At 33.9% G+C, this 144,179-nt stretch overlaps 5 protein-coding genes and 3 long non-coding RNA genes across 14 annotated transcripts; 5 read left to right on the top strand and 3 right to left on the bottom strand.

Moving 5' to 3' along the window:
- The first annotated feature begins 10,942 nt into the window (after positions 1 to 10,942).
- On the top strand, positions 10,943 to 15,375 carry LOC141405006 (uncharacterized). Of its 5 annotated transcripts, none has more exons than XM_073988917.1 (7): positions 10,943 to 11,101; positions 11,260 to 11,437; positions 11,492 to 11,880; positions 11,944 to 12,550; positions 12,729 to 12,872; positions 12,988 to 13,128; positions 13,192 to 15,375. In XM_073988917.1, exons 3-7 carry the CDS (start codon positions 11,501 to 11,503, stop codon positions 14,980 to 14,982), a joined length of 3,063 nt encoding a protein of 1,020 aa, XP_073845018.1. In that variant the 5' UTR covers positions 10,943 to 11,101; positions 11,260 to 11,437; positions 11,492 to 11,500; the 3' UTR covers positions 14,983 to 15,375. The 5 variants fall into 5 exon arrangements, with proteins under 5 accessions (XP_073845018.1, XP_073845015.1, XP_073845016.1 ...); XM_073988914.1 differs by having other exon boundaries at positions 11,221 to 11,437; XM_073988915.1 differs by having other exon boundaries at positions 10,944 to 11,101; positions 11,197 to 11,437.
- A 4,189-nt stretch (positions 15,376 to 19,564) lies between these two features.
- LOC141405008 (uncharacterized) lies at positions 19,565 to 20,470 on the bottom strand. Its single transcript, XR_012413124.1, has 2 exons — positions 20,204 to 20,470; positions 19,565 to 20,137 (listed from the first exon to the last, which is right to left on the bottom strand). It is a non-coding gene; the product is annotated as an uncharacterized lncRNA (long non-coding RNA).
- A 2,691-nt stretch (positions 20,471 to 23,161) lies between these two features.
- On the bottom strand, positions 23,162 to 31,870 carry LOC141405007 (uncharacterized). The gene is made up of 6 exons (XR_012413123.1): positions 31,593 to 31,870; positions 31,025 to 31,526; positions 27,131 to 27,577; positions 26,755 to 27,065; positions 26,530 to 26,678; positions 23,162 to 26,464 (listed from the first exon to the last, which is right to left on the bottom strand). It is a non-coding gene; the product is annotated as an uncharacterized lncRNA (long non-coding RNA).
- Positions 31,871 to 41,554: 9,684 nt separating this feature from the next.
- LOC141404959 (uncharacterized) lies at positions 41,555 to 52,504 on the top strand. 2 transcript variants are annotated; one of them, XM_073988821.1, is made up of 13 exons: positions 41,555 to 42,166; positions 42,279 to 42,396; positions 42,822 to 43,379; positions 43,443 to 43,718; positions 43,999 to 44,136; positions 44,217 to 45,524; positions 45,590 to 45,718; positions 45,784 to 45,837; positions 46,029 to 46,121; positions 46,185 to 46,202; positions 46,436 to 46,564; positions 51,176 to 52,175; positions 52,248 to 52,504. In XM_073988821.1, exons 1-13 carry the CDS (start codon positions 41,822 to 41,824, stop codon positions 52,369 to 52,371), a joined length of 4,290 nt encoding a protein of 1,429 aa, XP_073844922.1. In that variant the 5' UTR covers positions 41,555 to 41,821; the 3' UTR covers positions 52,372 to 52,504. The 2 variants fall into 2 exon arrangements, with proteins under 2 accessions (XP_073844922.1, XP_073844921.1); XM_073988820.1 differs by having other exon boundaries at positions 46,316 to 46,564; positions 52,248 to 52,503.
- Positions 52,505 to 53,406: 902 nt separating this feature from the next.
- On the top strand, positions 53,407 to 58,637 carry LOC141387678 (uncharacterized). The gene is made up of 8 exons (XM_073957668.1): positions 53,407 to 54,008; positions 56,776 to 56,901; positions 57,089 to 57,214; positions 57,272 to 57,307; positions 57,391 to 57,495; positions 57,559 to 57,702; positions 57,764 to 58,277; positions 58,336 to 58,637. Exons 1-8 carry the CDS (start codon positions 53,474 to 53,476, stop codon positions 58,565 to 58,567), a joined length of 1,818 nt encoding a protein of 605 aa, XP_073813769.1. The 5' UTR covers positions 53,407 to 53,473; the 3' UTR covers positions 58,568 to 58,637.
- Positions 58,638 to 62,316: 3,679 nt separating this feature from the next.
- On the bottom strand, positions 62,317 to 63,653 carry ND-B14 (NADH dehydrogenase (ubiquinone) B14 subunit). Its single transcript, XM_073991550.1, has 3 exons — positions 63,458 to 63,653; positions 63,254 to 63,369; positions 62,317 to 62,557 (listed from the first exon to the last, which is right to left on the bottom strand). The coding sequence occupies exons 1-3, from the start codon at positions 63,585 to 63,587 to the stop codon at positions 62,429 to 62,431; spliced, it is 375 nt and encodes a 124-aa protein (XP_073847651.1). The 5' UTR covers positions 63,588 to 63,653; the 3' UTR covers positions 62,317 to 62,428.
- Positions 63,654 to 75,287: 11,634 nt separating this feature from the next.
- hebe lies at positions 75,288 to 124,931 on the top strand. 2 transcript variants are annotated; one of them, XM_073957771.1, is made up of 3 exons: positions 75,288 to 75,580; positions 83,098 to 83,167; positions 122,600 to 124,931. In XM_073957771.1, coding segments are annotated over exons 2-3 (1,623 nt in total). In that variant the 5' UTR covers positions 75,288 to 75,580; positions 83,098 to 83,166; the 3' UTR covers positions 124,222 to 124,931. The 2 variants fall into 2 exon arrangements, with proteins under 2 accessions (XP_073813872.1, XP_073813873.1); XM_073957772.1 differs by lacking the exons at positions 75,288 to 75,580; positions 83,098 to 83,167 and adding an exon at positions 88,906 to 89,006.
- Positions 124,932 to 137,916: 12,985 nt separating this feature from the next.
- LOC141406700 (uncharacterized) lies at positions 137,917 to 139,348 on the top strand. Its single transcript, XR_012413477.1, has 3 exons — positions 137,917 to 138,090; positions 138,163 to 138,277; positions 138,335 to 139,348. It is a non-coding gene; the product is annotated as an uncharacterized lncRNA (long non-coding RNA).
- Positions 139,349 to 144,179: the final 4,831 nt, after the last annotated feature.

Raw genomic sequence — 144,179 nt, 5'->3', positions numbered from 1 at the left:
AATGCTTCTCTTGACTCTTTTTTAAAGAAAAGGTGCTTATATTGACTCTTTTTCAAAGAAACGGTTCTTCTATTAATTTTTTTCAAAGAAAATGTGCTTCTATTGAATCTCTTCTATTGACACCTTTTCAATGAAAAGTTGCTTCTATTGACTCTTTTTCAAAGAAAAGGTTCTTCTATTGACACCTTTTGGAAGAAAAGGTGCTTCTATTCACTCTTTTTTAAAGAAAGGGAGCTTCTATTGACTCCTTTTTAAGAAAGGGTGATTCTATTGACTCTTTTTTTAAATAAATTATTCTTCTATTGACTCTTCTTTAAATAAAGGATTCTTCCACTCATTTTTTTAAAGGAAGGGTGCTTCTATTGTCTCTCTTTTAAAGAACGGGTGCTTCTATTGACTCTTGTTTAAAGAAATTGTTCTCCTATTGACTCTTTTTTAAAGAGAGGGTTCTTTCATTGACTCTTTTTTAAAGAAATCGTACTTCTATCGACTCTTTTTTAAAGAAGGGGAGCTTCCATTGCCTTTATTTTAAAGAAATGGTACTTCTATTGACTCTTTTTTAAAGAAGGGGAGCTTCCATTGCCTCTATTTTAAAAAATGGTACTTCTATTGACTCTTTTATAAAGAAAGGGTTCTTCCATTGACTCTTATTTAAAGAAATAGTACTTCTATTGACTATTTTTTAAAGAAAGGGAACTTCCATTGAATCTTTTTCAAAGAAATGGTACTTCTATTGACTCTTTTTTAAAGAAAAAGTGCTTCTATTGACACTTTTTATCCTATTTACCCTTTTTGAATAAATGGTGCTTCTGTTGACTCTTTTTTTGAGAAAGGGTTCTTCCATTCACTCTTTTTTAAAAAGAAAGGAAGCTTACATTGAATCTCTTTTAATGAAAGGGTGCTTCTATTACCTCTTTAAAGAAAGGGTGCTAAGAAAGTGTGCTTCTAATGACTCCTTTTTAAATAAATTCGTCTAGACTCTTTTTTTAATGAAGGTGTTTCTATTGACTTTCTTTTAAAGAAAGAATTCTTTTACTGACTATTTTTTAAAGAAATTGTGCTTCTATTGACTCGTTTTTAAAGAAAGGGTGCTTCTATTGACTCTTCTTCCAATAAAGAGTGCTTCTACTGACACTTCTTCAAAGACAGAGTGTTTCTACTGACTCTTCTTCAAAGACAGAGTGCTTTTGTTGACTCTGTTATAAAGAAAGGGTGTTTCTCTTTCTGAAAGAAAGGCTGCTCCTATAGACCCTTTCTGAAAAAAGGCTGTTTCTATTGCCTTTATACCCCATGGAGTAGCCTTCTTCTGTTACAGTTCATCCAAGGTCATTATTAATTTATTATTTATTTTTTTATGTATTACCACAATTCATTAATCTCTAAAGCTGACTTGGGACTTAATTAAGAACTTGCAAAATATCCAAATAACAACAACGAATGTCCTTTAAAATTAAAAGGATAAAATAATAATGTCATAGTGACAAAATAAATTAATCTTGTGACACAAGTTTGTAACAGCAATAATGGTTTATTAGTAACCCTCAAAAATAGACCCTTATCAACATCCAAACACACGACATCATCTCCCAACACCTTCACTACATTCCACTCCACCCCCATAAACAGCTGTTGTTCGATAAATATTTTATTTCTATTTTCTCTTTTCCAAAAAAAAAGACACCAAAGCAACCTTTGAACCCAAACGACAAAAAAATCCTCAAATTTCAAATTATGCGTAATAATGTCACGCTTCCTCTAACTCCCTCTCCAGTTTCATGTAATTGAACGTTGTCTCAAATTAAGAAAAACTCGGAACCTTTATCGAATTTCAATACCCCAGTGAACGAGACGCAGGAAAAAATGGCATCACAAAACCCAGCGAAATGAGAACAAACTACTTGAACTCGGCAAACTTTTTCACGTTTTGCATCATGGATTTCCTTTGGAAGAGTGGAAATTTGAGGCAAAAAACACACAATTTTTTGTTAAACTAAAAAACACAACCATCAAAAAATCTATCGATGGTCCAATTCCAATACTCCCCTCGCCCCGTACTTTCTTGTTTCACTTGGTATTGCCACAACAACAGTCACTTTATATTTTTTGTGTTTGCTCTGATGTTTCCACAAACACAAATTTCAGCTCATCTGGCACAACAACCACTTTCCTAGCCATATAGCCACTTCCATTTCCACTTTGTAAACAAACGTTGTGAACTTTTTTCCAGCAGCAGCTTTGTTTGCTTTCGCTAGGGATAATTTTTAACGTCCTCGTTCGTGTTTGTTCGATAGGGAATGTGGAGGGGATTTGCAGCCCAAAATGCCAGCATAGGTATCAAGTAACTGTACATATAGTGGAAGTGAAAGTTTACATAAAATAAATGATGTTAAGCCAAGAACTTTTGATCTTAACCAAGTAGCATTTCAATAGGGGGTAACTATCGGAACGCCGCACAAAAACCAGTCAACCCACAATGCTTTCCAAAACGTCTATGAAAAAGGGTTAAAATCAATTTGCTGTACAGGATTTTCTGGCGAAGCGTATGAAAAATAAAATGAAGCAGAACTAAAAAAAGCAAATAAAAGAAATAAGAAAAATCGACCACAAACATTGTGAATTGCTTTGGGAAAAAGTACACTAAGAAAAAATGAAGAAGTACCCTTTGTTTAAAAAAGAGTCAATAGGAGTACACTTTCGCTAAAAAAGAGTCAATAGAGCCACCCTTTCTTTGAAAAAGAGTTACTAGAAGCACCCTTTCTTTGAAGAAGAGTCACTAGAAACACCCATTCTTTAAAACAGAAGAAGAATCAATAGAAGCACCCTTTCTTTAAAAAAAAGAAGAATCAATAGAAGCACCCTTTCTTTAAAAAAGAAGAAGAATCAATAGAAGTACCCTTTCTCTGAAGAAGAAGAAGAAGAATCAATAGAAGCATCCTTCTTTCGAAGAAGAATCAATAGAGACACCCTTTCTTTGAAGAAGAATCAATAGAAGCATCCTTCTTTCGAAGAAGAATCAATAGAGACACCCTTTCTTTGAAGAAGAATCAATAGAAGCATCCTTCTTTCGAAGAAGAGTCAATCGATGTACACTTTCTTTGAAGAAAAATAAATAGAAGCACCCTTTCTTAAAAACAGAGGCAATAGGAGCACCCTTTCTTTGAAGAAAAGTCGATAGAAGCACCCTTTCATTGAAGAAGAGTCAACAGAAGCACCCTTTCTTTGAAAAAGAGTCACTAGAACCACCCTTTCTTTAAAAAAGAGCCAATAGAAGCACCTTTTTGTAAAGAAGAGTCAATAGAAGCACTCTTTTGTAAAAACGAGTCAATAGAAACACGCTTTCTTTGATAAAGAGTCAAAAGAAGAACCGTTTCTTTGAAGAAGAGTCAATAGAAACACCGTTACTTTGAAGAAGAGTCAATAGAAGCACCCTTTCCTTGAAGAAGAGTCATTAGAAGCACGCTTTCTTTGATGAAGAGTCAATAGAAGAACCGTTTCTTTGAAGAAGAGTCAATAGAAACACCGTTACTTTGAAGAAGAGTCAATAGAAGCACCCTTTCTTTGAAGAAGAGTAATTAGAAGCACCCATTCTTTGAATAAGAGTCTATAGAAGCACCGTTACTTTGAAGAAGAGTCAATAGAAGCAACCTTTCTTTGAAGAAGAGTCAATAGAAGCACCCTTTCTTTTAAGAAGAGTCAATAGAAGCACCCTGTCTTTGAAAAAGAGCCAATAGAAGCATCTTTTTTTAAAGAAGAGTCAATAGAAGCACCCTTTCTTTGGAGAAGAGTCAATAGAAGCACCCTTTCTTTAAAAAGGAGTCAATAGAAGCACCCTTTTTTAAAAACAAGTCAGTAGAAACATCCTTTCTTTGAAGAAAAGTCGATAGGAGCACCCTTCCGTTGAAGAAGAGTCAATAGAAGCACCCTTTCTTTGAGGAAGAGTCAATAGAAGCACCCTTTCTTTGAAGAGGAGTCACTAGGACCACCCTTTCTTTAAAAAAGAAACAATAGAAGCACCTTTTTTTAAGGAAGAGTCAATAGAAGCACTCTTTTTTTAAAAACGAGTCAATAGAAGCACCCTTTCTTTGATGAAGAGTCGACAGAAACACAGTTTCTTTGAAGAATAGTCAATAGAAGCACCCTTTCTTTTATGAAGAGACAATAGAATCATCCTTTCTTTGAATAAGAGTCAATAGAATCACCCTTTCTTTGAATAAGAGTCAATAAAAAGACTCTTTATTCGAAGAATAGTCAATGGAAGAACCGTTTCTTTGAAGAAGAGTCAATAGAAGCACCCTCTCTTTAAAAAGGAGTCAATAGAAGCACCCTTTTTTAAAAACGAATCAGTAGAAACATCCTTTCTTTGAAGAAAAGTCGATAGGAGCACCCTTCCGTTGAAGAAGTGTCAATAGAAGCACCCTTTCTTTGAGGAAGAGTCAATAGAAGAAACCTTTCTTTGAAGAAGAGTCAATAGAAGCACCCTCTCTTTGAAGAAGAGTCAATAGAAGCACCCTTTCTTTGAAGAAGATTCAATAGAAGCACTCTTTCTTTGAGGAAGAGTCAATAGAAGAAACCTTTCTTTGAAGAAGAGTCAATAGAAGCACCCTCTCTTTGAAGAAGAGTCAATAGAAGCACCCTTTCTTTGAAGAAGATTCAATAGAAGCACCCTTTCTTTGAAGAGGAGTCAATATAAGCACCCTTTCTTTGAAGAGGAGTCAATAGAAGCACCCTTTCTTTGAAGAGGAGTCAATATAAGCACCCTTTTTTTGAAGAGGAGTCAATAGAAGCACCCTTTCTTTGAAGAAGATTCAACAGAAGCACCCTTTCTTTGAAGAGGAGTCAATAGAAACACCCTTTATTTGAAGAAGTGTGAATAGAATCACCCTTTCTTTGAAGAAGAGTCAAGAGAATCGCCCTTTCTTTGAAGAAGAGTCAAGAGAATCGCCATTTCTTTGAAGAAGAGTCAATAAAAGAACCCTTTCTCTAAGGAAGAGCCAATAGAAGCACCCTTTCTTTGAAAAAGAGTCAATAGAAGCACACTTTCTTTGAAGAAGAATCAATAGAAGCACCTTTTCGTTGAAGAAGAGTCAACAGGAGCACCCTTTATTTGAAGAAAAACTTCAATAGAAACGTCTTTCTTCGAAGAAGAGTCTATAGAAGCATCCTTTATTTGAAGAAGAGCCAATAGATGTACTTTTCTTTGAAGAAGTGTCAATAGAAGAAGCGTTTCTTTGCAGAAGAGTAAATAGAACCACTCTTTCTTTGAAGAAGAGTCATTAGAAGCACACATTCTTTGAATAAGAGTCTATAGAAGCACCGTTACTTTGAAGAAGAGTCAATAGAAGCAACCTTTCTTTGAAGAAGAGTCAATAGAAGCACCCTTCCTTTTAAAAAGAGTCAATAGAACCACCCTGTCTTTGAAAAAGAGCCAATAGAAGCATCTTTTTTTAAAGAAGAGCTAATAGAAGCACCCTTTCTTTGAAGAAGAGTCAATAGAAGCACCCTTTCTTTGAAGAAGAGTCAATAGAAGCACCCTTTCTTTAAAAAGGAGTCAATAGAAGCACCCTTTTTTAAAAACAAGTCAGTAGAAACATCCTTTCTTTGAAGAAAAGTCGATAGGAGCACCCTTCCGTTGAAGAAGAGTCAATAGAAGCACCCTTTCTTTGAGGAAGAGTCAATAGAAGCACCCTTTCTTTGAAGAAGAGTCACTAGGACCACCCTTTCTTTAAAAAAGAAACAATAGAAGCAGCTTTTTTTAAGGAAGAGTCAATGGAAGCACTCATTTTTAAAAACGAGTCAATAGAAGCGCCCTTTCTTTGATGAAGAGTCAATAGAAGAACCGTTTTTTTTTGAAGAAGAGTCAATAGAAGCACCGTTTCTCTTAAGAAGAGTCGACAGAAACACCGTTTCTTTGAAGAAGAGTCAATAGAAGCACCCTTTCTTTTATGAAGAGACAATAGAATCATCCTTTCTTTGAATAAGAGTCAATAGAATCACCCTTTCTTTGAAAAAGAGTGAATAAAAGGACCTTTTATTCGAAGAATAGTCAATAGAAGAACCGTTTCTTTGAAGAAGAGTCAATAGAAGCACCCTCTCTTTTAAGAAGAGTCAATAGAAGAAACCTTTCTTTGAAGAAGAGTCAATAGAAGAAACCTTTATTTGAAGAAGAGTCAATAGAAGCACCCTCTCTTTGAAGAAGAGTCAATAGAAGCACCCTTTCTTTGAAGAAGATTCAATAGAAGCACCCTTTCTTTGAAGAGGAGTCAATATAAGCACACTTTCTTTGAAGAGGAGTCAATAGAAGCACCCTTTCTTTGAAGAAGATTCAACAGAAGCACCCTTTCTTTGAAGAAGCTTCAATAGAAGCACCCTTTCCATGAAGAAGATTCAATAGGAGCACCCTCATTTGAAGAAGAGTCAATAGAAGCACCCTTTCTTTGAAGAAGAGCCAATAGATGCACCCTTTCTTTGAAGAAGTGTCAATAGAAGCACCCTTTCTTTGAAGAAGAGTCAATAGAAGCACCCTTTCTTAAAAATTAAAAAAGGAGTCAACAGACGCTATTGTTTCTTAAAAAGACAATAGAAACATCCTTTCTTTCAGAAGGGGTCTCATAAGGGGTTTATTGAAGCACTCTTCTTTACAGATAGAGCCTATAGAAGCCCGTTTCTTTCAGAAAGGGTCTTTAGGAAGTCTTCTATCCATAGAAAAATAAATATCTAAATTTTTCTCTGAGTGCATGCATGGACTTTATCTGAAGAAGAAATCAAATAGTAGTGTAGTGATTAATATTAATTGGATTTGGTGGAAGAAACTCTCAGGAGTAAAGGTTTCCAAATGGATAAAAGCAATTGTTTTAAACTTTTGCTCTTACTCTACTGACTTAAATAAATATAAATAAATAAACCAAATTTGTTTTGGTTTTTTTTTTTCAAAAACCACAAGTGAGAAAATAATGAAATTAATTGAAATTGTTATTTAGTTCAGCATGAAACGAAACTAAGAAAAAATGCGAAAAACTTAAAGCCAATACCATATTAATATACCAATACCACCATAGCTCGGAACTAAGTAAAACATTAATCCTAACAAAGAATTGAGATTTAAAGGAACAAAAACAAAAAACCAACTCTCGCTTAACTTTGACGGCGGACAATGGCAGCTTTTTGAAATTCATTTCTTCATTAAGTGTTAGGACATAAAATGCAAATAGGACCGCTAATTAACAACTTTATTTTATTCCACTTACTCTCATTCGCTTGCTCGCGTTCTTTGAAGGAACTGAACTCTTGACAAACTTTGCCCGGCATACTTGTGACCTCGTCCTTTTCCTATTTCCTTTACGTCATCACCAAAATCTTGAAGTTTTTCGTTTCCTTTCAGAAAATCGCAGAACAGCCATTCACTTGAAGTACATCAATATCCTCCACGCAGTTCTCGGTTCACCGTCAATGGGCCGCAGTTAGTAGTAATAGAATCTAGAAAAAAAACTGTGAGCGAATGTATTGCTGTTGTTGTTTTAATACTTGTCGAAACTTTTATAATAAAGTTTTGTGGCTAAAAGGGGAAAAACAAAAAAAAACTTGCACCAGAGTTCTGTTATGGCCTGGGCTAGTCCTTGTAAAACATCATGGATTCTTGGAATACACTTTTCGGTTGCTCATTTATAAATGTTTGATTTCTTTTTTTTGTTCTAAAGAGAGTTTTTTTGTTCATTTTACTTCCTCTACTATGGATAAATTACTTTGGATTTTGTTTGATATACTTACTTATCCGTACGAGCGGAAAGGTTTGTGCATCAATAGCAAAAAAACAAGCCAAAAGTGTTAATGATTTTTTAAAGAATTATTAATGTTATTGTGACAGCTTTGATATTCAAATTTTGTGGCTGTAAAGTGTTGAAAGGGAAAAGTTTTGTCATAACTTTGGATTTTGGGGGAAGGGATGCTAATTTTAATGTGGCTAAATTTTGGGGGAACAGGAATGGTTTTAAAATGAGTTGGTGTGAGTAATCTAAGAATAGAGTTTTCTATAGGATAAACTCAATTTAGGCTGGTTGAACAGAGTTTCCCATAGGAACGTCTCAATTCGGCCTTGGATAAATATAGTAGAGTTTTTCCATTTGAAAACCACAATTAAGTCTGAGCACAGGGAAGGAAGAAGAAAATCAACCTTTTCACCTACAAATTTTCAAATACATATGCTTAAACTAATCCATCACCCCATTGCTTTTGCAAATATTCTTCTAATGTGTTTACTCCAATTCAATCTGTGTGTGTCTCGATTGTTTGTTTTTGTAATTGTTATCAATTATTAATAATGTCAATCAAACATGCATGGATTTAATTAATTTTTGGTCCTTACCTCAGCTCTATTGTTTGCATTAGAATCAATTAAGTAAAACAATTTCATGTAATTTACATACAATAACATATCTCACACACACACAAACACATCGATGTACAACTAACATACCCAGCACCAGTCATTTATGTGGAAAATCAAGTGAAACAAACAAAAAACGACTGCAACACATTTGTAACAATTTAATTTAATCTGCTTTGGCTTTGGTCACGCAATAATAGTTTATGAGGTGCAGAATGGATAGGTGAGAGCTGGAATGGAGAGGGGGGATATAGTTGAATGGTTGGTGGTAGAATATGTTTATCAAATAACATCCTCCTCCTCTTCCTCATCCTTCTATTCTAGATCATCATTTACATCAACCACAATATGAACAAATGAAAATGTACTAACAACAACATTAGTTGAATTAATGCAAAAACGGCTATTAAAATCGGAAATGGACATGCCAACCATAATACAATATAGCACCAAAGAATTGAATATAAAACAACTGGAAAAAATCAGGGGGAGATTTTGAACGAATTTTTCCATGGAAAACGGGTTTAATGTCAGTAGAAAGTATCCTCTCCTATATCTGATTTCTTCACATTAGTCGTCACAATAAACTTATATCATCTATATAGGATCCGTCATTAGCTGTGCTACAACAAATCATTTGGTCTGTTCCGTTACTTTTGAAAATGGTAAAACCGGGAAAAGTAGTAAAAGTTGTAAACTGCTCCCATATGAATTGTATGGTGTCTGAAGTAAAGGAACGCTTTTCGAGTAAAAAGTGGTAAAACTTGAAGATTCTTGCACGCAAAGGAACAGAGCTGTTCTTTGCTGCTCTATAAAAACTCCATTTCAGGTTTTCTAGTAAGAATCTATTCAGCTCGTCTTTAAAAACTCCCTTCAGTTTGTCATTAAAGATTCACAGATAGCTCCTGGGGTCCTTAGTAAAACGATATAAATTTGTCTTGCACAAGTCCATACTTCCCGAAATACTAGCCTTGTAACGTGACGGCTACATTACATCAGCCAACCAACATTCACTACATCTCCAACTACATAATCTCAAATCCATTGATTATTCATATTTACGTAATTGTATTAATAAAGCATTGAAGCACAATTAACTGTTGTTCTTACTTAAGGTTTCATTTCTTCATCCACTTGTATGCTCCATCGAAGCTTAGGCCTGGCATGTATTCTTCATACGCCTTTTTAGCGGGTTCATCATCGCTCATTCTTATGATATGGCCTAGCCAACGCAATCGCTGCATCTCGATACGTTTAACTATATTAATGTCTTTGTATAGCTGATATAGCTCGTGGTTCATTCATCGTCAACGCAAATCGACCCGTAGATCTTTCGAAGAATTTTCCTCTCAAACAGACCAAGCACTGCCTTATCTGCTTGCGCAAGTACCCATGCTTCGGAGCCATACATTAGCACGGGTAGTATCAGCGTTTTGTATAGTGTTATTTTTGTTTGACGAGATGTGGATTTGTTTTTAAATTGCTTACTTAAACCATAGTAGCATCTGTTGGCCAATACAATTCATCTTCTTATTTTACAACTGATGTTGTTTGTTGTGTTTATGGCAGTGCCGAGGTAGACGAAGTCTTTAACTACCTCAAAATTATAGGTACCAACTTCCACAGATGGTCCGAGCTCTATGGACGCTTTGCGCGTCGACACCATCAATTTGATCTTTTCGTTGTTTACCGTCAGACCCACTTTCGCAGATTCTGCTTGGACCTTCCTAAAGGTATCAGTTACTTCCTTTACTGATAATCCCATGATGTCTATGTCATTAGCATAAGCAAGTAACATGTGGCTATTGGTGTAAATTGTGCCATTTCTTTTGACATTTGCATCTCGTACTACCTTTTCCAGCAAAATGTTGAATAGGTCACACGAAAGGCTGTCTCCTATGAAGTGTCCATTTCATCTACAAAGACATTTTTTAATAGTGGTTATTTGAGTTAATTTATAAATACCAAATTTCAACTTGTATACGAAATCCGCATTCCGCTTAAAAAAATGTCCCTTTTTTCTACAAAGACTCCTTGCGGCTCATTTATACAGAATCCGTTATCTTCTAAAGGGAATACTTTCTAGATATTCTGTAAAAGTTATATAAAATCACAATTATATACATATGTCTATTCTTCTATAAAAATACATACGTTAATTATGATCATAAATATCATAAATGTAATCCTAATTTATTTATGCTATTGTTTCTTCCTATTTCTGATATCGTCTATACAAAATCCGTTATCGTGTAAAGGGAATACTTTCTAAATATTCTGTAAAGGTTCTATAAAATCACAATTATGTACATAAATATTTTCTTCTTTAAAAATGCATACGTTAATTATGAAACGGTTCTTTCTATGAAATTTAAGCCTAATTTATTTATGCTATTGTTTTTCCTTTTTCTGATGTTTTCTTCTTTGATATGGCAATAATTGTGTTTAGCAGAGACACGTACCTTGCCTTACAAACGGCTTCGTCACTGTTCTCATGTAATCATTTCAAAGTGATTAACAACGGAGAACATTTCAAAGTGAATGTCACATGTAAGAAGAAGAATTATTTGTTTTCGTTCTCTCAAAGCACCATACATCAGCAGCATTTTTACTAAGAAATAAAAAAAAATAAACAAAACAAAACCATATAAAACAAGGTGGAAATGGTGGAAATATGAATTAAACTAGAGTTTGTATTAATGCTTAAGATGTTGTAAGGCGGTAAGTAAAAAGAGCGCGAGAATATGTGAACAAAATAACTCAAAATACAATTTATGAATATATTAGGTCTGTTTGTACAAATTGTATTCTTACAGTACGTTAACACAATTTGTTTACAGTTTTTGATGCAAGAAACCTAACCAGACACTCATATTTAGTTAGATTTTATTAAAAGCATACAACAACAGTATTCTGAATTACTGGCATTTCATACATTCGGCAAAGGAATGACACAGTGTTTTATAAAGACTTCACCACCACATGGACATAGACCGAAGACACGATAGTGAGAATACCCCAAGAGAAGGCTCTTCTGCCAACTATAAGGACTAAAAGGTAAGGTTTTGTTACTTTTGTTAGAAATTTTTAACTTAGATTATTTTTTTTCAGCATTTCATTATGGAAGAATTTGTTCAGGAAACATTTTTACCAGTGAGCCGCCAAAGCTTATTAAAACAAAAGGCTACAGGATCACAAATCCAAGTGGACCAGTTAAATGTGGCGACGGACGAAAATGAAAGGTCACTTCTAATGTCAATCAAATCTGAACAAGAAGAAAATCCCAACTTCTTGGAAGGCATAGAGGCATCAGATAATGAGGATATAATAATAGATGAAGATGACATCCTTATGTCTGTACAAGATTATCTATATGAATCCACAAGCTGTAGCAGTGATCATGATAGAAAAGACAACTACACGAGGAGTTTAATGCAAACAAGTAATACTCTACCCATCAAACCCATTGTCCACAAGCAATCCAAATTGGTGCAAACAAAGTATGATTAATTTTTTTCTCATCTGTCCTTTTATAACTAACAAAAGTTTGTTCTTCCTTCCAGATTTACCTGTAACGATAGCATTTGTGGCATTATTGCTGCCCAAGATTTTACCATAAATTGTTTTTATTGTTATGAAGAGTTTTCCATTAGGAAATGTACCAGTTTCATAAGGCACATTGAGCGCATGCATCCGAATAGTGTTAAAAAGCAAAATAATGCAAACGAAGACGATAACAAATCAAACGCCATACCTTTGGGGGATAAACGTTTACACCCGCAATCTATTGAAACAGCTTCGTCTGCGATAACTCCTTTAAAATTGAGAAAAATAGCTATGCATGATTTTGATGTTAAACTTGCCGAGAAACTGGATCAATTAACTAAAGGATCTTCAGTAAATATTAAGGAAGAAAATATAACTTTTAAAAAAGAATTTACACCAGTACCTGATTTGCCATCATTAATAGCAAATGATTGGTCTTCTAATGAAGATGAGTACGATAATTGGGAAATTCTAGATGATACAGCAAGCTTGGATACGCCATTGGACTGTAAAACGAAGCAGGATGAATTAACTGATTTACCCACTCTAATAGCAAATGAGTGGCCATCAAATGAAGATCCAGAAGATGAGTGCAGTTTCAAACATGAAATTAAAGTTGAAGAGGTGAGAAACAATAAAGTTTATATAAATACCACAATTTGCGCCTCTTTCATCTGCATATCATCTGGTTTGTCCTTAACGTGATTTTGCTCGCCTATAAATATGTGCTTTAGATTGTTGTTAAAAAGTGGTTTAGCTCACTCCCACCAATGATAATTTATGTTTATTTTTTTTATTCTAGGAAACTCAAGAAACATATGAAAGTTTTGGAATAGATAATGGCACGCATATTTCTCCTAAAAATCGAGATACTGTTGCTGAGGAGAATGCTCAGGAGCAACCAAGAGAAACCATTGTGACAACCACAATTGAACCAGTGCTACCGGTATGTTTGACAAATAGTATGATTGGTCGACAATACAGGACTTCTTCTGTATATGCATTAAAGGATATGATTTCAACATTATAATAATTCTCTATATTATTTAATGCCTTTCTAGAATGAAGATCGAAAAGTGACGAACGCCAACACATCACATCGTCACACACCATTTCCGGCACGCTATATCGATTCTGAAGATGATATGCCATCAAATGATGAAAATGAAGATGATTATCCAAGTTCAACAAATGGCTGTGGAGTAAGTTTTCGTTTGGAAATGGAATTCCCCCACTCAGTTTACTTATCCATCTCTCTCTTTCAGATATTATTTGGTTTAACAAATCGTAAAATAGTTTATGAGTTCCTACAACAGTTGGAAAAATATCCAGAATTATATGATTTTCAAGAAAGTAAAACACAGGCTGTTTTAGAGAAAATTCGCAATAGTATTAGTGAGCTGCGTATACACATGAATGAAAAATTTAATATCAGCATGAATGATGTAGAGGTACGTCTTAGTATACAGCGAATTTATATATGGTTTAATCGTACACTACGTTCCTTGGAAAAAGCTGAGGATATGGGTAAAAAATTCAGTGCCACATTTCCAGAATATTATAAAATATTGGAGAGATTCCTTAAAGATAACATACAAAAATGCAATAAGAATATATTATGGATAAACAACACAGGAAAGAAGGATCACAATGACATATGGCGTTATCCCAGATGGATGTTATATAAAGAAAGTCAAAAGAGCAGAAGATCTGTACGTGATGCCAATTTAGCCGATGTAGAGTTGGTGTTTGGTGACGAAGATACTCAAACCGAATCGGAGGATAATCATACTCACGATGATCCGCCAGAACCATTGCTCTGTGACATTTGTTATGATGATTTTCAACGGCGTATTGATTTGAGACGTCATCGTATAAAACATTTCCCTCCACAACATTCATGCCACCTATGTCCTCGTATGCACTACACCCGGCTAATGGCAAAACAATGTAAACATGCTGACATTCCGAAAAAGCGCATTTACAAGAAAGAACCTCATAATGAGAAATCATTTGTATGTAAAACCTGCGGAGCTGCATACAGTTCCGCTGGTAATCTCAATTTCCACATAAAAGATAAACATTTGAAAAGACGTTATCCGTGTGGGGTTTGTAATTATTCTTCGAATATACTGAGATATTTACGGCAACATCAGTCTAGGTGCCATACTGTAGAGTATGGTACTTGCGATGAAATTGCCAGGAGAACAAAACCACATCATGTTTCAAAAGTGCCATATACTTCGGAAGAACGTCAAGAATATTTGTGGTTAAAGGAAATGAGAATAACAAAAAAGACGGGGAAATTTTTCTACGGCTGTTTTAAGTGCAAACTTATCTTCCAGACAAGACAACAAAAGCTGCAACACAATAAACAAACACACCCCATAACAGAAAAAACTCTACTCTGCTTTTTGTGTCGACATGATTATGCCCTTTTCTCCCATGTCGGTAGCATAAGACGGCATTATATTGACCAACACAGTGTCCCATCGGATCAAATAGAGCGCTATGTTAAAAGTACCAAAACCTTGATAGAATTGCTTACACCAGATGAATTTAATTTAGTGCAAACGTCAGATAATAAAACCATGGCAATTTCACAAATTTTATCCACCAAAACTTATGTTGCCAAACAACGACCTCCACACACATCTACAAAAGCTAAGGCCACAGGAGAGGATATTCTGTCAGATGATGATGATGATGATGTGGGAATGATGTACTATCCCATAGTACCATATGATGAAGATGATGAATCCAATGATGACGATATAAATCAATCAACATTATATAGAGATTTTGAAATTGATTTGGATGAAAATGGTCAAATCTATGAAAATGATATCCATTATCAGTATCAGGAAACAAACAATGAATATTTAGATCAAACAACACACGGTAATCAAGTATTTATTGGAGAAATTGGAAATCTCATGGAAGGCGAGCAGCAAATAATTATTGAGGATGTAGCAGTAGATGATATCAATAATATGGATAATGATCTCAGTCAAATTATTATCAATTATAATAATGTGGATGAAGATGGCTATTAAAGACTGATGTGATATGCATACATGCATATGTACATACATATATAGATATAAGGAAAGTTGATGCATTCATTTGGTGCATTTAATGAAGAGTTATGAATGTAATAAACATGTTTTTAAGATAATATGTTACATATTACTAAGATTTGGCATTTCGAAATAAGAAATAGTTAAATGTCTGTTATATTACTGTTACACAGTATGAATTAGTGTATTAATTGAAAAGAAAGTTTCATTCAAATATTTTATTTATTTCTTTTATTCTCGAAGTTTAGTTTTGTTTTTCTTCTTCTTCTTTATTTGCAAATCCGTATTCGGATATTAGCGATCATACAATGTTAATTATTAGAGTTATTTGGTTATATGTTATAAAATTAAAAATTTCATTCTATAATAGCTAGTTCTCTGTTTCTGGCGGTGCTTAAAAGGCTTATTTCATCTTGGTGTCCTGTCCATTCCAGAATGTTTTTGATCCATGTTATTTCTCGTCTCCCTCTTGGTCGGCGTCCTTCTATTTTGGTTCTTATGATTGCTTGGAGGAGATTATATTTGCTATTTCTCATAAGGTGTCCCAAATAAGCAGTTTTTCTCGTTTTTATCAATCTGATCATTTGACTTTCGGTGTTCATTCGTCTCAGTACTTCATTATTTGAGATGTGATCTGTCCAGGATATCTTTAAGATCCGTCGGTATATCCAAACCTCAAACGAGTGCAGTCTTCTTTCGTCTGCTGCTTTAAGAGTCCATGTTTCTGCCGAGTATAATAAAACGGACCAAATGTAGCATTTAACAAATCGTTTTTTAGTTTCCATGGTTATGTCATGGCTCGTTAGTATGTTTCTATATTTAAAAAAAGAGTTTCTTGCCATTTCAATTCGGCATTTTATTTCCTTTGATATGTCCCAGTGGTCATTAATTTGCACTCCGAGGTATTTGAATTTGGAGACTCTTTCTATTTGAGTTCCATTAATGCATAAGGGAATGTTGGATTCGATATTTCTTCTACTTATAATCATATACTTCGTCTTCATTATATTAATCTTTAAGGCATATGACGTACTAGAATGTTCTAGAGCATCTACTAGCTTTTGTAATCCTGCGAGGCTGCTTGCAAGTAATGTGGTGTCGTCGGCATAACGTATATTGTTTATGAATGTATTATTTATTCTAATTCCGATATTTTTCCCACATATTGACTCCTCAAAAATTTTTTGGGAATATACATTAAATAGAAGAGGGGATAGTATACAACCCTGTCTTACGCCTTTTGAAATAGGAACATCGTTGGTAAGTTCACCATCTATATGAATGTTGGCTCTCTGTTGCCAGTACAGGTTTCTAATGCATTTAAGGTCACTTTCATCTAATCCAATTGATATCAAAATTTCCATCAACTTGTCATGGTTGACCGTGTCAAATGCCTTCTCGTAGTCGATAAAGCATATGTAAACATCCTTTTGCACATCTCGGCAGTTTTGTATTAGTACATTCAAACTAAGTAGGGCCTCTCGAGTACCCATGCCTTCCCTGAAACCAAATTGAGTTTTTCCCATATGTGATTCGCATATTGGGTATATGCGCCTATGTATTATCTTTAAGAATATTTTTAAAGCATGGCTCATAAGACTTATTAATCTATAGTCTCCGCACGTCTTCGCATTATTTTTCTTGGGAATCGTTATAAACGTAGATTTCAGCCAATCTTGAGGGTATTGTCCTGTTTCATAAATTTGGTTGTATAATTTCAACAATAGTTGTGTGTTTCTTTCATCTAGTAATTTAAATAATTCAGATGGGACTTCATCCGGCCCGGTAGCCTTATTGTTTTTCATTGAATTTATGGCCATATCTAGTTCACTTTTGGTAATGCGTCTTCCTCTAAAATTGGTTTCTCTATCTGTGTTATTAGTTTCTGTTCTTGTAGTGTCGGTAAAGAGATTTCTAATATAGTTTTCCCAGTGTTTTTTCTTTTCTGCAGTTTCGTATATGGCTGTATTATTCTCAGCAAAAATAAATGTAGATGATCTTTTTGAATAAATTCCAGATGCCTCTTTTAACTTTTTGTGAAGATTGAAATCGTCATGTAGGATTTGGAGTCTTTCAATTTCCTGGCACTGTTTATTGAGTTGCGCATTTTTTGCGGCCCGAGTTGCAATTTTTATTTCTTGATTTATTTCCCAATATCTTTCATAGTTTGAATTTTTGTGCTTGCTCCTTTCTATGCGAAGCGCGCGTATTTCGTCCGTCATCCACGTGTCTTCTCTTTTAGATGTTGTGGTTCCAAGGATATTGCTGGTTATGGTATTCATGGAGTTTTTTACATTATTCCATAAATTCTCGATGTCTTCTCCATCAATATTGTGCAGTTCTACATTAAGGTGATTTTTCATGATTTGTTTAGTGGAGGGATCGTTTAATTTTTGAATGTTAACTCTTTTCTTTGGTTTTTTCTTTCGGATGGTAGTTAGCTTTATCTGTAATTTGCACAGCAGAAGGTTATGGTCCGAGGGTACATCAGCTCCTGGGTACGTAGAACATTTATTTATGCAGGAGGAATATCGCTTATTTATTAAAATGTAATCAATTTGGTTTCTAACAATGTTTCTGTTATTATCCTGTGGCGATTTCCAGGTGTAAAGTCGTCTTGGATGGAGGCGAAACATAGTATTCGCAACCTTAAAATTGTGTTCCTGACAGAATTGTATCAGTCGTTCTCCTCTTTCATTCCGTTGTCCTAAGCCAAATTTTCCTGTGATTCCGTTTGTTACTTCTTGCCCAACTTTAGCATTAAAATCGCCCTGGATTATGGTAATGTCGTGGGGTTTTGTCATCTTTAATAACTTTTCAACGTCGCAATAAAACTGTTCCAATTCATCGTTATCGCCATCGCTTGTGGGTGCATATACTTGTATTATATTCATGTTTATTGGTTTTGCAGATATTTTTATCATCATCGCCCTATCAGAAATTGGAACGTATCCAGTGACACAGGTCCCTATGTGACTTTTTACTATAATAGCAACGCCCTTTCTGTGAATTCCCTCTCTGTTTCCGGAATGATAAATTTTTACGTTCTGGGAAATAAATTCTGCATCCTCCGTCTACCACGTTTCACTGATACCCAGGATATCAATTTGTAGTCTTTCCATTTCGCTTATGGTGTTGTCTAGTTTTCCAAGTTCATAAAGACTTCTCACATTCCAAGTTCCTATCCTAAGTTTTGTTTTTGTTTTACCTCCGGGGATTCTTAGCACCCTCTGATTGCCGGAGACTGAGGGCCGTATGTTATTTTCTGTATTCATTGTAATTGTATGATTTACTAGGGATTGTACTTCAGTGGTTTGCCGTGGCCTTCTGAAGGGTTTAGAGTTTCCGTCTCTGTATTCAGCCGCTCCTCCTGGAATTCAGACGCTGTTTGCTGCCGCCAATCCTTTGGTCAGACGCTGCCGTTTTCCATTTTTTTCTTTTGGTTCGCCCCGCATATTTTATTTCTGCGGTACCCGTCATATCTGATGAGCGTTCCCCTATCCACCACCTGGGGAGGCGTCCGATGGGAGAAAAAAAAATGAAAAAAAAACTCCGCACGGAGTTTTTGTTTTTACCTTTTTAATAAAGAATCCTAATGGCTTCAGATTTACCTAATAATAATTGAAGTTGTTTTATACTGGGACATCTTCGTTCTCAACTACAAAAACAATTGTTCTAGAAATAATTAACTATAGTATTTTGTATTACAATAAATAATATTTATGATTTAATACATACGACGATGTATTATTTTTGTCCTTGTCAATGTACCGTGGAAAGACATAAACTCATAATATAACTGAAATAAAAAATGCATTGAAATATTTTATTTATTCCTTTTATAGCCTAGACAGACGGCAGTCTTAATTTGCATTAACAGCCTTAATTCAAATTAATTTGAACATTATCCCCTTTCTTAATGCACAAAATCAAAGGAAATTTAAACTGAATTAAGCAATTTCAATATGGCAATGCTGTTGAAAATCAATTGTCTTTTGTCAAATTTCCATGTTTAAGAAAATAAAAAGGGAAAGCAAATCAGCAATTTTCGCGTTTCTTCAAAATAAGTAGTGGTCTTTCGCTAGTAGAATAGCAGTTAATCGTTTTTCACGCCTTTTAACAAATCTCTTTTTCAATTTTTTATTTTCACAAAAAATGCCATTACCCACCATACCAATTCTATCGAAAATTATATATTCCTCAAATGTTTTTTAAAGTTTTGCAATATTTTTATAATATTAAAAAGACTCTAAAATATCGCGAATAAATTAAATTTATTTTTGCTTCATCGTGGTGAAAAGATCAAAGGTAGAAAGTGTATTTGTTTCGCATATTTTGGCGAACTTTTGTAAAGCTTTATGAAATGGTCTGCTGGGTACAAAGAAACAACACAAACAGCTGTTTCATAAATGCAGATACTATCGTCTGTCAGGGTGAAAAATTAATTCAAATTAGGATATTTTTAATGCAAATTAACTCTGCCGTCTGTCTAGGGTATTAGTCCCGAAGTGTATTTTTGTTGTTAACCTTTTTTTTAAATAAAGAGTCACTGTGACTACTTGTCATAGCATAATACTTAATACTACCTAATTCGTTTATTTTATTTGACTCAAATCGTTTTATACAGGGACAATTTGGGATATAACTGAAATAATTAACAACAGACTTTTATAAACAATAAATAATATTAGTTTTAATATATATCTGTGATTATCTTTTGTATAACAGAAAGACTTAAGTTGATTGCATTAGTTTTTTGACGGGTTAACTTTCTTTATGAGGATTTGTTTGACGTTTGCGATATGGAAATGACATTTGAAACCCATTGGGTTTATTATATCCGATTAAGTGCAAACGGGGCATTATTTTATTTCTTATTAAGTTCCTAATTTATTTTATTTATTTACAATATCATAAATTATTAAAAAACTCCTTTGATTGTTGCGGGAGGGCGAACCGAAACTCATTAAATCCACTTTTCAAGAACCATCATGCCAAAGTGGTTACTCTACCCTATTGTTTCCTTGGTGTTGAATGCAGAATATGTTGTTGTTCCTCTGGACTGAATCCACTGACGGTGACTCCAGGAGGGCGATCAGTTGAATGCAAGGGAATTGGGGGTACAAGAATTCTGCAAAGAAAAAGAGTTATTGATTACAAATTGTTGCATTTGGAGGTAAAGAAAGTATGTAATTACCAAAACCGGGTTATTGTGAATGATGGCTAACAGCTAAACGTAAACACACAACAAAACTGCAAAAGAACTAGAAACAGCACAGACTGGAGATGATAGGTATGCGCCGACGACTATACGTTGGAAAATATATAATGCCCGCAGTAACATCTTTAATAAAATATAATTGTTCCAAGTCGTAGTTATTTGTTTCTGTCGGAATTTAACAACTTATTTTTTCCCTCGAGAATGAAATGTATGTGTTTGGTTTTGTTTATAAAGTTCTAATAACAGCTGTCAATGAAAAGCTCAGCCATCAAAAGTTTTACTACGTTGTTACACCGGTACAAATTAGTACAGGGTTGCTACGTATACCATTTTTCCATCCCTAAAGGGATATGGCGATAGCGCCAATTTAACGTAAATGTATTGTTTTTCGTATTTAAATTTATTAGGTTGAAAAGAGACAAATAGAATAGAAAAAGGAGACAATGTAAAAAAAAAAAGCACTGGAAATTAGGTTTTGAGTGGGATTTCTCGTAATAAAAGAAGAAAATTTGGGAAATTCGCCATCATATTTGTGGGAATTAATGAAGTAAAACATCGAGAACAGTGACGGATAAGATATTATTTAAAAGCGTTTTTATATGTGACATCGTGCAGAAACACCAAAAAAAAATATAAAATTCATATACCAATATTTTAAAGTAAGTGGAGTTGTTTGTTGACGTGGCTAAAAGGAAAATAGTGTTAGTGATATGATTAAGTGACTTGTATATTTCGTCCAACAGGTAACGTGAAGCCAATGATTGGTCTAGCGCATTAGCCGCCCAAAGCGTTTTTCCCCACAACTGCCACCACAACGAAGCTATTTAATAACGCCTGTTATGTATGAAAGTGCCTATTCAGCAAGGTAGGATTATATGTAAAAGCTGGTCATATCATAAAGTCTTTTGTTCAAACAAAACATTCACCAGCGTTTTGTAAGCGAGGTGTAAACCTGTTTTTCGTAAATCAAGTAAACGCCGGACGTGTAAATCTTGGCCGCCGGCAAAGTTCTGCCGATGTTACATAACATCTGTTCGAGCAAAGCTGTATACGAAACGTCAGCTGCTGAAAGTTCTCAGTGGTGGCACAAACCTAAATTCAAAGCTGGTGCTGTGTGGCCATTAGCGTACTGTTATACATTGAGAAGAAGTGGAACGTAAGTTGGGAGAAGCTCGACCCACAAAAGTGTCGAGACTATTCCCATCATATGGTTGAAAGAGTGCTGGAACTGCGGTAAAATCATTATAATCAAAACTGTGGTTTGTAAAGCCAACCCTTAGGCGCCGAACATTCGCCACACATTTTAATATCGTGTTTGTCGTTTATATAGTTTTTTGTGTAGTTTTTATCTTTTATTCATTACCAAGTATACTTACTATCCTATTATTTGATTTTTATATGTAAATTTTTTTTTCTTTAACCCTTTAATTTTTTTGACATTTTCTTTATTTTTTTATATATATAAATTTTTTTTGCTATCAAATTTATGTTAGGGACTATAATAATAGACTTATAGGGGGTTACTTATTTATCGTTTGATTAGCCTGAAGAGTGAGGCAAAAAATTAATACCCGCTTAACTGAGCTCATTTAGGTAGGGAATCTCAGAAAGTAAATTACGTGGTCAATAAATGCTGACCGTGACCCCATCAAAATCATTATAAGTCCCAAGATCGATAAAAAAATATATGTTTTTTTTGTTTTTATAACATTTCGAAGACTATTATAAAAGGAAAGACTAAATATTAAGAATTTTGATTAGATAGGTTTTATTGATTTTTTTTTTGTGTTTTAGTTTGTAGTACAGATATGGTTAAATAAAATTATGTTCAAATTTGATTGAGAAAATGAATATGGAATAAATTTTAATCCTTTGGGAGGGGAACGGATGTAAGGGGCAACTAAGGCGATGGAGGGGAGTTTGTGGGGTCCATGAAAGAAAGGTGATGGAACGTTGTGGACCAAGGAAGGGCGGGCTGAGTGAGGGGTCTGTACACCAAGGGCCTCAGTTCTGAAGACTATCTTCCGTGTAAAAATGTGTATTATGTTTCGTGTAGTTTTTTTGCATGTATTTTTCTGATATGATCACCTGCTTGTTTAAAGGGTTGAGGACCGCTCTGAGATAGGCTTTTGAGCAGCCGGAGGGCCAAGCTTCTAATGGAATCATAACAGAAATGGCGCCCAAAATGAAATAAGGCTTCCAAGGTCACTTTTGTGTGACGGAGAAGGTCATGATGCTGAGTGCAATAACATCTAGGTACTTGACAATAGCCCATATTAGTTTAAATAGCCCTATCATTCTAGATCGGAGCTAATATGACCTGATTAGTTTTGCAGCCAGGACTAGAACGTTAGACCCTGTTTAAATGTGCAATACTAGGTTTAGGTACATTAGCCAAGACTAGATGTAAGTTGGGTTCGGTGCAATCACTAGTTGTGCGTGTATGTAACTATGTTCGTTTGTATTCGACCTGTGTCTGTTTTTAATGTTTTTGTTACTTTAATTGTGGGATAAATCTAGGCAAGATTGCTAGGCAAAAGATGATAGCCGTTGTGAGTTAAGCAAGACAGAGTGTCATAGGCCTGCTAGCCATTTGTGCTTAATGTTGTGAATGACAACAATTAGTGCCGTGGTATAAGCGCATCTTGCTATTGATATCCCCAATGCATGGTTTATGTGTTGTCTGGGATAGTCTTGGGAACGATACACTTTTAGAATAGGATTTCATATAAACTAGTAATCCGAGGGGTCTTATTAATAATGTCAATGAATCACAACAGAAGTCGAAAGGTAAATGTTTGGCATTTGTACTAAAGGATTTTTTGGATAACGTGATTTATGGACAATAGGATAAGATCCAAATTGAACTCCTAACGCATATAACCCCTGAAAATACATCCGTGAACCTTTCCAATATACTGAAAAGCGAATAAAATACTATAAGTTACAGATTTTTTTAGGTACTTGTTTATTAAAGGACGTAAATAGATATAGTCACATAACACTCTTGAAAAAACCACGAATTCATTTACTACTTAAACTTTTTGTTGCCAAAATATATACTGACTGAACGTATCGCTAAAGGTGAATAGATAGTCTAATTGAAGCATACCTTGGGGTAATGTTTACTAGATCTAAGGCAGCAATTAAACGAAATTGGCCAGTAACATTTGACACATCATCTGCGCATCCCAGTGAAAACCCAAAAAGAACAAGTAAAAAAGCATTAAGTTCGGCCGGGCTGAACTTTTCATACCCTCCACCATAAAATATTCATTCCTGTCCCCAACTTTAAGTGAGTACGTTAAAATGTCAGATAATGTACATAAAATGCTTCATTCGGGAGGCCTTTTTTATGGTGCCTATATCTAACTGTTGACAATTTTTGGTAGGCTAGAAATTGGGAGGTACTGTTATATAGGGGTTTTAATAAAACATGGGTCTATGTTGAGAGTTTTTGATGGGAGCCTTTAATGTCAAACAACTCCTAATTCGGTTAAAAAATTTAGCTAGAATCCTCAAAATATCGAAAATTCGTACATAACGTGGAAACTTCAAATGTCATTAACAGCTAGTTTGGAGGTATCTGGGCTATACGAAAATATGAACTTAAATGAACAATTTTTGTTGCAGAATTTTTGTTGACTTTTATATTTCAAATTACAGAAAGTTCGTCCAAAAATAAAGCTAAGGTACGGAAAATCGGGAGGTTTGTTTTGGGGCTATACAAAAACATGGACCTACGTTCGGTTAAACATTTTAAGTAAAATCCGCAAGGTACCGAAAATCGGGAAGTATCGTTATATTGGGGCTATGTTGAAAATTGTTGATGCAGATGCGTGGTGACCACTACAACCTTCAAATGTCAAATTACAGTTAGTTCTGTTAAAAATTGTAGCTAAAATGGCCAAATTACTGAAAATTGGGAGGTACCGTTACATGGGAGCTACATCCGAACATGGACCTATGTTGACAATTTTTGATGGAGAGGTGTTGTGACCACTAAGAACTTCAAATGTCAAATTACTGCTACTTCGGTTTAATATTGTAGCTAAAATCATCAAATTACTGAAAATAGGGAGGTACCGTTATATGGGGGGTTTCTTGACAATTTTTGGTGGAGAGGTGTGGTGACCACTAAGAATTTCAAATGTCAAATGTTCAAATTACAGATAATTCGGTTAAAACTTGTTGGTAAAATTCTCAAAATACCTGAAATCGGGCGGTAACGTTATATGGGGGCTATTCCAAAACATGGACCTATGTCCACTAGTTATATAAGTTTATTGACATTTAAGAACCTTAAATGTCAATTGATAGCTAAATCGGTCTGAAAATGTAGATAAAAACGTCAAAATGTCGTAAATCGGGGGTACCGTTATATGGGGGCTATACCAACACGTGGACCTAGGGCCACAACTTTTGTTATATAAATTTAGTTACACTTAAGAACCCTAAATGTCAAATCATAGCTATATCGGTCTGAAAATATAGCTAAAAACGTCAAAATACCGTAAATCGGGGGGTACCGTTATATGGGGGCTATACCAAAACGTGGACCTATGTCCACAAGTTTTGTCACATAAGTTTATTGATACTTAGGAACAATAAATGTCAAATTATAGCTACATCTGTCTGATAATGTAGCTAAAAACGTCAAAATACCGTATATCGGGAGGTACCGTTATATGGGGGCTATACCAAACCGTGGACTTATGTCCACAACTTTTATTATATAAGTTTATTAACACTTAAGAACCCTAAATGTCACATTATAGCTACATCGGTCTGAAAATGTAGCTAAAAACGTCAAAATACCGCAAATCGGGGGGTACCGTTATATGGGGGCTATACCAAAACGTGGACCTATGTCCACAACTTTTATTATATAAGTTTATTAACACTTAAGAACAATAAATGTCAAATTATAGCTACATCGGTCTGATAATGTAGCTAAATACGTCAAAATACCGTATATCGTGAGGTACCGTTATATGGGGGCTATACCAATCCGTGGACTTATGTCCGCAACTTTTGTCATATATGTTTATTGATACTTAAGAACCCTAAATGTCAAATTATAGCTAAATCGGTCTAAAAATGTTGCTAAAAACGTCAAAACACCGCAAATCGGGGGGTACCGTTATATGGGGGCTATACCAAAACGTGGACCTATGTCCACAAGTTTTGTTATATATGTTTATTGACACTTAAGAACCCTGAATGTCAAATTATAGCTACATCGGTCTGAAAATGTAGCTAAAAACATCAAAATACCGCAAATCGGGGGGTACCGTTATATGGGGGCTATACCAAAACGTGGACCTATGTCCACAACTTCTAATATATAAGTTTATTAACACTTAAGAACCCTGAATGTCAAATTATAGCTACATCGGTCTGATAATGTAGCTAAAAACGTCAAAATACCGTATATCTGGGGGTACCGTTATATGGGGGCTATACCAAAACGTGGACCTATGTCCACAACTTTTGTTACATAAGTTTATTGATACTTCAGAACCCTAAATGTTAAATTATAGCTAAATCGGTCTAAAAATGTAGCTAAAAACGTCAAAATACCGCAAATCGGGGGGTACCGTTATATGGGGGCTATACCAAAACGTGGACCTATGTCCACAAGTTTTGTTATATATGTTTATTGATACTTAAGAACCCTAAATGTCAAATTATAGCCAAATCGGTCTGAAAATGTAGCTAAAAACGTCAAAATTTCGTAAATCGGGGGGTACCGTTATATGGGGGCTATACCAAAACGTGGACCGATATAGCCCATCATCGAACTTGACCTGCCTGCAAACAAAAGACGCATTTTCCCAAAATTTCAGCGTCCTATCTCCATTTTTGTGGATGCTAGAGTGATTACCACAGACGGACGGACGGACGGACGTGCTCAGATCGACTTAGAATTTTACCCTGATCAAGAATATATATACTTTATAGGGTCGCAAATGAGTATTTCAATGCGTTACAAACGGAAAAACAAACTTAATATACCCTCCATACTATGGTGGAGGGTATAAAAAAATGCCAGGAGGAGAGGATAATATAGCTGAGACAGATGGACAGATTAGGGATCTCTCCGCAACAATCTTAAACCGTCCAGTTCAGGAGAACAATGATACTCCGCTGCAAACGGGACGGACTGGAACCGATAGTGGGGCTGACCGGTTTGTGACCCCGAGGCCTTCCAGAGATAGAGATTCAGATATTAATCTGGAAGAGAAGGTGAAAAAACTGATCAATGAGGAAATGGAGGCTATCAGGAAGACTATGGATACCGTTTTGAAGACAGTTCAGGCTCTGACTATCGCCAACGCTCCAATTCCAGTGGCGAATGATAATGATCAGTCGTCTGCAAGATCAGTGACCTCTGTATCCGACTCCTCTGGGGACGGCAGATCCCGAAGATCCTCTAGTTCGCTATCATCTGGAACAAATGAAAAGATTCAGATTAGGGTAGACAAATTCGGAATAAATTTTGATGGGAATACCCAGAAACTCACCGTCGAAGAATTTATCTTCCGATTGGAACACCTACAAGAGCAATATGGAATACCCTGGGCGGAGGTTATCAGGGATTTTAGACTGCTTATTTCGGGTCCAGTTTTAGAATGGTTCTGGCAGTCTCAGAAATTGCGACCCATCACCGCATGGATCAAATTGAAGGACGCATTACTTTGCCAGTATCAGACCACTAAGTCCCCGTTCGAAGCGATGAGGGATTTGGTAGATCGGAAACAGGCGTCGAATGAATCCGTGGATGCATTCTTCCATGCAATGGGCCAGCTTCGATCACGTTTAACACATCCCATCACTGATCAAGATATGATCAAAATTATTAAAACAAATATAAAGGACAATATAAAGACGGTGATTTACCCGATGACAGTAGCTACAGTAGAAATGTTGCGCGTCGAATGTAAAGACGCGGAGAAGAATTTTCCGAAAAGAGAGATGAGACCAGCTCCATCTCACTCTCGGTCTATAAGGCAGGTGAATGAAATTCGGTCCGAAGACCTTGATTATGAAGATCCAAACAGGCCATTAGACAATGCCGAGGAAGTTGCAGCTGTTCACGTGAGCCATCTTCAGAACAAGGCCGTTGTGTGTTGGAATTGCCGAGCTTCCGGCCATGTCTTCAAGGACTGTCCATCCACAGAAAGAGCCAGGTTCTGCTACAGATGTGGAAAGCCGAATACCATCACACCCTTTTGTCCTGTATGCAAAACGGGAAACACCAAGAGGGGCGTGGAGAAGGTAGGGGAATCACGCCCGACGGAGAACCCTACGAAGTAAACCCGGTGAAAGTCGTCCAGCGGCCAACATCTACAAATAAAGAAAAGAATATTAGTATACGACCAAAAGAAATAGATAATTATGCAAAGAGACGACATTATATTTCACGGACAGAGCGGGAAGAGAATTATAAGGAGGTTAGAGCGCAGATATTTGACCAAACCGACATTGAACCTAATATACCAAAACGCATACAGAAAATCCGACAAAAAGCTACAGAAAAACGCAAGATAAAACGAATGATGGTTGAAACAATAACTCGTGCGAATTCTAGTAAAGAAGATACCCGAGTATATGCGGAAGTCAAAATAAAAGGAAAGACCGTTAAGGGATTATTAGATACTGGCGCGTCAATTAGTTTGCTGGGATGTGGGTGTAGAGAACTCATAGAGGAGGTAGGCCTTGAAATGGAACCAGTTTTCAAAAATGTGTCGACAGCCAGTGGGAAAATGTATCGAATAATTGGGAGTATAGAGATAGAAATCGAATTTCAGTCTATACGCAACAAAATGCGATTATATTTATGTCCAGACCTGGAACAAATACTTTATTTAGGCATCGACTTTTGGAGAAGATTTAATCTCGCTCCAGAGGTATTAGGAGTGGAGGAACTTAACGTAGAGAAGATATTTGATGAGTACAAAAACAAAGTTTCGGAACATCGATTAAAACCTCATGTCTTGAATGATGAACAAAAAGCCAGGTTAGACGCAGTTGTTAAAGAGTTCGATACGTTTGAGGAAAAGGGTTTGGGTCGCACGCATCTGGAGAAACATACTATAAAATTAATAGAGGGTGCAGAACCCGTTAAAGATAGGCACTACCCCATGTCGCCGGCCGTACAACAAATAACCTATGATGAAATCGATAATATGTTGAGATTGAATGTAATCGAGGAGAGTGAGAGCCCCTGGAGTAACAGAACCACGGTGGTAAGGAAGCCAGGGAAAAATAGGTTCTGCCTTGACGCCAGGAAGTTAAACAAATTGACGGAGAAGGATGCCTATCCACTCCAAAATATCGATGGCATCCTGAGCCGGATTGACGAGACTTACTACATTAGTAGTGTAGATCTCAAGTATGCTTTTTGGCAAGTGGAATTAGATCAAGAGAGCAAAAAGTATACAGCCTTTACTGTTCCGGGACGACCCTTGTACCAGTTCAGGGTTATGCCATTCGGGCTTTGCAACGCTGCCCAGCGGTTGTGCCGCCTAATGGACAAGGTCGTCCCGAGCAGACTCAAGGAAAATGTATTCGTCTATCTTGACGATTTGCTCGTTATTTCAAGAGATTTTGATCAACATTTGAACCTGTTGAGAGAAGTAGCACAATGCTTAAAGAACGCAAACCTGACCATAGGTCTTAAGAAGTCCCAATTTTGTTTCAGGGAACTTAAATATCTAGGGTTCATTATAGGCGACGGAATGCTGAAGACAGACCCGGAGAAAGTTGAAGCCATCAAGAGGATAGCGATACCGAAGAACCCCAGAGAAGTTCGAAGCTTTTTAGGCACCGCGGGGTGGTATCGTTGCTTCATTAGAGACTTCGCCACAATATCTGCCCCCTTGACAGACACGCTTAAAAAGTCAAAGAAATTTAACATGTCCAAAGAAGCAGTAGATGCATTCGAGAGCCTAAAGAAAGCCCTCACAACGGCACCAGTACTACGTCATGCCGATTTTAGAAAGCGCTTCTACATACAGTGTGACGCGTCTGAGTACGGTATCGGAGCGGTACTGTTTCAACTCAACGACCAAGGGGACGAGCATCCCATAGCGTTTTATTCGCAAAAGCTCAATTCAAGCCAGAAAAACTACAGCGTAACTGAAAAGGAGTGTCTTGCGGCTGTTATGGCAGTGAAAAAGTTCCGTCCGTACGTGGAGATGATGGATTTTACTGTCATAACAGACCATGCAAGCCTCCAATGGCTGATGAGCTTGAAGGATTTAAGTGGTCGTCTCGCCCGTTGGTCGTTGCAGTTGCAGGCGTACCGATTCGATATCGAACACAGAAAGGGGAAAGATAATGTGGTCGCGGACACCCTCTCAAGGCTCCCTACAATCGAAGAGATAGACGTGAGACAAATATTCGAAGGCGATATTAAAGATTTCGATAATGATGAATACAGGGAACTTATAAAAACAATAGACGAAAATCAGGAGAGACTCCCCGATTTAAAAGTACGGGATGGAGTAGTACTAAAGCGTATGAGGCAAGAGAACTGTGAATTTCTCGGAGAATATGAGTGGCGACTTTGGGTCCCCGAGCCCCTAACACATAGCTTAATTAAAAAGGCACATGATTCTCCAACCACAGCTCATGGTGGTATAGCCAAAACTTTGAGCCGATTGAGGGAACAGTTCTATTGGCCAAATATGTCCTCTCAAGTCCGACAATACGTCGGAAAATGCTCAATATGTAAGGAGACAAAGAGTGTAAACTGTAACACTCAGCCTACTATAGGCAATGAGGTTAAGACAGAGCGGCCATTCCAAAAAATTTATATAGATTTTTTAGGGAAGTATCCCCGATCAAAGAGTGGCAACGCTTATATATTTATTGTATTGGACCACTTTTCAAAATTTGTGTTTTTGAAGTCCATGAGAGATGCAACTGCGGTAAACGTAGTACAATTTCTAGTTGAGGAAGTTTTCCGAAAATTTGGCGTTCCCGAAACTGTCCATAGTGACAATGGGGCCCAGTTCATGTCGAAGCAGTTCAAAGAAATGATAAATGCATATCAAATAAATCATATTCAAACTGCCCCTTATAGCCCACAATCGAACGCCTCAGAACGGGTTAATCAATCTGTTCTGGCGGCGATTAGAGCGTATATGGAGAATGACCATCGCGACTGGGACCTCTATTTGTCCGAAATAGAGTGTGCCCTCCGCACTGCTGTCCATGCCGCTACAGGGGTAACCCCCTTTTTCGCAATATTTGGGTATCACATGTATACAAAAGGAGCCGATTATATGCTGGCTAGGAAACTAAAGTCCTTGACAGAACACGAAATCCTGAATCTTCAGAAAACCGACCGATTGACACTCATCCGCGAAAAAATTAAAGAAAATATGCACAAAGCTTATGAATCTAGTGCAAAAAGGTATAATAAGCGAGCTAGAGTGACAAAATTCATACCGGGACAAGAGGTCTATCGGCGGAATTACGTATTAAGCGATTTCAAGAAAAATTTTAACTCAAAATTTGCCCGAAAATTCTCTAAGTGTAGAATAGTTAAATTAGTGGGCAATAATATGTATGAGTTGGAAGATTTACAGGGCCGTCCATTAGGTGTAGCTCACGCCAAGGACTTAAAAATGTGATACCTGATCTGTGATATGCTTATTGGCAAGAATTCGATTGTGATAATAGAGTAACTAAGTGCAATATAGGATTAGTTTATAATTTTTTTTTTTTTTGGTGAACGTCCTATATGTGTCTTAGTTTAGGGTAATAATATTTGTCTAAACTTACCATCTTATTTCGACATAGTACAAATCACAGCCAATCATTTTGTAAATGCATATCCAGGCCATAGTGCAAATGTTAAGAGTAGGGAGAAAAAAAAAAGGGCAAAATAAAGAAAAGTACCTTGTCCAATAGAAGCCACAAAATAATATACTTCCCTAACAGTTCTATAATGCCCGGCTGTTAGATAGTCAGGGTGTGGGAGTTCCCCACGTTGGACCTTACATCATAAACAAACACTAGGCTAAATCACAGAGCACAAGCATCCCCTCCGCACAACGTCCATTCCTGCGCATGCTTGGAATAGCCGTAGTTTTGTTGCGGGAGGGCGAACCGAAACTCATTAAATCCACTTTTCAAGAACCATCATGCCAAAGTGGTTACTCTACCCTATTGTTTCCTTGGTGTTGAATGCAGAATATGTTGTTGTTCCTCTGGACTGAATCCACTGACGGTGACTCCAGGAGGGCGATCAGTTGAATGCAAGGGAATTGGGGGTACAAGAATTCTGCAAAGAAAAAGAGTTATTGATTACAAATTGTTGCATTTGGAGGTAAAGAAAGTATGTAATTACCAAAACCGGGTTATTGTGAATGATGGCTAACAGCTAAACGTAAACACACAACAAAACTGCAAAAGAACTAGAAACAGCACAGACTGGAGATGATAGGTATGCGCCGACGACTATACGTTGGAAAATATATAATGCCCGCAGTAACATCTTTAATAAAATATAATTGTTCCAAGTCGTAGTTATTTGTTTCTGTCGGAATTTAACAACTTATTTTTTCCCTCGAGAATGAAATGTATGTGTTTGGTTTTGTTTATAAAGTTCTAATAACAGCTGTCAATGAAAAGCTCAGCCATCAAAAGTTTTACTACGTTGTTACACCGGTACAAATTAGTACAGGGTTGCTACGTATACCATTTTTCCATCCCTAAAGGGATATGGCGATAGCGCCAATTTAACGTAAATGTATTGTTTTTCGTATTTAAATTTATTAGGTTGAAAAGAGACAAATAGAATAGAAAAAGGAGACAATGTAAAAAAAAAAGCACTGGAAATTAGGTTTTGAGTGGGATTTCTCGTAATAAAAGAAGAAAATTTGGGAAATTCGCCATCATATTTGTGGGAATTAATGAAGTAAAACATCGAGAACAGTGACGGATAAGATATTATTTAAAAGCGTTTTTATATGTGACATCGTGCAGAAACACCAAAAAAAAATATAAAATTCATATACCAATATTTTAAAGTAAGTGGAGTTGTTTGTTGACGTGGCTAAAAGGAAAATAGTGTTAGTGATATGATTAAGTGACTTGTATATTTCGTCCAACAGGTAACGTGAAGCCAATGATTGGTCTAGCGCATTAGCCGCCCAAAGCGTTTTTCCCCACAACTGCCACCACAACGAAGCTATTTAATAACGCCTGTTATGTATGAAAGTGCCTATTCAGCAAGGTAGGATTATATGTAAAAGCTGGTCATATCATAAAGTCTTTTGTTCAAACAAAACATTCACCAGCGTTTTGTAAGCGAGGTGTAAACCTGTTTTTCGTAAATCAAGTAAACGCCGGACGTGTAAATCTTGGCCGCCGGCAAAGTTCTGCCGATGTTACATAACATCTGTTCGAGCAAAGCTGTATACGAAACGTCAGCTGCTGAAAGTTCTCAGTGGTGGCACAAACCTAAATTCAAAGCTGGTGCTGTGTGGCCATTAGCGTACTGTTATACATTGAGAAGAAGTGGAACGTAAGTTGGGAGAAGCTCGACCCACAAAAGTGTCGAGACTATTCCCATCATATGGTTGAAAGAGTGCTGGAACTGCGGTAAAATCATTATAATCAAAACTGTGGTTTGTAAAGCCAACCCTTAGGCGCCGAACATTCGCCACACATTTTAATATCGTGTTTGTCGTTTATATAGTTTTTTGTGTAGTTTTTATCTTTTATTCATTACCAAGTATACTTACTATCCTATTATTTGATTTTTATATGTAAATTTTTTTTTCTTTAACCCTTTAATTTTTTTGACATTTTCTTTATTTTTTTATATATATAAATTTTTTTTGCTATCAAATTTATGTTAGGGACTATAGACTTATAGGGGGTTACTTATTTATCGTTTGATTAGCCTGAAGAGTGAGGCAAAATATTAATACCCGCTTAACTGAGCTCATTTAGGTAGGGAATCTCAGAAAGTAAATTACGTGGTCAATAAATGCTGACCGTGACCCCATCAAAATCATTATAAGTCCCAAGATCGATAAAAAAATATATGTTTTTTTTTGTTTTTATAACATTTCGAAGACTATTATAAAAGGAAAGACTAAATATTAAGAATTTTGATTAGATAGGTTTTATTGATTTTTTTTGTGTTTTAGTTTGTAGTACAGATATGGTTAAATAAAATTATGTTCAAATTTGATTGAGAAAATGAATATGGAATAAATTTTAATCCTTTGGGAGGGGAACGGATGTAAGGGGTAACTAAGGCGATGGAGGGGAGTTTGTGGGGTCCATGAAAGAAAGGTGATGGAACGTTGTGGACCAAGGAAGGGCGGGCTGAGTGAGGGGTCTGTACACCAAGGGCCTCAGTTCTGAAGACTATCTTCCGTGTAAAAATGTGTATTATGTTTCGTGTAGTTTTTTTGCATGTATTTTTCTGATATGATCACCTGCTTGTTTAAAGGGTTGAGGACCGCTCTGAGATAGGCTTTTGAGCAGCCGGAGGGCCAAGCTTCTAATGGAATCATAACATGATTGTAGCCCAATCCCTTCCGTGGTTTTTTAGAGTGCCATCTTCGTTCATTTACCGCAGTCTTTTAATCATACGTAATGCCATTATTCTTATTAACATTATGCAGTATATGTATAAATCAAACGAACATTCATACTTACTTAATTTATTGTAAAAAATATCCTTTGCTTCTTGAACATTTTTGGCGGGAAAATATTTCTTACCTGGCATTTATTTGCCGTTGTTAAAACAACTCCCCAGCAAAAAAGATTGGAAGTAGTGCAATGAAGAGTAATGATTTCACTACATCTTTCGATGCAGCCCACAGTCCAGATTGGTGATCCCTGCAGCATTTCTTCCAAATACAAAAACAGTGTCTAAAAGAATTTGTTAAAAAAAAATAAAGAAATACTAACTAATGCTGCGAACATTGCGAAAGTTCACGAAGCGGAAATTAGTTTTATATAGTTCATGTATAAAAAACCCCTTTGGATGATGAAGCAAAATCAGTGAAGGTTGTATAAAATGCAGAGGAGAAGGAGGAAGTAGATTCACAGCCTGTTTCACTATGTCGAACAAAAATGAAAGCGAAAGAAAAACATCTAAACTCGTGTATGATTTTCAAGTTTTGTAGTTGTTTTAAGTCAAACACAAAGTCAATATTGCCATGAAAATCAAAGTTTAGTTGTTTTTTTATTTTATTTATTATTCATACTTAGTAATGCAAAAAGTCTTTTCGTTCGCAATCATTTTCTTTCGACAAAGATAAACAGGTCCTCAGCTTTAACCCATTTTAAGTTACCGACAAAAATCGGTAACATTAGCTTTGTTCCTTTACTTTTTTAATGGTAACAGTGGTAAAAGAGAAAAGTGTCAAAATTTCTCAATATCGCTCTCTCATGAACATTTTTACCAGAAAAGTAAAGGAACGAAAAAATGGTAGATCTGGCAGCAATGTCAAAAAGAAATATAAACATTTAAATTTACGTCTTTTATTTCACAGTTTTTAATTTAATTTTGTCAGCGTTCGACTTTTTCTTTGTGTTTTTCGTCCATTGTGAAATAATCGTCAAACAAAAGTCGAAAATCAGTTCTACCATTTTTTACCTGCAGAAATTTTGCTGGTAGCCTGTGGTAGAAGAGAAAGGCATATGTGCTCTGTCTCCTCTCTCTCCACTCTCTTAAAAATTGCTGCCAGTTTTGCCACTTTTTGGGGTTAAAGAACGCTTTGCAGGTTAAAAATGGTAACCTCAGGTAAGTAAAGGAACACAGCTATTAAAACTATGGTACAATAATACAGGTACATGATGAAATAATAAGGTGGCGTAAAACGACCAGCTGATTGGTTTCAATCTGTCAATTTTTTTGTTATTGTGAATGAATTGTATGGAAACGTAAACAAACATTTTGACATATTGAAGAATTTTCAGCCAAAAAGTAGTTGTTGTTGTGCTACTTACGTGACCTGTTAAATAGATCTTGTACAGGTACAACGCGAAGAGCAGCTGATTATCACACTAGTTGTCAAAATACATTATTGTGAATAAAATCACATACAGAAGGTAAACAAGCAATTCACAGTAATGGGTTATTGTGAACAATTTTGACGTTTGGTATGATTTGATGTAACACCTTCTTATTCCACCAAGATTTAAATTCAAAATTATGTTTTATTATGAATGACAAATTCAAATAAAAGTTGACAACATTATTGCTATCGGTAGAAATTTATGACTACTTTTTATTGGTCGCTAACTTACCGAAAAATATCGTTAATTACCGAAATTATAATTTTATAATTTTACCGACATTTGTTGGTAACTCAAAAAATGAATTAGAGAATCGCACTACAGAACCTGCAAGAATCAAAAATTTCTACTACGATAACAAACTCTTATGTTACACGCTGAAACTTTCATACGAAACTTTCCCATTATTTTGACGTTCTTAGGTCGAGTTCCCCATTACAGTAATTTCATAAAATTACTTTTGTATGGAACTCGATCTATGAACGCCAAAATAATGGGAAAGTTTCTCATGAAAGTTTTAGCGTGTAACATAAGAGAAACTTTGCTTCATGTCATCGACAAAAATAGTAAAAATTAGTAGATTCTTCCAGCCATGGAACAGATTTATAATAAAGTTGTTTTCTGCGCGCTCTCTTGTAAAATGCATTGAGGAATTAATAGAAAAATATATACTTCCGCGGTATTTCTATTGTACACTTCTACTGACTTAACTGCATCCGTGGAATGCAAACTTTTTGCTGGGCTTATTTATAAGGATTTATTTACGTATACACAATTAAATTGACATTTGATACTCAGTGGGTTTATTGAATCCGATTATACATATGGTAATATTCAAAAAAGTTTTGCAATCGTTGAAGTTGAGGTTTACCATTTAATAAATCGCGAACTATAATTATATTTAATACAATGTGAATATATTTATGTTGATTGAAGTGTTTTAGCAACGATCTGATAATATGGGCCATAACAAATAATTTACGAGGAAGCTGTGTTGGTGGCAATAACAAAATGGGTAAAAATGTGTTGAAGTTCCAGGGAAAATTCAGACCTGAGATCAAAGAAAGAATTGAAGAATACCCCTTGGGCAACATGGTTCTAATATATGAATTCTCGGTATATACAGTGCATCCCCCATAATCCGATGCTGAAATTTTTATGTTTTGAAATCGGGGTTTTTTTAAATTTTTCTTATAATTGGAGGGGCGATAATGACCTAAACTATTTATTGGATTGTAGAACCCGTGATTCCACGTCGTTTGATGTATATCTTATGAGTGTGCTCCGTACACCTCCCTAGTAATAGGAGTCCAAAGTCGAATTTTTGGTGCGTAAATTTTCTCCAAAAACCTATTTTTTGGCTTCAAAATTTACAACAGTGACTCAGGTACCGCAATCGAATCCATCCACTAAAACCGCTGATATAGATACCCTGAAAATAGGAAAATAAGCAAAATTTTATTTTGACTAATCCGCATACTAAACCGCGATTTCCCTTAAAATTTTTTACATTAATGGAATCCTTTATACGCGATTATAACATTTGTCAAAAAGGTGTGTCATAAATAACAGAGATTAGGGAGTAGTATTCGTATTTAACCAAAAATAGAATCAGGTAGCACATCCGCGGTTCTTGACTAATCTGTATAAAATTTTTCTTATTGACGTATTTTTAACAGGGGGTTACTGAAATCGGATGCGCCTTATAATCATATGAACATCGCGTTATTTTTACCCACATGAAGCATTTTGGTGTAGTAAGATGCAACTGATGGCACACTTTGGTCGCTGAATGAAACCTTGAAAAATACAAACATATTGACAGAGATGCACTCGTTCTATGCGAAAAGCACATGCGCCTCAACTGATTTTAACTATTTCGCGCGTTATAGCACGGTTACACTACAGTTTTTTGCAGGGTTAACCCACTTCATGAGGATTTATTGCTTAATCTGGTCAAATCTGGCCAGATTTGCCATACAAAAATTAAATCCTCTCATGGCTGGGTTTATTTTAAATCCGGCACAAATCCACCAAAAATACAGTGTTGTATTCGGTATTTATGCAAAAAATCCAACTCTACTCAAAAAGTACCAAAAGTTACAACTGTTTTTGCAACAGAGTTTGTCGTGTTCTACACGTTTACGATTGGTCGCATGAGATTTTATGGAGTTAATAAATTTAAAGTTACATATATGAAAATCATAAAATTATTATTTTTTCTTTAAAAGTACGCTTGATGCCATGATACAAAACTGTATCCCTGTGTGTAAAATATACCAATATGAGCAAAGAGGGGACGATATCTCATACGAAAAATTGTAAAAGTGTAACACACGACTTTATTAGTTATTTTGTATGTATACGTAAACAATCATCAGCTGACAGTTTATATCCTCGAAAGCTAAGTGTAACCAGCAAAGATTAACCCACTGGATCTATTAACCCCAGTGTGTTAACCTTCAATAGTGTAACCGGGGTATTATACGGTTTTTAACTTTTATGTTTTTTCTTTGATTGTAATATCAATAGCTGTGTCTTTTTACGTGATAATTTGTAATAATTATTACTAATGTTGCAGATTTTGACAGTTGTATAAAGGAAAAGTTGCTGAAAAAAATGTTTCAGCAACATTTAGTAAGTAAAAAGACACACCTAATATCACTCTTTATTTCCTAATTCTATTGCTTATCACACTAATGTCCAATTTACATTAGCAACTTTTTCGTCATTTGGAGCTGTTTCGTCATTTATTTGCTAAAACAGGCAACATTTTGCGTCATTTACCATACAAAAATAAATGACGATAGCTGCGTCATTTATTCTAAACAACGCACGAAAACACCATACTATTATATGCAACCCAGCTTTTTCGCCATAAACTACCAAAAAATGCAACTGTTTTATGATGTCTTTGTTTGTTTGTGTGTGTTGTAGAAAAACAAAAATACTCAAACGATGACAAAAGTGAAAATAAATGTTTAAAAAACTTGCAAAAATTATGTTTTTTTGTTTTTAGAATTAATTTAAGTTATTTGATACACATTTGTGTTGTGAAATTCCTATTTCTCTGAATAAATATATTGTGTGCGTGTGTTTGTGTTATTGTATAAGTGTGTATGTGCGATTGTGTGCGTAAGCAAATGACGCAAAAAAACAGATGCAAATACACTTCATTTGATTCTAGGATTTCGTAAAACGAAATCATTTAATGTGCATATGTAAATTGGACTTAAGCAAATATACTTTTATATATTTAGCAAAATAATTAAGGTTTTGTTTGGAAATTTAGCGAAGTAGTAGAATAACTCCCAAAAAATGTTCTCAAATTTTTCGTATTAAACCAAAAAATATATTCTTAAAATAATGTTCCAACAATAAACTTTTGTTTTTTGTTGTAGCATCAATGTGCAATTTAAAATTCTAATCTATACAATTTTGCTCTCACATTTTTCTGGACATTGTCTAGATTCTGTGCGTATTTTTAATTTATTTTTTAGAGATTTTTATGGACTCTGAGTTAGAATAAATAAAATTTACTCCAAGATTCCTTCATAATTTTTTGATTTTCCGCGAAAATGAAAATAAATTTAGCAAATATTTAAGCGTCTACGGATAGATATTAAATGTTGTTACCAATTTATATATACATTTTGGTATTACAACACAAAGGGAATTTTTAAATATTTTTTCTTTATAAGGGAATAAAACCCCCCAAAACTTTTGGGCGCAGCATCCAATTTTGTGAACGCGAACAGATTTGAAACCACGATTTTGTTCTTAACCCATGTACCAAAAATCGTGAATGTGCTAGCAAATATTTTTTTAAATTTTTTTTTCGATGGAATCATGGTAGAATAAGAAAAGGTAGCAGCCATGGTATAAGTAAAGAGGTAGATTTAAATGAAAAAATCTATAGAACCCTTGTTTTCCTGAATTCCTAAAACTTCAAAATTAAGCAACAAGTGGGTTTGTTTACAACACCAATTTTGAGAATTTTTAAAAATAGCGAAAAATGAATGAAGGACCAATGTTTCTCCGCATAATTAAGTTGTAGATATGATAAAATGTTTGTTTCAATGATAACCTGACGAATTATTTCCATACAAATGTTCCAAAAATAATTTCAAAAATCATTGAATTCGATTGTTTTTAAAATTGTTTGACATATTATTCAAACACCACACACACATACAAAGTTTGTGTATATTGTTTTGAAGTTTTAGGAATACTCGAATGAAAAAATTTAAATTGACATAAAGCTTTGGCTAAGCTTTCTTATTAAACCATGGTAGCAGCAATACACAGCTGACTGAACTGGGTTGTAACGTTAGTGTCAAATTTCATATGACATTTTATACATTTATTTCTATTTCGATGTACATTAGGGACATATATTTTTTGAGAAAAAAAATATATCATTTGGAAAAAACGATTTCCCAGAAAGACTTCTTCATATCAATGATATGTAACCTCCTCCAAGTTCGAACGATAAGCCGCGCAGTAAATCACCGCGTGTAGAGGCGATACAACGTTTGTTAACATGTGAGGTATTTTGTTAAAATTTAAAAAAATAAAGCCCTAATAAACATGTGCTTCTTTGATTTCTAAAACAAAGCATTGAAACAGCTTCTCCTTTTTCTATGAATTTCCAGCGACCCCAAACTTTTCTGCAAGAATTCTACTTTCTGCGAGAATTTATGCATTTAGTGGAATGATGTGGAAACATAAAAATTGAAAATGTAACGATCGTAGCGTAATGGTTGAGTGTGTGGTATTTCGCTAGAATTCATTTTTCAATACAAAACTCCTTAGGCCATATTAGCTCGATTAATCCAATTAATTAATAACTTTCATAAATAATGGCCTTCGTCCTAAAAAGACAATAATAAATAAAAAAAAAAGTAACGAATTTTCATTCATGTTTTACAAAATATTCAACCAAATGTTAAAAATTATTAGTTTTTTAAATTCCAATAATTTATAGACATTTCCTTGTTTTGTTTACAAATACAACTGGCAGTAACGTTACAAACAAAAACAAATTCCTTTGTGGTTGTTGTTCGAGTTGTATTTGTTGTAGTATTAACTTTACCTTGTATTTGTTCTACCATGCGATGGAATTGTAAAGGAAATTTGAAATTTACCATATGTAAACGTGTTATTTTTCTGGAACCATTTCACAGGGTTAATCATTGCTCTGTTCCTTTACGTGCCTGAGGTTACCATTTCTTACCATTTTTAACCTGCTTTACTTTAAAAAGCATACAATTTATATGAGACCAGTTCACCACTTTTACCAATTTTTGCCACTGTTACCATTTTTAAAAGTAAAGGAACAGACTAAAGCCGAAAACAGATACAACGTTTGATTAAAGTTTTGTGTCGTTTTGGCCGTTTTTACACTGTTGGGCATGATGCCGAAAAATTCAAATTCATTTGAAATATATGCCGGCAAACAGATAAACGCTGGACTTTGGTATCGTCGTCGCCCTGTTGTTGTTGTTTTTTTCTCGACGCCCAACGCAAAACTTTAATCAAACGTTGTATCTGTTTTCAGCTTAATAATTTACTGACTCAAACAAGTGGTGTAAATGCGGCTTATGCTATGTTTACATTTACGAAATCCACTCGATTTCATCTGTCAAATCCATAGGTTAAACGTCAAATGAAATCCAATTGATTTCAGATGAGATTTCATTTGACGTTTGAGCTATGGAATTGACAGATGAAATCGAGTGGATTTCGTAAATGTAAACTTAGCATTATACTACGTTTATAATTGCGAAATCCACTCGATTTCCATAGTCAATTCTATTGCTAAAGGGGAGTACACACTATCAATCAAAAATGACAGTCAATGTACTTTAGGACAATTTTCCGGCAAATAACAACTTTTATTTAGCGAAAAACCTTTTAAATACAAGATATACGGTATTATTTAGATATTACAAAAGAAATTTTTCAGTTAGGCTTTGATATTCACGAAATAGACCACGATGACTGTCAGTTTTGCTTGTCAATGTGTACTATACTTTAAACGTCAAGTGAAATCCAATGGATTTCAGATGTGTTTTCATTTGACGTATACGCAAAGGAGTTGACAGTTGAAATCGAGTGGATTTCGTAAATGTAAGCCAAGCATTAGCTCGGTAATTTGTTAATCGAACTGTCGAACACTATTTTCGCCCATGGATCTGTAGATCGAAAAATAAACTGCCAGATGGATCTGTAGATCGAAAAATAGGCGGACAGATGGAAAAAGAAGAATGAAAGAAGAACAAACAACAAAGTGACTGATTGTGAGCAGAGCAAGCTTCGTAAACAACAGAGGAAAGCATTACAAAGAATTTTACTATTTGCAAATTGTTAAAAATAATTACAGAAATTACAGAATTTGTGCGTATTAACTTTATATAACAAGACATTTATAAGAAAAAGAGAAAATACACAAAAAAACTAGTTTAGTAAAAGGGCCTTAAAACATAAAAGGGGTGTAAGTTAAAGCCCCATGAAAACGACACAGAAAAAAAGATGGAAGATAAAAAAAGTATACAGGATTACAAGGACTATTATTCATCTGTCTGTCGAACATGTTTGCAATCCAATGGTGAAATGCAAAGTTTAAGCGCTCCCATGCATGGTGGAGCTAATAAATATTCATATTTGGATTGCCTCAACTACTGTATGCCGAGCTATAGTGGGCCAACTGCAGATGGATTGTCCTCGGATGCCCTACCCACACAAATATGTAAAGATTGTGCATCGGCTTTACAAGTGGCCTATTGGTTTATGAAGAATGCCAGCAAGGCCCAAGAAGTGTTGAAAATTCGCATCAATGAATTAAAAGAAAAACAAAAGCAAATTGAACGTCAAGAGGTAAGGCAGGCGGAGAGATGTGTATGAATGAAGTATGAGTGCGAGTGTCCTAATTAATGCGTAATGTTATTTTTGTATTGTTTCTTTTTCGTGGCGTTGCGACAACTTTTAGGCGGCACAGGCAAAAGCAAACGAGGAGGTAAAGAAGCCCAAACGTTATCGTTGTAAAATATGCAATACAAAGTTGGAAACAAAAAGGTCTTTAAAAGACCATGTCAAATTACATTTGGGTAAGTAAAGTAAAAGAATCCTTATTTTCGTTAGGTGTTGTGAGTGAGTCATCCATCGGTCATTAATGAATGTTTAGCTTGTTTAAGTGTAAACGTTTAAACCTTTTTTGCATTATTGAACATGTGTTTGGCATGAATGAAGCTTGTTACTGGAAAAGGAGTAAGGGGGCACGAAAACATCTGTTGGGAGGATGTGAATGCCAACAAGCAAAAAAACCACAAACCAAGCAAATTAATTTATAATTTGCGTGCAACTTCCTGACATGTACTACATCCAAATCACTTCTGTTGAATTTAACCCTTAGTGTGTTTGTTATTTTGAGATGACACTTCCTGCTGTACCAAGGCATCCAGATCCAGTACATAAAATAAGAGTAAAGTTTTTGCTCATAAAATAGTTCCCCTTTTGTTTGTTTTTATTACAGATATAATTGCCTACAATTGTCACTTATGTGGTTTTGAACATCATCAACGTAATCATTTAATTCAGCATTATCAACTTACGCATGGTGTTGATCCAACCCCAGAACAAGTGAAACCGAAGACAAAAATTACACCTCCAAATAAAAGCTCTAGCAGCACAACAGTAACAAGACAAGCTGATAATTTGAATAACAATGAACAGCGACAACAATATCCCCCACAACAACAACCACAGCTACTATCAAACTCAGGTGAAGTTTATGTAGAAAATCACCTACCCGCAACAGCAACAACACAAAATTCTCATGAAATTATTTACACAAGTGCCCCACAAAATCAAAATATTATTTATGCCACCGCCATAAATACACAAACAACTCCCCTGGAGGGAAATGCTGCAACAATTTTTACCACCCAACCAAACGGCAATGCCACGGCGGCATTTACATTTAATCCAACCACATTTGAAGGGAATCTCAATAATGCACAGAATGATACAAATGTTGGTAATGAATATATTGTTATGGCCGATACTTCTGTGGAAAATGTTATGGGCAAGGGTATGTAAATTTTGCATAAATTGTTGTTTCCTTTTTAATTCATTTTTTTTGTGCATTTCTTAGGTGTTGTTATTGAATATATCAATGCTGGAGATGGTACAGCATTGTCGTTGGACAATGGTTTGGTGCTGGAAAACATTCTACAGGTTCAAAATGATGCTGGTGATACGCAAAATATTATCGTATCACAAAATAATGGCAATACAGGAAATATACCTGTGGCACAAATCGATGGTGGTTCTACAACAAATATGATCATTTCTCAAAACGATATGGTGCAAATGGATGTGGATGATCTAATTGTAGAGGATCCCGAAAATACGCCAGAACAAACGCAAGGTATGTGGATAAGGTGATAGTAAAAAGGAAGAGCGTGGTGAAGTAAATTTTAAGGGAGACCAATCATACAACTTATTTTTGGTTACTGACAAAAATCGTACAAATAAAAGATGACAACACTAGCAATAGTGGTAGGACTCAGCGACAACTTAATTTTGGTTGCGAGCTTATCGAACACTTGCTTGCTCTTGTAAATTGTTGTTTCATTTTATAATTAACTTAAGAATTTCATCTTTCTTGTCACTCATATAATAAATCATGTGTTTTTCTTTTTTTGCAGATGTGCCCATATCCCCCATTGATGAAGATATGATTCCCGCCACATTCATTGAACAGCCAAAAAGAAATATTTGCAAAATATGTGCCAAAGAATTTGATACACAGGATGCCCTGAAAAACCACATGTTGACACACAATGGTATGTCCATAAAAACATACTTTAAATAATGCCTGCCACCATATCTCATGTCAACCTCCCTCTCTCTCTCTTCCTTTCAGAAATTCCCCACTTTTTCTGTGACCATTGTTCATTCTATACCTTCTTTAAAATCGATTTGAATCAACACTACAAAAGCAAACACAATATCCAGCCAACAAACAAACAACTGCAACCGAAAAATAAACCAACAACACGTTGTTCCGAAACTGAAATGGATCCACAAACAAAAAATGCCATTGTACAGAAAATTGAACGTTTTGCAAGATCTCCAAAATTGGTGTACAGTTGTGACATATGTTTCTATGAATGTGATTTGAAATATGAAATAAAGAGGCATTATCTTGCCAAGCATCGTATGAATGTTCACGATATACAGCAGAGACCAACACGTACAGGGATTACCAATAATACATCCATCATACAACCAATAACACCAGTAACAAGTGTGGCATCGACATCAGCAACAACATCTACTGCTTCCAGTATTAGTGGATCACCACCAAAATTAACGAATATTAATTTGAATAATAATATGACCACTACACAAGCAGAAGAGGATGCCATGCTACCGGACTATTTGAATGGTTTAAATTGTCGGAAATGCAATGAGGTTTTCTTCTATCGCAACAAATTATATGAACATTATAAGCTGCACAGTGCCCAGGAGGAAGCTACCAGGCTACAAAAACAGGCCAACAAAATGCAAAAATCTGTAAATAATACACAAGGAATCCAGCAGCTTGAAATGACACAACAGTTACAAGAACAGCCGAACGCAAATTCCATGAATCTACAACAAAATGAAACTCATTTACAATTACAACAACAAAATATTAACACAGAACCCCAATTACAATATCAAGAATCTAACCTCAACCAAACCCAACAACCCCACCTGCAGCAAGTTTTACAACAATTGCCACAGCAAGAGGTCGTCATCACCACCACACCTTTGGATAATTCCCTCACCTCAACATTCAACAATGTTGTTGATCCAATGACATTGGTCCTGACACCCAATACCAGCCTTAATAATACTGCCGCACCGCTAACACCCTCATCAAGTTCTACATACACTCTACCATCAGATGCCATACCACAAATTGTTGAAATGGAACAGACTATAGAAACCGATATGGATTTTGATTTTAATGGTGATGCTCTGTTCGAAGATTTCGATGATGTGGAAAATTCTTCAGACGATAATGATATGCGCAATTTGGCACTGACTTCCGATGATGATTTTGATGATGTGCTCAAGGAACAAAGTGAAAGTCAAACGGAAACGGCCACCTCATATTGTGCCCAGTGTCAGAAGTCGTTTTTGAGTCAATATCAGTTTGAAAATCATATGTTTTTGCATCGAGGTGACCATTTTTTTAAGAATTTTTTCTTTGAAAGAAGAAATAAAATTTTTCTCTTATCTGTTTAGGTTTGGCTCCATATCGTTGTGAAATGTGCACCAATCTCTATAACACTAAACGGGCTTTAATACGCCATTATCGTGCTGTCCACAAGAAATATCCTACCAGAGATATGATCCAGGCTAAGGGGGATAAAGGTTTGTTGTTCAAATATGAAGAAAAGTGAAATGTTAAGATAAACATTTTCTTAATTTTTTTACAGTTTATGTTTGCGACAAAACTACAACGGATTATATGAGCATAGAAAAATCCACCGGTAAGTTTCAGTAGCTTTTGAACTTCACTGTGCAACAGGGCAAGCAACTTCTACATGTTTAGTGCTGCACAGTTTTATTAAATATTCTAAATTTATATAAGATCTAGTATTGAGTTCCGAAATTTTTTTTATCAATTTCTCTTTCGAGCCGAGCTTATTGATCAATGATTTTCTTATTATTGTATTTTCAGTAACCACATTTATGTGTGCAAAATGTACCTATGAATCCACTGACTTCCCCAGTGCCCAATTACATTTGAACACAAATCACAGCATCCACGATGGTATGTATTCGAAATGTCCTAATTTGTATTCCGATTTTAATTCATTTCCGTTTTCCCTTTCAGATTCTTATATCTTAAAAAGTAAGTATTTATATTTGGGTCTATAACATATCCGTGTGTGTCTCTTTTGTCATCAATTGATTGATATCATTTTTTATTTTCCCTTTGTTGCTTGTTATTTGTCTTCCAAACAGAACTTCCTTATGAATGTCCCCGCTGCATACGTTCATTTTCAACCAAAGCAAAATTGTTACGCCATTTGGAACGTAATCATTCAACAACACCAATTAATAATCCACAAATTAATTCCACAGAAACAGCAACTACCACCACAACTACAACTACCGCACCAGTTTTAAATGAAAACAACATCATCAACAATGGCAACAACAACAACCTTGATACAATGCAACAAGTGATGAACAATACTGCTGCAACTAGCGGTAAGGTATATGATGAGGTCAATATTATTAATCAAAACAACAATTCCAACAACAACAATAATACTGTTGATGGTTTAATCAGCGATATGCCGCCAACAATTGTAAATAACAATAGCAAAACATAATACTCAGCATTATGTCATGTTTTGATAAAAATGATCGATTATTGTTTGTTTAATAGAGAGCAAAAAGAAATTATAAAGTACTATTCCAAAATAAAAAAAAAGGTTTTTATTTTATTTTAATTTAATTTTTTTGTTTTATTTTATTTTTGTTCGGAGAGGTAAATAGGTTTTATTTTGTTAATTTTTTACTATTGATTTCAATGATTTTGATTAATTTTTGGTTATTTGTATTTTTGTTTATTATTTTTAATGTTATTGACGATTATGATTATGATTATTATGCCCACGGTAGACTTTTGCATAAATACGGACATAGGATTGTTCTAGTCATATAAATTAGTCTAGATTAACAATGTCAACATTTACATTGGGGAGAGGATATTGAGAGGTAGTGTTTCTATATGCCCTCTCTTTCCCTCCATCAAACTGACAATTGCCTAATGATCATAGAAATTAGTCCTGATTCCTATTGTCCAAATTTTCATTAGGGGAGGAAGTAAAACTTTTGCATTTTATAGTTTCAGAATGTTCTGAAGAATTGCTAAGAATGTTATTTGGAAGATGTTTGCAAAAGGTTACTTGGTTGAACTCCCAATAGTTTAGCTGATACTGACCGGAATTCCAGAACTTATGTAGAAATGTGTTCGACAGATCTTAACATTCCACATCTATCCACCTGAAGGTCCCACAAAAATATTCTAAAAAGATCCACGTTTTCTGCCGTAAAGGTCCGACAAAATATATTCTTAAAAAATCAGGTATATTTCACTGAAGGTCCCCAACAAAAATTCTTAAAAATACACTTCGATTGCCCTTAGGTCCCACAAAAAATATTATCTAAAATATTCTTAAAAAATATTTTTAAAAAATCCACGTCTGTCTAATGGCCCTTAAAAAAATATTTTTAAAAAATCCACCTCCGTCGAATGGCCCTCAAAAAATATTTTTAAAAAATCCACGTCTGTCTAATGGCCCTTAAAAAAATATTTTTAAAAAATCCACCTCCGTCGAATGGCCCTCAAAAAATATTTTTAAAACATCCACGTCTGTCTAATGGCCACCAAAAAATATTTTTAAAAATCCACGTCTGTCGATTGGCCCTCAAAAAATATTTTTAAAAATCCACGTCTGTCGATTGGCCCTCAAAAAATATTTTTAAAAATCCACGTCTGTCGATTGGCCCTCAAAAAATATTTTTAAAAATCCACGTCTGTCGATTGGCCCTCAAAAAATATTTTTAATAATCCACGTCTGTCGATTGGCCCTCAAAAAATATTTTTAAAAATCCACGTCTGTCTATTGGCCCTCAAAAAATATTTTTAAAAATCCACGTCTGTCTAATGGCCACCAAAAATATTTTTAAAAATCCACGTCTGTCGGTTGGCCCTCAAAAAATATTTTTAAAAAATCCACGTCTGTCGAATGGCCCTCAAAAAATACTTTTAAAAAATCCACGTCTGTCGAATGGCCCTCAAAAAATACTTTTAAAAAATCCACGTCTGTCTAATGGCCCTCAAAAAATATTTTTAAAAAATCCACGTCTGTCCATTGGCCCTCAAAAAATATTTTTAAAAAATCCACGTCTGTCTAATGGCCCTCAAAAATATTTTTAAAAAATCCACGTCTGTCTAATGGCCACCAAAAAATATTTTTAAAAATCCACGTCTGTCGGTTGGCCCTCAAAAAATATTTTTAAAAAATCCACGTCTGTCGAATGGCCCTCAAAAAATACTTTTAAAAAATCCACGTCTGTCGAATGGCCCTCAAAAAATACTTTTAAAAAATCCACGTCTGTCTAATGGCCCTCAAAAAATATTTTTAAAAAATCCACGTCTGTCCATTGGCCCTCAAAAAATATTTTTAAAAAATCCACGTCTGTCTAATGGCCCTCAAAAATATTTTTAAAAAATCCACGTCTGTCTAATGGCCCTCAAAAAATATTTTTAAAAAATCCACGTCTGTCTAATGGCCCTCAAAAAATATTTTTAAAAAATCCTCGTCTGTCTAATGGCCCTCAAAAAATATTTTTAAAAAATCCACGTCTGTCTAATGGCCCTCAAAAAATATTTTTAAAAAATCCACGTCTGTCTAATGGCCCTCAAAAAATATTTTTAAAAAATCCACGTCTGTCTAATGGCCCTCAAAAAATATTTTTAAAAAATCCACGTCTGTCTAATGGCCCTCAAAAAATATTTTTAAAAAATCCACGTCTGACTAATGGCCCTCAAAAAATATTTTTAAAAAATCCACGTCTGACTAATGGCCCTCAAAAAAAAATTTTAAAAAATCCACGTCTGTCTAATGGCCCTCAAAAAATATTTTTAAAAAATCCACGTCTGTCTAATGGCCCTCAAAAAAAAATTTTAAAAAATCCACGTCTGTCTATTGGCCCTTAAAAAATATTTTTAAAAAATCCACGTCTGTCTAATGGCCCTCAAGAAATATTTTTAAAAAATCTACGTCTGTCTGTTGGCCCCCAAAAATATTTTTAAAAAATCCGCGTCTGTCTAATGGCCCTCAAAAAATATTTTTAAAAAATCCACGTTTGTCTAATGGCCCTCAAAAAATATTTTTAAAAAATCCACGTCTGTCTAATGGCCCTCAAAAAATATTTTTAAAAAATCCACGTCTGTCTAATGGCCCTCAAAAAATATTTTTAAAAAATCCACGTCTGTCTAATGGCCCTCAAAAAATATTTTTAAAAAATCCACGTCTGTCTAATGGCCCTCAAAAAATATTTTTAAAAAATCCACGTCTGTCTAATGGCCCTCAAAAAATATTTTTAAAAAATCCACGTCTGTCTAATGGCCCTCAAAAAATATTTTTAAAAAATCCACGTCTGTCTAATGGCCCTCAAAAAATATTTTTAAAAAATCCACGTCTGTCTAATGGCCCTCAAAAAATATTTTTAAAAAATCCACGTCTGTCTAATGGCCCTCAAAAAATATTTTTAAAAAATCCACGTCTGTCTATTGGTCCTCAAAAATATTTTTAAAAAATCCACGTCTGTCTATTGGTCCTCAAAAATATTTTTAAAAAATCCACGTCTGTCTAATGGCCCTCAAAAAATATTTTTAAAAAATCCACGTCTGTCTATTGGCCCTCAAAAAATATTTTTAAAAAATCCAAGTCTGTCTATTGGTTCTCAAAAATATTTTTAAAAAATCCACGTCTGTCTAATGGCCCTCAAAAATATTTTTAAAAAATCCACGTCTGTCTAATGGCCCTCAAAAAATATTTTTAAAAAATCCACGTCTGTCTATCGGCCCTCAAAATTTTTTTTTAAAAAATCCACGTCTGTCTATCGGCCCTCAAAAATTTTTTTTTTAAAAAATCCACGTCTGTCTATTTACCCTCAAAAAATATTTTTAGAAAATCCACGTCTGTCTATTGGCCTTCAAAAAATTTTTAAAAAATCCACGTCTATCTATTGGCCCTCAAAAATATTTTTAAAAAATCCACGTCTGTCAATTGGCTCTCAAAAAATATTTTTAAAAAATCAACGTCTCTCTATTGACCTTCAAAAAAATTTTAAAAAATCCACGTCTGTCTATTGGCTCTCAAATAAAACAAAAAAAAAAAAAAACATTGTTCCACAACATCCCATACGGGACAAGGGAGACTTCTCTCATATCAATGAGTGCACCCCGATTCATATTTAGCTCAATGATATGGGACCTACTGTTTATCGCCGAGTCCGAACGGCGTGTCTTAAGACACCACTTGTGGAGAAGTTTTTCAAGGCTGAAATACTCAGGAAATGTCGCCAACATTACTGAGGGGTATTTTGCCACCGTTGAAAAATGTTTGATGTTGCCTGGCCGGGGAATCGAACCCACGACCTTCTGCGTGCAAGGCGGGCGTGCATACCATTGCACCACGGTGGCTCTCAAATAATATTTTTAAAAAATCCACGCCTGTCTATTGGCCCTCAAAAAATAGTTTTAGAAAATCCGCGACTATAGGTCTCCTTAGAGAAGACTCCAAAGTTTTCAATGAGAAGGTCTCGTGGTGTTCTATAAGAAGACGTCATGGTCTACTATGAGAACACTTCATGGTGTTCTATGAGAACACTTCATGGTGTTCTATGAGAAGACCTCATGGTCTTCTATTAGAAGACCTCATGGTCTTCTATTAGAAGACCTCATGGTCTTCTATTAGAAGACCTCATGGTCTTCTATTAGAAGACCTCATGGCCTTCTATTAGAAGACCCCAGTGGTCTTTTATTAGAAGACCCCAGTGGTCTTCTATTTAAAGTTTCATGGTCTTTTATGAGAAAAACTCGTGGTGTTTTATGAGTAGGCATTGTGGTAATTTATGTCCAGAACTGTCAAACATAACTCTTGTTTTATTTTTAGTTATATTTGATGTACTACCTATGAAGATTTCCCTAATTTTTAATTTACAAGAGAGCGAAAATGCTTATAATTTCTTCTCTTTTTCTTGTAAATGCTGCCATTATATATTTTGTACTTTTTAACAAAGGACTTGAAGGAGAATGTGGAGCAGAACCTGCACAGCTTTTCGACATTAGTGGAACAGGACAAAGCGACGATGGAAAATCAATCAATGATGGGCTATCTTTCGAACAATGCGTTGTAACACCATCAACATCGACTTCGTTTGTTATGATATGTCCCGACTTGCAAGGTGAACTTACACTTGACACAGTTCCAACAACAGCCAATAATACAGATCTAACAAACAATAAAGAGCTAATGTTTGATAATGCAGATATGTTGACAACGAACACAGAAATAACAACAAATTCACTACCAACAACAACTTTGGAAGATCTGACAACTACTAATGAAATGACTAATTCAAATAATATAACCATGGGAAATGATGAAACCATGTCAAATTATGCCCCAAGTAATACACAACTTGAGGAAGCGAACACTTTGGATCCACAAACTTCTTTGAGTCCACAAACTTCTTTGGATCCACAAACTTCTGTTGCTGCCAATAAAGTACTCTACAAATGTATTGCATGTCAAGAACAGTGTACCACAATTGAATCTGTTCGTTTGCACAGTCGTAAAGTAGCATGTCGTGATGTAATTAAAGCATTAAATAAAGATCAAAAATCATCTGCCCTTTATAAGTGTGAAGTTTGCGACATGAAATATCCCTCATTATATTTGTTGAGACATCATGTAAAACGCCACATGGCAAGAACATTTCGTTGTTTCTGTTGTCCGAAATCATATTTAAGTAAATTGGACTTGGATACCCATCAAAGAACTCATACAAATGAAAGACCACATCAATGTGATAAATGTCCGAATAGTTTTCGTTATGCCCATCATTTAAAGCGTCACAAGGATATAATACATTTTGGCAAACGTTATATGTGTCCTGAGGCCAATTGTAATCGCCAATTTACAACAATGGAACAATTGAAGGTGCACAAGTGGTCACATTGTGGTATTGTCCCAGTCAAGTGTAAAGAATGTGGTCAACAGTTTAAGAAGAAGCTATTGTAAGTATTTTTTTCTCTTGGGCTTACTTTTCCTTTGGATTATTATTTTTATTTTTGTATTTTTGTTTATAGTTTACGCAACCATTGCTCGAAGATCCACAATAAAGCACTGACAGATGATGAAGAGTTTAATGGCAACGATTTGACATGTAAAAGTCCCCAGGAAGATATTCTACAACCTATTAATTGGGACTAAAAGGATGGGAGATGGAGAATGATTAAAGCTATTAAGAAATATATTTTTGTTTATTAAAAGACATGTAGACTATTACATCTAAATCCACTCATCTTATCAGAGAATATTCGTATGTTTTAAATTTAATTTGTTTTTAAAGAGATAAATTGTATATTTTTTTTAAGAGAAATCATAAAATATCATATTCATTTAATAATATATATTAAATTATATGAAATTTACAATAATGCAATAAAATCACCTATAAGAGACCATTCAATAAGGATAATAAGGTTATAAGTTTGATCAGTTAATGTTTACGCCTAAAAGTATACTTTAAAATTTCTGTACATTACATGGCTATAAAGCTGAAAGAAACATGCAAACATGCCCTCAATGAAAACATTACACTGCACACAAGCGCTACAAAAAATGGTAGGGCGGGCTCCTAACTAAATTTCCTTTAAGAAATATCCAAATGTCACAAGGAAACCTTGACCCGTTTGTCATTCAATGTCTATAAAAGAAAATTCGCATTAGTTTCAGAGATATAATCCCGAATTGCTTTGAAAAGTCATTAGGTTTTTAAGCATGTTTAGAGGGGGCCATAAAATCCAAGCTGGATCTGACACAACAAACCCCAACTTAGGTTTTTGTCGTATGGGGGTGTCAAATAATCCGCAGTTCAAATGGTTTGCACAAGAATACCTTAAAAATCAACAAACAAAACCCTAAACTCCATCTACGGGAAAAAAACAAACGGTTGCAGCGAACCTCCTACAACAACAAAATCCTTTCTCCTTTTGTCAATGTCAGCCATTATCTTTTGTTACAAAAACAACGCGGCTAAGCATTTGTAGTGTAGATTCTTTTTTATTTAATTATAACTTTCATAGTTGGTGCCTAAAAGTATGCTTCATTTTTCATTAATTTTTCATTGTAATTATCCCTCTCTGTACCTCTGTACTCTTGTGTCATGTTTTCTTCTAAAGAAAGAACCGTTAGAATTTGACAGTTTCCTTCAAACACATGTTACCCAAAGCACCAAAGCAACATCTGTACTAAACATCTTCCAAAGTGATAACTCCAAATAAAATAAATCTTCAAAGGAAAAAAAACCAAAATGTTTGCAAATTGTTGCCGTTGTTGTTTAACCACTGAACGTCTTTTGATCTCAATTTACACCGAGACACCACACAATGATTTTAAAACATTAAATGATTACTTTAATACACTATTTCACTATGTTACCGATGGTGGTCGTCATGGGCAACATGGTCCAAAATTGTCCATTAACTATTCCAAACAAATTTGTTTACGTTGCAGTAAAGCTTTACAAATTAGTTATCATTTTATGTCAATGACCATGGAAAGGCAAAAGGAATATGAGGAGCGGTTTAACAATGCAAACGGCATAATGGGGAATTCGAATGAAGATTATCATGATGATGGTTTGCCTTTGAAGGATGATGTAAAACAGCAATTGGAAATGTATGCGGATATCAACAACAACAATGTGCAGCAAGAGGAAGATGTTAAAACTAAAATTGAATTAAAATGGAATTATGAAATGGAAAATAGTGTTCCCGAAAGAGAGGAGCAAACGAATGTGGAAGAGGTGAGAGATAATTTTATGTGGAATAAGGAGATCAAAGTGGGTAAGTAAATTGATGTGGGACAATAATGTTTTGTTTATTCCAGAGGCCTTAGGTTTTGATAGTGCACAAAAGGAAAGTTAATTGAAGGTGTTCCAAAACATAACTTGTCTCAGGTGTTCCTTCCTTGGGTGGAACAACTGTGGAATGCGTTCTACTAAACAGAGACGGCCCATATAAAGCTGTTTTAGGTTGTCGACTGTAAACATGTCGAAAACGTCAAATAATAGTATAATAGGTATAAAAAGTAGTAAACGTCATAAAAATTCAAAGACTTTTTAAGATTGATTAATTTCTTTCTTTGTCTTCCCAAGCTTGGTCATACCTGCTACTGAATGTTTATGTTTCGATCCATACAGAAACGTGCAAAGTACAAAATTCCAAGTACATATATTGTTAACCCCCAATGACAGGAGCGCCTTATACCTTTAAATCTTTACCTAGACCAAGGAAATCCTTTACAACCTGGGTATATACCGTAAGTTCCTTGCATCCTCACGAAGATGAACTAATATTGCAATAATAAAACGACCGTTTGAGATCCTAAGGTTACAAAAATTTGCCGAGCTGCCTGCAAGTGACTTGATGACTTGTGTTTTCTTATCACGAATAACAGTTAAACTTGAACCCGTACATATTAGTCAGACCTCATCTAGAGACAAAATTAATATTATATCCAATTAAGAAATATGTAAGTACGGCGTTAAGTTCTTTAAGCTTTTTATGCCCTCCATTACGACCTGTAGTGTAGTAAATATGAACAATTAGTACTAATTTCTAAGCTCTTAATCTACATAATAAATGTTCCCATGTCAGAAGGGAAAAAGGGAGACTTCTCTCAAATCCATGAGTGCACCCCGATTCATATTAGCTCAATGATATGGAAGCTACTGTTTATCGCCGAGTCCGAAAGGCGTGTCTTACAACACCACTTGTAGAGAAGCATGGCTAAAATACTCAGGAAATATCGCCAACATTACTGAGGGTTACTTTTGCCACCGTTGAAAATGTTGATGTTCCTCAGACGTCCTGAGTACAAGGGGGCTGTGCATTCTACTGCACTACGGTGGCTCTTCATATACGTTAAGTCTAATTCCTTGGAGGAGAATAATATTTTAACTTATGATAATCATTTTATACTGGAAACTTTCTGTGCGGAGGTTTTCTACCCACCGTGAGTGCGGTTCTATGGGAGCTATATGAAGACCAATACCCACAAATTTCTGGTGGAAAGTTGTATACCACCAAACAACGAAGAACAAACACAAAATTTCAGCCATTTCGTTGGGATATTGAGGCCACGACCTTCAAAATACCTGAAATCGGGAGGTACCGTTCTATGGGAGCTGTATGAAAACTTGTACCTATACGGACAAATTTCAGGATAAAAGTTTTATGTCCCCAACGAAGACTTACTACCAAATTTCAGCCATTTCGGTGGTAAATTAGGGCTAAATCCTTAAAAAATCCGAAAATCGGGAGGTACCGTTCTGAGGGGGCTATATGAAGACGTGGACTTGTACCGACAAATTTCAGGTGGAAAGTTTTATTCCCCCAACGAAGACTTAATACAAAATTTCAGCCATTTCGGTGATATATTAGGGCTAAATCCTTCAAAAATCCAAAAATCGGGAGGTACCGTTCTATGGGGGCTATATGAAGACTTGGACTTGTACCGAAAAATTCCAGGTGGAAAGTTATATGCCCCCAACGAATACTTAATACAAAATTTCAGCCATTTCGGTGGGATATTAAAAAACGGGAGGTACCGTTCTATGGGAGCTATATGGAGACGTGGACCTATACCGACAAATTTCAGCTGGAAAGTTTTATGACCCCAACGAAGACTTAGTATCAAATTTCAGCCATTTCGGTGGTATATTAGGGCTAAATCCTTCAAAAATCCGAAATTCGGGAGGTACCACTCTATGGGGACTATATGAAGACGTGGACCTATACCGACAAATTTCAGCTGGAAAGTTTTATGCCCCCAACGAAGACTTAGTACCAAATTTCAGCCATTTCGGTGGTATATAAGGGCTAAATCCTTCAAAAATCCGAAAATCGGAAGGTACCGCTCTATGGGGGCTATATGAAGACGTGGACTTGTACCGAGAAATTTCAGGTGGAAAGTTTTATTGCCCCAACGAATACTTAATACAAAATTTCATCCATTTCGGTGGTATATTAGGGCTAAATCCTTCAAAAATCCGAAAATCGGGACGTACCGTCCTATGGGGGCTATATGAAGACGTGGACTTGTACCGACAAATTTCAGGGGGGAAGTTTTATTCCCCCAACGAAAACTTAATATAAAATTTCGGAAGACATAGTACCAAATGTTGATGGTATAATAGGGCTAAATCCTTCAAAATTCCGAAAATCAGGAGGTAACCTTCTATGGGGGCTATATAAACACGTGGACCGATATAGCCCTTTTCAATACCTAATAATAGAAACTTAATAGTAATAGAATCAAAATTAAAAAGCTCTGTCTTAAAAATTGAGGCATGTATCTTGATTTCAACAGACAAACGGACGGACATGACTATTTCGACTTAGAATTTTATCCTAATCAAGAATATATATACTTTATAGGGTCTCTGACGAATATTTCGATGTGTTACAAACGGAATGATATATTCAATTATGGGTTAGGAAAACTCAGGAAAACTTAAGGCTTTAGGAATAAAAAAATGTATCGTTATTCACTTTTGAACTATTTAAACACATGATTTTTATATATGTACAATCTTGTCTATATCTTCAGAGCCCACAATCAAATCAGAAGTTGTCCCCACCTTGCCAAAACTAAAACCATTTAAGTGTCGTTATTGTGATGAATCTTTTGAATATCACGAACTGTTGATAAAACATACCCAACAGGTGCATCAACGTAAGACAATGAAAGCATTAGGTCTGTTCGATAACTTTGCAAGTACTTCTCAGTTCTCTTTTACTGAAGAAGTTTGTTATCGAACGGCATTTTGTAAAAGTTTGTACACATTTTTGGGTTATCGAACGGAGCTATTGTAAATTGTAACCATTTTTCTCTAACAAAAAATTTTGAATATATTTTTCAGAACTAATACCCTTCAAATGCAAAATGTGTAACTTTTATACCTGTTACATAGAAAGTTTGGGCAAACATTACAAGAAAATACACAAGAAGGAAGATTTAGAGAATCGTTTGTATAGGACAAAGGAATGTGAGTTATATTTTATAATTCGAAATAATTTTTAATGAGATTTGCTTTTGTATTAAGTACTGGCCATATCTGCTGAGGTGGAAATACTTGATGGTAAGTTGGGAGTCAAAAAGCAGAACTTTCAGTGGGAAAACTAAGCTCTTTAATATGTAATTTTTCTTATCTCTCTCCTGCAGAAATAACTCTCAAATGTACTGAATGTGATTTTCAAACCCACACGCAAATTGAAATGGATGGGCATTTGGATATGGAGCATAACATGCACGAAGAAGAAGATAAAAGTAAATATACCCAATAGGAGCATATTTGATTGATCATTGTTGATATGACATTATTTTCTTCAGCCATGTTTACAACACTATACAATTGTCCATCTTGTTATAAACAATTTATGGAAAAAACTTCAATGAAAATCCATTTTTCCATGGCTCATAATAATCCGGAGACTGGGTTAAATATACGCAATAACCATTGCTGTGAAAATTGTGGTAAATTCCACCAAACATAATTTTATAAATTAAAAAACTAATTCCCATCTTCAATTTGTAGGAAAAATATTTAATCGTCGTTCGGGTTTGGTCCTCCATGAACGTTTTTGTAGACTAAATGAACCCATCTCTTGTACCTTTTGTCCAACCAAATTTTACACAGTCCACAAATATGAACTGCACTTGAATTCTGCACATTCCATTGATGTACGTCATGAATGTGAAATATGTCATAAGGTATTCTCAAGGTCATCATCTTTAACGGTGCATAGACGACGTCACAATGAACGTTATGCACAGTGTCATTTGTGTTCAAAAAATTATATAAATAATGCAGAATTGCAAATACATTTACAAAGAATACATAAATGTATATTCGATAAAGGAGGATTATATAAAACCACAAGTTTTCCAGGAGAAGAAGGAAAACAGGCGAAGAATATTAACTCCCTTAAGTGTAGATATTGTGAATATACATCGACATCAAAGTTTGCCATTGAAATTCATCAATATCGCCACACCGGGAAGCCGTACAAGTGTAAAGTGTGTTCCAAAAGTTATGTATTGAGAAAGGAGTAAGTGTTCTTGAAATTGATTTGTTTAAACAAAATTAAAATCGTATCATTTGTATAGCATAAAACTCCACTGTAAACGTTCGCATGATGTGGAGGTAACTGATGAGGAATTGGCTTTAATGTTTAAAGAAAAACATGGCAATGTCAGTCGTTTCGATGCATTTTCCAAAACCAATAATGATCAACAAATAAATGCGGCGGATGAAATCGATTTGGAAAAAGAATTGAAAGAGTTCGATTTAACATTTGAAGATATCTTAAAGGAATTGTTTACAAAAAATGATTTATAGTTTGAAATAGAATAGAAATATGTAAACTATAGAAGTATGTAAAATAAAAAAATATAATAAGAGTGTTAAACTATCATACGAGATTGAAACTGCAACAATAACAAAACAATATAAAAAATATGTAAATATTATGTAAAACATAAAAGACAATGAATTTAAGAAATGAAAACTCAAAAAAAAAACTGCACCATTTTCACATGGCATTCGAAGAATTTTATTTGTAATTTGACTATTTCATTTTAAATTCGAAAATTTGTATTTGTAATTTGAGACCTCCAATTAAATTTCGAATTATTTCAATTGTTATTTGAGAATTCCATTTAAAATTCGAATTATTTCATTTATAACTTAAATTATTTGATTTGTAATTCGAATTTTTCTATTTGTAATTTGAATTTTTCTACAACATTTTCACATGTAATTCGAAGAATTTCAGTTGTAATTTGATTATTTCATATGAAATTCGAAACATTTCACTTGTAATTTGAGAATTTCCATTGAATTTCGAAACATTTGTAATTTGAGTATAAATAATTGAATTTCGAATTATTTCATTTATAATTTGAATTATTCGATTTGTAATTCGAATTATTTCCATTTACAATTCGAATTTTTCCATTTGTGGTTTGAATTTTTCTATTTTTAAATCGAAATTTTTCATTTGTACTTTCAAATGAAAAATATTCAAATTACAAATGAAAAAATTCGATTTACAAATATTAAGCCTTTACCTAATTAACTGCGTGTTGCGTGTGCGTTCAAAAATACAAAATACATGTATTTGTTTTTGTTTTCAATTTGAAATACATGTATTTTGTTTTTGTATTTTTGAACGCACACGCAGTTAATTAGGTAAAGGCTTAAAAAATTCAAATAACAAATGAAAAATTTCAAATAAAAATGAAAGAATTTGAAATACAAGTGAAACAAGTAAGAACGGCGTTAAGCTCAGCCGGGCCGGGTGTACCCTCCACCACGATTTGTATTGTAAAATGGAACAATTTGCCTTCGTGTATGAAGAAAAGAAAATTTCAAATTTCAGCAATTTCCGTAAAAGATGTGGCTAATTTTCACAATATGGGGGCTATATGAAGGTGTAGACTGATACCGACAAAATTCTGGGGGAAAGTTTTATACACCTAAAGAAGACTTCGTACCAAATTTCAGCCATTTTGGTAGGATAATGAAGCTAAAACCTTAAAAAATACCGAAAATCGGGAGGTACCGCTCTATGGAGGCTATATTAAAACATGGACCTGTACCGACAAATTTCTAGGTGAAAGTTTTTTTGCCCCTAACGAAGACTTAGTACCAAATTTCAGCCATTTCGGTGGTATATTAGGGCTAAATCCGAAAATCGGAAGGTACCGTTCTATGGGGGCTATATGAAGGCGTGGACCTTAACCAACAAATTTCTGAGGGAAAGTTCTATACCCCCAACGAAGACTAAGTACTAAATTTCAGCCATTTCGGTGGATTATTGTGGACACAAACTTTAAAATACCGAAAATCGGGAGGTACCGTTCTATGGGGGCTATATGAAGGCGTGGAGCTATACCGACAAATTCCTGGGAGAAAGTTCTCTACCCCCAACGAAGACTAAGTACCTAATTTCAGCCATTTTAGTGGATTATTGTTGCCACAACCTTCAAAATACTGAAACTTGGGTGGTACCGTTCTATGGGGGCTATATGAAGGCGTGGAGATATACCGACAAATTCCTGGGAGAAAGTTCTATACCCCCAACGAAGACTAAGTACCTAATTTCAGCCATTTTAGTGGATTATTGTTGCCACAACCTTCAAAATACTGAAACTCGGGTGGTACCGTTCTATGGGGGCTATATGAAGGCGTGGACCTATACCAACAAATTTCAGGTGGAAAGTTTTATACACCCAACGATGACTAACTACCTAATTTCAGCCATTTTAGTGGATTATTGTTGCCACAACCTTCAAAATACTGAAACTTGGGTGGTACCGTTCTATGGGGGCTATATGAAGGCGTGGAGATATACCGACAAATTCCTGGGAGAAAGTTCTATACCCCCAACGAAGACTAAGTACCTAATTTCAGCCATTTTAGTGGATTATTGTTGCCACAACCTTCAAAATACTGAAACTTGGGTGGTACCGTTCTGTGGGGGCTATATGAAGGCGTGGACCTTAACCAACAAATTTCTGAGGGAAAGTTCTATACCCCCAACGAAGGCTAAGTACTAAATTTCAGCCATTTCGGTGGATTATTGTGGACACAAACTTTAAAATACCGAAAATCGGGAGGTACCGTTCTATGGGGGCTATATGAAGGCGTGGAGCTATACCGACAAATTCCTGGGAGAAAGTTCTCTACCCCCAACGAAGACTAAGTACCTAATTTCAGCCATTTTAGTGGATTATTGTTGCCACAACCTTCAAAATACTGAAACTTGGGTGGTACCGTTCTATGGGGGCTATATGAAGGCGGGGAGATATACCGACAAATTCCTGGGAGAAAGTTCTATACCCCCAACGAAGACTAAGTACCTAATTTCAGCCATTTTAGTGGATTATTGTTGCCACAACCTTCAAAATACTGAAACTCGGGTGGTACCGTTCTATGGGGGCTATATGAAGGCGTGGTCCTATACCAACAAATTTCAGGTGGAAAGTTTTATACACCCAACGATGACTAAATACCAAATTTCACCCCCATTTTGGTGGGATAATGAAGCTAAAACCTCAATAATACCGAAAATCGGGAGGTACTGTTATATGGGGACTATATCAAAACGTGTACCGATATATCCCATTTTCAATACCAACCATCCTGGAAGTAATAAAAACTTCAGTACCAAATTTTGACGCTCTATCTTAAAAATTGCGAGCTGTATCTTGATTTCAACAGACAGACGGACGGTTAGATCGACTTAGAATTATGCTGATCAATAATATATATACTTTGTAGGGTATCCGACGAATATTTCGATGTGTTACAAACGGAATGACAAATTTAATTATACCCTCCATATGGTGGAGGGTATAAAAATTCAAATTAAAAATGAAATAATTCGAATTTCAAAAGGAATTTTCAAATTACAAATGAAATAATTCGAAATTCAATTACAATTGAAATATTTCGAATTAAAACTGCAATTTTTCTCCTACGGGATTAACATTTTCTTTAAATTAAAATTCTTGTCTAAATAGCCGGCCTTTAACATGGGAATTTTCGCAAGTTCAGATGCCCATATTTCGGGAAGTATGGACTTTCGCAACAAGTTTCATATATATTTGTGTTCAGGACAAAGGAACCTAACTGTGAAGGCCTCAGAAGAATCGGAAGGTCGCGTGTATACCCGTCTTGGGCCGATTTTTTAACTAAATTCCACTAAGTGGGATAACATGGGGCAGCTTCGTTACTAGTACGCCTTCGCTAGCACCAATTTTATTGATGCAACATAAAGGTCTTCAAAGGGATGTTGCAGATCATCGATAAATTCACAACTTTTCCTTGGATGATCAATAAAATCGGCGCAGCAGAAGGTACCCCATTTGCGAAGCCCCCCTAGGCTACCCTAAATCGTAATATTTTTACTGAGTTTTTACGATATGTAAAATATTCCTTGATAAGTACCTTCCGATTCCGTTAAATCTTGAATTCCATAATATGTGGCTAAAGGTTTCTTGAAATTTTCAGAGCAATCTCGTTTGCTTTTTTAAAACATTAATTCATCCTATTTCTCTTTGGGTTTCATTTAACATCTTCAGTTTGGTTCGATATTTGTTTCTCTCTTCTTTTTATTCACTTCTTGTTATCACTAAAAACATTTTGCTTTTTTTTGTTAACGAAAATTAAACTATTTTTTAGTAGATTTCGAATCTAATTAACACCTTGAATGAATTTGGACAAGAAATCTGTTGGCTTGGGTTCCTGGGATTCCTTCCAGTAACGCATAATGTGTCCCTTTTGTTTCCAAATTTCGATAGATTCCTTAAGTTCCATTTGGCCCTGTAAAGAACGGAAAGAAAATAAAAAGTTAGTAAAAGATGACAATGGTCGTAAAATGAGAAGTCTTAAATACATATTGTGGAAGTATGGACCTGTTCAGGAAATCTATATATCCCTGTGATCATGCAAAAAGGACTACCGTCCCGATCTGAGAAAAGCCCTAAATGATATTTGTTCCTAGTCTGTTCCTTTTCCTTTTTTAAATGGTAAAAGTAACAAAAGTATTAAAAGTAAGTTGTGAAGAGTTCTTATATCAATTTTAGTTTTTTTTTTGAGTAAGGAACGTATTTTTAGTTAAAATGGGATAAAACATGCAGATCACAACACGTAAAAGATTATAGCTTCTTTCGTTTATGAGACCAAGTCCACTTCTCATGGATCTCCATTGCATTTTGGCCATCTATTGATGAAAATGTTAGGGGGTCAAAATCTCGCGAAGTAGAAATATTTTCTGGGCAGCATCGGTAAGTATTTCTCTTTCATTGAATATAATCAGCAAATATTTATTGCATATTCCATTATCCAGTTTCAAAGGGATGAAGTTTTATATGATCTTGCGGTTCCTGTATGTGCATTTAATCATTGTGGGTCCTGATGGCTTTTTTTGGTTACAAAATATAATGTAGATCTTCATATGAGGCGCTTTTAAATGTTATTACTTTACCAACAAATGTTCTTCCTCCTTGTATGTCTTACCTTAATAACCAACATATCGATGACTCGCACATCGGTGACATTGCGATGCTTTAAGAACTGCTCACGCAATTTTTCACGGCATTGTTCCACGGTCAATGGAATATCATAGTCGTTAACTGTAATGGAAACCAAAAGATGTTTATTTTCAAGCTATGACATAACAAGCGGTGCAAAACCATTGCCAATCTCCGAACAAATATTTACCAATATATGGAATCTGACGATACCAGGCCTTGTACAAATTCAAGGCACGTCTGCGGGCTTCATCCCGGTCGACAGATAGAATGGGACGCACTTGTTGTACGGCTCTTTTAACAGCTTCACGACCAGCCATATTTCCACTTGAAATTTACCAAAAATTTATTCCTCTACAGCAGGGATAGCTAAGTCGACTTTCGATTTTTTGTTTTGACAAGTCTAAAAATCGAAGTTGAGAATCGATTGTTGAAAATAATCAAAAAGTCGAATTTTTGTGATCGACTTTCGCTTTTCAATCAGACGAATTTTTTAAGTGACAAGGATGTTGAATATTCGCTGCTAAATCCAAAAAACTACAGCACCATTTTATTTACAAATTAAAATTTAAATGCAAATTGCTGATAGACTCTAGTTCAGTAAAAGAGAGCGAAGTGAGAGAACAATTTTGACAGTTGTTTGCTGAGAAATTGCTGAAAGAATAGCTCTGTTCCAGAACTAAAAAGTTTTTACAATTTTTACCACTGTGTATGTGTAAATTTTGCGTTCCCGTACACAATTGCTCTGTTCCAGAACCTGCAAGAAGCTACTACTTTTTACTACGATAACATATTTTCCTTTATGTTATCGGGGAAAATAGTAAAAATTAGTAGATTCTTGTAGTACTGGAACAAACCAAAAATTTATATGAAAATCGTTTACGACTTTTACAACGTTTACCACTTTATAAACAGGCCAAATTTTTCCCAGCAACATATAGCAATTTTGATCAGCTGTTTTTTAATCATCTGCTAATGGTCAGCTGCTCAATGTTTAGTCTGTGTTTAGACACACAAATTTCTCGGGAAAGTAAATTGATTTTTTTGGGAGAGAGCGGAGAGCAAAGAGCTCCTCAATACTCTTTCCTACCCCCTATTGCCTAAAAACTGAATTTACTTTCCCAAGAAATTTGTGTGTCTAAACACGGTCTTATGTATCTTATTTTTGTGGAAAAATACTATAACTTAGTCGAAGGTCACACTAGAGTGGTTTCATTGAAACTTTTAGGTATTTATAGATCGAGTTGCCCACTACAGCAACTTTATTGGTCTGTTCTTTTACTTTTGAAAATGGTAAAACTGGCAAAAGTTGTAATCTACTTCCATATGAATTGTATGGTGCCCAAGATCTATTTAACAGGTCACGTAAGTAACACAAATACAACTCTGTTTTGGCCAAAAATTCTTCAATATGTCAAAATGTTTGTTTACGTTTTCATACAATTTATTCACAATAACAAAAAATTTGACAGATTGAAACCAATCATCTGGTCATTTTACGACACCTTATTACTTCATCATGATGGTGCCTGAAGTAAAGGAACGCTTTTCGAGTAAAAAGTTGCAAAACTTGAAGATTCTTGCACGTAAAGGAACAGAACTCATAAGTCCCGGGCCACACTACAGTAATTTCATTGAAATTTTGATATGAAATTATGCGTCTCTAGATCGACGTCCATAGTAGAGTAAAATCATAAAATTGCTGTAGTGGGGAATTCGATTTAAGAACACCTAATTTCATGAAATTTTTTAATGAAATTCACGCTAGTGTGGACCGGGACTAATATCACTCTTCTGTGAAACTCGACCTATGAACCCTTGTTTTCATGAAATTGTTTCAATGAAACACTCTAGTGTGACCTTCGACTTATTAAGTCTCGGGTTTATTTATTGATTATTATTTTATTAATTTATTATTCATTTTGCTTAAAATTCTAGAACTTTTTCATTTCTCGGGAAAGTAAATTGAGTTTTTAGGCAAAAGGGGGAAGGAAAGAGTATTGAGGAGCTCTTTCCTCTCCGCTCTCTCCCAAAAAAACTCAATTTACTTTCCCGAGAAATTTGTGTGTCTAAACACAGACATACAAATGTTAAATTTTGTAAAAATATGGCAATATCAAGCAAAAAGTCTGTATACATAAAATTTACTCAAATCTGATTGGTTGATTTGAATTTGCTGACAATTTTTTCTAGCTTTTGATGCAGCATACTCTCGGGCGCCGTTTAAATTTTAAAACGAAAACACAGTTCCTTTCAATTTATCTGACACTTATTATTAAAGGAAACATGTAAGAATAAATAACGGGTTATCTGTTCGATACCGGCCAAAATTTAACTACAGAAACGATGTAATAATGGGCCTATGTATGGCTTAGTAAATCAGAGTTGTATTTGAAGACAAATGGTCTGTTCCAGTACTGCAAGAATCTACTAATTTTTACTATTTTTTCCGATAACATAAAGGAAAAAATAGCTGTGTTCCAGAACTAAAAAGTTTTTACAATTTTTACGACTTTTACACATTTTACTCGAAAAAGCGTTCCCGTACACAAAAAAGTTGTAAAATGTTCACTTCTCTTTAAACAAAAATGGCGCTGAATAACGCTCTCTTTAAAAACTTTTTACACGACAAATTTGGTCGAGTAAAAAAATAGTAACATGGTTGCCGGCGTCTGATTGGCTGATACGCCGACTTTGACATTTGTTCCAGTTTTTTGACGTATTTTCCATTTTTCCGTTCCCGAACTATTTCAAAAAACTTGTGTGTGATAACAAATTTTTTGCAGTTCTCTCTTTTACGAGTTTTACCATTAAAAAGTACGGGAACGAAGCTAATGTTATCGTAGTAAAAAATAGTAGGTTCTTGCAGGTTCTGGAACAGAGCAAAACTGTCTGGTTTAAACGCCTAGTTACGTGCTACAATTAACAGGTAGATGCATCAGCCAACAACTACAACAAAAACCAGTTCAGTACTGTGAAATGTCAAAAATGTTTTCCAAAAATAAAACGATTCACATAATTTTTTCAACGAAATTTTGTTAGGCAGATATTAATAAACACATTTGGTCTGTTCCAGAACTGCAAGAATCTACTAATTGTTACTATTTTTCCCGATAACATAAAGGAAAAAATGTTATCGTAGTAAAAAATAGTAGTTTCATGGTACAATAATTCATAGGTAGGCCAGGTATGAGAATCGCCAAAAAAATACAACCCTGTCGCTATGGCTTAAAACGTCAAAATTGTTTTGATGAATGATAACGGATGAGTATACAAAGAAGAAGATGAACGAAATATTGAAATGAAAACAAAACAGAGTTGAATTTTTTGATCAATAATAAATATCAACTCTGCATGTCAACACGGTTTTGACAGATTAAGCCATAACAAAAAAAAAAATTGTAATCAGCTGTTAGCTGTGGCCTACCTAAGAATTATTGTACCATGAGTAGTTTCTTGCAGGTTCTGGAACAGACCAATTATTACAAAAATTCACAAAAAATTCAAAATTGTTCGTTTAAATTTTTGTTTTTTAATTTTGTGTTTTCAATTACAACAACTTTTTTGACAGTTTGCAATACATCAGCTGTGCTGATGCGGGTACGTGTATTGTTTGGTTTACATTCGGCGTCTTTTCGTGATTTCGAAGGCGTTTCGTGATTTCGCGCGGAATCATGCAAAATTTATCATGATTTCGCATACAAAAATGAAATCATCTCATTTCGTGATTTCAGCGAAATCAACATCGAAATCACAGTACACATGATATACAACCTTGTTTTTGCCTAAAAAAGTACCAAAAGTTGCAACACTTTTCACGTATCACAATAAACAAGGTAGATGTGCGAATTGCTGAAACAACAAATTTTAGTATCAAAATTTGTAAGTCGATGGTCAGACTAGCACGATTTCAACATGGCGACGTCAAGTTTATAGGCGAGGGGTATGAAGTAGTGAAACCCATGTACATGGTTTTCTGTGTTTGTTGTGTTGCCTCTTCTTGTTCTTCGTTGCAAGATTTTTTCTTCAATTTTCTTTCATTTTTATTTTGTCAAGCAAACGTTAACAACAAAACAAACATAAATATATTTAATAAAAACATTTAATTAATGAAATAGTGAAAATTTAACTATTAATATTAATTTAATTATTAATGTTAATTATTTTATGTTGTTTTTGGTTTATTTATGTCTTTTTTGTTTTTATTGGTATGAGAAACACAACAAACGCGAATGGTAAAATAAAGAGGACACGCAAAGATCTTAAATTTCACGTTAACGTGTGTGGACATTAACGAAATTTGAAAAGAAACTTTAACGAAATTGGTTTCATGAAACCTTGCTAGTCTGACCATCGACACAACAACGTGAAAAATATTAAATAACTTTCTTACAATGCTATTTTTCATTGTGTTCCCGTACTTTTTTAATGGCAATTTTAGAAAATAGATCTAATTGTAAAAAAATTTCTCCCCCATACAAATTTCCTAAAAATACGGAAACGGGAAATGACGGAAATTGCAAAAACTCCAGCAAAAATGTCAAAATCAACGTATCAGCTATAATATTAGATACCAATGAACATATGAACATGCTTTCTGCTAGGCCAAAATTGTATGGCAAGAAAACAGGAGAAGAGGGTGTTATTCGGCGCTATTTTTGTTTAAAGAGAAGTGCATGTCTTGCTAGATTTCGGAGTACGGGAACGCATTTTTAGCACTAAACGGGACAACTACTGCATGTACTAATATGTTGTAGGTTCTGAGCACAACTTTTATCTATCAAAATTTATTATTATGATGTCTCAACTATAAAATCATTATTTATTTTTTTTATTTTTTGGTACTATACACATTTGATATGATATATAGATAATTTTACGATAATTTTTTAAATAAAGTTGTAAAGTTCTGTATTGTCGAATATTTTTGATGTTTAATTCAATTTACAACAACTTGTTTTGAAAATTCATGTTCAATCAGCTGCGCATATGCATCTACCTTGATCATTGTCATATGTTTGAAATCAACAAAAAATAAGTGTAAACACCGGGGTGTATTTCAGGATTTCGTGAAATCCAATGGATTTTGGAGCGCAAGTGTAAACTTGGCATATGATTGTGCCATGGGTCACACTATAGGCCTGTTCCATGGTGTAATAATATATGGTCTGTTCCTTTACTTTTGAAAATGGTAAAACCGGCAAAAGTAGTAAAAGTTGGAAACTGCTCCCATATGAATTGTATGGTGTCCGAAGTAATGGAACGCTTTTCGAGTAAAAAGTTGTAAAACTTGAGGATTCTTGCACGTAAAGGAACAGAGCTATAAGGTGTAAGTGACAATCATATGCTTGGTTTACATTTACGAAATCCACTCGATTTCAACTGTCAAATCCATAGGTTAAACGTCAAATGAAATCCAGATGAGATTTCATTTGACGTTTGAGCCGTAAACTTATACGGCGTTTATATTATAGTTTTTTGCAGGGTTAACCTTCTTTATGAGGATTTATTTGAAGTATACACAATGGAAATGGCATTTGAAACCCAGACCCACTGGGTTAACCCGGTTATACAGTGTTGTGCATATCAAAAGCAACAAATCTAGGATTTTGCAGTACTTTAATTTTTGGATCCGTTACAATTTTTAAAAATGTAATATATTGTGGCCAGTTGTTCTTTATTATGTACAGAGAGCTTCCAACAAGTTGTTTTTGTACTTTGTCGTTGGATGGGATAACAACAACAATAATATTGGCCGATCCTCGAGAACGGGGATTGCAAAACAAAAGCAACAATAGACTATTATTAAAAATTGTAGTGTCATCGGTGTTAATCAACTGTACTTTTGACTTAAATTTGCCTTTTGGGGCGTGGTAGTGTCATTTTAGAAAGGATTTGCATTTGTTATCCTAACAGGGTTGCCACTTTCTACCACTTTTCCCATGGTCTGGGGAAAATCTCATAGTACCCTCAAATCAAAAATTTTTTCCCTCATACAAACATTTAAATTTTAAAATATTCATTCGGAAAGTGGATTAATATCAACCGTTCTTTTGTTTGCCGCATAATAAAAAAGTTAAACAACCGAATAGTGGTAAATACGATACATCCTGGTATAAACCCCTTAAGGCCATGGGCACATTTTGGCAGAAAACGTTGGGGAAACTTTAAAAATAACGCTAATAGGAACTTCCAAGAATTAGTTGGGGCTCTTATTTCCAATATATGACCTAGAGTACTTCGCAGAAGAAGTTTTGAAAACAATTTGAAAAGTTATACACGGGCCAAGAAACCATTGACATACCCAAAGGAAGACAATTTATGAAACACTGGTAGAAAATGCAATGTTTTATATGGTTTAAGCATCCCAATAAGATTTTTTTATTTTATTTTCAATAAATTATATTAAAAATAAGATTTAATAACAAAAAATATAAAAAACCTGTATTATTTAGTCATATGAGCACATTTTACTCACTGTTGGTTGAAACAATGGGTTCTTGACCGTTGTGTTGTTTGAGTTGGGAGCTGTATAACTTCTCAAATTGGTTTCAAAACTTCCTCTGCGAAGTACTCTGGGCCATGTATCGGAAATAAGAGCCCCAACTAATACTTGGGTGTTTCTATTCGCATTATTTTTAAAGTTTCCCCAACGTTTCTAGCCACAACGTGCCAATGGCCTCAAGGGGTTTACACCAGGATGTATCGTATTTACCACTATTCGGTTGTTTAACTTTTTTATTATGCGGCAAACAAAAGAACGGTTGATATTAATCCACTTTCCGAATGAATATTTTAAAATTTAAATGTTTGTATGAGGGAAAAAATGTTTGATTTGAGGGTATTATGAGATTTTTCCCAGACCATGGGAAAAGTGGTAGAAAGTGGCAAATCTGTTAGGATAACAAATGCAAATCCTCTCTAAAATGACACTACCATGCCCCAAAAGACAAATTTCAGTCAAATGTACAGTTAATTTACACGGATGACACTGCCATTATTAATAATATTCTATTGTTGCTTTTGTTTTGCAATCCCCGTTCTCGAGGATCAGTCATTTTTATTGTTGTTGTTATCCCATCCAACGACAAAGTACAGAAACAACTTGTTGGAAGCTCTCTGTACATAATAAAGAACAACTGGCCACAATATATTACATTTTTAAAAATTGTGACGGATCCAAAAATTGAATTACTGCAAAATCCTAGATTTGTTGCTTTTGATATGCACAACACTGTATGTAAACGGCCTATTAGCAATACGGTTTTAAACTTTTTTATAAACTGAATTGTCAAATTATATTAGGATCTACCCCGAATATTCCAAAATTTAATAAATAGATTTCCAATCTGTTCTATTCAGTGCCGCATAATAAATATATGAAGTGTAGAATGTATGACATTAGCTTTGTTCCCGTACTTTTTAATAGTAAAACTCGTAAAAGAGAAAAAGAGAGAAAGAGAGAAAAATGTGTGTCACACAAAAGTTTTTTCAAAAAGTTCGGGAACGCAAAAATGGAAAAAACGTCAAAAAAGCTGGAACAAATGTCAAAGTCGGTGTACCAGCCAATCAGACGCCGGCATCCATGTTACTATTTTTTACACGCTCAAATTTGTCGAGAAAAAAGTTTTTAAAGAGAGCGTCATTCAGCGCCATGTTTGTTTAAAGAGAAGTGAACATTTCACAACTTTTTTGTGTACGGGAACGGGTTTTCGGGTAAAATGTGTAAAAGTCGTAAAAATTGTAAAAACTTTTTAGTTCTGGAACAGAGCTATTATGTATAGAGTAATTTCGAGGCAAATTAAAATTAACTACCTGTTTTTTTAAAAAAAAAATTATTCTTCTCACACGAATTGTCAAATTTTGTAGATCGATTTACTCGCTTTAGCGCAAATGTAGAGCGCTGATTGAGATTGAGAATGAGAAATTCTTTACTAACTATGGAACGCATCTACGAAAAATTAGGTCTGTATGTCATCTGGGGGCAGAGCTATGGATGCCTAAATTATTACGAAAAAAGACGAACGAACAAAAATTTGTTACAAAAACTGGGGGTAAATTTTAAATCTTTTTTTATTTATTTTCTGTGCATTTTTCTTAACTACATTGGAAAGACCCTAGTATTCAAATGTTGCCATTGACATTTAATTCCCATAAAATCATGTTGTTATTGCAAAATTGTTAGTTGTTGTAATTCATGCAAACACCATCAGACCATCTGCTTTTTCACATGTATGTTGTCACTTTGGTTATACTAATATACAGAACAGCTGATGTCATACATGTGAAAAAGCAGATGGTCTGATAGCGGCCCACAGTGCTGCCGCGTGGACAAAAATCAAAAAATGTGATGCTAACTTTTACATATGTTATTTGGTCTGTTCCAGAACTGCAAGAATCTACTAATTTTTACTATTTTTTCCGATAACATAAAGGAAAAAATGTTATCGTAGTAAAAAATAGTAGCTTCTTGCAGGTTCTGGAACAGAGCATGTTTTTTGCTTATAGTAAACACATCCGATACAACGAATCTGAAAGAATTTTGTCGATATGTGCGCCCATAATGAAGTTATAGCTCTTTAAATATGAAAAATATTTCCCAGGTAATCTAAAGCGATAATCATATGAAAATTAGACGACAGTTAAAAGTTTGTTGATAATATTAAAAGTTTTGGATGGGGATTTGATGGGTGGGCTATAAATATAAAATTTTAGTACAAAAAGTTGACATCAACTGCATATGGCCAAAGTACCGTTATCAAAAATTAAAAATTTAAATTTGATAAAAAAATATAAATTCTAAATATTTGGTAGAGCATATCTTTTGATTGCCACCTTGGCTCTTGATTTCCGTTAATTGGACGTCTCCTTCGAAGCGAAATGTGTAAAAACATTCTGCCCATCCCTGCAACCTTCTGAGATATATCGGTTCAGATTTTATATACCCCCATATATATCTTTTCCTGATTTTGCTACAACTTGTTCAATTTTGATCGGATAGCCTTCAAATTTAGTACCTGTTAATTTATTAAGGCCCTGAATAGCTACACCGATTTTCACAAAAATCGGTTCAGATTTGGATATAGCCCCCATATATATCTATCCCCGATTTCGCTATAACTCGATCAATTTTAATCGAATATCCTCCAAATTTTATGTGTGATATTTTCTTAGGCCCCTGAATAGATTCCCCGATTTTTGTAAAGATCGGTTCAGATTTGGATATAGCCCCAATATAGCCTTCAAATTTAACATGGGATGTTCCTCAGGCCCCTGTTCTGTTTTACCGTTGACCTAGGTTGATGAATGTTTGCACAAGTACTTATGAGGGCACAGGAATGAAAAATATCAACTTTGGTCCATACCGGTTCAGGCTTGAATATGGCTTCGATATATAATTTCGCCCGATGCCACACAATTACCGATAATTACGTCATACTTTCCTAATTTAATCAATATCTGACATACATTGCGTGTTTAGTGCATCGAATACATAAAATCGGGCGAAAATATATATGAGAGCTTTATCCAAATCTAAGCCGATTTTTGTCAAAATCGGTGAAACTGAAAAAGGGCTTAAGAAAACATCGCATGTCAAATTTGAATGCTATTTTCCGATTTATAGGAAAATCGGTGAAAGATATATGGAGGCTATATCCAGATCTGTACCGGTTTTTGCGAAATCAAAATCGGTAAAACTGAACAGTGGTCTGAGGAAAGATCCAATGTTAAATTTGAAGGCTATTCATAAAAAATTGAGCGAATTCGGGGAAATATATATATATATATATAAGAGCTATATCCAAAACTGAACCGATTTTTATGAAAATCGGTGAAACTACTCAGGGGCCTAAGAAAATATCACATATAAAATTTGACGGCTATTCGATTAAAATTGACCGAGATATAGCAAAATCGGGGAAAGATATATATGGAGGGATTCTGTAACTCATTTTTGCTGTTATCGATAATTGTCGGTAAAATTAAAATGCTTTTAATTTCGATAATTAACGACATTTTTCTGTAAGTTAAAGAGCAGTACACATTGTCAGTTTTGAATGTCGATATTTCGCACTTATCGATAGCTGTCCAACCGTCCAGCAACCACAAAACAGTTTGCGGTTGTATGATGAATGACAAAAACCAACAAAGCTGTCATTCAAAACTGGCAATGTGTACTCAGCTTAACTATGAATAAACCCAGCAAAAAAAAAATGGAAGTGGTGCAAGTTGGAGTGAGGATTTCATTACATGCATGGATGCGCTTCCAGTGGACTAATGAAAAAGGCAATCCTTTTCCTCACATTTGGATTACATCCAACAAGCACTTTTATGTAAAAACGATAAAAAAATGTCTTATTAATGGCCTGTTCCCGTACTTTACAAAGTGGTAAAAGTCGTAAACGATTTTCATACAAATTTTGTGTACGGGAACGCAAAACTCGTAAAAGTGGTAAAAATTGTAAAAATGGAGTGCTTCCTAGCTGCGTGCTGCGGAAGCAAAATGGAGTGCTTCCTAACTGCGTGCTGCGGAAGCAAAATGGAGTGCTTCCTTTCTGCGCGCTCCCTTGTAAAATTCACTGAGGAATTCATAGAAAAAGGAGCACTTCGTGACACTTGCACCAGTGATTTAACTGCTTCCGTGGATGCAAACTTTTTGCTGGGAAAAGTAGTCGCTAGCCTCCAACGACACAAACAGTGATGCCAACTTTTCTTTATGTTTTTAGTCATAATTTTGCGATTTAATTTTACCGATTTTTGTCGGTAACAGCAAAACTGAGTTACAGAATCCCACTACAGGTAGCAAATTTAACATCTCATATGACATTGATGGCTAGTAAAAACACCGCTTTTCCGAAATTATAAGCATTTTAGTTTTACCGATTTTTGTCGGTAACTCGAAAAATTAGTTAGAGAATCGCACTACTGAATACTTGGCCGAAATTTTTGCACATCGTAAAATTTCTTCCGAGCTCATTCATATCTAGTTCCTTTGGGTACCACCCTCACAAAAGTTCAAAATTGTCGCTTAATACTATGTTTACATTTAAGAAATCCACTCGATTTCAACTGTTAATTCCATTGCTCAAACGTCAAATGAAATCGAATCGATTCATTTGACGTATACTCAAAGGAATTGACAGTTGAAATCGAGTGGATTTCGTAAATGTAAACCAAGCATACGTGAATTTTAAGACTACTCGAGTCTCCCTTGACCCTTCAAGGATGTGTTTCTGTGCCGGCGAAATCGACTACCTGTTTACTAAATAATTTTTAATCTTTTATAGTAAGTTTACATTTGAGAAATCCACTCTATTTCAACTGTAAAATCCATAGCTTAAACGTCAAATTAAATCCAATTGATTTCGGAGGAGTTTTCATTTGACGTATACGCAAAGGAATTGGCAGTTGAAATCGAGTGGATTTCGTAAATGTAAACAAAGCATTAGCCTAATGTAGTTTTTGTTTTTTGCAATTGAATTATTAATAACGTGATTTTGCAGTTTGCCAGCATCTAATTTAAAATGTGCATTACTCTGAGTCATACCCCTCTTAAATGTTCTTAATGATTTTATTAGAAATAACAAGATTTACAAAAACAAAATACCAGTTCAAATAGAATAAAACAACAACAGCAGCAGCAGCAACAAATTGAAATAGTCAACACAGACATATTATCTAGACTTGACATAGACAAGACAAAAGTACTACCCAACAAAGAGACGTCATCTAAGTGCAAACTCAGGCTTGCCTCTCTCAGGCTTTCTCAGAGTAGCTAACAGATCTTTTGTTGACAATGTTTTCTTATTATGAATGAATGGATGATAACGGTTAGTTAGTTATCATAACGTGTGTTGGTGGTAATGAACAAAACAAAAGCTCTATTTGAGCTTGACTCTTTTTTTTGAAGCTTTACTCAGTTTTTGTAATAACAGTGGGGTGATTTAGGCACACCCCTTCCTCCCCCCTTTATCATCACCGTCACTAACACCTTCACACCTTGGTGTTAAACATTAGTCGGTGTGTGTGTCAGTCAGTTCCATTGTGTAGATGGGATGGATGTCTGACCTAAGTTTTCAATATTCATTTGTTTCGATTTGAGTTTGATTTGAAACGTTGAAGTGTTAAAACGTATTTTTTCGTGTTTAAGCGGGTAAAGTGCGCATGCGCGAAGTGGAATACGCAATACGATTGTCATAAAAAACGTAATATTACGGTCGAACGTTTTGTAACAGAAAAAAGCACTTCCAACCGGATAAAGCCAAAACATTGTTCTTCCCAAACGGAGTCTGAAATATATTATGCAAATAAAGTAAGAATTTATTTACATAGGTAGAGCAACAAATAAATGGAAAAATTAAAAAAAAAAACAACAACATCAACAACGACAACAAGCGGAAAGTACATTGGAAACAAACATTTGAATTTGATAATTATTTGAAAAGATATTTGCATTGTCTGGTGCCAGACAACGAAAAAACAAGAAAAAGCAAGGCTTTGTTTCATGAAAGGGCATTGGATTTGAAATTTTGAATCAGCATCAAAATATTATTATTAAATAATAAAGGGTATCCAATCAGTGAATTGAATTCGTGAAAGTAGTCATTTTAATTTGTATTGAAACAAATTTTTGCCATAACTTTCAATTCGATTGTCCGAATAGGTAACGGAAGTTTCAAATAACCATCATTTGAATATCGAAAGAAAAGAATTTGAAAACAGAGTGAAGGGAAAAAATTGTAAAGATAAAAAGTGCAGCATTTATAGATTTGCATAACTAAAGGAAATGGGTTTTAAAAAAAGAAGTTTTGAAAAGAATCACTTTCATGTTATACCAATGAAAAGGAAACGGAAACGGTTGCGATACGGAGCAAAATACTTTCTATAAGAAATGATGGAATTTAAAAAAAAAAAAAATTGGGGAATAGAACTTTTTTACAGAAAATTTTGGTTACATTATTTTCTATAGAAAATCTTTTGGAACACACAGTGGGTTACATTATTTTCTATAGAAAATCTTGTGGAACACATTATTTTATATAGAAAATCTTGTGGAACACATTATTTTATATAGAAAATCTTGTGGAACACATTATCTGCTATAGAAAATCTTGTGGAACACATTATCTGCTATAGAAAATCATGTGGAACACATTATTTTCTATAGAAAATCTTGTGGATTACATTATTTTTTATAGAAAATCTTATGGAACACATTATTTTTTATAGAAAATCTTGTGGAATACATTATTTTCTAGAGAAAATCTTGTGGAGTACATTATTTTCTATAGAAAATCATGTGAAACACATTATTTCCTATAGAAAATCTTGTGGATCAAATTTTTTTCATAGAAAATCTTGTGGAACACATTATTTTCTATAGAAAATCTAGTGGAACACATTATTTTCTATAGAAAATCTTGTGAAACACATTATTTTCTATAGAAAATCTAGTGGTACACTATTTTCAATAGAAAATCTTGTGGAACACATTGTTTTCCATAGAAAATCTTGTGGAACACGTCGTTTTCTATAGAAGATCTTGTGGAACTCATTATTTTCTATAGAAGATCTTGTGGAACTCATTATTTTCTATAGAAAATCTTGTGGAACACATTATTTTCTATAGAAAATCTTATGGAACGCATAATTTTCTATAGAAAATCTTGTGGAACACATTATTTTTTAGAGAAAATCTTGTGGAGCATATTATTTTCTATAGAAAATCTTGTGGAACACATTATTTTCTATAGAAAATCTTGTGGAATACATTATTTTCTATAGAAAATCTTGTGAAACACATCTTTTTCTATAGAAAATCTTGTGGAACACATTATTTTCTATAGAAAATCTTGTGGAACACATTACTTTTTATAGAAAATTGTGTGGAACACATTATTTTTTATAGAAAATCTTTGGAACCCATCGTTTTCTATAGAAAATCTTGTGGAACACATCATTTGCTATAGAAAATCTTGTGGAACACATTATTTTCTATAGAAAGTCTTTTGGAACTCATTATTTTCTATAGAAAATCTTGTGGAACACATTATCTGCTAGAGAAAGTCTTGTGGAACACATTGTTTTCCATAGAAAATCTTGTGGAACACATCGTTTTCTATAGAAGATCTTGTGGAACTCATTATTTTCTATAGAAAGTCTTGTGGAACACATTATTTTCTATAGAAAATCTTGTGGAACACATTATTTTTTATAGAAAATCTTGTGGAACACATTATTTTCTATAGAAAATCTTGTGGAACACATTATTTTCCATAGAGAATCTTGTGGAACACTTTATTTTCTATAGAAAATCTTGTGGAACATATTATTTTCTATAGAAAATATTATAAAACACATTCTTTTCTATAGAATAACTGGTGGAACACATTCTTTTCTATAGAAAATCTTGTGGAACACATGTTTTTTTATAGAAAATCTTGTGGAACACATTATTTTCTATAGAAAATGTTGTGGATTACATTATTTTCCATAGAAAATCTTGTGTAGCACATTATGTTCTACAGAAAATCTTGTGGAACGCATTATTTTTTTATAGAAAATCTTGTGGAACACATTATTTTCTATAGAAAATCTAGTGGAACACATTATTTTCTATAGAAAATCTATTGGAACACATTATTTTCTATAGAAAATCTTGTGGAACACATTTTTTTCTACAGAAAATCTTGTGGAACACATTATTTTCTATAGAAATTCTTGTGGAACACATTATTTTCTATTGAAAATCTTGTAGAACACATTATTTTCTATAGAAAATCTTGTGGAACACATTATTTTCTATAGAAAATCTTGTGGAACACATTATTTTCTGTAGAAAATCTTGTGGAACACATTATTTTCTATAGAAAATCTTGTGGAACACTTTATTTTCCATAGAAAATCTTGTGGAACACATTATTTTCTATAGAAAATCTGGTGGAACACATTATTTTCTATAGAAAATCTGGTGGAACACATTATTTGCTATAGAAAATCATGTGGAACACATTATTTGTTATAGAAAATCATGTGGAGCATATTATTTTCTATAGAAAATCTTGTGGAACACATTATTCGCTATAGAAAATTTTGTGGAACATATTAATTTTTATAGAAAATATTGTGAAACACATCGTTGTCTATAGAAAGTCTTGTGGAACACATTATTTTCTATAGAAAATCTTGTGGAACACATTATTTTCTAGAGAAAATCTTGTGGAACATATTATTTTCTGGAGAAAATCTTGTGGAACACATTATTTTCTATGGAAAATCTTGTGGAACTCGTTATTTTCTATAGAAAATCTTGTGGAACACACTATTTTCTATAGAAAATCTTGTGGAACACATTATTTTCTATAGAAAATCTTGTGGAACACATTATTTTCTATAGAAAATCTTGTGGAACACATTATTTTCTATGGAAAATCTTGTGGAACTCGTTATTTTCTATAGAAAATCTTGTGGAACACATTATTTTTTATAGAAAATCTTGTGGAACCCATCGTTTTCTATAGAAAATCTTGTGGAACACATTATTTTCTATAGAAAATCTTGTGGAACACATTATTTTCTATAGAAAATCTTGTGGAACACATTATTTTCTATAGAAAATCTTGTGGAACACATTATTTTCTATAGAAAATCTTGTGGAACACATTATTTTCCATAGAAAATCTTGTGGAACACATTATTTTCCATAGAAAATCTTGTGGAACACATTATTCTGTATAGAAAATCTTGTGGAACACATTATTTTCTACAGAAAATCTTATGGAACACATTATTTTCCATCGAAAATCTTGTGGAACACATAATTTTCTATAGAAAATTTTGTGGAACACATTATTTTCTATAGAAAATGTTGTGGAACACATTATTTTCTATGGAAAATTTTGTGGAACACATTATTTTCCATCGAAAATCTTGTGGAACACATTATTTTCTATAGAAAATCTTGCGGAACACATTATTTTCCATCGAAAATCTTGTGGAACACATTAGTTTCTATAGAAAATCTTGCGGAACACATTATTTTCCATCGAAAATCTTGTGGAACACATCATTTTCTATAGAAAATTTTGTGGAACACATTATTTTCTATAGAAAATGTTGTGGAACACATTATTTTCTATAGAAAATGTTGTGGAACACATTATTTTCTATGGAAAATTTTGTGGAACACATTATATTCCATCGAAAATCTTATTATTTTCTATAGAAAATCTTGTGCAACACATTATTTTCTATAGAAAATCTTGTGGAATCCATCATTTTCTATAGAAAATCTTGTGGAACACATTATTTTCTATAGAAAATATGGTGGAACACATTGTTTTCTATAGAAAATCTTGTGGAACACATTATTTTCCATAGAAAATCTTGTGGAACCAATTATTTTCCATAGAAAATCGTGTGGAGCACATTATTTTCCATAGAAAATCTTGTGGAACACATTATTTTCTATAGAAAATCTTGTGGAACACATTATTTTTTATAGAAAATCTTGTGAACACATTATTTTCTATAGAAAATCTTGTGGAACACATTATTTTCTATAGAAAATCTTGTGGAACACATTATTTTCTATAGAAAATCTTGTGGAACACATTATTTTCTATACAAAATCTTGTGGAACACATTATTTTCTATACAAAATCTTGTGGAACATATTATTTTCTATACAAAATCTTGTGGAACATATTATTTTCTATAGAAAATCTTGTGGATTACATTATTTTCCATAGAATATCTTGTGGAACACATTACTTTCTATAGAAAATCTTGTGGGACACATAATTTTCTATAGAAAATCTTGTGGAACACATTATTTTCTATAGAAAATCTTGTGGAACACATTATTTTCTATAGAAAATCTTGTGGAACACATTATTTTCTACAGAAAATCTTGTGGAACACACTATTTTCTACAGAAAATCCTGTGGAACACATTATTTTCTATAGAAAATCTTGTGGAACACATTATTTTCTATAGAAAATTTTGGGGAACACATTATTTTCTATAGAAAATTTTGGGGAATACATTATTTTCTATAGAAAATCTTGTGGAACACATTATTTTTTATAGAAAATCTTATGGAACACATTATTTTTTATAGAAAATCTTATGGAACACATTATTATAGAAAATCTTGTAGAACACATTATTTTCTATAGAAAATCTTGTAGAACACATTATTTTCTATAGAAAATCTTGTGCAACACATTATTTTCTATAGAAAATCTTGTGGAATCCATCATTTTCTATAGAAAATCTTGTGGAACACATTATTTTCTATAGAAAATATGGTGGAACACATTGTTTTCTATAGAAAATCTTGTGGAACACATTATTTTCCATAGAAAATCTTGTGGAACCAATTATTTTCCATAGAAAATCGTGTGGAGCACATTATTTTCCATAGAAAATCTTGTGGAACACATTATTTTCTATAGAAAATCTTGTGGAACACATTATTTTTTATAGAAAATCTTGTGAACACATTATTTTCTATAGAAAATCTTGTGGAACACATTATTTTCTATAGAAAATCTTGTGGAACACATTATTTTCTATACAAAATCTTGTGGAACACATTATTTTCTATACAAAATCTTGTGGAACATATTATTTTCTATACAAAATCTTGTGGAACATATTATTTTCTATAGAAAATCTTGTGGATTACATTATTTTCCATAGAATATCTTGTGGAACACATTACTTTCTATAGAAAATCTTGTGGGACACATAATTTTCTATAGAAAATCTTGTGGAACACATTATTTTCTATAGAAAATCTTGTGGAACACATTATTTTCTACAGAAAATCTTGTGGAACACACTATTTTCTACAGAAAATCCTGTGGAACACATTATTTTCTATAGAAAATCTTGTGGAACACATTATTTTCTATAGAAAATTTTGGGGAACACATTATTTTCTATAGAAAATTTTGGGGAATACATTATTTTCTATAGAAAATCTTGTGGAACACATTATTTTTTATAGAAAATCTTATGGAACACATTATTATAGAAAATCTTGTAGAACACATTATTTTCTATAGAAAATCTTGTGGAACACATTATTTTCTATAGAAAATCTTGTGGAACCCATTATTTTCTATAGAAATACTTGTGGAACACATTATTTTCTATAGAAAATCTTGTGGAACCCGTTACTTTCTATAGAAAATCTTGTGGAACCCGTTATTTTCTATAGAAAATTTTGTTGAACAAATTTTTTCTACAGAAAATCTTGTGGAACACATTATTTTCTATAGAAAATCTTGTGGAACACATTATTTTCTATAGAAAATCTTGTGGAACACATTATTTTCTATAGAAAATCTTGTGGAACACATTATTTTCTATAGAAAATCTTGTGGAACACATTATTTTCTATAGAAAATCTTGTGGAACACATTATTTTCTATAGAAAATCTTGTGGAACACATTATTTTCTATAGAAAATCTTGTGAAACACATTATTTTCTATAGAAAATCTTGTGAAACACATTATTTTCTATAGAAAATCTTGTGAAACACATTATTTTCTATAGAAAATCTTGTGAAACACATTATTTTCTATAGAAAAAACACCTTTAACCATATTGGGCCATCAAAATTGGCCTTTTCCAATTTCCCCAACAACTTTTCCTCTAACTTTCAATACTGTTTTGTAAAATTTATTTTTACCCATTAAATTTGTTTTAACACATAAGGAAAACTATTGATGGTGCAAAATGCTGCCAAAACCTTACCAAATTTGGAAATTATTAAACAATGGTATTTCTTTTTAAACCATTAATGTTTTTGTTTTTAACTTGGCTAATGTGTTGTGAATACAAAAACAAATAGCAAATGTTGGGTCTAATATGTTTGCATTGCCATTAATGAATTATGGCAATATTTATAAAGTTTCGTTGTTGTTGTTGGTGGTGGTGGTATTGCTGTGGGGGACATTTGCCAGTTGAAACTATGGAGGGTTGGGTTTTCAAATTGCCACAATCCTCTACTAGACCAATTTTTATTGTTAACGCATTTCAATTTTACAAGACCAAAACTATTTCCAAATCAACTGACATGCATGTCGTCTGTCGGTTTGATAAAACAAGAAAAAAAATTGTGGCAGTCAATGAAGTGATAAAAGAAAATAAAGGTAGAGGGAGAGAGGGGGAGGGAGGGAAGTAGATGGATATGGTGGGTGGTGGAACACTCCCTACTCCCCCACCATGGAGAGATATTTATAGCCCAAAAATAATAGTTATGATTTAAAAAAATGGTTTTGATTTGAAACAAAGGCATGATAATGGCAACAACAACACCAACAACCACTAAAAATGTCTCAAAAACATGACAATCAAAGGAGGTGGCCTGCTGACGACTGCCATTGAATGGCCTATCACCTGGTTTATTATGGCGTTTAGACTCTACTATTCCCATGTGTGTGAATAAACGCTCTTAATGAGAATGAAAAAACAAAAACAAAACCAAAATAATAATAATAAAGACTGCTAAAAAGCAAAGTTATTATCAAATCAATATCATCACCATCATCATCAGCGCGCCAGTGAGCGTCAAGAAAAAAAAAATTGAAAGCTATGGAAAAGCTTGGCGGCATATCAGTTGTGTTTCTTTTTTTTCATTTGGCAAAATTCTATTATCGTGTTTTTGTTGTAGTAATAATTTCTTGTAGAATAGTTCACTACTGGCTTGTTGTTGTGGTTTTGATGTGTAAAACGATGTACTCTATAGAAGGTCATGTGAACCTTGTTTTACTAATGGACATTTCCTAATGGACCTTTTCTCTTTTATTTCAGGCTTGTCTTCCAGGCTGATATTGTTGAATATTCGAACTAATTTAATTCAAGAACTTGGAAATTGCAAAAAGTAAGTTTGAAACAATTTGGAAACAACATCTCTATGAAAATATACCCAAAATGTATACAACGATCATCCGCTATTAAAATTTCAACACGATCCGAGAAGTGGCCTTAAACTGGTTTAAAGCGCAAAAGTGCTGAACTTTTGCTGAGCAGGAACCTGAGGGAGTGAATCGACATACATTATAATTGTGTTCATTTCTTTCGATAGATATCGTAGCCACCGATGGTCACCGTAGGATTTTTTAGAGCTTTTGGAATATTAAGCCAGGAAGCAAAAACTTTCTTCTTAATCACCAGGACTACCTTCGCTGAAAATTGCAAAACAATCCCCGAACAGACCCTAAACTGCACTTAAGCGGAAATTTTAAACCTTGGTTAGGGAAATACCGGAAGAAGTTGTCCGATATAATCCATCTTTGAACTTGATTTAAGTTGGAGAGAAATATTACGATGTGTAAAGGTTAATCCAATGTCAGTTACTCGTCTCGTTAGTTATCGTGCCCACCGGCCATTTTAGTAGGTGAAAAAGAGTCAATAGAAGCACCCGTTCTTTGAAAAAGAGTCAATAGAAGCAACCGTTCTTTGAAAAAGAGTCAATAGAAGCCCCCTTTCTTTGAAAAAGAGTCAATAGAAGCACCCGTTCTTTGAAAAAGAGTCAATAGAAGCACCTTTTCTTTGAAAAAGATTCAATAGAAGCACCCTTTATTTGAAAAGGAGTCAATAGAAGCAACTTTTCTTTGAAAAAGATTCAATAGAAGCATCTTTTCTTTGAAAAAGATTCAATAGAAGCACCATTTCTTTGAAAAAGAGTCAACAGAAGCACCTTTTCTTTGAAAAGGAGTCAATAGAAGCACATTTTCATTTAAAAAGGTCAATAGAAGCACCCTTTCTTTTAAAAAAGGTCAATAGAAGAACCTTTTCTTTGAAAAAGAGTCAATAGAAGCACCTTTTCTTTGAAAAAGATTCAATAGAAGCACAATTTCTTTGAAAAAGAGTCAACAGAAGCACCTTTTCTTTGAAAAGGAGTCAATAGAAGCACCTTTTCTTTGAAAAAGAGTCAATAGAAGCACCTTTTCTTTGAAAAAGATTCAATAGAAGCACAATTTCTTTGCAAAAGAGTCAACAGAAGCACCTTTTCTTTGAAAAGGAGTCAATAGAAGCACCTTTTCTTTGAAAAACAGTCAATAGAAGCACTTTTTTTGAAAAGGAGTCAATAGAAGTACCCTTTCTTTGAAAAAGAGTCAATAGAAGAACACTTTCTTTGAAAAAGGGTCAATAGAACCACCTTTTCTTTGAAAAAGAGTCAATAGAAGCGCCTTTTCTTTGAAAAAGAGTCAATAGAAGCACATTTTCTTTGAAAAGGAGTCAATAGAAACACTTTTTCTTTGAAAAGGAGTTAATAGAAGCACCCGTTCTTCGAAAAAAGAGTCAATAAAAGCACATTTTCTTTGAAAAGGTGTCAATAGAAGCACCTTTTCTTTGAAAAAGAGTCAATAGAAACACCTTTCCTTTGAAAAAGAGTCAATTGAAGCACATTTTTTTTTGAAAAAGAGTCAATAGAATCTCTTTTTCTTTGAAAAAGAGTCAATAGAAGCACATTTTCTTTGAAAAAGAGTCAATAGAAGCACATTTTCTTTGAAAAAGAGTCAATAGAAGCACATTTTCTTTGAAAAAAAGAGTCTATAGAATCACATTTTCATTGAAAAAGGGTCAATAGAAGCACCTTTTCTGTGAAAAAGAGTCAATAGAAGCACCTTTTCTTTGAAAAGGATTCAATAAAAACACCTTTTCTTAGAAAAAGAGTCAATAGAAGCACCTTCTCTTTGAAAATGAGTCAATAGAAGCACCTTTTCTTTGAAAAAGAGTCAATAGAAGCACATTTTCTTTTAAAAAGAGTCAATAGAAGCACCTTTTCTTTGAAAAAGAATCAGTAGAAGAACTTTTTCTTTGAAAAAGAGTCAATAGAAGCACATTTTCTTTGAAAAAGAGTCAATAGAAGCACCTCTTCTTTGAAAAAGAGTCAATAAAAGCACCTTTTCTTTGAAAAAGAGTCAATAGAAGCAACTTTTCTTTGAAAAGAGCCAATAGAAGCACATCTTCTTCGAAAAAGAGTCAATAGAACCACATTTTCTTTGAAGAAGAGCTAATGGAAGCATATTTTCTTTGAAAAAGAGTCAATAGAAGCACCTTTTCTTTGAAAAAGAGTCAATAGAAGCAACTTTTTTTGCAAAAGAGTCAATAGAAGCACATTTGCTTTGAAAAAGAGTCAATAGAAGCAACTTTTCTTTGAAAAGGAGTCAATAGAAGTACCTTTTCTTTGAAAAGGAGTCAATAAAATCAACTTTTCTTTGAAAAAGAGTCAATAGAAGCACCTTTTTTTGAAAAGGAGTCAATAGAAACACCTTTTCTTTGAAAGAGCGTCAATAGAAGAACCTTCTCTTTGAAAAAGAGTCAATAGAAGCACCCGTTCTTTGAAAAAGCGTCAATAGAAGCACCTTTTCTTTGAAAAAGAGTCAATGGAAGGACCTTTTCGTTGATAAAGAGTCAATAGCAGCACCTTTTCTTTGGAAAAGAGTCAATAGAAGCACCATTTCTTTGAAAAGGAGTCACTAGAAGCACCTTTTCTCTGAAAAGGAGTCAATAGAAGCCCCCTTTCTTTGAAAAAGAGTCAATAGAAGCACATTTTATTTGAAAAAGAGTCAATAGAAGCACATTTTCTTTGAAAGATTCAATAGAAGCACCTTTTCTTTAAAAAAGAGTCAATAGAAGCACCCTTTCTTTGAAAAAGAGTTAATAGGAGCACTTTCTCGTCCAAATGTTTGTGTCGACGTTCCCTACTCAATAGCTCCCTGCCTCGGAAATTTAGTTTTATAGGCTTCATCGGTCCCTTTGGGTTTGCGATGCTTCTGGCTTCAATGGGTTAGCGCTTTCCACGGAGGCCAGGACCACCATAGTATGGAGGGTATATTAAGTTTGTCATTCTGTTTGTAACACATCGAACTAATCATTTGCGACCCTATAAAGTATATATATTCTTGATCAGGATAAAATTCTAAGACGATCTAGCCATGTCCGTCTGTCCGTCTGTTGTAATCACTCTAGCGTCCGCAATAATTGAGATAGAGTGCTGAAATTTTGCACCCGAGGGTCTTTTTTCCATAGGCAGGTCAAGTTCGAAGATGGGCTATATCGGTCCACTTTTTGGTATAGCCCCCATATAACGGTACCTCCGGATATGAGGTATTTTGACGTTCTTCGCCACATTTGCGGACCAAATTGGCTATAATTTGGGATTTAGGGTTCCTAGTGATCAACAAACTTATATCCCAAAGGATATGGGCATAGGTCCATGTTTTGGTATAGTCCCCATATAACGGTACCTCCCGATTTTCGGTATTTTGAGAATTTTAGCCACAATGTTTAACCGAAGTATCTGCAATTTGACATTTGAGGTTCTCAGTGGTCATGAAATATCTCCACGAAACATCGTCAACATAGGTTCATGTTTTGGTATAGCCCCCATATAACGGTACCTCCCGATTTTCGGTATTTAGAGAATTTTAGCTACAATTTTTAACCGAACTAGCTGTAATTTGCCATTTGAGGTTCTCAGTGGTCACGAAACATCTCCACCAAGCATCGTCAACATAGGTCCATGTTTTGGTATAGCCCCCATATAACGGTACCTCCCGATTTTCGGTATTTTGAGAATTTTAACCACAATTTGTAACCGAAATATCTGCAATTTGACATTTGAGGTTCTCAGTGGTCATGAAATATCTCCACCAAACATCGTCAACATAGGTTCATGTTTTGGTATAGCCCCCATATAACAGTACCTCCCAATTTTCGGTATTTTGAGAATTTTAGCTACAGTTTTTAACCGAAATAGCTGTAATTTGACATTTGAAGTTCTCAGTGGTCATAAAACATCTCCAACGAAACATCGTCTACATAGGTCCATGTTTTGGTATAGCCCCCATATAACGGTATCTCCCCATTTACGGTATTTTGAGAATTTTAGCTGCAATTTTTAACCGAACTAGCTGTAATGATCGGTATTTTGAGAATTTTAGGTACAATTTTGTCTATTCAAAAATAATCGTCAATATAGGTCCATGTTTTGGTATATCCCCCCCATATCCCGATTTTCGGGAATTTTCAGTGGTCACGAAATTTCTTCACTAAAATTCGTCAACATGGGTCCATTTTTGAGGGTCTACATTGTTTTGATGAAACTACCCTCAATTTGACTCTTGAAGTTCCCTGCAGCTATAACGTTTTCGCCAAAAAATTTAAAGATAGGTTGACTCTTTGATATAGCCCCGTAGGTGGTACCTTTCCCCTAGCTGAACACATTTTTTTAGATTAGATCAGATAACACTGTGCAACAAAATGGAGGTTAAAGTCTGGGGCACGGAAAATTGCTCTTGGGGAAGAAAGGCCTTGGTGAGTCGAACTTCCGCGTTATGGCGTGATGAAATTTTTGTTAGAGACCCTGTGGCCATCAGGAATTAGCGTTATATCTTTGTTCACTGTTGCTTAAGTGCTCTACAAAAACAACAAACAAAGATATAATGCTAATTCATGATGGCTTACAGGGTCTCTTGCAAAAACTTCATCACGCCATAACGCGGAAGTTCGAATCACGGCGCATCTGTCCTTCGGGGTTTTTAATATACACACACCAAGGGCTTTCATCTTCAAAAAGAATTATCTCTGTCCCAACATTTGTGTTCACAGTGTAATTTAAGCAATAGTGGGATGCAGTAGGAGTCTAACCATAGTCGAAAAGTTGTTCCACCTAAAATTATAAAAGGACCCTAATTATTCCATTTTAATTAAGACTATTTTATGGTGGAGGGTATAAAAAGTTCCATCATTGCATGTATTACCCTCCAGTACCACGACAAGGGCGGTTTGACAACTAAGTCTTTACAACGTTGAGATATCCAGATATCAACGGGGCTCCGTTCTAATACAGTTCGAACCTTAACTGCAAACCTTGAAACACCAATAGTTCGCCTGACGCTCTAGCATTAGGAGATCTCTATTTCGTTGGAGATCACTACGTGGACAACCCGGCAACTGTTCAGTATATTAGGCGAAAGAAATAGTGACTTCACGACGCGCCAAGATTATTATCCCTGGCGGGTGTGATTGTCATTCGATGGTATGAATAAGGATTCTATGGAGTCTAAAGAAGGATTCAAGAGTTTTAGGGTCAATATAATGATTTCAGAAGTTTCCTTTAGTAAATAGAAGGTCTTAGGGATATTTGATGACCTATAGAAGACATTCAGAGGTTTTTGTATGGTTTGTAGAAGTCCTGATAGGTTTTCTGTGGTCGATAGAAAGCCTTCGGATGGGTTCTATGATCAATAATAGACAATTAGAGAAGTTCTACGGTCAATTAACTTCAGCAGGACCCCTGAACTTTAGTCTCGAACCACATTCTTTATGTGTAAAAATAATATTCCATTAAAAAAACCTTTCGTTTTGAGACCCACCCATCCTTTTCTAAATCAAATTTTCTCTTTCGATGAGTCTTTATGACCCACTATAGCTCATTGTTTAATATTGTTTTTATATTTATCATAATTTTGTAGCTATAATATGTATTTTTTCTGTTTTGTTCTTCAACAACGCCGCAGCAGGGGCTGCTGCTGCTTGCTGGTGCTGTTGTTGTTGCCGTCAATCGGTATGGTTGGTATGCGCCAGCGATAGAGTCGATTGCTAGCAGCAAGCAATACCTTCCTAGAGAACTGTGACTTCAGTTACGTTTCTGCTGTGTTTTGTAGCACACATTCTTTCCCCAAAAAAAACCTATAACTTTTCTAAGGGTTAGTAATCAAAATTATAATAAAATAAAAAATACCGAAATAAATAGTGAACACAAAAATAAAAATAATAATAATTAATTTCGAAAATAATAAAAAAAGACTTGCAAATAAATTCCAAATATTACAAAAAAAAAAATGAAATAAATTCCATAACTACCATCTGACTGTGCAAATGTGTGTTAAACCGAATTTTTGGCCAAAACAAAAAACAAAGTACCAACTCCCAAATTCACACCTTGGTTTCAATTTAGTTTGGCCTGTTTTTTCTTGTTTGTTCAATATAAACAACTTGGTTTCTAGTTTCGCTGTTGGGAGTATAACTTTATTAATGTCAAGTAAAAAATAATTTTCAAAAAAAAAAAAATATATTTGTGTTAAATCTAACAAAGAAAATTAGAACAAACTTAAACTTGTGTTATGTGTCCATGACTTTGACATTTATTCGGTCAACTCAATACTAATTAACGGTTATTTAACAACAAAAATATTTTGTTAATTGTGTATTTAAGTGTGGCTAATAGTTTTTGTTGTTATGGCATTCCATATTGAAATGTTTGTAAGAAAATGAAAATGTGTTTTTTTTTTCTGTTGTTTAGAATGAGAATTTTAATAGAATAGTTCCTTGAAAAAGTGGGAGGTGAGTCAATTCCTTTTTGGAAAATTTTGTTAGACAAAACTTTCAAGGTAACATATTGGTATCCATGGTATTTGCTATAGAAAATTCAGTTATCGGCAACATGTTCCATATAAAATTTGTTCGATAACAAATTTTTTCATAGAAAATGTAGTTGCGAAAAAAAATTCCATAGCAAATTTTTTTATCGACAACATTTTCAATACAAAGATTAAACATATTCCATTGAAAATGTGATTACCGATAATATTTTCTTTAGAAAATATTGATATCGCCCACATTTGCTAACATTTTCTATAGATAATGTGGTAATAGACAACACTTTCTATGGAAAATGTGGTCATCGACAACATTTTCTATAAAATTATGGTTATCGACAAGATTTTCTGTGGATATGTAGTTTTCGACAAAATTTTCTATGAAAAAGGTGGATATCGACAACATTTTGTGTGGACAATATGGTTATCAACAACATTTTCGAAAAAGTTGTTTTCTATAGAATAAGTTGTTATCGACGATATTTTCTATAGATAAAAATGTTATTGACAACATTTTCTATAGATAAAATTGTTATCGACAACATTTTTTATAAAAAAGGTGGTTATCGGCAATATTTTCTATAGAAAAAGTTGTTATCGGCAACATTTTCTATAGAAAAAGTTGTTATCAGCAACATTTTCTATAGAAAAAGTTGTTATCAGCAACATTTTCTATAGAAAAAGTTGTTATCAGCAACATTTTCTATAGAAAAAGTTGTTATCGGCAACATTTTCTATAGAAAAAGTTGTTATCGGCAACATTTTCTATAGAAAAAGTTGTTATCGACAACATTTTCTATAGAAAAAGTTGTTATCGACAACATTTTCTATAGAAAAAGTTGTTATCGACAACATTTTCTATAGAAAAAGTTGTTATCGACAACATTTTCTATAGAAAAAATTGTTATCGACAACATTTTCTATAGAAAAAGTTGTAATCGACAACATTTTCTATAGAAAAAGTTGTAATCGACAACATTTTCTATAGAAAAAGTTGTAATCGACAACATTTTCTATAGAAAAAGTTGTTATCGACAACATTTTCTATAGAAAAAGTTGTTATCGACAACATTTTCTATAGAAAAAGTTGTTATCGACAACATTTTCTATAGAAAAAGTTGTTATCGACAACATTTTCTATAGAAAAAGTTGTTATCGACAACATTTTCTATAGAAAAAGTTGTTATCGACAACATTTTCTATAGAAAAAGTTGTTATCGACAACATTTTGGTATAAAAAAGTTGTTATCGACAATATTTTCTATAGAAAAAGTTGTTATCGACAACATTTTCTATAGAAAAAGTTGTTATCGACAACATTTTCTATAGAAAAAGTTGTTATCGACAACATTTTCTATAGAAAAAGTTGTTATCGACAACATTTTCTATAGAAAAAGTTGTTATCGACAACATTTTCTATAGAAAAAGTTGTTATCGACAACATTTTCTATAGAAAAATTTGCTATCGACAACATTTTCTATAGAAAAATTTGCTATCGACAACATTTTCTATAGAAAAAGTTGTTATCGACAGCATTTTCTATAGAAAAAGTTGTTATCGACAAAATTTTCTATAGGAAAAGTTGTTATCGACAACATTTTCTATAGAAAAAGTTGTTATCGACAACATTTTCTACAGAAAAAGTTGTTATCGACAAAATTTTCTATAGAAAAAGTAGTTATCTACAACATTTTCTATAGAAAAAGTTGTTATCGACAACATTTTCTATAGAAAAAGTTGTTATCGACAACATTTTCTATAGAAAAAGTTGTTATCGACAACATTTTCTACAGAAAAAGTTGTTATCGACAAAATTTTCTATAGAAAAAGTTGTTATCGACAACATTTTCTATAGAAAAAGTTGTTATCGACAACATTTTCTATAGAAAAAGTTGTTATCGACAACATTTTCTATAGAAAAATTTGCTATCGACAACATTTTCTATAGAAAAAGTTGTTATCGACAGCATTTTCTATAGAAAAAGTTGTTATCGACAACATTTTCTATAGAAAAAGTTGTTATCGACAAAATTTGCTATAGACAAAATTATTATCGACGACATTTTTTATAGAAAAAGTTGTTACCGAGAATTTTTCCAAAGCATAACATGTTATCGACAACATTTTCTGTAGCAAAAGTTGTTATCGACAACGTTTTCGATAGAAAAAGTAGTTATCGACAACGTTTTCGATAGAAAAAGTTGTTATCGACAACGTTTTCGATAGAAAAAGTTGTTATCGACAACGTTTTCGATAGAAAAAGTTGTTATCGACAACGTTTTCCATAGAAAAAGTTGTTATCGACAACGTTTTCTATATAAAAAGTTGTTATCGACATCATATTCAATAGAAAAAGTTGTTATCGTCAACATTTTCTATAGAAAAAGCTGCAATCGACAACATTTTCTATAGAAAAAGTTGTAATCGACAACATTTTCTATAGAAAAAAGTTGTAATCGACAACATTTTCTATAGAAAAAGTTGTAATCGACAACATTTTCTATAGAAAAAGTTGTAATCGACAACATTTTCTATAGAAAAAGTTGTAATCGACAACATTTTCTATAAAAAAATTTGTTATCGACCGTTTTTTATAGAAAATTTGTTATCAACGTTTTCTATAGATAAAGTTATAGATAACATTTTCTATAGAAAAAGTTGTTATCGACAATATTTTCTACAGAAAAAGTTGTTATCGACAACATTTTTTATAGAAAAAGTTTTTATCGGCAACATTTTTTATAGAAAAAGTTGTAATTTACAACATTTTTATAGAAAAAGTTGTCATCGACAACATCTTCTATTGAAAAAGATGTTATCGACAACATTTTTTAACGAAAAAGTTTTTACCGACAACATTTTCTAACGAAAAAGATGTTATCGACAAAGTTTTCTATAGAAAAAAATGTTACCGACAACCTTTTCGATATAAAAAGTTGTTATCGACAATATTTTCTATAAAAGAAATTATTATCGACAATATTTGCTATAGAAAAATTGTTATAAACAATATTTTCTATAGAAAAATTGTTATAGACAAAATTTTCTATAGAAACAGTTGTTATCGACAACATTTTCTATAGAAAAATTTGTTATCGACAACATTTTCTATAGAAAAAGTTGTTATCGACAACATTTTCTATAGAAAAAGTTGTTATCGACAACATTTTCTATAGAAAAAGTTGTTATCGACAACATTTTCTATAGAAAAAGTTGTTATCGACAACATTTTCTATAGAAAAAGTTGTTATCGACAACATTTTCTATAGAAAAAGTTGTTATCGACAACATTTTCTATAGAAAAAGTTGTTATCGACAACATTTTCTATAGAAAAAGTTGTTATCGACAACATTTTCTATAGAAAAAGTTGTTATCGACAACATTTTCTATAGAAAAAGTTGTTATCGACAACATTTTCTATAGAAAAAGTTGTTATCGACAACATGTTCTATAGAAAAAGTTGTTATCGACAACATTTTCTATAGAAAAAGTTGTTATCGACAACATTTTCTATAGAAAAAGTTGTTATCGACAACATTTTCTATAGAAAAAGTTGTTATCGACAACATTTTCTATAGAAAAAGTTGTTATCGACAACATTTTCTATAGAAAAAGTTGTTATCGACAACATTTTCTATAGAAAAAGTTGTTATCGACAACATTTTCTATAGAAAAAGTTGTTATCGACAATATTTTTTATAGAAAAAGTTGTTATCGACAATATTTTTTATAGAAAAAGTTATTATCGACAATATTTTTTAGAGAAGAAATTGTTATCGACAATATTTTTTATAGAAAAATTTGTTATCGACAACATTTTCTTTAGAAGAAATTGTTAATAACAAAATTTTCCATAGAAAATGTTTTTATCGTCAATATTTTGCATAGAAAAAGTTGTTATCGACAACATTTCTTATAGAAAAAGTTGTTATCGACAATATTTTCTACACAAAATGCTGTCATCGAAAACATTTTCTGTAGACAAAGTTGTTATCGGCAACATTTTCCATATTTTTGACTATATTTTTAGTACAAATTGTTGCTGTTTTTTTTAAAATAGCTCAATGTTGGAATAATTTTTATTTAATAGATCAATTAGATATTCCTTATATATTTCATAATCTTTTTTATCTCTCCCCTTCTCTGACTTAAAAATAAATTCAACATTTGTTTTGCCATCACATTCCAAAGTCTAAAACCAACGGTGCTATACCAAAATTCCCATTAATTAATTCTATTATTGAACAGTGCAAAAATGAAATAATAATCGATAACCCTTCTAATCTAATCTCTGTAGAAAGTTGTAAATTGTTTTCTTTTTGATTAACCTTCATACTTTTCACAAATATAACATTTTTAGTTTTGCACAAAAAATCAGCAATAGTTATTGTTTAGTACACACAAAAAGAGAACAGCAAGTGGAGCCCAATGAACAAATGACGATCTAAAATCCCAAAAATAGATAAGCAAGCGCAGTTGTTTCAACATTTTAAAAAAGACGATGGAGAAGAAAACAAAACCCTATAACGGAAGAAGTATTTCTTTTAATCATGTGATTAATTTCTTTATAATACCTCTAAGCGATTAAACAAAACTGAAAAGGGGCAAAACAACTAAACATAAATTAACATAAAAACAATTTTCAAATAAAACAACATGTTGTTGGCAGCCGCAACAACAGCAACAACAACATAAACAAGCACCTTAAGAATTGAAATGAAATAGAAAGTGAAATTTTTGTTTTAGTTTGGAGTTTTTTTTTGTATTAATTTTTAAGATAAGGCAGGCAGGCCTTTTGTTTTAGATTTTCTTTTTGGGATGACAATTGACCGGTTGCTGCATTGAAAAATGCATGGGCGAGCGAGCGGAAGAAATGATGAGGGTCAGTTTATCATTAAAGATAAAAATTCCTAAATCTAGGAATTCCAAAGTATACCAACTTAATTCAAATTAGTTACTAGCTGACAAATTGAAAATAAATGAAAAAAATATGATAAGCAAGACATGAATATGTTATGGTGCAACGCTACCGCTAACTTCCCTGACAAACAAACTCCCTCTCTGTTTTCATATTAAATCTATTAACGTAACATTATCTAAAAAACCTTATAAATTATTAAAACTTTTCTTAATTTTATGCAAAATCAACGTTTCCCATCGACATCAACATGACCGCCAACCACTGCGTCATGTTGTTGGAACAGATGTACATACAGACATACATAATTTCTTTACCAACCAACCAATAACCCATATTAAATTTCTTTGGTTCGAATGTTGAAGTTCAGTTTGTTACGAATTATTATGATTCGATTGATAGTTTTTTCCTAGTACAGATGTATATTTTGCTGGTTTTCGATTCAGGTTATTTTGTTTTTATTATTGGTGTTGTTTTTGTTGTATTGTATTTATGTTATTGTTGCTATCTTCATCTGTATTTAATTAACCACAAAAACTGGGTGAAAGATCTGCGTTTAAAACAAAAAATGTTGTAATACAATACCTGATTATCACATGGAAATACTTTTACTTTTATAGACCCCCTCTTCCCTATTATTGTTTTTTTTTTGCGGTTGTTTCGTATGTGTCATACTACACTCGAGCAATGCATGTAACGATTCCAATGACCCATGGAAATGTCAAAGAGGAAATGATGGGGATCAAATTAAGAGGCTTGATGTCTTAACATTTTATCCAAACTAGCCTTTCTTCCCCATTTCATATGGCAAATACTATCGATAAAAAATTGTCTACATATTTTACAAAAAAAACATTTACCATAGAAAATCTGGTTATCAACTACATGTTCTTTAAAAACTGTGATTATCAACATTTTTTTCCTTAGACAAATTATCGTTATCGAAAACATTTTCTATAGAAAAAGATGTTATCGCAACATTTTCTATAAAAAAGTTGTAATCGACAACATTTTCTATAGAAAAAGTTAATATCGACAACATTTTCTACAGAAAAAGTTGTTATCGACAACATTTTCTATAGAAAAAGTTATTATAGACAATATGTTCTGTAGAAATAGTTGTTCTCGACAACATTTTCTGTAGAAAAAGCTGTTATCGACAAAATTTTCTATAGAAAAAAAACTGTTATCGACAACATTTTCTATAGAAAAAGTTGTAATCTATAGAAAATATTGTTATAGACGACATTTTCTATAGAAAAAGTTGTTATCAGTAGCATTTTCCATAGAAAAGGTTATTATCGACAACATTTACAATGGAAAACGTTGTTATCGACAACATTTTCTATAGAAAACGTTGTTATCGACAACAAAAAGTTGTCATCGACAACATTTTCTATAGAAAAAGTTGTTATCAGTAGCATTATCTATAGAAAAGGTTATTATCGACAACATTTTCTATAGAAAAAGTTGTTATCGACAACATTTTCTATAGAAAACGTTGTTATCGACAACATTTTCTATAGTTAAAGTTGTTATCGACAATATTTTCTATAGAAAAATTTGTTATCGACAATATTTTCTATAGAAAAATTTGTTATCGGCAACATTTTCTATAGAAAAAGTTGGTATCGGCAACATTTTCCACAGAAAAAGTGGTTATCGGCAACATTTTCTATAGAAAAATTTGTTATCGGCAATATTTTCTATAGAAAAAGTTGTGATCGACAACATTTTCTATAGAAAAAGTTGTTATCGACAACATTTTCCATATAGAAGTTATCGACAACATTTTCTATAGAAAAAGTTGTTATCGACAACATTTTCTATAGAAAAAGTTGTTATCGAATAAGTTGTTATCGACCATATTTTCTATAGAAAAAGTTGTTATCAACTACATTTTCTATGGAAGAAGTTATTATCGACAGCATTTTCTATAGAAAAAGTTGTTATCGACAACATTTTCTATACAAAAAGTTGTTATCGACAACATTTTCTATACAAAAAGTTTTTATCGACAACATTTTCTATAGAAAAAGTTGTGATCGATAACACTTTCTATATCAACAACATTTGCTGTGGAAAAAGTTGAAAGTTTTTATCGACAACATTTTCTGTAGATAAAATTGTTATCGACAACATTTTCTTTAGTAGAAGATGTTATCGATAATATTTTCCAAAGAATTACTTGTTATTGATAACAAACATGTTGTTATCGGCTAAGTTTTCTTTAGAAAATGTTGTTATCGACAATACTTTCCAAAGAAAAGTTGTTATCAATAATGTGCCTGTTTCAGAACCTGCAATATTTTCGACAGAAAAACTCGTTATCGACAACATTTTCTATAAAAAAAGTTGTTATCGACAATATTTTCTATAGAAAAAGTTGTTATCGACTCCATTTTCTATAGAAAAATTTGTTATCGACAACATTTTCTATAGAAAAGGTGTTATCGACAACATTTTCTATACAAAAAGTTGTTATCGACAACATTTTCTATAAAAAATATTGTTATCGACAACATTTTCTATAGAAAAAGTTGTGATCGATAACATTTTCTATATGCAAAAAGTTGTTATCGATAAAATTTTCTATAAAAATAGTTGTTATCGGCAACAGTTTCTATAGAAAAAGTTGTTATCGACAACATTTTCTATAGAAAAAGCTGTTATCGACAACATTTTCTATAGAAAAAGTTGTTATCGGCAACATATTCTATAGAAAATTTTGTTATCGAAAACATTTTCTATAGAAAAAGTTATTATCGAAAACATTTTGTATAGAAAAAGTTGTTATCGACAACATTTTCTATAGAAAAAGTTGTTATCGACAACATTTTCTATAGAAAAAGTTGTTATCGACAACATTTTCTATAGAAAAAGTTGTTATCGACAACATTTTCTATAGAAAAAGTTGTTATGGACAACATTTTCTATAGAAAAAGTTGTTATCGACAACATTTTGTGTAGAAAATGTTGTTATGGACAACGTTTTCTATATTTGCAATAGAAAACATTGTTATCGACAACATTTTCTATAGAAAAAGTTCAAAATTTTGTAGATAGCAACTTTTTCTATTGAAAATGTTGTCGATAACAACCTTTTCTTTCAACCTTTCTGGAAAATGTTGTCGATAACAACGTTTTCCACAGAAAATGTTGTCGATAACAACTTTTTCTAAAGAAAATCTTGTCGAAAACAACTTTTTCTACAGAAAATTTTGCTATAACAAATTTTCTATAGAAAATGTTGTCAATAACATCTTTTTCTACAGCAAATGTTGTCTATAATATTTTTTTCTATAGAAAAGGTTTATATCGACAACATTTTCTATAGGAAAATATGTTATCGAAATCATTTTCTATAGAAAAAGTTGTTATCGAAAACATGTTCTATAGAAAACGTTGTTATCGACAAAAAAGTTGTTATTGACAACATTTTCTACAGAAAACGTTGTTATCGACAACATTTTTATATAAAACGTTGTTATCGACAACAGTTTTTATAGAAAACGTTGTTATCGACAACATTTTCTATAGGGAAAGTAGTTATCGACTACGCTTTGTATACAAAAAGTTGTAATCGACAACATTTTCTATAATAAAAGTTATCGACATCATTTTCTGTAGATAAAATTGTTATCGACAACATTTTCTTTAGTAGATGTTGTTATCGACAATATTTTTAAAAGAAAAGTTGTTATCGATAATATGCCTGTTTCAGAACCTGCAAGAATCTACACATTTTTACTACGATAAAAATTTTTTGTTTGTGTTATCGAAAAAAAATAGTAAAAAGTTCTGGGACAGATTAACAGAAAAAGTTCTTATCGACAATATTTTCCAAAGAAAATTTTGTTACCGACAACATGTTCCATAATAAAACATCGATAACTATTTTTTTATTTTGACAACGAATGACTCATCTTTAACAAATATATTTTTAATCGTCATATGATAAAATTAAAAATTTGTAGACAATTGACGTATTAGGTACAATTTTTGAATTTTATCATATGACGATTATAAACAAAAATACATACTTTTTTAATTATTATTACAAAACAAACATTATAAAACATTCGCTCTGGGAAAAAAATTTCTTCTAATAACGTCCAACACCGTCATCATAACCGGCTTGTTGTTTACAAAAAAAAAAAAAAAAAAAAAATAAGAACCATACCGCTTTTAGAATACGTTTCACTTATTTAAATATTTATTTTATTTCATTGCAGTTGTTTTTTTTTTTTTGCTATTTTGCAAAATTATTCCCACTCTCATGATTGTTTTGCAACAGCAGATATTATCTTTTACTTTTTTGAAACATATTAAACAAGATCTCCTAGAGATAGATATAAACGACTGCAATACTACACATTCATATTAGTAATGCACAAGCAAATAATAATGATAACCTTAAATACCGGGTCGGGTAGTAATGAAATTAAAAGTGATTGTAGAATATTTTTTGTTTAGCTTTTTTTTAACTACTTGCAGTCAAGTTGAAGGTTAGAGATGGCAGACATACAGACATAGATCGAGTAGGAATGTGGAATGCTACTATTATTAAAGGGTTGTTTACACCATCTATCAATGTCGTATGAGATGTCAAATTTTCTACCTGCGAATGTTGTACACATAGTGTGACCACTATGAAAATTTTCATCTATCAAAATGATTTGGCAAATCATATGTAAATTTTTCATTTAGGGAGCGCTCTATTTGATACAGCATTCTTGTATGTAAACATAAATTTATCAGCTGTTTTCTGGCATTCTCAAAAAAAAAAAAAAGAAAAACAAAATCTTTTAAAAAAGAAAATGGAAAGTTATGTATATTTAAATATTTAGAAAAGTAAACAAAGGATGTTTGTAATGTAATTTTCAGATCGATTGTTCGAAAGAAGAAGTCTTGGAAATTACTTTGTGGCAAAAACATAAATGCCTCTATAACCCCAAAAACCTATTCTACCACAACAAACATGCTAGATATTCATTTTCCTTCAACCAAAATTAAAATTTGCGCAAATTTGCAACTCAACAATAAATGTAAACAATGACAAAAACAGCGGTTTTTATAATTATAGGTTATGTCATACGAAAATAACACTTGTAGGTATGAACGCACAAATTGAAAGTTGTATGGATGACGTCAATTTTGACAAACATAGAGAATGTCGAATGGGTGAATGAAATGACAGCTCATATGACATTGATAGATGGTGTAAACAGCCCTTAAGTCGGTCTAGGCATGAATGGCAACGGCAACCTAGACATGTTACTGACGCTTGTAATACATTTACATATAAGTGGATTTAATAACTGCCCTGGATTTCAAATGTCAATTCCATTCTGTAAACATCAAATTAATCCTCATACAGGAGGTCAACCCGATAAAAAGCGCTAATGTAAATATGGCGTAAAAACACTTTACACATTTATGTCATATTTTTGACAGATAATCAAAATGACGCGTATCATTAAAAACTGATTGAGTAAACTGGTAGAAAAGTTGTAAAGGATTCAAATCATGTGTTTTATTTGAAATCAATCATTATACTATGTTTACATTTACGAAATCCACTCGATTTCAACTGTCAATTCCTTTGCGTATACGTCAAATGAAAACACCGATTAGATTTCATTTGAGGTTTGAGCAATGGAATTGACAGTTGAAATCGAGTGGATTTCGTAAATGTAAACATAGTATTATCATATATCTTAGAGCATGTTCACATTGACCTGTTTTGTCAAGCTAACACTACTATTAAATTATTAAAATCTTCCATGGAGTTTCTTAGCCCTACGTTTTAGTATAACAATGTATTTACATTGTTCTCTAGATTTACACAAGTGTAAAAAATGTATTTTGCATATTTAATAATTAATTTTATTTACAAAACATATTTAAAGAAAAACAACAAAACATCTGTTCACACACAGCCGTTGCTTACTAATTGTTTTTTTCTGAGTGTTCATATTGTGTAAATTATATAACATTTTCACATTGTTTTTGTTATTAATAACAATTTAATAATAATATCTTTCGCCAAACAATGTTAACGGTTATCTTGCAGATAAATACATATAAAGACGATTTATATAAAGAAATAAAGAAATCATTGTTTGAAAAATATAAAAAAATTAACAGTTATTATGCTTTGAGTGTAAAATGTTTGCCAAAAAACTATAACTAATGATTTTTTTGGATGTTGGTTTTTATAAATGTTGATTTTTTCGTGTGTTGAAAATAATTAAAATGTTGATACTTTTTGGCTGGCTGGGGAATTTCTTTTCTTTGAGTATCGATGATGTTGTTGTTTTTTATTTAAACAAAAATATGCTTAATTATAACACTTAAGTGTGGTCATAGTTAATAACACCCAATCCAACATTATTGCCGCATAACCATTTTAATTGTTATTGTCAAAAAAACATATATTTTTCTTCAAGAAATAAATACAAAATGTTGGCTTTTAATTTCTATTAAGTTATGAAGAAATTGTTGCTACACATCTAACTACTTATGTATGTCTGTATGGAATTATGTTATGTTTTGTAGTTTATACACGTACAAATAATAATAATAACAATTTTGTCATAGCTTTGTGTCAAGTGTTATTGACTCAATGATTGATAATCACAAAATTTATATTTGAATATTTGGTCAGCAATATTATTTGATGGGGGAGGAGGAGGGAGACTTTGAAAGTTTACCAATTGAAATTGTATGTATTTATGTACCACACATAATCTAATAAGGAGTAATATATTCAAATGAATGTCAATTTGTATTTCTTTAAGTAAATACAAATATCAATATTTGTTTAAATGATTTAGATAACAAATCATTTAATATTTGTATTAATAATACAATGTTGATAATATTTGTGGAATTTATTTTAAAATTTCAATAAATAAATAATATATGTACATACAGGTTTTTTTTATCACATTTCCTACAAGTGCGCACATAGAGATGTGTATTGGAAAAGAGAAGAAACTTCTAGAGTTCGAAATATAAGTAGATGATTTATGTATTTTATTCGGGGTAACACGCTTGAGCTCCCTTTTCCTTCGTACTCTATTATTGAAAAAATACTTTAATTTCAACAAACTTATAGTTTGTTTACTTTAGAGCTTTTTGTTGGGTTAACTACTTTTATGAGGATTTATTTGTCTTATATTCAATAGAACTGGCAATTTAAATCCACTGAATTTACTTAGACCAGTACGAAGTAAACGTGCTATTACTGTATTTTGTAATGTTTACTTTAGCTTTGTTCCAGAACTAAAAAGGTTTTAAAACTTTTACGACTTTTACACATTTACCCGAAAACCCGTTCCCGTGCACAAAAAAGTTGTAAAATGTTCATTTCTCTTTAAACAAAAATGGCGCTCTCTTCAAAAAGTTTTTACTCGACAAATTTGAGCGTGTAAAAAATAGTAACATGGTTGTCGGAGTCTGATTGGCTGATACGCCGACTTTGACATTTGTTCCAGTTTTTTTGACGTATTTTCCATTATGCCGTTCCCGAACTATTTCCAAAAATTTTTGTTTGAGAAAAATTTTTTTACAGTTCTCTCCTTTACGGGTTTTACTATTAAAAAGTACGGGAATGAAGCTATGGACAAATATAAAGAAGATAAAACTATTGCTTTTATTTAATAAAAATACACAAAATATATTTTACTTTTCCGAAAAATTTGTACGTGTTACTACGGACTTACTTTCTCAAATCCACAAAACCAAAAAGCCGTGAAATTTCTGTTTATTTTAATTAATCTTAGTTATGGAATTTTTAATCCGATAATATCGATAGACAAAACTATCTATCGATATTGAATTTAAAAAATCGATATTATCGATAGCGCCATTGATTTTTTCCAGCTCGAGTATAGACTATGGAATATGTCTTTAAATACACTTATAGATGACAGATCACGTCCCTCTGAAATATTGCTTGAATACACACTCATAGAGGGTCGATCATGGCTGACCATAGCTTTGAAGTGTCCTGTAAAATAATTAAAATGTTTTTAAAAATTTTTCTACCAAATCCTTGGCTAAGTCCCGATCCACACTAGTGTGAATTTCATTAAAAAAATTACATGAAATTAGGCATACTTAGATTGAATTGCCTACTAACAGCAATTTATGGTTTTACTCTACTATGGAACTCGATCCAGAAAAGCATAATTTCATGGTTTTTTATGAAATTCACACTAGTGTAGACCGGGACTAACTGAGATTCTAAGGGCAGAAAAAATATTACATGAAATCTCAAATATAGATGGCAGAGTATAAAATTTCAAAATTCCCTTACTAGGCGTTTACACACAGACAGTATTGGCAAGACAATAGCAAAGTTACAAACCATTTTCACCAATACATTCATAATTTTCTCTATACATACCCTGTAGGAAACGTCAATAGTGAATCTATACTGACATACTACTGACATTGTCTACAGTACTACTGACAAACTGTAGACAACTAATGTAATTTCCTATAGACATTTTGTATGAACGTGTCATTCGAAAGTCAGTACTGACAATGGAACTAGTATGTCAATAGTAAGTCAGTAGTTCCTGAGGAACCATGTGTTGACATTGGAGGTAGTGAGTCAGTATAGACATTGGAGGTAGTAAGTCAGTATAGACAATGGAGGTAGTGAGTCAGTATAGACATTGGAGGTAGTGAGTCAATAGTACCAGATTTTTAATACTAAATGTTTTAGCTTTTTTGGAACTTTTCATAGATAAAACAGCTATATAGTACGTTTAATAAGAAAGAAGATGAAGCTACACATTTGTTTCAATACTATATTTCATTAAAGAATAAAACAAATAATATTGAAAATGCTAAAAATGTACAAATTGCGTATTACAGTATTTTTATCTTTTTAAATGGCTAAGCCAAAGATTCCACATAAGTAAAAATTAGTAAATAAAGACGATGTTTTCAAGGCTGCTTAAACATTTAAACATATAACTAATAAAAAAACGTTTTCGTTTTATTTTCTTGGCCAAGTCGCACCAATGACTTGTCTGCTTAAAATAGTTCTTCTTCTGTTGCACTTAACGTTTTATCAGGCGATTCGTTGAATGTTGATATAACATCTAGGAATTGAAAAGAATAAACATGTATAAATAAACATAAATAAAAAATATGTCCTTAAATTTGCTTGCCTATTACAGCTGTATAACATTGGAAAAATCTCACAATCGATTTTTGCCAAATAATTCTTCAACATTGTATTTCATTATTATGTTTAGTTGCATTCAGCATTTCCAGCGAGACGGGACAATATATACATCAGGCTCCACAATCTTCTCTAAAGGTTCCATTATGTGTCCAAATTTCACCACAAATGTTTTTAGTCGCCTCAGAATTCGTACTTTGCTATAGAATTGTTTATTTTTCACATGTTTTTTATATTTTCTTTTGCTCATACTTGTTATTGAAGTTATATGCTTTAAGTTTTCACGATATTTTATTGATTTTTACAAAAACACTTTTTTCACCAACCGCAAAAATTATTTTACGCCAAACAATTAAGAAAACAAAAAAAGGATGCTTCGTTGGGCTATCATCTGTCAATATACACAATGCTTCTTCTTATTAAGGTAAAGGTATCAATAGTTGACAACCTGGTGACAAAGTGTTGACTTTGTCACCATATTAGTAGACAAAGTGGCGACATGTCAACACATGACCCCACACTTCCTACAGGGTATTTAAAAATTTATAAATGTATTTGTGAAAAAGGTTTGTTTTTGCTATTGTCTTGCCAATACTGGCATTTGTAAACGCAGGGTTAGAGATGACATTCCAAAATATTTGAAATATTGTGAATAACTTACAATTAAAGAGGCTCATAGAGGGCATAGCATGATCTCTTAAATATTCCTCTAAAGTCCTGAGAATGGACCACGATATATTCTTCAAATTTAGCAGAGCATACGTTTTGAAATATTCTTCGAAAATCCACTTGTAGATTATACTCTGCCATCTAGAAACGCATCTGTAAAATATTCCTTTATAATATTCTTAATTATTAAGGCCTACTAAAGTACTGAGAACAGCTACGAAATATTCTTTAAAAATCTAGCCTTTGAGAGCAGAGAAGCTTGAAATATTCTTTGAAAAACTATTTCCTGAACATCCAGAGAATAAACTCAAACTATTGCTGCAAAAAAAAAAAAAAAAAAAAATCCAGAAAGAAAAGCTTCAACGCACACATTTTTCAAAAATGTACGGGAACGGAAAATGACTGAAACGTCAAAAAAGTGGAACAAATGTCAAAGTCGGCGTGTCAGCCAATCGGAAGCCGGCAAACAGAAATATTCCTTGAAAATTGACACATAGATGGCAGAGCATGCTACTTTCAAAGATTTAAGGAAAATCCACTTCTAAAAGGTAGAATGAAGGCCGGTGAAGATCAATTAAAAGTTTCCTTGAACACTTACTTTTAAAAGACAGGATTTGACACTTAAAAATAATTGTAAAAACTTGGACCTAAAAGGAATTTAAAATATCGTTTGAAAATCCACTCATAGAGGGCAGATAATCAGCCTTTGAATTTTCCCTCATAGGGTATATTCTAAAATATTTCTTATAAGTTTCCTTAAAATTTTTCTTTTAAAGGGCAGGTTATGACACTTAAAAATAATTGTAAAAACTTTGACCTAAAAGGAATTTGAAATATTGCTTGGAAATTTACTCATAGTGGGCAGATAATGTGCTGTTGAATTTTCCTTAAAATTTCCCTCATAGGGCACAGAAATGGCTTCTAAAATATTCCTTAAAATTCCAGGCCAATTCTTGAATACTTTCTTAAACATGTATACCTTAAATGCAGTGCAAAACCTTTGAAATATTCTTTGAAAAACCACAAATAGATGGCACCGTTTGGTCTAGATTTTTTCTTTTAAATCTACACATAGATGGCAAAGCATGGTCCTTTAAACACCCCTTAAAATCCAAATGTTTTTTATATAACTTATGAAAAATCGAGGCCTAATAATATCGAAACATACATTAAAACTTCAGGCGTTTTCTCGAATAATCACATAAAAATCCAGGTGTGGAAAGTTGTGTAAAATATTCTTTGAAAAGCCACATAGGCCAAGATTTGTGAAATATAACATGAAAATCCACTCCTAGAGGTCCAAATATTCCGCAAAATCTATGCTTAGAAAACTAAGTATTTCTTAAACTCCTCGGAAAAGCGGGCAGGTTTAAGGGACGGTTTAACGGTTAAAAGCTAAGTCATTTGTAAATTCTAACTTGAGTGACTACTACATTTTTCAAGGTACATCTTACACTAAGCTTGGCGTTTAGATCTGTCATCTTTGACTTAAACCAATTTGCCGGATACTAGGCATAGAACTGAATACTCCTCGTTCATTTTTCAGACTCACCATAGAGAGATCGTCTAGGCTAACCTTTTGATCCTTCCAAATATACAACTTTTTACCTCTGCACTTTCAGTATTTTGATTCGAAGTTCAACGATTTTGAGTATGTAAATGGTATCTTACTTGCAGCCTCAACATTTTTTGCGTGAGCTGTTGTTTTTTCCACTGCAGTTTAAATGTAGGCTACCTTCCAAGGAAGGGCATAGGTACATCTCGACTTATTGTATTGAAAAGTCGAAAAAATCTTACATTTTTTCCTGAAATTCCACTTCAAGATGACAGGGATTGATTTCTTGAAATCCCACTCCTAGAGGGCAGAACATGACTTTTGAAATATTCCTTAAAAATCCAAGCTTCCTTTAGGTGACAAGGAAGATAAGAGAGTTTTCCTATTTCCTCTCTGCCCCGAAAATTCAAAAATTTCTCATAAAATATATCAACGTTTGGCACGGAACTTAGAAAGCAGAAATATTTAAAAAAATCCACTCTTATGCTTGGTTTACATTTACGAAATCCACTCGATTTCAACTGTCAAATCCATAGGTTAAACTTCAAATGAAATCCAGATGAGATTTCATTTGACGTTTGAGCTTTGGAATTGACAGTTGAAATCGAGTGGATTTCGTAAATGTAAACTTAGCATTAGAGGGCAGATCATGGCCGGAAATGTATATGCTTTTGCTGGCACAAGTACCTCACAGAAATATAAAGAAGAAAAAACAATTGCTTCTATTTAATAAAAAGACAAAAAATACAATCTTTTTTTCCGAAAAGTTTGTACGTGTGACTACGAACTTAATTTTTCATATCCACAAAACCGAAAAGACGCTTAATTTCTATTCATTTCAATAGATTTTAGGTTAGGGATTTTTAATCCGATAACATCGATAGAAAAACTATCTGTCGATATTGAATGAAAAAAAAAAACAATCGATATTATCGATAGTGTCATCGATTTATTGCCAGCTGTACTATCCAGGGATAGTAAGGCCATGTTTATATTATAGCCTTTGCAGGGTTAACCTTCTTAATGAGGATTTATTTGATGTATACGCAAAGGAAGTGACATTTGAAACCCAGTGGGTTTGATAAATCTGGTTATATATAAACGTACTATAAGACATGTGTTGACCTGTCTGTATAGTTAAACCGACTTTTGATTAGTCGACTTTTTTATGTTGAAAGGTCTAATGCTGGGTTTACAATTACGAAATCCACTCGATTTTAACTGTCAATTCCATTGCTTAAACGTCAAATGAAATCCAATGGATTTCGGATGAGTTTTCATTTGACGTATACGCAAAGGAATTCACAGTTGAAATCGAGTGGATTTCGTAAATGTAAACCAAGCATAACTAGGCGTTTACACACAGATAGTATTGGCAAGACAATAGCAAAGTTACAAACCATTTTCTCCAATACATTCATACTTTTCTCTATACACATTTAAAAACTTATAAATGTATTTGTGAAAAAGGTTTGTATTTTTGCTATTGTCTTGCCAATACTGGCATTTGTGAACGCAGGGTAAAAGTCGAAATCGATTTTTAACTGATTTAAAAAAATCTTTTCGATCATTCAATTGGACTTGCTACCGATTTTATTATCAATTTGGCGATCGTCGGGAGAAAGGATGAACATCAACAACAACACCTTGCTTGACTGCAAATATCCTCGACTTTCGAACTGTTTCCCGCCAAGCCAAAGTTGACAAATACCGGCATCGCCATCATTAGTTCCGTGCGATAACTTTCCCAGCAATAATTACTCAGCAAGTTCCAGCAACTTCTCTCAGTGAATTTTACTCTCTCAAGCAAGAAAAATTGCAGAAAGTTATCGAACAACATTTTGCAAAAACTTGCAAGAAAGTCAGCTGTTTCCGAAAATGTATGATATTTTAAACCAAATGGAACAAAAACATAAATTTTAAAATTGCATTTGACTTATTTAAAGCAGTAATCCTATCCACAACGCTTTATAATCACAAAACAAAAATGAAATTGTGAAATTTCCTTAGTCCAAAATATTAACATTTCAAGTTGTTTACATTGAACAGCTGATTAAAAGTCAGCTGGCCGAACTTACAAATTTTTACGGGACAAATTTTCCCAGCAAAAATTTGCAAGTTCTCAGTCACAAAACTCTCCAAAATTCTCTCCAAACTCGCTCTCTTTTGCTGGATAATTTTGTTGTCGAACAGCATTCAGTAAAAATTTGTACGTACGGACCTATTAATTACCTCCCGAACTGGGAGTTTATATGATTTCCCATTTCTCAGACGTTTTTCGAATTGTAGCCATTAGAGTTGTGCCAAAGGAACTATAGGGAACTATCTCGTTCACTTCGCAGTTCTAATGGCCCACATTTTTTCTTTGAACAAACTGCGTATACTTAATATCACTCGTTATATTCCATGATGTTACTCATACGTTTTGGAACTAGTACAAGGAACTAGGAACTAGATTACCCAACTTTAGTAGCCATTGACTTTTCTCACAATTGCAAGCCGAAGACTGAGATAATTACTTGGGTGCAGGTTAATACAGGTTCGATGTCAATACAACATTAAATATTTCTTATTTTTATAAACATATTTCTATTTATTTTTATCTTGAATTTAATATGTATTCTTTGAACTTCAATTCACTTCCAAAAGTCATGCATCATGCCCCACCATAAAACCGTGTATTTCCGCAAAATTTGAAACTATTAAAATATTTTATGAAGGTTTATAATATTATTGTTGCAAACAATGAGTATATGACTTGAATACTGTTATGAATTACAATTGTTTTTTTATATAAACAAAATTTCGATTTCAATTCCACAATGTTTTGGTCCATAAAACATAAAGTATGAGTTGTTGTTATTTCAATTATTTATTCGTTTTTTGCTTTTTCGTCTAAGCCGAAATAACCTTTTTAATTAACTATTAACAACAAAACACTTAACAGTTTTTTGTAGTTTTTTTTTTATCAGAGATCAGGTTGTTGTTCAAAATAATAATAAAAACAAAACCTTAAAGTTTTGTATCTGTATGGTGTGCTAGATCAAGGGCGGGGGTGTTAACAACAAAGGAGTTAAAAAGGTGGATAGAGTCGTTGAAGCGTGTAACAGGTATATTTGCTGTTTACCCCTTGGTTTGTTTCTTTTCTAATTATTCACATATAATGTCCAGTAAGTAATTTACGTGACCTTCAAATTACTTGTATGTAATTTTTTTTCTGCCCTTGTTTCTCTTGTGCTGTTTTTGGTTTCCTCTACTTTTTAAATAAGCGTATTAGTTGTAATGGCAAACAAGCTCACAGTAATAAAATAGCTAATATTCAAAATGAATTGGCCGAGCGGGCGGGGGGGTTTCTTCTCAGAATATAAGTTACTGTGTCAATTGCCGCGGCTTGGTGATGAAATACTTACATACATAAATACCTTGTTAGGTGGAAATGTATTCGGATGATGATGACGATGATAAATGCATTTAGTGTCTTAATAAATACCCTAAAATCTTGAAACATAGAATCAAGGAAATAAAATATCATCAACTTATATTCCGGTTTTCAATTATGGGTGATTGATTTCCATCGTCCAATGATGATGATAGTGATTGGCTTGTTCTCTTTTATTGCAACTTGTTAAAGAAGTCATTCTTAAAATTGCTGTTTGTTTTTGCTAAGTTAATAATAAAAATATTGAATTAATTAATTTGAATGTTGCTTGCGACAGGTTTTAATAATAATGTTTATGATTGGTTTAAAAAAGGTTAATTAAGTTATTACTTTTTGGTTTGCCAATGTGGTAATCAGTTATTATGAGAATATCTTTTTAAGTTTATATTCTAAATATGTATGCAAGTACTGGCGATTTAGGTTCGACACTCCGTTCGGAAGTAGAAGACCATATGTTATTGAATTAGAATACAATCGGGTTGGACTTTTCACATGATGTCTTCACTGTCCCTTCTGGGCTATATATCACATTTCAAACTTATAGTATGTTTACACTGCACTGAATTTTAGTAAAATCAGTGAATTTATATTGCCAATTCCATTGGAGGTGAACCTGACAAAAAACTCTCATGTAAACATGTCATTATAAATCCCAATTTTATATTATTTTGAATCAGTATTGACTAACAATACCCCAAAATCTTATTGCGCATCATGTCAAACATCCTTCCCATTAACAAAATCAACTTTGCCAAACAAGATATCCATAGAAATATAAAATGTCAATTATGCTATTTTTCGGAACTCAAGGTCTTACTCCAACAACACTTTCCTCTCGCAAATATGATTCTTCCCTTCCCTTATGCAAATATGATTTATCACCCACACACTAAACTTTTGAGTTGCTTTTGGTTTTTTCCTAATTCTAAAAATTGTTTTCTTATCTTTCTATTGGTTTCGGGGGAGGGTGTTTTGTAGAGTTTGTTTTTTGCTTTACGTTTACCTTATCTCTCTCCTTAAATAAAAACAAACGCCACTTTTCAAATTCAAAAATTAATAATTAATTGGGAGTTTTGTTTTTTCCACTTACGTCAATATACTTCCCAGAATATTATAATTATTATAAATACTGTAAAGTATACCCCACAACAAAAACTACTAACAATAACTACTAACAACAATGACAGGTGTACGAGTATGGGTATTAATTTTTTCAAATAATATTCATGACATTTAAAAACTTTATAAATTATTTCCCACAACAAACATAATTCTTAATGATGATTCATTCATTTAGCAATAAATTGTTGTTGCTGCATTTTTATGGGTAATATTTATTTAAACAAAATAATTGTTAACTGTCTAACTGTTAAGTAAGCGGAAATAAATATCACAGGTATTTAATGCAATAATATTTATACTTTAATAATTAGTTGTAGACGCCAAGGTGTGCAAAAATGCAAGTTCTGGTTGAAAATGAGCGACAAATAGTAGAAAAAAATTCGTTAATTTTAATTCATTATACAATATCAAACATGAGGCATTATAAAAAAAGACTGTATAAAAGACCGCCCGCATACTTATAGAGGACCATAGACCTTCTCATAGAAAATCACAGGCCTTCGTTGAGCAGTCTCAACACAAGTCTTGATATAGAAGATCACAGATTTTCTTCTAGAAGATCGAAGGCCGCAAATGATCGCAGCTTTTTTTTTATAGAAGACCATAGGTATACTTATGTGGTCTACCAGGTTTTTAGTATTCCTATGGAAGACCACCGGTCTTCTTATTAAAAACAACAAGCATTTTTATAGAAGGCCATAGGTCTTCTTCTTATATAAGATGACAGCTTTTCTTATTGATGACCACAGGTCTTTTTATAGAAGACCACAGTTGTTCTTATAAAAAACTACATACAGATCATCTTATTATTGTAGCGGTGATCTGGTGCTCTTCTTATGCAGACCATGTGATCTTCTTTTGGAAAATCGTGTGATCTTCCTCTAGAAGACCAAGTAAACTTCTTAGAGAAGATCCTAGCAGAAGATGAAGTAATATTTCATTCAGGGAATCTTGCTACAGAATATCTGCTGATATTTTTATACAAGATCGGGAGATCAGGTGATCTTCTTATAAAAGGTCAGAAGATTTTCTTATAGAAGGTTAGGCGATCTTTTTAGAGAAGATCAGGTGATATTTTTATAGAAAATCGAATGATCTTCTTACAAAAAATCTAGTGATCATCTTATAGAAGATCGGGTAATCTTTGTAAGAATCAGGTGATCTTTTTATAAAGATCAGATCATCTTCTTATAGAAGATCAGGCCATCTTCTTATAGAAGATCAGGGCCTCTTCTTATAGAAGATCAGGGCCTCTTCTTATAGAAGATCAGGTGATCTTCTCATAGAAGATCAGGTAATCTCCTTAAAAAAGGTCAGGTGATTTTCTTATAGAAGATCAGGTGATCTTATAGGAGATCTGGAGATCATCGGTTAAAATTGGTTTTGTCTTCTTATAGAAGATCGAGCAATCTTTGTAAGAATCAGGTGATCTTCTTATAAAGATCAGATCATCTTCTTATAGAAGATCAGATCATCTTCTTATAGAAGATCAGGGAATCTGCCTATAGAACATCTGGTTATATTCTTATAGATCAGTCCATCTTGTTATAGAAGATCAGAGGGTCTTCTCGTAGAAGATCGGGCGATATTTTTATAAAAGATCAGATAATCTTCGTAGAGAACATCTTGTGATTTGCTTAAAGAAGATCAGGCGATCTTCTTATAGAAGACCAGGTGATCTTCTTATGAAAGATCAGGTAATATTTTTATAGAAGTTCATGTGACTTTCTTATAGAAGATCAAGCCATCTTCATATAGAAGATCAGGTGATCTTCTCGCAGAAGATCAGGTAATCTCCTTAAAGAAGGTCAGGTGATTTTCTTATAGAAGATCAGGTGATCTTCTTAAAGAAGATCAGGTGATCTTCTTAAAGAAGATCAGGTGATCTTCTTAAAGAAGATCAGGTGATCTTCTTATAGAAGATCAATGGATCTTTTTATAAAACATCAGGGGATCTTTTTATAGAAGATCAGTGGATCTTCTCATAGAAGATGAGGTAATCTTCTCATAGAAGATGAGGTGATCTTCTCATAGAAGATAAGGGGTGATCTTCTCAAAGAAGATCAACTGATCTTTGCATAAAAAATTAGGTGATCTTCTCAAAGAAGATCGGGAGATCTTTTCATAAAAGATCAGGTGAACTTCTCATAGATCAGGTGAACTTCTTATAGATGATCTGGTGATCCTTTGATAGAAGTTCTGGCGACTTCTTATAGAAAATCAAGTGATCTTGTTAAAGAAGATATGGTTATCATCTTATAGAAGATCTGTTGATCTTCTTATAGAAAATTGTGATCTTCTTATAGAAAATCCGGTGATCTTATAGAAGATCTGGTGAACTTCTTTTAGAAGATCTGGTGATCTTCTTATAGAAGATTTGGCGACCTTCATGTGGAAGATCCGTTGTTCTTCTTGTAGAAGATCTGGTGATCCTCTTATAGAAAATCTGGTGATAATTTTATAGGAGATTTAGTGATTTCTTATAAAAGATCTGGTGATTTTCTTATAACATGTCAACTGATATTCTTATAGCAGATATGGCGGTCTTCTGTAAAAATTAGATTGTCTTCTTATAAAAGATTGTGCGATCTTTTCCTGAGCTTGTTATAGAAGATCAGGGGTCTTCTTTTAAAAGATCAGGTTATTATTTTATACAAGATCAGGTGATCTTCTTATAGAAGATGTGGTGATGTTCTAATAGAAGATCTGGTTATCTTCTTACAGAAGCTCTGGTCATCTTCCTGTTGGATACATAATGATCTTCTTCTAGAAGATCTGGTGATTTTTTTTAGAAAATCAGGTGATCTTCTTATAAAAGAACGTGTTCTCCTTATAGCAGATCTGGTTATCTTCTCATAGAAAATCTGGTGATTTTATATAGAAGATTTGGTGATCTTCTTAAACATCTTCTTTTAGAAGAACTGGTGATCGTATTTTAGAAAATCAGGTGATCTTCTTATGAAAGATCAGGTGTTCTCTCTATAGCAGATCTGGTTATCTTCTCATATCGTAATGTTTCTGCGAATCTTAGATAAAGTTGGAAGCTGGTGTTTATCGGTCCACTCCTTCCACTCACAAATTTAGGAGCTACTGATTTAGTCCCACCTTTTGATCTTGTAATATTTGGCCAAATTTTTCGAAAGTTCGAAAATGTGTCATATTGATTCAATCCTTACGCGTACCCCTACCTCACAAAAGTTCAAAAATTTTATTTAAATGCAAGTTAGGGTCGGCTTGAGGATCTTTTGGAATTTTTTACCGAAGCAACTGTTTGTGGTCCTGTTTGTAACGATATGGGGGGATACTCTGAACGTAAATTCCCCGTTAGTTTTCTCACTTTCTCTCTTAAGTTGAAACAGAGGAAAACACAAATTTTGCTTCCGGAAACAATGGTTCAAAAGTTATAAATTATATGGTGGGCAACTGAATGGCTGGTGGCCACAATGTCGAATGGAATGACTTCCTAAATCAGATCCACTTCCAAAATGGACTTTGTTGGTTCATTTTCTTCAAGTACCACCTCCGCAACACTTTTGAGCTTTAATACAGATCTATAGCTTTGTTTCAGAACTAAAAAGTTTTTACAATTTTTACCACTTTTACACATTTTTCCCGAAAAAGCGTTCCCGTACACAAAAAAGTTGTAAAATGTGCACTTCTCTTTAAACAAAAATATGCGCTGAATGACGCTCTCTTTAAAAACTTTTTACACGACAAATTTGGGCGAGTAAAAATGTGCAACATGTTTGCCGGCGTCTGATTGGCTGACACGCCGACTTTGACATTTGTTCCAGTTTTTTTGACGCATTTTCCATTTTCAGTTCCCGAACTATTTCAAAAAACTTGTGCGTGAGAACAAATTTTTTGCTGTTCTCTCTTTTACGAGTTTTAATATTAAAAAGTACGGGAACGAAGCTTATATTTTTGTCGGCAAGTTATTCTAGGTTTACATTTACGAAATCCACTCGATTTCAACTGTCAATTGCATTGCTTAAACGTCAAATGAAATCATATCTGAAATCCATTGGATTTCATTTGACGTTTAGCCAATGGAATTAACAGTTGAAATCGAGTGGATTTCGTAAATGTAAACCAAGCATTAATATATCTAAAAAGGGGCCACAAAATTCTGAAAACCTCCTAAATACATACAGGGCAATCATGAATAAAAATTCCGTGCGAAATTGTTCTCTTTTCCCAATTTCACAATTTTTGTCTTTTCATATTTATGTCCAAAAAATGGAATGAATATCCCATAATTAAGTGGTTCTCGTAGTTTCCATCGTTTCAAAATATTGATTTGAAAAGAATTTCACTTTTTAAAATTATTTTCCGTGTGGAAAATTCCGAGGGAAATATATATAATTGCTCTGATAATTTTTGGGAAAAAAGATTTTGGTTGTGTAGCTGGTATTCAATCTGTTTATATATGAAATTTTTAATTCACAGAGCTAAGGATTTTTTTTTGACATCAAACACAGGTATGATTCTTTCCGATTCCCACGTTTTATATTGAATATGGACCAAAATGACCCCCTTTATTGGTGCTCTAACTCTCTATTTTCCACAAAAATATTCTTCGGAGTGTTGTCAAGGAGTCTTGTGCTGAATATTTGCCAAAATTTTCAAAAGGGTAATATTTTCCCTTCCCTAATTTTCGCTAGCTCCCGATAACAACTTTCAAAGGAACAGGTTTTGGGTTCGAAACTCCATCAAAACGAAGCCTTATTTTTCATTCGTGTTGTCTGCTCAAGCTGCCTTGGAACTCATGGTTTCCACACAACAACAATAAGTCTGTCTGGTTACCCTAAAATTTGTACCAATGTTGCTGGAAGTCGTCTGTTACCCCAAATATCAGCATAGACTAATAAATCCATAGACAAAGAGAATTGTAGTGTGCTTCTTTTTTGTAGGTGTCGCCGGTATGCACAGTGCCTGATCTTTTCACACAATGTTTTGGGGTAAATTACAATATTTTGTTGAATTTGTTTACATGGGGATGTAGATCTGGCCAAAGATTATCCATATTTTGTCTTTTATCAGAATAAATAGTTTAAAATCTATAGTAACTTTAAATAAAACTACTAACACCTCTAACGCCATCTACCAATTTTCGAAAATTTCGAAGATAAATGCTGAGAGCAAATAAATGTCTATGAATTTATTAGTCTATGATATCAGCAAATGGGAGCGATTCGAGAGAGACATTTTGACAGTTCGTTTACTGAAAGTTTGCAAATTCTTGCTGGAAAAATTTCTTCTAGAAACTCTCCTTCATCTTCAAAACAATCAATCATCTGTTTTTAATTTTTCGTTGATTTATGTTTGTGAAAATTCAAAAGAATTTTATTGTGGAAATAGCAAGCCTAATGCTTGGTTTACAATTACGAAATCCACTCGATTTTAACTGTCAATTCCATTGCTTAAACGTCAAATGAAATCCAATTGATTTCAGAGGAGATTTCGTTTGACGTTTAATCAATGGAATTGACAGTTGAAATCGAGTGGATTTCGTAAATGTAAACCTACCTTAATGGTATTGCTTTTTTGGATAACAAAGTTGCAAAGTGAAAAAAATATTTTTTTTTGTAATTTTCTTTTTTATTTTTAATAAAATACAAGATTTTTGCTTCCTTTGGTTCCTTTATTGGCGGACAAATTGTTCTGTTTTGGCAAGTCAGCTGATTGCTTGCTTGTTTTTACTGGGAAGGTGTCTGTTGACTTTTTAAAATTTTCTAGCAAAAGAGAATAAAAACACCTTACTCTCTGAGAAAGTTCTTGCTGGACAATTCTTGGTGGGAAAGTAACCAGTAGTGGGATTCTGTAACTCATTTTTTCTGTTATCGATAATTGTCGGTAAAATTAAAATGATTATTATTTCGATAATTAACGAAATTTGTCGGTAAGTTAACGATGAATAAAAAGTAGACGCTAGCCTCTACCGACACAAACAGTGATGCCAACTTTTCTTTATGTTTTTAGTCATATTTTTGCGATTTAATTTTACCGATTTTTGTCGGTAACAGCAAAAATGAGTTACAGAATCCCACTACAGACATACCAAATATTATGCTAGGTTTACATTTGCGAAATCCACTCGATTTCATCTGTCAATTCCATTGCTCAAACGTCAAATGAAATCTCATCTGAAATCCATTGGATTTAATTTGACGTTTAAACCATGGAATTGACAGTTGAATTCGAGTGGATTTCGTAAATGTAAACCAAGCATTAGTTATTTTTTTTTACAACATAACATTCTTTCAAAATCTATTTCATATCTCAATGTACTATAGTCTACCATAGACCTCCTATCAATAATATAATTTATGGTGGGAAAACTTGAGCCAAAAAATCTAATCTCGATTACATTTAAGTTCAATGTCAATTACATAGGTATGTTCGATGCCAAATACACGCATGAGCCATCAAAGTTGTTGCATTTTTTACGTCTTAAAACTTTTATTTTCCCTTGGATTTGTTGTGATTTTATCGCACGTTGCCAAAAGCAATCAAGTCGGGGACAGACAGACAGGCTATGTAAAGGTTACAATTGTTGTCAACAACAAATAGCGCGAGCAGTAAATGATTGAAAAGTCTTAAGGTTCTGCCCCCTTATTGTGTGTCTTGGTAGTGATTTAACCGATAAGAACCAACAAATGTGGCATTCATGGTAAATATTTGTAATGATTAAAAAGGGGGTGGGAGGAGTAAGTAGCGAGGAGTGTTAAGCATTGCGTTTTGGGGTCTTTAACATTTAACACACACAGTGACACAGTGTGTAAATAGTCTATTAATGAATGCTGACAGCCGCTGCTGTTTGACTTATGTCATTTTACTACGACGTTTTTTTTATCACATAATTTGATCGTCGTTACTTGGTAATTGTTATTTAAAACCTTTTAAGCTGATCGGCTGGGACAGTTTTTTTTTGCGTTGATGTGTGAACATAATAATTAGAATTTAATTCATTCATTTGTTATACTCTATTTTTTTGCGGCTAATTGATTAATTGGCAATGAAGTTTAAAATGAATAAAGCACGTGATAAGTGGCAACCACCAGACAGACAGTCACACCACAACATTCAATTCAATTTTGGCCCTGATAATTTGTTTTATTTGTTGTGTGATGGAAACACTTGCCAATTTTTCCAATGTAAGATAAGTCAATGCAATTGACTTGCGGGCTGGCTGGCTGTCGGCTTGGCTGACTGATGGGACAACCAATGTCCACTTGAAAACCTAAAACTATTCGGACTCTCTTCACATGACTACCTCAAAGCAACAAAAAAAAAAAAAAAAAAAAACTCGATCACTTTTATCTGTCATATCGAATTCATATCCAAATACACAGAGAGAGTGAGAAATAGGCAGGGACACATGGAAAGGGCAGAGTTTGGCATACTTGAGTTTTCCACAACAATTAACTTTTGGCAAGATGTCGGGTCGGCGCCGCATTGTTTGTTGTGGTCTGAAATTACCTTTTGCTTATTGTTACGTTTTTGTATTGCTTTCCAGCGGTTTGAGTGTCTTATTTTGTTAACATTGCTCCATATATTTCTGCTTTTGTTCTTTATAATTATCTTAAGTGCTTGGAAAACATTCGCCACATTCATATGTAGGGGAATATATTTTTTGCCATTTTTTATTATTATTATTTAACAATGTAAACATTGACAAATATTATTGTTGTTAAAGAACCCCACACACACACACACACACACACACATACGAACACATATACTATGCAGTCTATTTACAAGGACCACACCTTTAAAAAATAGTAGTGAAAATGTGGGGTAAGCCACCTCTTTAATTGATGGTAAATATTTACCATGCTAAATTATTTCCTCTTGACATTAAAGGCGCATTAAAACTAGCAGGGTTTCGGAGGTCTGAGAATAAATTATATAATACTGAGCGGGTAATTAAAACTATGTAGGAAATTAAAAAAAAATACTGGTGGTATCTAATGTATGACGAATATTTGTTATTGCCGAATAGTAAATAATACTTATTTTGAGATTTTGTTGTAATTAAAATGCAAAATATGTTTGAACCTGAACATGGTATTGGAAAAGCTTCCTTCCAACATTTCCATTGTGGTTCCATAATAAAGTTACATTTGTAATTATGTATGTCCGGAAATTAGGTTTAGAAGTTTGTAAATAAATTTATCTTTTCCTTCTGCAGACTTAGTCTGTGTTTAGACACACAAATTTCTCGGGAAAGTAAATTGAGTTTTTGGGAGAGAGCGGAGAGGAAAGAGCTCCTCAATACTCTTTCCTACCCCCTATTGCCTAAAAATTTAATTTACTCTCCCGTGGTGTTGTGGGGTTCAATAAACACAACTATGGAACGCGTTTTTTTCCTATAAAATATATGTGGTTTTCTGTATAAGAAAAGGCTTCTGAGAACAAATATCGCTCATTTACTCAAAGAGTGGCATATTTAAAAAAATTCGTTTTTTGAGTTAGCAATTTCTATTTTTTTTACGACTTTTACATTACCCGGTGTCATGTTGATATAATTTACTGAGAGTTTGGCATAAATCAACAAAAAAGTTTTTGATCTATAAAGCACTAAAGCATGTCAAATCATGCTTGATCTTCTATAAGAAGATCACCTGATCTTCCATAAGAATATCACCCGATCTTCCATAAGAAGATCACTTGATCTTCTATAAGAAGATCACCCGAACTTCTATAAGAAGATCACCTGATCTTCCTAAAAAGATCACCAGATCAACTGATCTTCTAAGAAGATCTTATAAAAGATCAGGTGATTTTCTTATAGAAGTTCAGATGATCTTCTTATAGAATATCAGGTGATCTCATTACGGAAGATCACCTGATCTTCTATACGAAGATCACCTGATCTTCTATAAGAAGATCACCTGATCTTCCGTAATGAGATCACCTGATATTCTATAAGAAGATCATCTGAACTTCTATAAGAAAATCACCTGATCTTTTATAAGAAGATCACCCGAACTTCTATGGGAAGATCACATGATCTTTTCTTAGAAGATGATCTTTTCTATTAGAAGATCACCTGATCTTCTATTAGAAGATCACCTGATCTTCTATTAGAAGATCACCTGATCTTCTATTAGAAGATCACCTGATCTTCTATGAGAAGATCACCTTATCTTTTCTGAGAAGATCACTGATCTTCTATGAGAAGATCGCCCGAACTTCTATATGAAGATTGCCCTGATCTTCTATAAGAAGATCACCTGATCTTCCGTAATGAGATCACCTGATATTCTATAAGAAGATCATCTGAACTTGTATAAGAAAATCACCTGATCTTCTTAGGAAGATCACCTGATCTTCTATAAGGAGATCACCTGATCTTGTATAAGAAGATCATCTGACCTTCTTTAAGGAGATTCCCTGATCTTCTTTAAGAAGCTCACCTGATCTTTTATAAGAAGATCACCTGACCTTCTTTAAGGAGATTACCTGATCTTCTATAAGAAGATCACCTGATCTTCCATAAGAAGATTACCTGATCTTCCATAAGAAGATTACCTGATCTTCCATAAGAAGATCAACTTCTATAAGAAGATCACCTGAGCTTCTATAAGAATATCACCCGATCTCCCATAAGAAGATCACTTGATCTTCTATAAGAAGATCAACTGATCTTCTATAAGAGGATCACCTGATCTTTTATAAGAAGATCACTTGAATTTCTATAAGAAGATCACCTGATCTTCCATAAGAAGATCGCCTGATCTTCTATAAGAAGATCACATGATCTACTATAAGAAGGTTACCTAAACTTCTATAAGAAGATCACCAGATCTTCCATATGAATATCACCTGATCTTCTACGAATAGATCTAAGACAAAATCACCTGATCTATAAGAAGATCACTTGATGTTCTATAAGAAGATCACCCAAACTTCTATAAGAAGATCACCTGATCTTCTATAAGAGGATCACCTGATCATCTATAAGAAGATTACCTGAACTTCTATAAGAAGATAACCTCAACTTCCATTAAAAAGAAGATCACCTGATCTTGTACAAGAAGATCACCCGAACTTCTATAAGAAGATCACCTAAACTTCTATAAGAAGATCACCTGGTCTTCTATGAGAAGATCACCTGATCTTCTATGAGAAGATCTTCTATTAGAAGATCACCGGATCTTCTATAGGAAGGTCACCTGATCTTCTATGAGAAGATCAACTAATCTTCTATGAGAAGAAGGCCGGATCTTCTACGGGAATTCCACTTGATCTTCTGTGAGAAGACCACTTGATCTTCTATGAGAAAATCACCCGATCTTCTATGAGGAGATCACTTGATCTTCTATGAGAATATCACCCGATCTTCTATGAGAAGATCACCTGATCTTCTACAAAAAGATCACCTGAACTTCTATGGGAAGATCACCTGAACTTCTATAGGAAGATCACCTGAACTTCTATAGGAAGATCACCGATCTGATCTTCCATATGAAGATCACCGGATCTTCTATAGGAAGATTACCTGATCTTCTATGAGAAGTTCGACTGATCTTCTATGAGAAGATCGCCTGATCTGCTATTAGAATATCACCTGGTCTGCTATTAGAATATCACCTGGTCTTCTATTAGAAGATCACCTGATCTTCCATATGAAGATCACCTGAACTTCAACAAGAAGATCATTTGAGCTTCAACAAAAAGATCACCTGGCCTTCTCTAAGAAGATCACCTGGCCTTCTCTAAGAAGATCAACTGATCTTCTCTATAATAAATTGACCTGATATCATTCAAGAACTACAATTGATCCTCTGATCTTCCATAAGATGATTGCAGAAGATCTTCTGTAAGAATATTGCCCGATCTTCCATAAGAAGATCAAATTATCATCTATAAAAAGGTCACAGATCTCCTTTAGAATGATCACGTGTTTTTTAAGAAGATCACCTGATCTTTATAAAGCGTATAACCTCCTAAAAGAATTTTAATTGATCCGCTATAAGAAGTTCACTTGATCTTCTAAATGAAGATCACCCAATGTTCGTAAGAAAATGTTTATCTGATATTCTATAAGAAGACCACCTGATCTTTTATAAGGAGACCACTTGATCTTCCATAAGAAGATTTAATTATCTTCCATAATAAGATTTAATTATCTTCCATAAGAAGATTTAAAGATCTTCTATAAGAGGATCAACTGATATTCTATAAGAGGATCTACGGATCTTCTACAAATGGATCTCCTCACCGTCTATCAGAAGATCTACTAATCGTATCTGGGAAGGTCTACTTATCTTTATAAGAAGATTTACTCACATTCTATAAGAAGATCAACTGACCTGCAATTTACGGATCGTCTATAAGAACATCGCTGATATTCCTCATATTCTGTAGATCGACAGATCACTGACCTTCTATAAAAATTTCACTTGATCTTCTAAAAGAAAACCTCTGATCTTCTATGAGGAGATAACCTGATCTCTTATAATCAACTGATCTTCCTAAAACAAATGTCTTCTCAATTACATAATTTATGTAATAGATTGAAAGAGAGAGAAAGAGGATGACCGGAGGAAAGTAAGACTGTTTATGATTCATCTGGTGTAATTTTCAGAGATTCGTGACGTCAACTGAACCTCCCATATAACGGTTTTTTATTCTTTTTTAATATGATGATTATCTCTTGCAATAAAAGCTTAATAATTTGGTATTTTTAACTTTATTTAAATACCACTCATCTTCAGTTCTTTGTTTCCAAACAATCGATGACAAGTGCAATATGACTTCGCCATCACCATTATTTTTAAAAATAATATTTAAGAAACATAATTTGTTTACTTAATAATATGCAAAATATTTATGAATCAGAAAAAGAAGAAGAAGCTTCTTATCTGAAGAACATTTGCTAATTAATTGCAATTAACAGCAACAAATGTCAAAAAACTTTTAACAAGATTTGAACCCAAAACCAGTTTCATTATTATAAAATTTTAATTTTTTTCTTCCTCTTCTTCTTCGTTTCTTTACAGTGTTGCCTGTTTATCAACAACGTAGCTATCATCACAACTTTAACATGGCTGATATCAACAATAAGCCCAAATTGCAGTTACGCGCTGGCATTTCTATTAACGGTGACAAGACACCCTCGCCGGCCACCAAGCTGTTGATCAACCACGGCAAGCCCAATTTCACCATTCAACGTTCGCCAAAAATTCAAAATGGCAATGGTTCGCTTTCCAATGGAAATGGTAATCCTTTGTCGCCAAAAGTTGATGCAGTACCCAAAAATGAATTTGTTGTCAAGTCGACCACCTTCAATGGGGTCTTTAAGCCCACGAACATTAGTGTGGCTACCAAACAAAATTTGGCTAAGCAAAATTTGGTCAACAATAACAACAGCAGCAACAACAATGATGAACATGAAATGGCCAAGGTGGTGTTGAGACGTACCAAAATCCCTGATCCTCCACTCAAGGAGGGTGAAGATGAAAATGTTCCCGAATTTATACGCCGCCAAAGACGTATCCAAGAACGTTTGGCCAAGGAGAATTTGGATTTCGAAAATAGACGCAGTGGCTACTTTACCCAGGTTTTGATTTCACCCTCGTCGCCCAATCGTAAATCGTTTGTGGAAACCATGTCCAGTCCTGCTGTGGTGCCCAGTTTGGAAATTCCTCCACCTGCAACACAACCGGAGAAAATTGTCGAGGAAACCGCCGAGGAAAAGAAGCAGGAGGAACAAGTATTGCAAGAAATTGCCAAGGAAATTGTGGAGGAACCTAAGGAACAGTTGGAAGAGACACCAGCTGAAACAACCTCTGAGGAAGTGAAAGAGACCAGTGTAACTGAAAATGGCCATGTGGAGGAGGATGAAGTAAACAAGGCCATTGAAGAGGTCAATAAGGCAGTGGCTGGAGAAGATGATGACAAAACCGAGGAGGAAACTAAAGTTGAAGAGGAGGAACAGCAACCACAAGAGGCTGTAGTCACCTCAGCCTTGGTGGAAGAAGTTAAGGCCGAAACTGAGGAGACCGCCCAAGTTGCTGTTGTTACCTCGGCTGAAGAAACCCCAGAAGTAACAGAGGAAACCAAAGCTAATGAAACGGAAGCTGAAGCTGCCCCAGTGCAAGCCGTGGTAACATCCGCCTTGATGGTAGAGGAAGAAGAACAAAAGCCTCAAGAAAACGGTCATGTGGAAGCTGTGGTAACCTCAGCCCCCATTGTTGCAGAGGAAGAAAAGCCCCAAGAAAATGGCCATGTTGCAGAGGAAGAAAAGCCCCAAGAAAATGGTCATGTTGAAGCTGTGGTCACCTCAGCTCCCCTTGTTGAAGAAGAAGCACCCAAAACCAATGGCCACTCTGAAGAAAATGGTCATGAAATCACAATTTCCCACACCAATGCCTTGAGCACACCCAGCATACCCTCTCCCGATCCCAGTGGTGAAAAGGGTGTTAATTTTGAACCCAAGACGGTAGTTTCCTTCTCCCGGGAACTGAATGAACCCAACAAATATCCCGATACTGTAAAGGTGGTGAAAGAAGTTGAAGGGGCCCAAGTTGATGATGAACTGAAAGAATTGGCTAAACTGAAATTTGAAATTAAAGCCGATCAGGAAGATATTGAAGTGACACCTGTGCTGAAGGTGGAATAGAGCCCCAAAACCCCTCCCATTTCAAATACTTTCCAGTAGAGTTAGACACATTCCAAACAACCAACAAATCTACCAGTTAAGATATGGAGATTGAAAGCAATTTGTAATGGCCATTTATCACAGAGATTTTTTCTCTCTTTAGATTCTATTATAAAAGCCATAGTTACCTCTCTTTGTGACACGGAGAGAGAGGTGATCATCAATTGTAATTAATCTCTAAACACAAGGCATTTTCTTTCCCCCCAGGGACTCTCTCAATAAAAAAGAGTAAAAATAAATTATTTTCCTATGAAGAAAGTTTATCCTTCTTAAGAGAGAAAGACTTTGCCTTTCTGCTACATTAGTTTTAATTATTAGAAAAAAAACACATTTTCTTATTTTATAAATAATCTTTATTGTTGTTTAAACAAAATGGCATTATAGTGGTAATAATTTTCACATATCCTTAAGTTAAATGTACAATTTTCTTATAAATATTGTGGAGCCATAATAGAGCATCCCCATTGCATTCATAAAGAGCATAGTTTGTTGGCTGAGAGGGGAGGGTTAATTCCCCTTTCTTCCTTAGGTATTTTTGTAGTCCATTGTTTTTATTACTATTATTATAAAAAGTATGTATTTTTTAGTTTTTAAGTTTTAATTGTTGCCAAATTTTAAATTATAATAAATAATTATTATTTAAATAAAAAATATACGAAAAAAAGACAAAATGAAGGATACTTTTATTTAAATTAAATTATTTTATTTTAAAGTTTCCTAACGAAATCCAATTCAGCCAAGCTGAAAAGGAAATTTCTTATGGAAATCTGTATTCATTTATTAGAACAATTGACAAATGTTTTAATTTTAATTAACACAAATTTTGAAATAATACTCTCAGAAAGAGTCAATAGTAGCACCCTTTCTCTCAAAAAGAGTCAATGGTAGCATCCTTTCTCTCATAAAGAGTCAATAGTAGCACCCTTTCTCTCAGAAAGGGTCAATAGTAGCACCCTTTCTCTCAGAAAAAGTCAATAGTAGCACCCTTTCTCTCAGAAAGAAAATGTTTTAATTTTAATTAACACAAATTTTGAAATAATACTCTCAGAAAGAGTCAATAGTAGCACCCTTTCTCTCAAAAAGAGTCAATGGTAGCATCTTTTCTCTCATAAAGAGTCAATAGTAGCACCCTTTCTCTCAGAAAGGGTCAATAGTAGCACCCTTTCTCTCAGAAAAAGTCAATAGTAGCACCCTTTCTCTCAGAAAGAGTCAAAAGCAGCACCCTTTCTCTTAAAACGAGTCAATAGCAGCACCCTTTCTCTCACAAAGAGTCAATAGTAGCACCCCTTCTCTCAGAAAAAGTCAATAGTAGTAATCTTTCTCTCAGAAAGAGTCAATAGCAGCACTCTTTCTCATAAAACGAGTCAATAGCAGCACCCTTTCTCTTAAAACGAGTCAATAGCAGCACCCCTTCTCGCAAAAAAATCAATAGTAGCACCCTTTCTCTCAGAAAAAGTCAATAGTAGCACCCTTTCTCTCAGAAAGAGTCAAAAGCAGCACCCTTTCTCTTAAAACGAGTCAATAGCAGCACCCCTTCTCGCAAAAAGAGTCAATAGTAGCACCCTTTTTCTCAGAAAAAGTCAATACTAGCACACTTTCTCTTAGAAAGAGTCAATAGTAGTACCCTTTCCCTCAGAAAGAGTCAATAGTAGCACCCTTTCTTTCAAAAAGAGTTAATAGCAGCACCCTTTCTCTCAGAAAGGGTCAATAGTAGCACCTTTTCTCTCAGAAAAAGTCAATAGTAGTAATCTTTCTCTCAGAAAGAGTCAATAACAGCACCCTTTCTCTTAAAACGAGTCAATAGCAGCATCCCTTCTCTCAGAAAGAGTCAATAGTAGCACCCTTTCTCTCAGAAAGAGTCAATAGTAGCACACTTTCTCTTAGAAAGAGTCAATAGTAGTACCCTTTCTCTCAGAAAGAGTCAATAGTGGTACCCTTTCTCTCAGAAAGATTCAATAGCAGCACCCTTTCTCTCAGAAAGAGTCAATAGCAGCACCCTTTCTCTCAGAAAGGGTCAATAGTAGCACCCTTTCTCTCAGAAAGAGTCAATAGCAGCACCCTTTCTCTTAAAACGAGTCAATAGCAGCACCCCTTCTCTCAGAAAGAGTCAATAGTAGCACCCTTTCTCTCAGAAAGAGTCAATAGTAGCACACTTTCTCTTAGAAAGAGTCAATAGTAGTACCCTTTCTCTCAGAAAGAGTCAATAGTGGTACCCTTTCTCTCAGAAAGATTCAATAGTAGCACCCTTTCTCCCGTAAAGTGCAAAAAGAAGCATCCTTTCTCTCAGAAAGAGTCAATAATAGCACCCCTTCTTTCAGAAAGAGTCAAAAGGAGCACCTTTTCTATCAGAGATAATCAATAGTAGCACCCCTTCTCGCAGAAAGAGTCAGTAGTAATACATTTTCTCTCAGAAAGAGTCAATAGTAGCACCCTTTCTCTCAGAAAGAGCCTTCTCGCAGAAAGAATCAATAGTAGCACCTTTCCTCTCAGAAAGAGTCAATAGTAGCATCTTTACTTTTAGAAAGAGTCGATAGTACCTCCCTTTCTCTCAGAAAGAGTCAATAGTAGCACCTTTACTTTTAGAAAGAGTCGATAGTACCTCCCTTTCTCTCAGAAAGAGTCAATAGTAGCACCCTTTCTCTCAAAAAAGGTCAATAGTAGCACCCTTTCTCTCAGAAAGAGTCAATAGTAGCACCCTTTCTCTCAGAAAGAGTCAATAGTAGCACCCCTTCTCTCAGAAAGAGTCAATAGTAGTCCCCTTTCTCTCAGAAACGGACAATAGTATCACATTTTCTCTCAATAGTAGCACCCCTTCACTCAGAAATAGTCAATAGCAGCACCTTTTTCTCAGAAAGAGCCAACAGTAGCATCCTTTCTCTCAGAAAGAATCAATAGTAGCAGACTTTCTCTCAGAAAGAGTCAATAGTAGCACCCTTTCTCTCAGAAAGAGTCAATAGCAGCACCCCTTCACTCAGAAAGAGTCAATAGTAGCACCCTTTCTCTCAGAAAGAGCCAATAGTATCACACCTTCTCTCAGAATGAGTCAATAGTAGCACACTTTCTCTCAGAAAGAGTCAATAGTAGCATCCTTTTTCTTAGAAAGAGTCAATAGTAGCAGCCTTTCTTTCAGAAAGAGTCAATAGTAGCAACTTTTCTCTCAGAAAGAGCCAATAGTATCACCCCTTCTCTCAGAATGAGTCAATAGTAGCACCCTTTCTCTCAGAAAGAGTCAATAGTAGCACCACTTTTCACAGAAAGAGTCAATAGCAGCACCCTTTCACTCAGAAAGAGTCAATAGTAGCACATTTCCTCTCAGAAAGTGTCAATAGTAGCACCCTTTCTTTTAGAAAGAGTCGATATAACCTCCCTTTCTGTCAGAAAGAGTCAACAGTAGCACCCTATCTCTCAGAAAGAGTCTATAGTAGCACCCTTTATCTCAGGAAGAGTAAATACTAGCCCCTTTTCTCTCAGAAAATGTCAATAGTAGCACCCTTTCTCTCAGAAAGAGTCAATAGTACCTCCCTTTCTCTCAGAAAGAGTCAATGTTAGCACCCTTACTCTCAGAAAGAGTCAAAAGTATCACATTTTCTCTCAGAAAGATTCAATAGTAGCACCCTTTCTTTCAGAAAGAGTCAAAAGCAGCACCCTTTCTCTTAAAACGAGTCAATAGTACCTCCCTTTCTCTCAGAAAATGTCAATAGTAGCACCCTTTCTCTCAGAAAGAGTCAATAGTACCTCCCTTTCTCTCAGAAAGAGCCAATAGTATCACACCTTCTCTCAGAATGAGTCAATAGTAGCACACTTTCTCTCAGAAAGAGTCAATAGTAGCATCCTTTTTCTTAGAAAGAGCCAATAGTAGCAGCCTTTCTTTCAGAAAGAGTCAATAGTAGCAACTTTTCTCTCAGAAAGAGCCAATAGTATCACCCCTTCTCTCAGAATGAGTCAATAGTAGCACCCTTTCTCTCAGAAAGAGTCAATAGTACCTCCCTTTCTCTCAGAAAGAGTCAATAGTAGCACCACTTTTCACAGAAAGAGTCAATAGCAGCACCCTTTCACTCAGAAAGAGTCAATAGTAGCACATTTCCTCTCAGAAAGTGTCAATAGTAGCACCCTTTCTTTTAGAAAGAGTCGATGTAACCTCCCTTTCTGTCAGAAAGAGTCAACAGTAGCACCCTATCTCTCAGAAAGAGTCAATAGTAGCACCCTTTCTCTCAGAAAGAGTCAATACTAGCCCCTTTTCTCTTAGAGAATGTCAATAGTAGCACCCTTTCTCTCAGAAAGAGTCAATAGTACCTCCCTTTCTCTCACAAAGAGTCAATAGTACCTCCCTTTCTCCCAGAAAGAGTCAATGTTAGCACCCTTACTCTCAGAAAGAGTATAAAGTATCACATTTTCTCTCAGAAAGATTCAATAGTAGCACCCTTTCTTTCAGAAAGAGTCAAAAGCAGCACCCTTTCTCTCAAAAAGCGTCAACAGCAGCACCCTTTCACTCAGGAAGAGTAAATAGCAGCACCATTTTTCTCAGAAAGAGTCAACAGCAGCACCCTTTCACTCAGGAAGAGTCAATAGCAGCACCATTTTTCTCAAGCAGAGTCAATAGCAGCACCATTTTTCTCAGAAAGAGTCAATAGCAGCACCCTTTCTTTCAGAAAGATTCAATAGTAGCAACTTTTCTCTCAGAAAGAGCCAATAGTATCACCCCTTCTCTCAGAATGAGTCAATAATAGCACCCTTTTTCTTAGAAAGAGCCAATAGTAGCACCATTTTTCTCAGAAAGAGTCAATAGCAGCACCCTTTCTCTCAGAAAGAGCCAATAGTATCACCCCTTCTCTCAGAATGAGTCAATAGTAGCACCCTTTCTTTCAGAAAGAGCCAATAGTAGCACCCTTTCTCTCAGAAAGAGTCAATAGTACCTCCCTTTCTCTCAGAAAGAGTCAATAGTAGCACCACTTCTCACAGAAAGAGTCAATAGCAGCACCCTTTCACTCAGAAAGAGTCAATAGTAGCACATTTCCTCTCAGAAAGTGTCAATAGTAGCACCCTTTCTTTTAGAAAGAGTCGATATAACCTCCCTTTCTGTCAGAAAGAGTCAACAGTAGCACCCTATCTCTCAGAAAGAGTCTATAGTAGCACCCTTTATCTCAGGAAGAGTCAATACTAGCCCCTTTTCTCTCAGAAAATGTCAATAGTAGCACCCTTTCTCTCAGAAAGAGTCAATAGTACCTCCCTTTCTCTCAGAAAGAGTCAATGTTAGCACCCTTACTCTCAGAAAGAGTCAAAAGTATCACATTTTCTCTCAGAAAGAGTCAATAGTAGCACCCTTTCTCTCAGAAAGAGTCAATAGTACCTCCCTTTCTCTCAGAAAGAGTCAATAGTACCTCCCTTTCTCTCAGAATGAGTCAATGTTAGCACCCTTACTTTCAGAAAGAGTCAATAGTAGCACCCTTTCTTTCAGAAAGAGTCAATAGTAGCACCCTTTCTTTCAGAAAGAGTAGAAAGTAGCACCCTTTCTCTCAAAAAGCGTCAACAGCAGCACCCTTTCACTCAGGAAGAGTAAATAGCAGCACCATTTTTCTCAGAAAGAGTCAATAGCAGCACCCTTTCTCTCAGAAAGAGTCATTAGACGAACCCTTTCCCTCAGAAAGAGTCAATAGTAGCATCCTTTCTCTCAGAAAGAGCCAATAGTAGCACGTTTTCTCACAGAAAGAGTCAATAGCAGCACCGTTTCTCTCAGAAAGAGTCAATAGTAGCACCCTTTCTCTCAGAAAGAGTCAATAGCATCACCTTTTGTCTCAGAAAGAGTCAATAGTTGCACCATTTCTCTAGGAAAGAGTCAATAGTAGCACCCTTTGTCTCAGAAAGAGACAGTAGTAGCTCCCTTTATCTCAGAAAGAGTCAATAGTAGCACCTTTTCTCTCAGAAAATGTCAATAGTAGCACCCTTTCTCTCAGAGAGAGCCAATAGTACCTCCCTTTCTCTCAGAAAGAGTCAATATTAGCACCCTTTCTCTCAGAAAGAGTCAATAGTATCACATTTTCTCTCAGAAAGAGTCAATAGTAGCACCCTTTCTCTCATAAAGAGTTAATAGTAGCACCCCTTCTCTCAGAAAGAGTCAATAGTAGCACCCTTTCTTTCAGAAAGAGTCAATAGTATCACATTTTCTCTCAGAAAGAGTCAATAGTAGCACCCTTTCTCTCATAAAGAGTTAATAGTAGTTAATAGTTTCTGAGAGAAAGGGTGCTACTATTGGAAATATCGTATTCAGCCACGCTGAATAGCAAATTTCCTATAAGGAAATATCCTATTCAGCCAGGCTGAATAGCAAATTTTCTATATGGAAATCTACTATTCAGCCAGGCTGAATAGAAAAATTTCCTATGGACATCTTTATTCAGACCTCTATTTAAACCTTTTCTAAAAGAAAGCTGCTGCTATAGACACTTGATAGAGCCCTTCAACTGCACATAATCAAAAAAATGTTTGAACTTTTGCTTTGTTGCAAAAAACTAATAAAAATACCCGAAAAAATATTACGCTTCACACTTTAATTCCAAAGCAAAAAATCCAAATTCATTTTATTTAAATTAAAACTTGAAAACAGAAAATTTGCTAGAACAAAAGCGAGACAAAAAAATTTGCCACACCTCTCCAAGAAACCGCAATTTTTTATTGTTGTGCGGTCCAATGATAATCAATCAAAAAAACTGTTTAGACAACTTGTAGCACATTTGACCTCCAGAGAACAACAGCAACCAACATCAACCTTAAATTTTTTTCGCTTTGGAAAGAAACACAACATTTTGGCCAATAAATACAAAAATAAACACTAAACAATAAATTTAGGCAGCTTTATTATGGAATGGAATAATGCACTAAACAACTAGAAACAAAATAAAGTAACTACCAAAAAGATTAGCAAAATAATGAAAAAAAGCTAAATGTTGAAAAGTCAAACCATTGTTGACTGATAACAAGCCATGACCAAGACCATGCTGACTTTTGTAGTAAACCTTTACGAGTTTAAATGGCAATCTATTGACCACCAAAAACATATTGGGAAAAATCACTGTCAATGTCAGTGTCAGAATGTTGGAAGGAAGGCATTTACTTCATTTTACTTTTCTTATCAAAAATTGTAAAAATTGTATAAATTTTCTTAATTGAAAAAGTTATGGAGGAAAGTCACCTCTCTCTTAGCTTTTTTGCTAATCACAAATGGGTTTTTTATAACTTTGACAAATCAGTTACCGCCAAAAAATGACGGATGACATTCTCATGAGTTGATAGTTTTTTGGTTTTTTTTTTACCATAACTCACACTGAACATTTTGTGACTAATTCTGAAATTTATTTGATTAATTCATTTTAATCATTCTTTCTTTCTCTCCACTTTGGAAAGTACCATCCATAGTTTATTGTCAGTTTTGAAGTGGAATGACAAATGTCTCGACTCTGAAGTATTTTTAAATAATAATATTTTTTATTTTCATTTTATTAATTGTTTATTATATGGCGTCTTACATTTGCCAATCGGCAACATGTGAGTAAGGTGTGGGTAATAACTTGGTCTATTCTTTACCGTCTTTCTCTACACCAACACCAACAAAAATAACTATTTAATCAGCCATAAAACCACGAGACTACAATTATTTATTGTTACTTTAATTAGAAGGCTAATAATCTATAAGCCGATAAAGAAAAACTTATTAGGACAAGTGTTAAATGTTTTAAATTTAATTAACACAAATTTTGAAAAACACACAAAGGGTCAATAGAAGCACCTTATCATTAACAAAGGGTCTATAGAAGCACCCTATCTTTGAGAAAGGGTCAATAGAAGCACCCTTTCTTTGAGAAAGGGTCAATAGAAGCACCCTTTCTTTGAGAAAGGGTCAATAGAAGCACTCTTTCTTTCAGAAAGGGTCAGTGGAAGCACCCTTTCTTTCAGAAAGAGTCAATAGAAGCACCCTTTATTTTAGAAAGAGTCTACAGAAGCACTTTATCTTTGAGAAGGGGTCAATAGAAAGGGTCAATAAAAACACCCTTCCTTTCAGAAAGGGTCAATATAAGCACCCTTTCTTTCAGAAAGAGTCAATAGAAGCACCCTTTATTTTAGAAAGGGTCTACAGAAGCACCTTATCTTTGGGAAGGGGTCAATAGAAGCACCCTTTCTTTCAGAAATTGTCAATAGAAGCACCCTGTGTTTCAGAAATTGTCAATAGAAGTACTCTGTCTTTCAGAAAGGGTCAATAGAAACACCCTTCCTTTCAGAAAGGGTCAATATAAGCACCCTTTCTTTCAGAAAGAGTCAATAGAAGCACCCTTTATTTTAGAAAGAGTCTACAGAAGCACTTTATCTTTGAGAAGGGGTCAATAGAAAGGGTCAATAAAAACACCCTTCCTTTCAGAAAGGGTCAATATAAGCACCCTTTCTTTCAGAAATTGTCAATAGAAGCACCCTTTCTTTCAGAAATTGTCAATAGAAGCACCCTGTGTTTCAGAAATTGTCAATAGAAATACCCTGTCTTTCAGAAAAGGTCAATAGAAACACCCTTCCTTTCATAAAGGGTCAATAGAAGCACCCTTAATTTCAGAAAAGGTCAATAGAATCATCCTTTCCTTTAGAAAGGGTCTACAGAAGCGCCCTTTCTTTCAGAAATTGTCAGTAGAAGCACCTGTCTTTCAGAAAGGGTCAATAGAAACACCCTTTCTTTCAAAAGGGTCAATAGAAGCACCCTTAATTTCAGAAAGGGTCAATAGTATCATCCTTTCCTTTAGAAAGGGTCAATAGAATCATCCTTTCCTTCAGAAAGAATCATCCTTTCCTTCAGAAAGGGTCTACAGAAGCACCTATCTTTGAGAAAGTGTCTTCAGAAGCACCTATCTTTGAGAAAGTGTCTTCAGAAGCACCTATCTTTAAGAAAGTGTCAAAAGAAACACCCTTTCTTTCAGAAAGGGTCAATGGAAGAACACTTCCTTTCAGAAATGTCAATAGAAGCACCCTTTATTTCAGAAAGGCTCATTAGATGCACCCTTTATTTCAGAAAGGCTCATTAGATGCACCCTTTATTTCAGAAAGGCTCAATAAAAGCACCCCTTCTTTCAAAAAGTGTCTATAGAAGCACCCTATCTTTGAGAAGGGGCCTTTGAGAAAAAGGGTCAATAGAAGCACCCTATATTTGAGAAAGCCTCAATTGAAGCACCCTTTCTTTCAAAAAGGGCCAATATAAGCACCCTATCTACAGAAAAGGGTCAATAGAAGCAGCTTATTCTTGAGAAAGGTTGAATATAAGCACCTTATTTTTGAGAAAGAGTTAATAGAAACACCTTATCTACAAAAAAGGTCAATAGAAAAAAAGAAAACACCCTTCCTTTCAAAAAGGGTCAATAGAAGCACCCTTTCTTTCAGAAAGCCAATAGAAGAACACATTTTTTTCAGAAAGTGTCAATAGAAACAAACATTCCTTCAGGATCTACAGAAGCTCTACTTTATTCCAAAGAGTCTTCGGAAGCTCCATTTCTTTCCGAAAGGGTCTATAGAAGCTCAATTTATTTCCGAAAGGTTCTATAGAAGCTCTATTTCTTTCAGAAAGCGTAAATAGAAGCTCCATTTCTTTCCGCAATGATCTACAGAACCTCTACTTTTTTCCAAAGAATCTACGGAAGCTCCATTTCTTTCCGAAAGGATCTACAGAAGATCCATTTCTTTCCGAAAGGGTCTATAGAAGCAGCCTTTCTCTCAGAAATGGTCTATTATCGCTCTAGTAGTGTTTTTGTAATATTCCTTTTGTTACCTTTTTGTTGTTATATTCCTTTTGTTGCTTATTTTTACATTTTCAAACGATTTATTTTATTGCGAAATGAAAACCCTGCGCCATCTAATGTCAAATGCCAGAAACTATAATTAAATACAAAACATTCGAAAGCTTAAGATTGAAACAGTTGTATTTTTCACATAACAATCATAGCATACCTTTTGGCGTTTTTATCAAACATACGTTATGAATATTAAAATTGTTGTTTTGGTTATTAAATAAAATTGTGTAAATTGTGAATCAAAAAGAAAAATATTTTAAAAATTAATAATTTCGATATAAAGGAGAACATTAAATCTGGTTTATATAAAATTAGTGAAAAAAGAGGACGGAGCAAAATATTGGACTGTTTTGGAACAATAAAAGATGAAAATGATGTAGAAATAATAAATTTTTGTAGTAATTTGTACAATATATACCTTACTTGTTATTCCTATTTATATCTTATTTGAACTTGTTATTTCTATTCGTCTGTTACCCAGTCTTATATAACCCAGATATGCCCATTGCTTGATCGTGATCATTTTAAAAGTATTTTTATATTATTTTAGAAGCAAATGTGAAATAATAACAGTATGTTTATGTGTTTTTTAAAATTTTTTTTAAAAAAGTGGTTTTTGAGACCACTTTTGGACACAGGGTTTTATCATATAACTGGGAGTTATGGGACACAAAACATTTGACATATAGTCCAAAGTCACCTTTTCGGCATCTAGTTAACGTTTTTTCGTAGTAGGCTCCACATCGTGTATGTTTTCGTTATAAAATTACCCAATAATTAATCGGTCATAACGCAAATTATTGTAAAAACTAAGCGATCGGTGGCAACTTCGATGAACTAGACCTCAAAACTCAAAAATAGTAGCTCAAAATAATGGAATCACATAATATGCCAAGGGCTACAGATGTGTACTGAGTATATCACCAACATAAACGGTACTTTGATAAACATAACATATCAAATTTTCAAGAATTTTGTGTGTCCTATATATAGGACGCTGGGCATATCTGGGATAAACTACTTTGAATATTATTATATATGAGTTAGCCTACTATAATTTGTTTCAATGTATACATTCTAAAATATGTCAAATGAAAATAAATAAATATTCAGTTTTGGAATATTGGTTAAAAGGAACAGACGTGTTCAAATTATTACGGCCTACAATTTTCAGAAGTGGGAACGATTTTTTTTTTCTTTCAAACAATTTTGTATGCTTATTCAATGGAGAATATTATTGGAAAGGATTATACCGTTCCACAATTACGTATGTGGTTACAACAGCTCGGTTTACCATCTTCAGGCACAAAAAGTATGCTTTTACTAAGGCTGAACGAAGTTCCTGCTGTCGAAAGAGGCAATTGTCCCGAATTGGTAAGGAATGTGACGGATGAAGCGGAGAATGCTTGTGAAGATGAACGTAATGATTTTGCTGAGGATTGTGGAAAGGAAGAAGAGAATGAAATTCATAGTGAAAGGAAGTTAGAAAGAATTGAGGAAGTACATCAGAATGGGTCAATGGCTGAAGAGAGAAATGAAGATTCAAGATTTAATATAATGAAGAAAGAACTGCAACTTTTGAAGCGAGAAAACGAACTTCTGAATCGTTAGAATGAGTTTATGAAAAAAGTGATGGAATATGAAAAAATAAGCGCTAATTTTGAAGGTTCTGGACAAAAAGATTTTGGCTTGAAACAATTTGGAAGGACCAACCAAGATGGTGAGAAAATCGATTCGATGATTGGAATCATTAAGGATATTATTCCTGATTATGATGGCGGTGTACAATCTGATGTATGGGTAAGCCAATTCCGGGGAATACTCGAAGTTTATCATGTGAATGAGAAGACCGCAAAGGCTCTATTGTTGGGCAAACTAAAAGGAAAGGTCCAGAAGTGGTTACACAACAAACCGAATTTTGTTACGCAAGATGTCGATGTTTTGTTATATGAAATTAAAGATGTTTTTTCCGTGAAGGTAAACAAACTTTCGTTGCGTCGTAAGTTTGAAGCCAGAACATGGCAATATGAAGAATCATTTATAGATTATTATGATGACAAAATATTACTGGCTAACAATGTTGATATCGCAGATGATGAACTGATTGATTGTATCATAGACGGTATTCCCGACAAGCACCTCAAAATACAGGCAAGCCTACAATGTTATAAGAACAAATCCCAACTGTTGCAAGCCTTTTCAAGAATAAATTTGGAGAAACCGGAATCGATGTATACGAGAGGAGTATTCCAAAGAAATCAAGACAATAACATTAAATGTTTCAATTGTAATACACTGGGCCATATGGCAACAGATTGTGAGAAGCCGAAGAATGCTTTTGGAACATGTTATAGATGTGAAAGTTTTGAACAATGTGAGGCAACCCGTCCTCATCAGAAAAGTGAAGCTCAACTAGTAGAAGAGAGATCAAATGATGAAAATAGGGACATGTTTGTGCAATCAATTATGGCAGTTGACAGCGAACCTAAAATTGCTAAATGTCTTGAAGTTAGTGACAGGGAAAATTGTTTTGTGCATAGTTCCGGGAAAAGAAACCAAAATGTAAACACACAAAGTTTGAGTAACGGTGTACCAGCCTTGGGTTCGAACACTTTTGAAGACAATTTAATAATTTGCCAGAATAGACAAAGAAAGCAGAAAAGTATATGTGATCAGCTACAGAAAAATGAAATTTCGAAAGCGGATTTAAGTGTAAACCGCGAATTAAGAAGAAAAGAAACAAAGAAAAAACAGGAAGTCCTTCAATGCAATCATGAAAATTACTTCAACATAACACGAAAAGAACCAAGAACTTATCAGATCGGAGATTATGTAACGGTAAAAAATTTCGAGAATTCTGGAGGTGTATCGAAAAAACGCATACATGAATATAGAGGTCCATATAAAGTAACAAAAATATTAGATAATGATCGTTATTTGGTTCAAGATGCTGACGGTTTTCAGTTATTTCGAAAAGGTGGGTGGACGTTCTCAAATATTCGCCCTTGGTCTAGTAGTCGTGTGAAGTGATAGCCAATGAGAGATCAGGAGCTCTCTCGGTCAGAATGGCCGAATTGTAGTAATTTGTACAATATATACCTTACTTGTTATTCCTATTTATATCTTATTTGAACATGTTATTTCTATTCGTCTGTTACCCAGTCTTATATAAACTACTTTGAATATTATTATATATGAGTTAGCCTACTATAATTTGTTTCAATGTATACATTCTAAAATATGTCAAATGAAAATAAATAAATATTCAGTTTTGGAATATTGGTTAAAAGGAACAGACGTGTTCAAATTATTACGGCCTACATTTTGTTGCATGTAAAACGTGCACAAATGTTTACAAATATAACAAAAAGCGGTCTCTAAAATCTAAATAAACACAAGTGCTATTCCTATATCAAGAATGAAATAATTGAGCCAAATCAAGAGATAAAAAAGGCATGCACAGAAGTATTGACCAATTTGGTTGTGGAAGATATACGACCATACAAAAAATTGGATATGCTCTCACGTGTGATATGAGGACGGCAAATTTTTCAAATTTGTTGGATGGATGTTACAAGAGCAAGCTTCTAGGAGTGAAGTCTATGAAGGGATCTCCGAATACAGCTAAATTATATATGAATGACATAAAACTAAAAGAGAGATAATTTCGGAAATATAGATAGATCAAATAATATATCATGGCAGAATAAGAAGGTAATCTCATTTGAAAAAACCGTCCTTGAGCTGCCAAATACAACCATGTATTCAAAACGAAATGAAAGTTGTTGTTGTTATTGTATGTCAATGACAACAATAACAACATACTATTGTTTGTTTACATTTCATTATTTTATATAATTTTTCTTGGAACAAATAAATTTCAATTAAGTGACGATACGACAATCATTGGCACAATTTCAGGAGAATGCATATTAAGTTTTTCTGGCGCTTCTTTTGGTTAATGTAATTCGGGCTGCAGTATGCAATAATTGTTGCAAAATTGTCAAAAAAGATGGTAAGCAGCGTGCAAAAAGAATTTCTGTGAAAAATCCCTAAAAACAATGTTTTTCTGTATCACGGTCCTCAGGGCACACTCGGAAAACAATTAACAAACAAAACAACATTTGCCCAGCCGTGATGTCGTCAATCAATTGGTGGATTATCCTGATACCAAAAGCGTTTCGGCAACAGACAACAAGTCGGTAAGTAAATGGGTTGGGGTGATGATGAATTGATTTAATGTGTGTTCCTTGTTATAGGTCACCAACCCTCTAGGGAATCTCGACAAACTCGTCGTGCTCTGATCAGTTGGTTTTGAAAACACAGGCTTAACCCTAGTTTAGTAAAAACTCTCCGATTTTTGTGAAATTTTTTATTTATAGAAAAAATTTAATTTAAAAAAACATTTTGTTTCCGTTTTCGAGATTTGCACCTGTCCATAGGAGAAAGTCTTAAATCCCCGGACGGCTATTTAGAGAAGAAATATAATTTAAAAGACAATTTTGTTCAATTTAGAACATTAACTTTTTCCATAGACACCTATAATGTAAAGAAATGAGCCCTACAGAACCGAGTTCTCAAGATTCTAAGGGCCATATCTCTGGATCCATAGAAGGTATTACAAAATACAGCACCATTTAGATTTAGCGGGCACCCATAATGGACCCATTTTCGACTTTTTGAGGATTTTATGGAAAAATGCGGGTCCAAAAATCGGTTTTTGGGTTATATCACCTGACCACCTGAAAATAAACCCATCATATGACCACTTTTAGGATAGGTATTTCCATAAGCTTTCCAATGATACCAATCGTAATCGGTTTAGTAGAGCCGGGTCTAAACCGGGTTTTGTACCCGGACTTTCGGGTCCAATAACCGGGTAACAGGATCTGTCCCCCAAGAAAATTATACATTCCCATGGTCAGCGCAACAATAACTACCTAGGGAAAAATTTAAAAGAAAAATCGGAGAGTTTTTACTCAACTAGAGTTGTTCCGAAACACATACCTTGATGGTGGTGGCCTCTACTGAAGATCTGGACTGAAATCCAAAAGGTGAACAAATACCAAAGATGCCGTGCTGGCCGAGGCACCATACGCGGTCGTCGTGGATGAAGGTTTTTTTGCAAAAAAAGGTTCCACCCACATTGAAGAACCTTCCTCAACTGAAGATTGCTAACACCGATTTGTATAGCATTTTTAAATCTGAAGAAATCCGCAGGTACTTCGGCCGTGTTCGTCGTCTCAATCCAAGACCCACCCCCTCCCAGGAAGATGCACACTTTTGAAATCTTATAAACATTGTTAGAATATTATATATTTTAATGCTGCAAAATGTATGATTTTATATATTTAAGACTATGTATATAAAACTAACTTAAGTTTTGCAGCCATATCTGTTTACAGCATATATTTGCTGGACGAATGTATGTCACTGGCCGACTTCCGTAACGTCATAAAACTGCATCGTTTCAGTTGTTGCACATGCTTTGTAAAAGTACTTTCAAATGCACACCGTTGCAAAAACTTTGTACCTGTTGACCATTTTGTGTGTATTCTGCGTTTCAGTGACTGCGCATCAGTGATGTCTTGGATTGCAATACTTCACACTAATTCTGCATCACAGCGATATGAATAGGATGTTTGACATTAACAAGGCAAATGTCTATAGGGATGTCGGCCACTCTTTAAATTTTTGTGAGCACCAGTCATTTATGTTGGTCGCTATAGGATTTTTTAGGCCTTGAAGGAATATGTATGTCTGAAAGCATGGACTTCATCATGAAATACATCATATCACTGCAAACAGGAGCACAAGGAATTTATAACCTATTGTCGAACAGCCCTTAAGAGAAATCCTTAATCTATGTCTGGAAAAATTTTGGGAGGATTAATTTTTGACAAAATCTGTTGATCCGGTCGTAAGTTACCGTTCGCACCAAATTGATTATTTTGAAAAAGTATGACGAGACCTATATTTAGACCACTTTAGGTGATCCGTTCGAGAGTTATCCTTCAGACGGGCGGACATACAAGGCTAAATCGAATCGAATCGGTCTGAAAAATTTAAATTTAAAAATTTGAAATTAAATTGCTTTCAGATTTGAAATGTAAATAAAACTGACATATGTATGTTTTAACATATACATACAAAGCTTGTCAAAATAGTTTTGACTACGAAGGGACGTCAAAGCAAATACAACCCTGTGAGTTGTGAGCGTAAGACTACCTTGTATCATTTTATCATGATAATATATATGCCGAAGAAAAGTATTCCAACAACAAATTTTCAGTCGTGTATATTTCTTGAACAAAAACCGTTAGATTACGTTTACATTTACGAAATCGAGTAGATTTCAACTGTCAATTCCTATGCGTATAGGTCAAATGAAATAACATCTGAAATCCACTGGATTTAATTTGAAGTTCAAGTAATGGAATTGTCAGTTGAAATCGGGTGGATTTCGTAAATATAAACAAAGCATTACTGGGTGCATTTAACTGTTCGCTAAATGATGCTTCTGTTGTGGTTACTGATAGAGGAAGTGATATTAAATTAGCTTTGTCAGAACATGAAAATATAAACTGCATGAATCACTTGCTGCACAACACCATTGAAAAGGGCATAAAAGACTCATGGCATATTCAAGAAATTGTAAGGCTGTCATCAAAACTGTTAAAATACTTTAAGAAATCGGGTTTAAATGTGGATGTCGATTCATCATTGAAAACCTTTACACCCACAAGATGGAATACGGTTTATACCACTATCCTCTCAATAAAATCAAATTTTGCTGAAATTCAAAGAATTCTCAATGAAACAAATCTGACAGCATAATACAATATTATAAAGGAGTACCGTTTAGACCAATTAATGTCTATTTTGAAGCCATTTATGAATGCTTCAAAACGAACTTGATGGTAGCTCTTATGTTGCATTACATTTAGTTCATCCTCACATTAATAATTTAAAAGTAATGTGTAGCACCGACTATGATGATGAACCTGGTTTTATCACCGAGTTTAAAGCCAAATTATTAGAGATTTTTACTTCTTTGGTAGATAGCCACATACAAATATCTCATAAATTAGCAATATTTTTATTTCCCCCATCTAATCAGCTTACTCAATTCAGTTAAATGAACAAACTGAAGTTATAAACATATGCAAATCATTGTTGCTTAACTATTCAAATGAGAGCAATAGTGGGAATTTACCAACTAATACAAATACTTCACAAATATATTCACTATTTAAAAAATATGTACAACCAATCGAGGAAGTTCATTCTAGTGAATTCTTTATTGAAAGGGAAATAATCAAATATAAAACCAAATATAAATCCAAATCAGAACAGATTTCGATATAATTTTTCACATTTATTTGTAGACCAAATTCCGTCACATAGTCCAAATTTCATCAAAATCGGGCATACATATGTAGCGTGTTTCGTGCATCAAATACCTCAAATCTACCTAAAATATATATGAGAGCTATATCCAAATCTGAACCGATTTCGATATAATTTGGCACACTTATTTCTAGGCCAAATCCCGGCAAACATTCCAAATTTTATTGAAATCAGTTTTATATAACGGGTTTCGTGCATCAAATACCTAAAATCGGCCGAGAATATATATGGGAGCTATATCCAAATTTGAACCGATTTCTTTATAATACGGCACACTTATTTCTAGACTAAATTCCGTCGCACATTCCAAATTTCATTGAAATCGGACATATATAGCGCGTTTCGTGCATTAAATACCTAAAATCGGCCGAGAATATATATAGGAGCTATAGCCAAATTTGAACCGAATTCTATATAATTTGGCACACTTATTTCTAGACTAAATTCCGCCGCACATTCCAAATTTCATTGAAATCGGACATATATAGCGTGTTTCGTGCACCAAATGCCTTAAATCGGGGGAATATATAGCTATATCCAAATCTGAACCGCTTTTTACCAAAATAAATAGCGTTCGTCCTTTGGCCAAAAAAACTATCATCCCCAATTTTCATGCGAATCGGACAATAAATGCGACCTGTACTTTGTTTACAAAAATACATGGACAGACGGACATGCGTAAATCGACTCAGAAAGTGATTCTATGTATATCCCTAAAAGGAACTATGGGTCTATCTCGTTTCCTTTTGCATGTTACAAACTAATGCACAAAGACATAATACCCCTTACCACAAGGTGGTGTAGGGTATAAATACTAGAGTGCCTTTACAAGATTACTTTGATATTTTAAAGTGGTGAAATGATAGTGCTCCATCAGAAAGGATTTTTTCCATTGCTAGGACTCTTATCACAGATAAAAGATCCAAACTAGAATGCAATGGAAAATCTTTTCATGAATTTTTATTTATAAACGTAAATTCTAAAGACTTATTTCATTTAATTAATATTAAATTAAATTAAAAAAATCGCCGGAGGGGTTTTAAAATAAATCGCGATTTAAGTTCACATTTTTAGTGGTTCTTTGGTTCTTTTCACGATTTTGCTTGGAAACCGCAAGTCGTATCGAATTGAGTCTAAAGAAAATGTTGTAGCTGTGAAAATTCTACACAAGATTGGTCTTTATGATATTTCCGTAGGTTTTACCGTTTTTGAGATATAGAGGTTCAATTCAAATGTTTAGGTTTTTATCTTAAATCTTCACGATTTTGCTTGAAAACCGCAAGTATATCGAAATGGGACTAAAAAAATGTTGAAGCTGTGAAAATTCTCTACAAGATTGGATGATTTTTTTCCTAGGTTGTACCATTTTCAAGATATATAAGTTTAATTTGGGAAATTGGAGTAATGTCATTGTTTTATAAGGAGGCGATACAGTCCCTGCATTGTCTCAATTTAAACTTTTATATCTCGAAAACGGTAAAATCTACGAAAATATCATTAAGATCAATCTTGTGGAGAATTTTTACAGCTACAATATTTTCTTTAGTCCCATTTACATAGGACTCGCGGTTTCCAAGCAAAATCGTGAAAACCTTAAGATTTAAGTAATCGCGATTTATTTTAAAATCCCTCCGGCGATTTTTTTTTGTTTCTTGATATTTCTACGAGCATTGTAGTTTCAGAATCAGCAAAAACTTCCGAGGTATAAGCACCTTACATTTAAATTTGTTAAGGCACACCGTGAGGAGCAGGGCGACCGACATTTTGTAGCCTTCTTGCCAAACTTGAAATGGTACCAGCATATGGAAGATCTTGTCCGGGACTTGCTTCTTGAGCGGATATAATTCGTTATGTTTCTACTATTCCCTTTTACTGTCAAACTATCGACCTTTTTTAAAAGTTCAGATACTTGCCTTTCAAGAAATTGCAATCGATCGTTGTCGCTTGTTGAAACCGCGTTGACTACACCAGTAGCGTCCGATTGGTCATGGATTTTATCCGCCATCATTGCTAATTTATCAATTCTATCTTCGCTCACCGACAATATAGCTCTTGTTGTTTGAAGTAGGCGTTGAATCCATAATGTCTTTAAAAGCTCTTCGGACACTTTTCCGCTGGCCAATTCTCTCAACAATCCGGAGAGCTTTTTGTCACCAATAATTGCCGTAGCCTCTTTTCTTCCGATTCCATAAATTCGTTCAGCAATGTCTTCTTGAGCGTCTCATATTTGTCCTTCGTTGGGGGATTCTCCAAAACATGGCTCACGTCACTTAGGATATTGCTTTCCATGGACCCGACTAGCGTGTGGAATTTTGTTTCGTCGCAAGATATTCCTGCCGTTACAAACTGGGATTCCAATTGGATAAACCATAGCTTTGGATTTTGTCGCCAAAATGGAGGAACGCGTACAGCAACTCGGGATATTTCCATTAAATTCTTTTCGGTTGACATATTTGAAAAATTTTGAATTTCTTCCGTTCGGGGTCACCAATGTAGTATGGATACAAGTGCTCTTTTCAATTTCAAATTCAAAACTAAATTTTATTTTATGAAAATATTTTTGTTTACATTTTTCACATAGAAATAATTCTTAGTCTACTTAATATATTTTTTATTTTTGATAGCACAGTTACTGCTTGTAGTAAGTGCCACCACACACTCATTCCCACATTTATATCATATTATGTATGTATG

Source organism: Musca autumnalis, unplaced genomic scaffold (assembly GCF_047663935.1).
Source record: "Musca autumnalis isolate F117 unplaced genomic scaffold, ASM4766393v1 scaffold_5, whole genome shotgun sequence".
NCBI classification, from domain to species: domain Eukaryota; kingdom Metazoa; phylum Arthropoda; class Insecta; order Diptera; family Muscidae; genus Musca; species Musca autumnalis.
The sequence above is the reverse complement of the archived record's forward strand: the minus strand, read 5'-3'. Positions and strand labels throughout refer to the sequence as shown.

Bases quoted from the DNA above. Each gene is read 5' to 3' on its own strand.
- LOC141404959 (XM_073988820.1), top strand. From the start codon at position 41,822: ATGGAAGATAAAAAAAGTATACAGGATTACAAGGACTATTATTCATCT. The intron at 43,380-43,442 runs GTATGTAAATTT...TGCATTTCTTAG, and splicing joins GGAAAATGTTATGGGCAAGG to GTGTTGTTATTGAATATATC. The intron at 45,525-45,589 runs GTGACCATTTTT...TTATCTGTTTAG, and splicing joins TCATATGTTTTTGCATCGAG to GTTTGGCTCCATATCGTTGT.
- LOC141387678 (XM_073957668.1), top strand. From the start codon at position 53,474: ATGTTTGCAAATTGTTGCCGTTGTTGTTTAACCACTGAACGTCTTTTG. The intron at 56,902-57,088 runs GTAAGACAATGA...TATATTTTTCAG, and splicing joins TACCCAACAGGTGCATCAAC to AACTAATACCCTTCAAATGC. The intron at 58,278-58,335 runs GTAAGTGTTCTT...TCATTTGTATAG, and splicing joins AGTTATGTATTGAGAAAGGA to CATAAAACTCCACTGTAAAC.
- ND-B14 (XM_073991550.1), bottom strand. From the start codon at position 63,587: ATGGCTGGTCGTGAAGCTGTTAAAAGAGCCGTACAACAAGTGCGTCCC. The intron at 63,370-63,457 runs GTAAATATTTGT...TTTCCATTACAG, and splicing joins TCGTCAGATTCCATATATTG to TTAACGACTATGATATTCCA. The intron at 62,558-63,253 runs GTAAGACATACA...CGTTCTTTACAG, and splicing joins TCGATATGTTGGTTATTAAG to GGCCAAATGGAACTTAAGGA.
- LOC141405006 (XM_073988917.1), top strand. From the start codon at position 11,501: ATGGAAGAATTTGTTCAGGAAACATTTTTACCAGTGAGCCGCCAAAGC. The intron at 11,881-11,943 runs GTATGATTAATT...TCTTCCTTCCAG, and splicing joins TCCAAATTGGTGCAAACAAA to ATTTACCTGTAACGATAGCA. The intron at 12,873-12,987 runs GTATGTTTGACA...ATGCCTTTCTAG, and splicing joins CAATTGAACCAGTGCTACCG to AATGAAGATCGAAAAGTGAC.